This window comes from Ischnura elegans, chromosome 8, assembly GCF_921293095.1.
Source record: "Ischnura elegans chromosome 8, ioIscEleg1.1, whole genome shotgun sequence".
Lineage (NCBI taxonomy): Eukaryota > Metazoa > Arthropoda > Insecta > Odonata > Coenagrionidae > Ischnura > Ischnura elegans.
The window spans coordinates 99,400,369-99,544,547 of record NC_060253.1 but is presented as its reverse complement, the minus strand read 5'-3'; the positions used below and the strand labels follow the sequence as shown (position 1 = coordinate 99,544,547).

Here is a 144,179-nt window from a genome sequence, read left to right as displayed (position 1 = left end):
CAAAAACGGAGTTTACAACAACGGAGTTCACAAAAACAAGATTAACAAAATCAGTGTTAACAAAAATGGAGTTAAAAAAAACGGAGTTAACAAAAACGGAGGTGACAAAAACGGAGTTAAACTAAAACGGAGTTAACAAAAACGGAGTAAAAGAAACGGTGTTAACAAAAACGGAGTTAAAAAAGCGGAATTAACAAAAAAGCAGTTAAAAAAACGGAGTTTACACAAACGGAGCTAACAAAAATGGAGTTAAAAAACAGAGTTATCTAAAACGGATTTATACTAAGAAAAGGACTTACAAAAAAGGAGTCAACAAAAATAATGTGAACAAAAACGGAAGTAATAAAGACGGAGTTAAATAATGCCGAGTTACCAAAAACGGAGTTAACCAAAACGGAGTTATCAAAAACCGAATTAACAAAAACGGAGTTAACAGAAACGGAGTTAAAAAAAGCGGTGTTAACAAAAACGGAATTAACAAAAACGGAGTGAACAAAACGGAGTAATCACAAACGGAGCCTACAGAAACTGAGTTAACCAAAACGGAGTTTACAAGAACGGTGTGAAGAAAAATTGAGTTAACAAAAACAGAGTTAAAAAAAACGGAGTAAACACAAACAGAGTTAACAAAAACGGAGTTACAAAAACGGAGTAACAAAAACGGAGTTACACAAACGGTGCTACAAAAACGGGGCAAAAAAGAGCGTGTTACAAAAAAGGAGTAACAAAAAAGGAGTGACAATATAGAAGTTCAAAAAAAGGAGTTAACAAAAAAGGCGTAAACAAAAAAGGAGTCCACAAAAAAGGAGTTTACGAAAAAGGAGTTAACAAAAAGGCTTTTAACAAAATGGAGTTACTGAAAACGGAGTTAACAAAAGAAGGAGCTAACAAAAACGGAGTTAACAGAAACGGAGTTAACAGAAACGGAGTTAACAGAAACGGTGTTAACAAATATGGAGTTAACAAAAACGGAGTTAAAAAACAGAGTTATCTAAAACGGAGTTAAACTAAGAAAAGGACTTACAAAAAGGAGTCAACAAAAATAATGTTAACAAAAACGGAAGTAATAAAGACGGAGTTAAATAATGCGGAGTTACATAAAACGGAGTTAACCAAAACGGAGTTAAAAGATCGGAGTTAAAAAAAGCGGTTTTAACAAAAACGGAATAAACACAAACGGAGTTTACAAAATCGGAGTTAACAAAAAAGGAGTTAACAACAATGGAGTAAACAAAAACGGAGTTAATAAAAATGGAGTTGACAAAAACGGAAATAACAATAACAGAGGTAACAAAAACGGAGTTAACAAAAACGGAGTTATCAAAAACGGAGTAAATAAAAACGGAGTAAACAAAAACGGTGTTATCATAAACGGAGTTAATAAAAACGGAATAAACACCAACGGAGTTGACATAAACAGTGTCATTAAAAACGGAGTTAACAAAAACAAAGTTAACAGAACTGGAGTTAACAAAAACGGAGTTCACAACAACGGAGTACACAAAAACGGAGTTAACAAAATCAGTGTTAACAAAAATGGAGTTAACAAAAACGGAGTTAACAAAAACGGAGGTAACAAAAACGGAGTTAAAAAAACAGAGTTAACAAAAACGGAGTTTAAAGAAATAGAGTTAGCAAAAATGGAGTTAACAAAAAAGCAAATAACAAAACGGAGTAAACACAAACGGAGCTAACAAAAACTGAGTAAACAAAAACGGAGTTTACAAGAACGGAGTAAAAAAAACGGAGTTACACAAACGGAGCTACAAAAACGGGGCAAAAAAAGGCGTGTTACAAAAAAGGAGTAACAAAAAAGGAGTTTACGAAAAAGGAGTTAACAAAAAGGCTGTTAACAAAAACGGAGTTAACCAAAACGGAGTTATCAAAAACCGAATTAACAAAAACGGAGTTAACAGAAACGGAGTTAAAAAAAGCGGTGTTAACAAAAACGGAATTAACAAAAACGGAGTGAACAAAACGGAGTAATCACAAACGGAGCCTACAGAAACTGAGTTAACCAAAACGGAGTTTACAAGAACGGTGTGAAGAAAAATTGAGTTAACAAAAACAGAGTTAAAAAAAACGGAGTAAACACAAACAGAGTTAACAAAAACGGAGTTACAAAAACGGAGTAACAAAAACGGAGTTACACAAACGGTGCTACAAAAACGGGGCAAAAAAGAGCGTGTTACAAAAAAGGAGTAACAAAAAAGGAGTGACAATATAGAAGTTCAAAAAAAGGAGTTAACAAAAAAGGCGTAAACAAAAAAGGAGTCCACAAAAAAGGAGTTTACGAAAAAGGAGTTAACAAAAAGGCTTTTAACAAAATGGAGTTACTGAAAACGGAGTTAACAAAAGAAGGAGCTAACAAAAACGGAGTTAACAGAAACGGAGTTAACAGAAACGGAGTTAACAGAAACGGTGTTAACAAATATGGAGTTAACAAAAACGGAGTTAAAAAACAGAGTTATCTAAAACGGAGTTAAACTAAGAAAAGGACTTACAAAAAGGAGTCAACAAAAATAATGTTAACAAAAACGGAAGTAATAAAGACGGAGTTAAATAATGCGGAGTTACATAAAACGGAGTTAACCAAAACGGAGTTAAAAGATCGGAGTTAAAAAAAGCGGTTTTAACAAAAACGGAATAAACACAAACGGAGTTTACAAAATCGGAGTTAACAAAAAAGGAGTTAACAACAATGGAGTAAACAAAAACGGAGTTAATAAAAATGGAGTTGACAAAAACGGAAATAACAATAACAGAGGTAACAAAAACGGAGTTAACAAAAACGGAGTTATCAAAAACGGAGTAAATAAAAACGGAGTAAACAAAAACGGTGTTATCATAAACGGAGTTAATAAAAACGGAATAAACACCAACGGAGTTGACATAAACAGTGTCATTAAAAACGGAGTTAACAAAAACAAAGTTAACAGAACTGGAGTTAACAAAAACGGAGTTCACAACAACGGAGTACACAAAAACGGAGTTAACAAAATCAGTGTTAACAAAAATGGAGTTAACAAAAACGGAGTTAACAAAAACGGAGGTAACAAAAACGGAGTTAAAAAAACAGAGTTAACAAAAACGGAGTTTAAAGAAATAGAGTTAGCAAAAATGGAGTTAACAAAAAAGCAAATAACAAAACGGAGTAAACACACACGGAGCTAACAAAAACTGAGTAAACAAAAACGGAGTTTACAAGAACGGAGTAAAAAAAACGGAGTTACACAAACGGAGCTACAAAAACGGGGCAAAAAAAAGCGTGTTACAAAAAAGGAGTAACAAAAAAGGAGTTTACGAAAAAGGAGTTAACAAAAAGGCTGTTAACAAAAACGGAGTTAACGAAAACGGAGTTAACAAAAAAGGAGCTAACAAAAACGGAGTTAACAGATACGGATATACAGAAACAGTGTTAACAAATATGGAGATAACAGAAACGGAGTTAAAAAACCGAGTTATCTAAAACGGAGTTAAACTAAAAAAAGGACTTACAAAAACGGAGTTTACAGACCTGGAGTTAACACAAACGGAGTTTACAACAATGGAGTTCAATAAAACGGAGTTAACAAAATTAGTGTTAACAAAAATGGAGTTAACAAAAACGGAGTTATAAAAACGGAGGTAACAAAAACGGATTTAAAAAAACAGATTTAACAAAAACGGAGTTAAAGGAAATAGGGTTAACAAAAATGGAGTTAAAAAAAAGGAGTTCACAAAAACGGATCAAACAAAAACGATGTTAACAAAAATGGAGTTAACAAAATTGGAGTTAACAAAAACGGAGGTAACAAAAACGGAGTTAAACTAAAACGGAGTTAAACAAAAACGGCGTCAACAAAAACGGAGTAAAAAACGGTGTTAACAAAAACGGAGTTAAAAAAAACGGAGTTAACAAAAAAGCAGTTAACAAAACGGAGTAAACACAAACGGAGCTACCAAAAACTGAATTAACAAAAACGGAGTTTACAAGAACGGAGTTAATAAAAAATGGGGTTAACAAAAACAGAGTTAAAAAAAACGGAGTAAACACAAATGGAGTTAACAAAAACGGAGTTACAAAAACGGGGTAACAAAAACGGAGTTACACAAACCGAGCTACAAAAACGGGGTAAAAAAACCGTGTTACAAAAAAGGAGTAACAAAAAAGGAGTGACAATATAGGAGTTCTAAAATAGGAGTTAACAAAAAAGGCGTAAACAAAAAAGGAGTCCACAAAAAAGGAGTTTACGAAAAAGGAGTTAACAAAAAGGCTGTTAACAAAAACGGAGTTAACGAAAACGGAGTTAACAAAAAAGGAGCTAACCCAAACGGAATGAACAGAAACGGAGTTCACAGAAACGGTGTTAACAAATATGGACTTAACAAAACGTAGCTAACAAAAACTGAGTTAACAAAAACGGAGTTTACAAGAACGGAGTTAACAAAAATGGAGTTAACAAAAAAGGATTTTTTACAACAATGGAGTAAAGAAAATCGGAGCTAACAAAAATGGAGTAAACCAAAAAGGAGTTAATAAAAAAGGAGCTAACAAAAAAAGAGTTAACAAAATAGGAAATAACAAACAAGGAGTAACCAAAAAAGGAGTTACCAAATAAAAAATTAACAAAAACGGAGTTAATAAATATGGAGTATACAAAAACGGAAATAACAATAACAGAGGTAACAAAAACGGAGTTAACAAAAACGGAATCATCCAAAACGGAGTAAATAAAAACGGAGTAAATAAAAACGGAGTAAACAAAAACGGTGTCATCAAAAACGGAGTTAACAAAAACGGAGTTAACAGAACTGGAGTTAACAAAAACGGAATTTACAACAACGGAGTTCACAAAAACAAGATTAACAAAATCAGTGTTAACAAAAATGGAGTTAAAAAAAACGGAGTTAACAAAAACGGAGGTGACAAAAACGGAGTTAAACTAAAACGGAGTTAACAAAAACGGAGTAAAAGACACGGTGTTAACAAAAACGGAGTTAAAAAAGCGGAATTAACAAAAAAGCAGTTAAAAAAACGGAGTTAACACAAACGGAGCTAACAAAAATGGAGTTAAAAAACAGAGTTATCTAAAACGGATTTATACTAAGAAAAGGACTTACAAAAAAGGAGTCAACAAAAATAATGTGAACAAAAACGGAAGTAATAAAGACGGAGTTAAATAATGCCGAGTTACCAAAAACGGAGTTAACCAAAACGGAGTTATCAAAAACCGAATTAACAAAAACGGAGTTAACAGAAACGGAGTTAAAAAAAGCGGTGTTAACAAAAACGGAATTAACAAAAACGGAGTGAACAAAACGGAGTAATCACAAACGGAGCCTACAGAAACTGAGTTAACCAAAACGGAGTTTACAAGAACGGTGTGAAGAAAAATTGAGTTAACAAAAACAGAGTTAAAAAAAACGGAGTAAACACAAACAGAGTTAACAAAAACGGAGTTACAAAAACGGAGTAACAAAAACGGAGTTACACAAACGGTGCTACAAAAACGGGGCAAAAAAGAGCGTGTTACAAAAAAGGAGTAACAAAAAAGGAGTGACAATATAGAAGTTCAAAAAAAGGAGTTAACAAAAAAGGCGTAAACAAAAAAGGAGTCCACAAAAAAGGAGTTTACGAAAAAGGAGTTAACAAAAAGGCTTTTAACAAAATGGAGTTACTGAAAACGGAGTCAACAAAAGAAGGAGCTAACAAAAACGGAGTTAACAGAAACGGAGTTAACAGAAACGGAGTTAACAGAAACGGTGTTAACAAATATGGAGTTAACAAAAACGGAGTTAAAAAACAGAGTTATCTAAAACGGAGTTAAACTAAGAAAAGGACTTACAAAAAGGAGTCAACAAAAATAATGTTAACAAAAACGGAAGTAATAAAGACGGAGTTAAATAATGCGGAGTTACATAAAACGGAGTTAACCAAAACGGAGTTAAAAGAATCGGAGTTAAAAAAAGCGGTTTTAACAAAAACGGAATAAACACAAACGGAGTTTACAAAAACGGAGTTAACAAAAAAGGAGTTAACAACAATGGAGTAAACAAAAACGGAGTTAATAAAAATGGAGTTGACAAAAACGGAAATAACAATAACAGAGGTAACAAAAACGGAGTTAACAAAAACTGAGTTATCAAAAACGGAGTAAATAAAAACGGAGTTAAACAAAAACGGAGTTAACAAAAACGGAGTAAAAAAACCGTGTTAACAAAAACGGAAATAACAAAAACGGAGTAAACAGAAACGGAGTTAACAAAAAAGGAGTTTACAACAATGGAGTAAACAAAATCGGAGTTAAAGGAAATAGAGTTGACAAAAACGGAGTTAACAAAAACGGAGTTATCAAAAACGGAGCTTACAAAAACGGAGTTAACAGAACTGGAGTTAACAAAAACGGAGTATTAAAAAACGGAGTTCACAAAAACGGATCAAACAAAATCGGTGTTAAGAAAAATGGAGTTAACAAAAACGGAGTTAACAAAAACGGAGTTAACAAAAACGGAGCTAACAAAAATGGAGTAAACCAAAAAGGAGATAATTTAAAAGGAGCTAATAAAAAAGGAGTTAACAAAATAGGAGTTAACAAAAAAGGAGTAACCAAAAAAGGAGTTAACAAAAAAAAGGTAACAAAAACGGAGTTAATTAAAATGGAGTTGACAAAAACGGAAATAACAATAACAGAGGTAACAAAAATGGAGTTAACAAAAACGCAGTCATCCAAAACGGAATAAATAAAAACGGAGTAAATAATAACGGAGTAAACAAAAACGGTGTTAACAGAACTTGAGTTAACAAAAACGGAGTTTACAACAACGGAGTTCACAAAAACGGAGTTAACAAAATCAGTGTTAACAAAAATGGAGTAAACAAAAAGGGAGTTAACAAAAACGGAGGTAACAAAAACGAAGATAAAAAAACAGAGTTAACAAAAACGGAGTTAAAGGAAATGGAGTTAACAAAAATGGAGTTAACTAAATGGAGTTAATAAATACGGAGCTTATAAAAACGGAGTTAACAAAAACGGAGTTAACAAAAACGGGGTAAACCAAAAAGGAGTAAACAAAATCGAGGTTTAAAAAAATGGAGTTAACAAAAACGGAGTTAAAAAAACGGAGTAAATAAAAACGGAGTAAACAGAAACGAAGTTATCAAAAACGGAGTTTACAAAAACGGAGTAAACACCAACGAAGTTAACAAAAACGGAGTTAATGGAGTAAAAAATTGAGTAAACCAAAAAGGAGTTAATTAAAAAGGAGCTAACAAAAGAGGAGTTAACAAAATAGGAGTTAACAAGAAAGGAGTAACCAAAAAAGGAGTTAACAAAAAAAAGTTAACAAAAACGGAGTTAATTAAAATGGAGTCGACAAAAACGGAAATAACAATAACAGAGGTAACAAAAACGGAGTTAACAAAAACGGACTTATCAAAAACGGAGTAAATAAAAACGTAGTAAACAAAAACGGTGTTAACAGAACTGGAGTTATCAAAAACGGAGTTAACAAAAAAGGAGCTTACTTAAAGGGAGTTAAAAAAAACAGTGTTATGACAAATGGAGTTAACAAAAACGGAGTTAACAAAAACAGAGTTTAAAAAAACGGAGTTATCAAAAACGGAGCAAACAAAAACGGAGCTACACAAACGGAGCTCCTAAAACGGGGTAAAAAAACCGTGTTACAAAAAAGGAGTAACAAAAAAGGAGTGACAATTTAGGAGTTCCAAAAAGGGAGTTAACAAAAAAGGCTTAAACAAAAAAGGAGTCCACAAAAAAGGAGTTTACGAAAAAGGAGTTAACAAAAAAGCTGTTAACAAAAACGAAGTTAACGAAAACGGAGTTAAAAAAAAGGAGATAACAAAAACGGAGTTACCGGAAACCGAGTTAACAGAAACGCTGTTAACAAATATGGAGTTAATAAAAACGGAGTTAAACTAAAAAAAAAGACTTACAAAAAAGGAGTCTACAAAAAAAATGTTAACAAAAGCGGAAGTAATAAAGACGGAGTTAAATGAAGCGGAGTTAACAAAAACGGAGTATCCCAAAACGGAGTTATCAAAAACCGGATGATCAAAAACGGAGTTAACAGAAACGGAGTTAATAAAAATGGAGTTGACAAAAACGGAAATAACAAGAACAGAGGTAACAAAAACGGAGTAAACAGAACTGGAGTTAACAAAAACGGAGCTTACAACAACGTAGTTCACTAAAACCGAGGTAACAAAAACAGTGTTACCAAAAATTGAGTTAACAAAAACGGAATAAACAAAAACGGAGGTTACAAAAACGGAGTTAAAAAAACAGAGTTAACAAAAACGGAGTTAAAGGAAATAGAGTTGACAAAAACGGAGTTAACAAAAACGGAGTTATCAAAAACGGAGTTTACAAAAACGAAGTTAACAGAACTGGAGTTAACAAAAACGGAGTATTAAAAAACGGAGTTCACAAAAACGGATCAAACAAAAACGGTGTTAAGAAAAATGGAGTTGACAAAAACGGAGTTAAACAAAAACGGAGTTAACAAAAACGGAGTAAAAAAACGGTGTTAACAAAAACAGAGTTAAAAAAAACGGAGTTAACAAAAAAGGAGTTAACAAAACGGAGTTAACACAAACGGAGCTAACAAAAACTGAGTTAACAAAAACGGAGTTTATAAGAACGGAGTTAACAAAAATGGAGTTAACAAAAATAGAGTTAAAAAAAAGAGTAAACACAAACGGAATTAACAAAAACGGAGTTATCAAAAACGGAGTTAACAGAACTGGAGTTAACAAAAATGGACTTCAAAAAATCGGCTTTGAATAAAACGGATTTAATAGAAAGGGAATTTGCGAAAAATGAGATTACAAAAACGGAGCTAACTAAATGGAGTTAATAAATACGGAGCTTATAAAAACGGAGTTAACCAAAACGGAGTTAACCAAAACGGTGTAAACAAAATCGAGGTTTAAAAAAATGGAGTTAACAAAAGCGGAGTTAAAAAAACGGAGTAAATAAAAACGGAGTAAACAAAAACGAAGTTATCAAAAACGGAGTTTACAAAAACGGAGTTTACAAAAACGGAGTAAACACTAACGGAATAAACAAAAAAGGAGTTATTAAAAACGGAGTAAACACAAACGGAGTTAAACAAACGGAATAACAAAAACGGAGATACACAAACGGAGCAACAAAAATGGTGTAAAAAACGTGTAACAAAAAAGGAGTAACAAAAAAGGAGTGACAATATAGGAGTTCTAAAAAAGGAGTTAACAAAAAAGGCGTAAACAAAAAAGGAGTCCACTAAAAAGGAGTTTACGAAAAAGGAGTTAACAAAAAGGCTGTTAACAAAAACGGAGATAACGAAAAAAGAGTTAACAAAAAAGGAGCTAACAAAAAGGAGTTAACAGAAACGGAGTTAACAGAAACGGTATTAACAAATATGGAGTTAACAAAAACGGAGTTAAAAAACAGAGTTATCTAAATCAGAGTTAAACTAAAAAAAGGACTTATAAAAAAGGAGTCAACAAAATTAATGTTAACAAAAACGGAAGTAATAAAGACGGAGTTAAATAAAGCGGAGTTACCAAAAACGGAGTTAACCATAACGGAGTTATCAAAAACCGAATTCACAAAAACGGAAATAACAGAAACGGAGTTAAATAAGCGGTGTTAACGAAAACGGAATTAACAAAAACGGAGTTAACAAAAACGGAGTTAACAAAAAAGGAGTTTACAACAATGGAGTAAAAAAAATCGGAGCTAACAAAAATGGAGTAAACCAAAAAGGAGTTAAATATAAAGGAGATAACAAAAGAGGAGTTAACAAAATAGGAGTTAACAAAAACGGAGTAAATAAAAACGTAGTAAACAAAAACGGTGTTAACAGAACTGGAGTTAACAAAAACGGAGTTGACAACAACGGAGTTCACAAAAACGGAGTTAGCAAAATCAGTGTTAACAAAAATGGAGTTAACACAAAGGGAGTTAACAAAAACGGAGGTAACAAAAACGGAGATAAAAAAACAGAGTTAACAAAAACGGAGTTAAAGGAAATGGACTTACCAAAAAGGGAGTTAACACAAACGGAGTTAACAAAAACGGAGTAAATAAAAACGGAGTGACAAAAACGGAGTTATCAAAAACGGAGTTAACAAAAACGGAGTTAACAGAACTGGAGTCAACAGAAACGGAGTTTACAATAATGGAGTTCACAAAAAAAAAGTTAACAAAATCAGCGTTAACAAAAATAGAGTTAACAAAAAGGGAGTTAACAAAAACGGAAGTAACAAAAACGGAGATAAAAAACAGAGTTAACAAAAACGGAGTTAAAGAAAATAGAGATAACAAAAATGGAGTAAGCAAGAAAGCAGTTAACAAAACGGAGTAAACACAATCGGAGCTAAAAAAAAACTGAGCAAACAAAAACGGAGTTTACAAGAACGGAGTTAAAAAATTGGAGTAAAAAAACCGTGTTACAAAAAAGGAGTATCAAAAAAGGAGTGACAATAATAAAGTGTCAAAAAAGGAGTTAACAAAAAAGGCGTAAACAAAAATGGCGTCCACACAAAAGGAGTTTATGAAAAAGGAGTTAACACAATGGCTGTTAACAAAAACGGTGTTAGCGAAATCGGAGTAAACAAAAAAGGAGCTAACAAAAACGGAGTTAACAGAAACGGAGTTAACAGAAACGGTGTTAACAAATATGGAGTTAACAAAAAAGGAGTTAAAAAACAGAGTTTTCGAAAACGGAGTTAAATTAAAAAAAGGACTTACAAAAAAGGAGTCAACAAAAATAATATTAACAAAAACGGAAGTAATAACGACGGAGTTAAATAAAGCGGAGTTAACAAAAACGGAGTTAACCAAAACGGAGTTATCAAAAACCGAATTAACAAAAACGGAGTTAACAGAAACGGAGTTATAAAAAGCGGTGTTAACAAAAACGGAATTAACAAAAACGGAGTTAACAAAAACGGAGTTAACAAAAAAGGAGATTACAAAAATGTAGTAAACAAAATCGGAGCTAACAAAAATGGAGTTAACCAAAAAGGAGTTAACAAAAACGGATCAAACAAAAACGATGTTCACAAAAATGGAGTTAAAAAAAACGGAGTTAACAAAAACGGAGGTAACAAAAACGGAGTTAAACTAAAACGGAGTTAACAAAAACGGAGTAAAAAAAACGGTGTTAACAAAAACGGAGTTAAAAAAGCGGAATTAACATAAAAGCAGTTAACAAAACGGAGTTTACAGAAGCGGAGCTAACAAAAACGGAGTTAAAAAACAGAGTTTTCGAAAACGGATTTAAACTAAAAAAAGGACTTACAAAAAAGGAGTCAACAAAAATATTGTTAACAAAAACGGAAGTAATAAAGACGGAGTTAAATAATGCGGAGTTAACAAAAACGGAGTTAACCAAAACGGAGTTATCAAAATCCGAATTAACAAAAACGGCGTTAACAGAAACGGAGTTAAAAAAAGCGGTGTTAACAAAAACGGAATTAACAAAAACGGAGTGAACAAAACGGAGTAATCACAGACGGAGCTAGCAAAAACTGAGTTATCCAAAACGGAGTTTACGAGAACGGAGTGAAGAAAAATGGAGTTAACAAAAACAGAGTTAAAAAAACGGAGTAAACACAAACGGAGTTAACAAAAACGGAGTTACCAAAACGGAGTGACAAAAACGGAGTTACACAAACGGAGCTACAAAAACGGGGCAAAAAAAAAGCGTGTTACAAAAAAGGAGTAACAAAAAAGGAGTGACAATATAGAAGTTCAAAAAAAGGCGTTAACAAAAGGCGCAAACAAAAAAAGAGTCCACAAAAAAGGAGTTTACAAAAAAGGAGTTAACAAAAAGGCTGTTAACAAAAACGGAGTTAACGAAAACGGAGTTAACAAAAAAGGAGCTAACAAAAACGGAGTTAACAGATACGGAGTTAACAGAAACGGTGTTAACAAATATGGAGATAACAGAAACGGAGTTAAAAAACAGAGTTATCTAAAACGGAGTTAAACTAAAAAAAGGACTTACAAAAACGGAGTTAACAGACCTGGAGTTAACACAAACGGAGTTTACAACAATGGAGTTCAATAAAACGGAGTTAACAAAATTAGTGTTAACAAAAACGGAGTTAACAAAAAAAGAGTTATAAAAACGGAGGTAACAAAAACGGATTTAAAAAAACAGAGTTAACAAAAACGGAGTTAAAGGAAATAGAGTTAACAAAAATGGAGTTTACAAAAACGGACTTATCAAAAACGGAGTTAAAAGAACTGGAGTTAACAAAAACGGAGTTAAAAAAAACGGAGTTCACAATAACGGATCAAACAAAAACGATGATAACAAAAATGGAGTTAACAAAAACGGAGTAAAAAAACGGTGTTAACAAAAACGGAGTTAAAAAAAACGGAGCTACAAAAACGGGGTAAAAAAAGCCGTGTTACAAAAAAGGAGTAACAAAAAAGGATTGACAATATAGGAGTTCTAAAAAAGGAGTTAACAAAAAAGTCGTAAACAAAAAAGGAGTCCAGGAAAAAGGAGTTTACGAAAAAAGAGTTAACAAAAAGGCTGTTAACAAAATGGAGTTACTGAAAACGGAGTTAACAAAAGAAGGAGCTAACAAAAACGGAGTAAATAAAAAAGGAGTAAACAAAAACAAAGTTATCAAAATCGGAGGTAACAAAAACGGAGTTAAAGGAAAAGAGTTAACAAAAACGGAGTTAACGAAAACGGAGTAAACACCAACGGAGCTAACAAAAACGGAGTTATCAAAAACGGAGTTAACAGAAACGGAGTTAACAGAAACGGTGTTAACAAAAATGAGTTAACAAAAACTGAGTTAAAAAAACAGAGTTATCAAAAACGGAGTTATCAAAAAAAGGACTTACAAAAAGGAGTAAACAAATAAGGAGGTACCAAAAAAGGAGTACACAAAAAAGGAGGTAAAAAAAAAGGAGCTAACAAAAAAGGAGTCAACAAAAATGTAGTTAACAAAAACGGAGTAAATAAAAATGGAGTTAACAAAAACGGATTTAAAAAAAACGGAGTTAACCAAAACGTAGTTAACAAAAACGGAATTTACAAAAATGGAGTTAACAGAAACGGAGTTAACAACAATGGAGTACACAAAATTGGAGCTAACAAAAATGGAGTTGACCAAAAAGGAGTTAATAAAAAAGGAGCTATCAAAAAAGGAGTTAACAAAAAAGTAGTTAGCAAAAACGGAGTAACTAAAAACTAAGTTAACAAAAACGGAGTTAACAAAAACGGAGTTAACAAAAACGGAGTTAACAAATTTGAGTTAATAAAAACGGAGTTTACAAAAACGGAGTTAACAAAAACGGAGTTAACAAAAACGGAGTTAACCAAAACGGAGATAACAAAAACGGAGTTAACAAAAACGGATTAAAAAAAAACGGAGTTAAAAAAACAGGTTAAAAAAAACGGAGTTATCAAAAACGGAGTTTACAAAAAAAGACAAACAAAAAAGGAGTTAACAAAGATATAGCTATCAAAAAAGAGTTAACAAAAACGGAGTTAACATGAACGGAGTTAAATAAAACGAAGTTATCAAAAACGGAGTTAACAATAACGGAGTTTCAATAACGGAGTTACAAAAACAGGTTAAAAAAAACGGAGTTATCAAAAGCGGAGTTAACAATAACGGAGTTTCAAAAACGGAGTTACATAAACGGAGTTACAAAAACGGCGCTACCAAAACGGAGTAAAAAAAACGGAGTAAAAAAACGGAGTTACAAAAAGGAGTTACAAAAAATAAGTGACAATAAAGGAGTTACAAAAAAGGAGTTAACAAAAAAGGCGTTAACAATAAGGGAGTCCACAAAAAGGAGTTTACGAAAAAGGAGTCAACAAAAAACCAGGTAACAAAAACGGAGTTAACGAAAACGGAGTTAACCAAAAAGGAGTTAACAAAAACGGAGTTAACAGAAACGGGGTTAACAAAAACGGTGTTAACAAAAACGGAGTTAACAGTAACGGAGTTATAAAAACAGAGTTATCAAAAACGGAGTTATCAAAAAAAGTACTTACAAAAAAGGAGTTAACAAAAACGGAGCTGACAAAAAAGGAGTAAACAAAAAAGGAGGTAACAAAAGAGGAGCTAACAAAAAAGGAGTCAACAATAATATAGTAAAAAAAATGGAGTTAATAAAAACGGAGTTAACAAAAACGGAGTTGCCATACACGGAATTACAAAAACGAAGTTACAAAAACGGAGTTACAAAAACGGAGTTACAAAAACGGAGTTAGAAAAACGGAGTAACAAAAACGGAGTAACAAAAAAGGAGTTACAAAGAAGGAGTTACAAAAACGGAGTTACAAAAACGGAGTTGCAAAAACGGAGTAACAAAAAAGGAGTTACAAAATAGGAGTAACAAAAAAGTAGTTACAAAAAAGGAGTAACTTAAGAGTAAAGGGAGTAAAACTGTAAAAGGAGTAAAATTTTTAAAATGAATGTATGATTGAATAGCGAAGGTTGTGTTTTGGAAAGTTTAAACTATCAAGCAATTAGAAACTCCCCATAGAATGAATCGCGTCTTCCTTAGAATGTTTGGACTTGCGAACCCATGTAACCGTTCTCTGATTGACCGGCAGCGCTGTAGTTAAATGGCTCTCAAATTAGGAATTGTTCAAACTTCCCTCGCCCCTCACTCTTCCAGCGTGATACACAAATGAGTCGAAAAGTTCTTGCGGTTCATCTCAACCTCACGCCATCTCCGGTAAGCAAAGCATTGGAGGTCATGAGTTGTCTAGAGCATCCGGCAATAGGGCAATCTCATGGCCAATCGGAGCGATTGGATCAAAGCTTCTGTACTTTAAAATGTTGCGTTAGCTCGGTAACTTAACAATCTAAAGCACTACATCGAAAATTGGGGGATCCGGGCTCGAATTCCGCTCAAGGCGAATGATTTTTCTCTGCGGATTTTTCGCATGATCTTGTGCATTCATCTCTACATACTACCCCGCAAGCCGCCTAAAAGGGAATTGCTCTGACAAAATTACGACTGGCATTTATTAAAATCGTTTATAGTTCGAGGGAAAAACAAATTCTCATATCTATCCGTTCGGCAAAATATCTCTCTTAATTTATCGCTTCTGTTGGACCTGGAAATATAGTGGGGCTCAAATATTATTTTCTCCTTATCGCTCCATATCTATTCTCAAATGTTCGAGCAATCTAAGCCTAGCGCGCAGCCTCCGAGTCTCTTGCGGCTCCCAATTTCCTTAATATCTGGGTAACTCTGACTGTACGCCCGCAGCAGTTTTTGACGAACCGTGCAGCTTCCCTTTGAATTTTATTTAGTTCGCGGATTAAGTCTTTCTTCACCGGATCCCACACGCTCGCTGCATATTCAAGTTGCTAAAGGGCGAGTGCGTAATGGCACCTTTATTTTACTTTCTCATCCGAAAATCTTTCCACAATACGCTTGACGAATCCTAATTTATTCAGGGCTATCCCGCAAGTATTCCTTATATGTGTTCCCCATGAGAGGTTCGAGGTTATCGTAGCTCCTAGGTACGTCACGTCGTCTGTTGCTTTGATGTTAATACCATCCACAGCATAAACATGGTTAAAGTTGAACGAACTCTGCAAAAAATGTATCGACATGTATTTGCTCAGATTTAGTTCGAGTCTTCACTCTTGGCTCCACAAATAAAAGTTTTTGCGGGTGGCATAGTAAAATTTATCACCGTGGCTAGTCCCGGTATACACAAATTAAATATTTTTTTTTGGTGACAAATATAACAAAATACCCTGTATTTACTTTTTCTATGGAACTTTCCAAGTCGGTCTACTTAATCTGATGGATACTTAAATATTATGGGGTGCAAGGAAGTGTAATCCTGCTTTTCATATTGAGGAAAAATTATCCCCGTCATACCAGCTTACCAGAATAGGCGTCGTAATGACAAGCATTTAATTCTGGCTGATGGAGCATGTTGAGGCCACGTTTCACTCTCATTAGTGAAGCATTATGATTGCCCAGGAACACCTGTATAGCCGTTAGAACGACTGACCTTGCCCTTTGGACTGTTCAGATGAGAGGAGAGAATCTTACCACCAGATCCAGCCTTTCTCCCTGTCGCTCCGTGGTCATCTAAGTGATGTTTATCACATTTCGCCAAGTGTACGGCATCTAAGGAATTCTTTCAATCATCCGATGTGATCTGTTGATAATAGTCGATACAGATCCAGATAGGGTTGTCTGTGGTATTATAATTACCTGAAGGAACCTACGATCCTAGACGATTTATTTCCTAGGTTCTGAATACGTCCTATCTTGATACATTCCACCCTCAATCTTTCCTTTTCCTTTCGCTCATCACCCGTCCTTTAATGGTATAACCCGGATTAGTATAACCTCTATCGCCGCCGGCATAATGCTTGTCTTCTCTTTAGCATACATGCCATTATCAATGCAATCCTATTTGTGGTACTTCACGTGAAACCCAATGATAGGAGAAGATGCAAATATGGGTGGGTGTTTTTCAAAGATCATTTTGCCATTGTCGCGAATTGTCTTTTAGAGATTTTTGTGCAAACATGAAATTATCACCTTTTGTTATGTAATAATTATGGACAGCATATCATATGAACTCTAAATGTTTATCCGGCAAATGCTTGTATAGACTACTTATCCAAATTCAGGGACATATTATTAGGAATTGAAAGAAAAATGTTTGCATCAAGTTTGCTTCGCTGGGAGAGATTGATTTGAGAATGGTCACCATCTTATGTCTTAAATCACGATATATGTGGCTCCTTGAGATTTGTCTATGCTTAGATGCCACATGAAGAAACTACTTGTAATCGTATGAAAAATAACAAAAAAATGAATACGATATAGGGAGGTATCTTATTAAGGAAAGTTAAATCGAGTGCAGTTTGAATCATTTCTGCTTCACGTGCTAGAGTGGGAGATTTCAGAGCTAGGGGAGAAAGGGGCAGACTAGGAGCAGACTATGTGGAAAGAATAGGATATCCAGTGGGGAAAGAGGATAGACAGAACTTGGGAAGGAGATAGCAACATAAGACTTTAAAAAAAATTCTACTCGAATGGGAAACTTGACTAAAACGAGTTACTAGAAAAATTATTCGAGCCCTTTTCAAATATTTAAATATGAAGTTAAGTATTCAAATTGGAATCATGTGTTTTTTTTTAATATTTCATAAAATATTTTCTGTCACCACTGAAAAATCTGCCTACTTATATCTATTTTATTAATAGTAATAACAACAACTCCGAAAGTGCTCTGCAATAAGAATAGAGATAGGAACGACAGTAAGTGATTATTGTCATTGGGAAGGTAAGGATAAGCCGCAAGAGATATGCCTCTATTATTTCACCCGTAAAATTATACTCTAAATCTGATTACGAGTAATAATATGACTCCTTCAAATTCAGTAGCCTCATTACTTAATAGCATTGCAATATTGTTGAGTTTTCTCTACTTTGGTCCGTCCCTAATAATTCAATAGATCTTATGTCTTTATTATTTTTACTCTTACCTCACCGGACATCGCTTCTCATGTAATATTGATCAATTTAGTGGGAAGAAACATCGGAAGGACAGTTTCGTAGACGCGATACGAACCATAACTATTTTTAGGCATTATACTTGGATTGAGAAAGTTATCATAGGTCTGCTATCCGAGCCAGCTACTAGTTTTGCGGCATTTTGTGCGATTCTAGGGTCCTGTTTTTTGTTATTTTATCTTTAGTTATGTTGTTTTTTTGGTTATACATCGAAAATTAATAAAGCTTTGAGAAAAATATGCAAAAATAGTTTTTAAATTTTTAATAATTAGCCATTCAAAATTCAAAATTGGAAACAATAACTAAGAAGACACGATTTCGTCACCTCGCATAGCTACTCAATGTTTTTGTGTCTTTCTTAGCAACAATTTTTCCGCCATTATTGCATAAGTAATCCGCATCTTGATGATTACAGATTTTAGTACTTCCTGCCGTCTCTGCCTATCTTTCTTTTCTGGTAACATTTAGGTATAAGTAGGAGATTAAATAATTTATGTAATCAGTGGATCGTCGGCTTTGACGTTTAAATAACCGGAAACGGAGGGATGTTTTGTAAAAACTCGTGTGGACTCAAGTGTTGCGAAGGCAGTTATATCGGACATTTTTTCGCGCGATACAGCCGGGTGGAATGAATCATTTTTCACATCAAAACCAGCTTCACATCCCCGCGTGCGATGCACGTCTATTCTCTTCTCTAAACTATGGTTTAGAGTGTGTGAGAAAGTGAAGAATGGAAGAATGGAGTCGAGAACGTGAGGCATGTTGTGAGATTGATGGCGGGTTGCGAGTGTTCGAGCTTATTTCCAGTGCACGTCACCGTTTGAATAAAGTATCTCACGGAGAATATTGGGGCTTGTATTAAAGCTGTGCCCGCATTATTCTTTTTTAAGGTGCCCTTTTTGGGGCAAGAATTCTTGTGTTCGAAGGGATAGTCGAAGCAGCGCTTTGAACTTTGGTGGGATACTCACGATACTCTCGATCAATCATTCGAAATCCACGTTGATTATCGGAGAAATTGAAAATCCGACGGCTGTAATTTATATGCTTCAGAAATGGGTACTTTTGTAATTTGGAGTGGATACCTCTTTGACCTTTGAAGCACACCTTTTATCCGTGCGTAATGGAGTAATGCAAGGCTAATCGTTGAAAGCGGTACGCTGTAGTTCCTCGTGTTCTCTTGAAGATTTCTTTGAGTATATAATTGTGATAATTTGTGGGCAAGTAATGGTAGTTCTATTTCAGTCGTTGCTAATTTCTAGCCACTGTATTGAGGATTGATATTTAGGGGAGGGTCCATAATCCATGCAGCGCAATTCAAGGCTTCCATTAAATATTAAGTTTAATTTTATGGCAATGTGATGTAACGCTTTTCCTCTGTTCTGTTCCGGAATAATTTTTATATCTCGTTTGGGTTCAATGAAGGAAAATTTTCACGGTCTAAGGCGTTAATTTTTAACAAAATGTAATCCTTACCATCGATAAATGTGATCTTATTTTTCTCGGAGAACTGTGAAATTGATGAATTGGAATTGATTTTATTCATACGAAGAGCTTAAGACGACGTTGCAAAGGACTGAATAAAATCATCGCCTAAAGTCAAACAATCTAGTCGATGATATCAGGGAATCAACAGTTTTCTCGATTTTCACGGGGACAAGACACTTGACATAGGAGTTTAACAATTTGTACATAAGCCTAAAATTACTCTCCCCTTCTTTCATGATTTACATTCTTGTAAAGCGCTTATTTTTATTCTAATAATCACTCAATAAGTGATACTGATAGAATGTTGGTTTGCATAGGTGAGGGTAGATCTTCTCTCTGATTAAGCCACAGGTGTGTGAATATTACACATTCAGGGTAGGGGAGCAGCTAATTTCCCTGGAACACCGACCACTTTGAGGAATTAGGATCAGGGGAATTCAAAGGCTTTACCGCAGATTCCCTGAGCGTAATAGCCAAAGGGGTAGGACACTTGACTTCGGAAGCCCCTGAACAACACTGGGTGGTCTAGGGAACGTAACTAGCCCCAACCTTAAATTTGCTATTCACACGTCCGTGGCTTAGTCTTGGGATGAGCTCTACCCTCACCCATCCAAATTGACCTTCAGGTGGGTGTAGGAGGTACTAATATTAGTGACCGTTACTTTTTGCCTGAATGGTAGGCGGAGATGACGAACAAAATAGGTGATAGCTCCGATGGGCATCGGATGTCTTCACCGAATGAGTGTTCGTGTAAAGCGTATATGTTGGGAATAACAAGTTCCAAGGATAACGATCTTATTTCACATCAATTTATTGTCATTCCTTTGATTACTCAAGAGCTAACTATAAGAAACTTGCGATGATTGAGTGCATGATTCGCATTTTTCATTTTGGTGCAGTAAAAAAACCTTTACCTCACCGATTAATATGATGTGGTCCGTTAGGTTTTAATGAGACTCGGGAATCGTGCCGTACTTTTATTATATTTTCAGATGACTAGGAATAAATACTTTTGGCATGTGAGTTGGTGATTTGCTCACCTTTTCAGCCTTGCAAAGTCCTTGAAAAAGGCGAATTAAAACATCCTTTCATTGGGAGGAGACCAGCTTAAATGAAAATACGATACTATCATTTCGGGGTCTAAAAGTTTTCATGCCATTGTATGTTTTTCAAAGAAGATAAATAATAACATATTTCAACTCCAGTTCTATTTAAGTATATGATTTATGTAACTTTTACCTAGTGTTCCATTGGCATGGTTTGCCTGTAAGTAACTATTGCTTCGTCGGACGCAGATAAAAATATTTTTAAATATGGAACTGATTTTTCAAGTTAGCTTCCATGAGTTTTATGAGCAAAATTTATAGTTATTCCCCAGAAAAATAAAGTTTAATCCTTCTAGAAATAATAAATTTTCTCCTCCCCAATTTAGTCCTCTTCAGTACCGAGTCCATGAGCTTCGTGAAACAGGGAATTTCAGTATTTAATGCTGAAGAATTGGTAAAATGGCAGAAGTTTATTTCCATCAGCTACAGTAACTTTGCTTAGCCGTATATTTTCGCATTTAAATTGATTACATGGAGTATTAGCTGGTATAGCATTGGTTTTACAATTTCATCCGGTTTTCTTCACATTTACAGGTAATGGGTGTATTGCCTCAGTCTAGAGTGAGCATATATCGATGTATCATATTGGCTTGAAGTTTACTCCCCACAACATTCAAGCAAGGATCTGTCTGAAAATTCTCTGCTATCGCCGGGATTTGAACCCGAGCACACGGGGTGGTAAGCCAGCATTCCAGACCCCTCACCAATCCGATAAAAAAATAAACTACAATAAAAGCTAATATAATGTAAGGCTTTCAGCATATTTTATGTAATTACATAAAAAATTGAGACAATGTCAACCCCTTTGACGGTGATAGTTGTTTTTAAGGCCGTTTTACACGGAGTCCGGAATCGCGCATGTTAGAACTGCATTGATTTCTAAAATGGCGTGGAATTGCGCGAATGCATGACCGAAATTAGAACAGGGGCTATTTTGCCATCTCACGTCCACGCATTCTCGCATGTGTTCTAGCAATTCACCGCTTTGCAATTTTGACTGCGCCTTCGTACACACGTCAGATGGTTCAAGTACGTGCCCCGTGTAAAACGGCCTTTACAATTCAGAACCCTGCATTGCAGGATTATTGACTGTATGAATGATATCCACGTGCTCGATTCGTGACATTTATCGACCCTTTATATGCGTCCATTTCCGAGCTTCGTCATTCCGTTGCATCACTTCTAACTACCGGCATCCTCCCCTTCCTCATCCCATCTCTTTAACCGTTTCAAATGGATTTCGGCACGACCCGTAATGTGCTTAAAGCGTTCGAATGATTGCACGCCTCGAGGGATGAGGGAGAGGTAGCTCTCAAAGACGATCCACCTCCTCTTTCCTCCTCAACTCGATGGCGCCCTCTACTGGAGAATCTGTTCAGTTGCATCCACGTGACGACACTGAAAGTAGGGATCCACCTCATATGGAATCGCAGTTCGAAACTTTCACTCGGGATGATAAAATCATAGTGCAATAAAACAATACACTCTTCCATCTAGGTCAATTTTAATGCATGTGTAACGAGTGCAATTCCCTAATAACTGTAATATTATCAATAATCTGTTAAATATTAGGTGCACGATTAAGTTCCCGCTGCATGTTTCTAATGATCATTTTAATGGCGATGACTCCCAATTTCTATGTAATTTTATAAATCGAGCAATAATTATTGTATTTAGACACGAAATTTACCCATTGGGAGAGAATAAAACCATGATTCAACACTATTTTTTAGTGTAATTTTGACGAAATAGTAGTAAATTTACAATTTATAAGGTTTTTTAATTTTTAAAAATAGATAATTAACTCCGGTTTCCAATATTTTTAGCGTGTAATTAGGTATTGCCATGTTCTTATTTATGAAATTTTTTGTTCTTTTATTAATATATTATGCACAGAGAAATACGCATTTTTCATTATTTTTAATTTTTTAATGTACTCAAATACTTAATAAGTCACTGATTTTTATCAAAGTATACTTAATAATTATCGAAATAAATTATGACTAAAGAAAACCGTTCTGAAATATCTTTATTCTGTAATTATGTAAGTTATCGTTACCGAGTGAAAAGTCACCCTTAAACAGATTCTTTTCAACTTTTGAAATTAAATAAAAATAGGTAAATTCATCCTAATATATGCGGTTTTTGCACATGATGCTTGTATATAGACGGTAATTCTTATAGTAAAAATAAATTTGTAGTGATAAAATGGCTATAAATGAATCATTCAAAGTATTGTCCATCGCTTGCTACAACTTATCCCCATCAATGTGGCAGAGGCCAATGCCGTAACGATAATAGTGTTTATTTTTTGAGGCTACCCTCGAATCATGCCACTTTTTGGTGCCTTCGTATGATCGCAATTGCAGATCAGCCAGACCATGTTTCATATAACAGAACAAGTAATAATCGGACGGCGTAATATCTGGGGAATACAGCGGGGAGGTCAGGACTTCCCATTTGAGCGTTTACAGGTAGGTTTTAACGGGTTTTGCAACGCGGGGTCGAGCGTTGTCATGCTGTAGACTCACTCAGAATCATAAGGAATCCAAGGTTCTTGCTTTTGCATAAATCCCAACGCATCCAATCGCTTGGAAATGGATTGGTGGGTATAAGCACGCATAAGCAAGCTCCTCTTGAGTTTGGTACTGATTTTCATCGAACATTGCCTCCAATTCAGCGTCTTCGAACGTGTTTGGTCTTCGTTCACGTCAGCATTGGAATAACCATCTTTGAAGTGACGGAAGTAATTACGTCACGTTGTTTCACTTAGAACAGCATCTCCGTAAACTTATTGGAGCTCTCGATGCACTTCAGCCTCTGTTTTCTTCGAATGAAAGAAGAAATTAAACACTTCCCGCAAATGACGGTTACCTGGCACAAACGCGGACATATTCACGCAACAATAAGGATATGACGCTAAAAAAAACTCGCTATTGTTATCGAGCGGTTTGTTTACCAAATGTCCAAGCTTGATTCGTGACGTTTCCGATACGTTAAAATCGACCAGTAATCACTGCTAGAGCCATCTGTTAACAAACAGCGAAAACTTAGTTGCGCACCTAATATGTTTTATTGTTTATATATTATTGCTCCTCTACCACGGGCCAGGGTTTTAAATGTTAGCCTCTCGGAGGAATCATAACGGGAAAATTATTGCTCTCCCTTAAAGATGGGAATCGTTATTACGGGCAATTATTGCATTGAGCCTTGAGCATTGGTAGTTTCGGAGTCCTTCAGAAGAAGGTAAATGCCTTTCATATTGTCGCCTTTTTTACTCCTTTATTCCGTTGATCTCCCTTTAATTCTTAAATTTAAATCAGTAAAAATTTGCCTACTTTCAATTTAATTTTTATCTGATTTTCATCGTCATTGTTATATTGCGTTTTCCTGCATTGATTTATGAGATCTTACTCTGTCGACTTGTTGCTGTTAATCAATATGTTTGAAAAGTATTTGATCATCATTTTTATCACAATTGTCATAATTATTTTTCAGCTCATACTTCGCTTTTAATGTCTTATGACCCAATTTATATTTTAAACGATCGTCTCATTTTCTTAATTGAGTAATATCTAGTGTGACTGAAATTAATCCATCCTCAGTAATTTTCCTGATCGATCGATTCCGAGATTGATAAATACTGCAGTTGAGCATGTGAATCGTTAAGACACCGCAATCAAATATATATTTTTTACTATCTTAAGCAATAGTATATGTGTAGAAGGGTGTATGTGAAGTAAACCTTGGAAACGCTGAACTGCTGCTAGGATTTTAAAAGAAATTTCACCCCACGATTATCATGTATTTTTTAAAGAATTACTCTTGAATTCAAATAGAATTAATTTTTTCATCATACATTATCACTATAACGGTGGAAAATGTTGTAAATACTTCTGCAAATACTGTGCTACTTTCTCTGTCAATCGGTTTTTAAACCCGAAGTTGGGTTGGATAGAGTTCGCTGAATGATTGGTCACCATGAACTAAGCCATTTCCTATCCCTGTTTTACCTTTGATAGAGCACAGGAGTGCCTATTATTATTAGAAAATTATACCGTGAGAATGAAATTTTTGGGGGCGTGATTGGACTCCCATCTGATTTTAACCTGAGACCTTCAAATCCGGAGGACTCAATATGCGTCAAAATTGTGGAAAAATAAAATCTGAGACCTTCAAATCCGGAGGACTCAATATGCGTCAAAATTGTGGAAAAATAAAATATTATTGTATGGATTTATAATCAGTAGAAATAAGAATTACTGCATAAAACCCACTCGCGTGAGAATCCTGAGTATGGGTCGATGCACGTCAACGGTGATCAATTCAAATTATCTATACATTGCGGCAGCGCGTCTACGTACTTTCCAATTCTCTCGCATGATGGCGCGGACGTCTTCTGATTCTCGCTCGCCAGCCCGAGAGCGCTGATAGCTGTGTCAACTCACAACGCCAGTGGGCATTCATCACGTAGTTGTGCATGCGTGGCGTTCATGGACGAAAGATATCTTGTTATCTCTATGCGGGGATTATGTGTTTCTATTTTCTATCGCTATCAATTACCGAGGGCTGCAATAAATGGGGTAAAAAAGTGCTCTTTTTGAGCAAATTTAATAGAATTAGCACATTGCCTAAATAATTTTACACAAATAATATTGACACAGCACATTAGCATTACATTTTAATACTATGTGGAATAGTTCCCCAATATCGTAATATTAAATAACCACCATGGACTTTACGCGGTTCGCTGTTATGCCATCCTCTCTTTTGAGCGATTCATTCCCTCGATAGCAGGCATAGCATAAACGACCATATGAATCAGACCTGAAATGACGTCAGTAACTTGCGAAAAGCGGGCGGAAATTTTCGCATTTTCTTATTTTACGCTTAAAAGCGAATGTCTGAAAGTGAAAGCTTGTTTTTCCTCGGGTATCATATTTCATCTACTGAAAGTTTTAAGAAAATATTTGTGAAGAGTGAGATATGGAGTGTAGCGCTTTACGGTGCGGAAACACGGGCACTTGGGAGGAAAGACGAGAGAAGACAGGAGGCGTTCCAGATGCGGGTCTGGAGAAGAATGGAGAAGGTCGAGTGGATTGAGAGAAGGAGGAACGACGAGGTGCTGGACATGGTGGGTGAGGAGAGGTAGCTTATAGATGAGATACGGAGGAGACAGAGGGCATGGATCGAACGAATACTGAAAGGGATGTTGAAAATAATTTTGGATTCTCATTATTATTCGATGTCAAGGGAAGCAGGGGATTCTAAATCCCCCACCCCAAAATGAATGTTAGATATGGTGTAATATGTTGCACAACCTTTTCGAAAGAACCACCGGAAAATTTTCGTGCCACCGCCTTATTTGAAGTAATGTCCGAGTATATAGCGCTATAGTACTAGAGCAAAATTGGTTCTCAGTGAAAGAATGATAGGTTTCAGTTAATTTTCTAGAATTTAGAATAGCAACTTCTCGCTCCGTTTTAGGTGCGTGAGTATATCAGCATCTGCGAAGCCTCACCTTCTCCAAACCGGACAATCAGAAAACACAATCTTTAAAAAGCTTTATCAGTAAAAAAAATTGACACACGCTCTGTAGTCTTTAGATATTAAAGAGTGTTTTAAGATTCCTTCATAGCTATTATTTTAGAAGATTATTGTGAAGCTAAAAGTGCTAAATAAAAGTGTTTCTTTTGTTATATATTTAACACGACCGAGGAATTATCTCTTAGTGGCTGCATTGGTAGGAGAAATTCGGTTAGCTCTACGCGGGGGTTAGGTATTTCTATTTTTTTATGGCTATCAATTACCGAGGACTGCAATGAATGGGGTAAAAAGTGCTCTTTTCGAGCATAGTTAATTTAATCAGAGTATTGCTTACATACTTCTACACAAATAATATTGACACGCATCACATCAGCATTTCATTTAATATTGTGAGGAATAATTCGCCATAGCTTCTAGATGAGATACGGAGGAGACAGAAGGTATGGATGGAGCGAATACTGCGAGGGGAGGGGATGTTGAAAATAATTTTGGATTCTCATTGTTATTCGATTTCGAGGGAAGCTGGGGATTCCAAATCCCCCTCCCCAAAATGAATGTTAGATACGGTGTAATATGTTGCATTGTTGTTGTGCCTTCAGTGGCTCTCGCAACACCTCATTTATTAATAAGATATACCCTATGATGATGAGTTATTTCTTTTCTTCAGAACTATTTTGGCAAAACTTCATTATCTCCTAAAACCTTCTCTGACTATCCTCCCTTCTGCATTTTATATTATATGCCTCATTGGTTAAGAGAATAGTTAAGTAATTTAATTTCCAGTTTTTGTGTTTCAGACGTACCGTTGATTTTTTTGTTAAGGTTACCTATTCCTCAGTAGTGCTGCTGTGTATGATATTTTTTGGATCTTTCATCAGCGATATTGTGCCAAAATAGAAATATTCTATTATTTTTAGCTTCTTATTTGTTAGCTTAATTGCCGTGTTACTATTTTCTGACGGTGAACAAAGCAGTTTAAATGAATGAAAGAGAGAGCGAGAGAGAAATAAGGATTTGCCCGTGCTTTCATTGCTTAAATAAGTCTTCAGGAATAATAATATTACAACATTTGCAATTTAAATATTTTATTCTATATATTAATCAAATAAGGGTGAAAAGGTATTGGAAATTAATGATAGCACTAAAAGAAATATAAAGAAAATATTTATTATAAAAATAATTTTACATCCATTTTCACAGTAATCTGATTTGGAATTCATTTGAATGGTTATTGGAAGTAAACTCCAAGTCTCTTTTTATGAGACATTTCCCTTATTTAGCCCCATTAGCTATTGAAATACGGTGGGTCTATACTCCTGGTGCTTCTTGCTCAGTGAAGCCAGACACTTAATAGAATTCTTATGTTGCTAAACTTCACATTAAGCTCTCATGAGTCTTCCAATGATGTATGTGGTGGTTGAAACTAATACAGTATATCGTTCTACTTAAGGGAAGTTTTTGCTCAACAAATTGGTTCAATTCGTTTAAGTGCATGTCTGGACCTTTCATTATGCCTTGTTTGACGGCAAAAAATAACGTAACTTAACGGTCCGCTTATTATTGAATTGCTAACCGGGTTTTAAAGTATCACCTCTCGCCCGGCAAAGGCAATCAAACAATCGTACAATTGTCGGTGTATCTGAACAAGGGAAGGGGACATAAGTGTTTTATATCAGTTTTAAGCAATTACACGTTCCAGTTTTTGCTAACCAACTACATCAATTACCACTCATCACACTTGATATGCCATATAAAAAGTCGTGCTTTGGTTTGGTATCCTTGCGTGATTGTAATGCGGGGGATGGAAACCTTTACGGTGGAGTGCCTCAAAATAAGATACGGACATTTTTTCATGTAATTACTCTGGAATGCATGCGATATTATTTTAATTCGAAATTCACATTTAGGAAGTATGCCTAGTACTTGATTGCATTGACGCGCGGCTTTTTTAATTGCAGCACAAAGATTCAGCCAAATTGCCGTCTTGATGTTCCAAATAGATTTAACTTGATGGCATTTCCAATAGCAGTTTTAGTTCAGTTGATTGGCGATTGGGATATCGTTTGCTCCTTTTTGCAGGATGCAGATTGAGCGTGCGAATATCAAACCATGGTTTAAAATTTTCTGAATTTAATTGATAAATCATCATATGCACATAATATTTCAATCATCATGTGTTAAATTCATAAGGATCGTCAATGATAATGCGAAAACAATCAATTATATTCTCATGAAAACAAACTACAATAAATAGGAAAACAATTAGGTGGGGATGTGATCATTGGAAAGTCTGGATATGAGTTTAAAAAGCTGGAGATGCAAGCTTTCTAATCCTCTTCAGCGACTGATGACAGGAACCAGATAAACGACACTTTCCCCTTCTTCACATGAGTCTATTCTCTCTATCTTTGAAGAAGTTTTGCTTGGTTAAGCTTTGCATAAGCAAAGTTTTTTATTCTACCATCGCATCGCTTCACTTGAAATCAAACACACACACTTGGAACAAATGATGAAAATCATAGTACCGATGACTTCAATGCCTGCCATTGGTGATTTCAACGTTTGATGCTCAAATGGGACCTATTGAGTGTCACACAGCACTAAGTTGTATTCTCTCTCTAGTGGTGATCAAGTCGGATAGTAGGTTGCATTTTTGAGCTATGATATTTGATTTGTTTCTTTTAAATTCCTCATTTTTTTATCGAATTGATAAATTTTGGATTATGGATGAATAGAGGGTAGATTTGTCCGCATAAAATTGTATTTTGAGAAGGATATTACCGAGAATTTTTAAACAGGGTCAATAAGATGGTGGGTTATACGAAAAAAGAGACAGAATTTCAGTGTATATTGCTCAGGTTATAATGAAATGATAATACAAGAATTTAATTAGCTCAGTCATCAACGCCGTTCATAAAAAGGTTATTTTTTCTAAATTTCGGATTTAATTCTACCTTTAAGTATCTTTTGTCATCTTTGATTTTTTCTTGACTCCTGTTTGATATTTTCCAGATTATATCGGTAGAATACCACAGAGAAACTGTTACTGTATAGCAAGAAATCGCTCCAACATAAGGCATTTATTCTGGAATAAATAATTTGATCACTTTTACTATTCTTGGATGAAATATATGCAGAGAAATTTTGAATAATAGGGTCCAGGTAATGTAATCGAATGCATAAATTGAACACTTAATCTACCCAAAAATATATGATATTAAATTGAGTCAGTTCATGATTTTTCTAACATAGGGTAAGACAATTCTTTAACTTATTGGACAAAAGTGAATTCTGTTGTGATTGAAACTTGAACCATTGCATCAATGAACAAAGCATTTGAACCATCATTATCTCCTTTTGTACCATTGGTTTTTGTCGTGTCACACGGCTGTAATTGTTTTCGCGATACCAATTGACACTCGGTGCGCAGTAGTGTCTCGAATTTTCACTGCACATCGTCACATTTTCTAAGGGTCTTTGGTGCTGAGGTCCAGAGGATTGCCCTCGCCCTCTCCGCCATTCTCCCCTCTCTCTTCCTCCTCCTCGTCTTCTTCATCGTCCTCCCTTCTCCCTTCATCCCACTCCCCCTCATCCGCACTCTCTTCCCGTCCTCCCTCACCCCTGCCACCCCTACATTCTGCACCCTCCCCAACATCAGTCTCTTCCTGAACACCCCTCTCCACCTTCTCCGCAAACTCCCGCCTCCCGCTCTTCACCGAAAGGTCCATGGGGTCCTCCTGATCCTCGGGTGACGAGCTCCTGCTACTGCTCCCGTTCACGCTCCCGCTCCGATTGCCGCCCGGGGCCCGACTTCCTTCCGGCGACGAGAGGCAGGAGGAGTTGGTGCTGGCCTCGTCCACTCCGCTCCCCCCGCTGGGCGACCTTTGCGACCTCAGCACGCTGTCCAGGTAGAACCGCTTGTGGTACACGTCCAGGTCGTGGCTTTCCGATGCCGGTCCGCTTGAGCGGTTGTGGTTTTGCCTGTGAGCGGGCGGCAGGTGCGGGTCGTGGGGGAAAAGGGACTTCATGCGGGGGGCCGAGGACCCTCCGGCGGCGGCGGCGGCCGCGGCTGCAGCCACGGCGGCTGCGGCCGCGCTGAAGTGCGAAGTGGGCAGGAAGGCCCCCGCTTGCAGGAAGGGCAGGCGGAGGAAGAGGTCGGCGCTGCCGTTGGGGGTGGCGGGGGCCGATTGCGGTGCCTCCGGGGGTCCAAGCGCTTCGGTCCGATCCGCGGCTCCGCGGTGGCCGCCGAGCCGGGGTGCGTCTTTTTCTGCCGCCGGCGACCCGTCGCGGGTGAGCGGCGTCACCAAGGGTGCGGAAGGGGAGCGGGGCGCGGCACCTCCGAAGACCGATTCCACTCCCGCACTCTTGTGGCACTCCTCCATCATCATCATCATGAGCTGCTGGTGTTCCTCCGCGCGTTGGCGGTGCAGGTGCAGCAGGTGGGGGTGCAGGTGAGGGTGCAGCAGTTGGTGGTGAGCCGCGATGGTGTCCCCGTTGGTGCGCTGGCGTGGGTCTCCCGGTGGCGATTCGTGCTCGTGGGGTCGGTGGTGCTGAAACGCCGCGACTGGTGACTGGAGCTGCTTAGACTGGAAGGAAGAGCATGGAAATACGCATTAATTAGGTTATTTATCCCTTAATTGAAAACAGATAAAGTGGTACATTCCACCAATATAGTTTTGAGTTTGTTGTAGCTTTTTCAGCGCACACTAATATTTTTATAGCCAGCTAATAAATACAGTGCACTCAAAGTAATTGACTTGATTACTGACAGTCCTTAAATATGAGAAAAAATTGGCTGAAAACGGTAATAGTATAGCAATTTTAAGTAATACCATTCACGAAAGAAAATACTTATTTCCATACTTCATATATAACAGCCCTGTGACTTGTGATAAAATTGGCTAGGAACAGTACGAATATGGCAACTTAAAATGTGACCATTCAAGAATGAAAACGTTTCCTCAGAATATTCTTGGAGTTTGATAAATGATAGCGTGATAATTTTAATTTGAAGATTTTCGCAGATTATTTTATTTATCTTGTAAGTTCCTTATGGGAAGTACTGCGTAGGATTTCAGTAGGAGTGAAAAGCTGAGCGAAAAATGTTTTCAACGCAGCCTTTCCCCAAAGAAACGATAAATAGCGTGATAAATTTGAACTATCTTAATACTTGATGATTCCCTCGCCCAGGTATTTATACTGAGCAAAGTCTTTTTTTACATGCTTTCTGTAAAGGAGACTATTGTGATAGCTGGAATAGGGCTTTGTTTCACTTAATGAGCTAAATCAGCTTTTACACCAAATTTTTACAGATTCATTTGCTATGCATCCTCGTGCTTGAACAATCTAAGAAATTTATCCTAACGAGGATAGGACTTAGAGAATTATATTTTTTCTAATTTTATTGGACAAAATATTTTTTATATTAGAATCGTTTTTTAAAAAGAAGATAGCCTTAAAACCTTCCCTAAATTTCTGGACAATTTCTGGGCACTAATCCTATCACTCTTATTCTGTCCCCTCGCTAGGATTTGAACCCGGGCCCACGGGGGTATAAAGCCATCAATATCAACTCGATCCAAGGCGAGTGCGTGGAAATGCGGACGTTACCTGGTGGTGATGATGGTGGTAGGGGAAAGCCGCCAATGCGGAACTGAGCGGGTGGTGGCTGTGAAGGGAGTGGTGTTCGTGGGGCGATGTGATGCTCCCTCGGTGTCCATTGACGTGATTGTGAATCTGCTGGTTCTCTATGTTGTTGGCTTGTTCCTGGAGGAGGCAGTGGATCTTGAACCAGTTGGACCTCCTGCCGTAGCGAGAACCGCTCTTAGACATTCCGACCATGAGACACTTGCGAAGTCTGCACGCCTTGCAGGAGGTTCGGTTCTTCTTGTTGATGATGCAGCCACCTCCATTCTTGCACTCCGATATGGAACCCAGATTGTTGTAAGACCGGCCGAAGAAAGACTGAAATGGGAATGGAAAAAAATTATAAGTAAACCCTTAGAGTTCGTTGATATGTTAGCAATTTTTTTGAGTTGTATTATAATCAAAACTTTAACATTATTTGGCAAGAATGTGAGATATTTTACTGGTCTCAAATCTATCTTCCAATTTTATTCCCGACGAAATATAAATTATTTGTAAACTTTATACTAATAAGCAGGGTGATTATGTGGTGGGTGGATAATGATTATCTCATACTCCTGTTCTCAATGACATTAGAAGTGATTTTGGCAATTATCGTGTGCAGAATATTTTTGGACATCACTTTATACCCAAGTGATATATTAAAACATGAAATTATGTGGGGTGATTATTGTACTATTGAAGATTTTTTTATGGAGACTAATATTAACTCCTTATATTAATGTTCATTATTACATTAATTTTGCTCATATCTGAGTTCATTAATGTAAGTCTAACTTCAGTAAATAGTGGGAGCTATCTATTTATTAGAAAATTATGGATATATCTTCCTTCTTGGTATTCAAGGTTTTGCTCCGGTACAGTTCTCATGTGTCATTCATCTAAACATTTTATTTTTAAGTGTTGGACGTCAATATTTTTGTAAAAAAAGAATGATTTCAATTTAATCAAAATATTAAGCAATGCTAACTTTTAAAGCCATTTAATTAGTTTTAAAACGATGATTAAAGTTTATTTGGTTGTTTTAACAATTTTATATCATACTTACTGCATTTGTCAGCTTGTGCTTTTATTTTGTCACAAGTCTCTGAACCGAGATAATGTTCCATTTATTGAAGTTATTGATTTCTGTGAAATGCTAGTCATATTTGTTGTTGCCACTTCAAGAGGAGTGTTTATTTTTAGCTTGCAGAATCCGTCAGATTTATTAAGGGAAATCGCAATTAGGGAAAGTGAAATCAACTTCTCTTAGGCAGAGTCAGGCAGATTTTTATTGCATTGGATGATTTGTAAAGAGGGAGTCCAATTTTTTTTAGCTCATCAATTCATCGAGAATGCTGATTCGGCGGACCTTACTTGACCTTCTGGATGGTGTGAGTGATCTTTTGTGTGATAAGAGGCGCGCATTGATGCCACTTAGAGTAGGAATCGAGAGGAGTCGTGGTGATGAAGCGAGATTACCCAAGTCGTCGATTGCCATCCGATGGCGTGATCATCCTCCCAACTTTTCGATTACTTCCTGGTACCACGCAGCGTTTCAGGTCACTTTCTACCTCGATTCCAATGCAATAAGAGTCAGATGTTTCCACTACACGCATAGTTTTATTCGGCTAATTAGCGTAATTTTCAACAGGGCATTCTGGAAAGAATTGAGTCGTGTTCCGCGAAAAAATTGTGACCAAACGCTGATGGGTGGTGAAAATTTCGTCTCATTTAAAAAATGAATTCATCTCCCGAGAAAAAGATTTAATTTGTGCTTTGACACCATATTGCTTACATTCCTACTATTTTACAGTAACATTTCATCCAAATTTTAGCATTTGATTCACATTACGAACTATTCTGCAAAAATTTTATATCTCCGTAACCGTAGTTTAGCGTAGAACTGCAATAAAAATTGCAGCAATGTATTTTTGTGCCTGATGTATTTTGTTTCTCTAAAGAGCGACAGTTTCGCTGAGCTATTCATCCACTTTCGTTAGGTGTACTGGCCCTTTAAATAAATGGCCCTTTTCAGAGTACCAAATAAACAATACCAATGATATTTTTTTTTATTTTTGAAAAAAATTAAAATTTACTACGGTAAATTGTCTTTTTCATCCATAAAGGAATTGTTGGTCATCCTATTTTTCTTGGTTATTTGATATTTTTTCGGTTGTAATTGTTTTTCAGATGGCTTAGGGGTGGTTGCATATTTCCTTGCCATTATGCATGTCATTAATGCAATGATACAACCTACCTCAGCGATAATATACTCTCTTAAGACACGTAAGCTGCCACAGATGACAGCAAAGCCGGCATCGTCAGAAAGCATTTTTCGTCGAGTGCTTGTATAACATATTTGCTGTTTTATATTTATATAATTATAGAGTTAAAATAAATCCCTAAATAATATAGATATATTGTCTATAATAATTTCAAAAATTCTACTATTTTGTGATTGCTCCTTTGCACAGGAATGCCGAAAGTGTAAATTTACTTTTTTTTAAATTCACCACAAAGAAAACTATTGTGCTTCTTGATTAAAATTGCCACAGCCGATCTTCTAAAAAGAGTTGCCTCGGCTGGTCAACATCAGTAGTATCGAAACCCCTCTCAACTTCCCAAATGCCACACCTTTGTCCTTGGTATCAAGTAAATCACTATCATGCAATCGATCTCTCGTAAACCAATGTAGTAATTCTTCCTGTGCAACATTCAACTGATTTGGCTAATTGCGCGACCACTAGGCTCGGTTTAATTGTCTTCACCATTAGTCAAAACCAATCCTGGAATTAGTAAGACGCAGTTTATTTATTTATCTTAACTTTCCCGAAAGCAGCACATTTAATTCATTTGCTTAAGGGGCTTTTAACAATCATTTACGACAGATAATCACAAATACCCATGCTCTCAATAGGGGTAGCCTATCCAGGCGGGATTCGAACCCAAGACCTTCTGTTTGGAAGGCGAGGACTTTGCTACGGCTCCACCGAGGCTGACCCCCACTCAATTCTTCTATCAGCCAACGATTACAATTTGTAGTACTTCTCTTTAGCATCCTTCATCATTAGAACTCATTGCATCTCATTTCACATTTTGGAACTATACCATATAGTTATACATATAAGATCCTGCGCTTTCCCGTAAGACATATAATCCTCTCGCGGGTGCCTCTGAGAGAAGTTCTTTTTTTTAATTTACACGTTTTGAAACACGTTTCTTGTATCTTCTTCAGGAATGAAGCATGTCATGTCGCAGGTTCAGTAATTTTAAGGCCGGTGAATGATTGATTGGCATGGAGTACCTTACTCAGTGGAATTCCCGAGAAGATGATACTCCCGTTTTAGCGATTCCCTTCTCTACATCCCATATCTTTGAGGCTTTGAGGAATTGTTTTTACCCGAGGCTATCAGGGCCTATGAATCACGGACTGTGATCCAGTTTTTGGATGGCAAAGGAGGTGCGTTAATGTACCGTGACTCGATATTGTGTTTGAGTGAGGAGTTGTTTGTGAGGTAGAGACGAAAGAAGACACGATACTGTCTCGCGTAGTCGGAGATGGTCGTGTGTCGCATGTCTAGCCATGACGCAAGCATTGCCGGTGACTGCTTCGTAAAGAAAGGATCAAGAAGACGAATCGCGTTCGCCTGATCTAATCTGGGGATTTAGAACTCTGCTCATCACTTGTTTCCTAAGCTTCGGCACGCGATTTCTACCGGCCGCATTCTGAAGATCGGTCTGATTTCTGTCGTAAGCTTATCTCGTGCTGTGGCAATCCATTGTAGGCTAAGTGCTCACGGAGCGACACAAACTTATCAGATGTTATTCCATTTAATTAAACTGTACTTGTAAATGTATGAACACTAGCAAGTTTTGGGAATACTCATTTAATGCGGGATACTTGAAGTGGTTAATGTGAGATGTAATCGCCGTATATTTGTCTCAGAATATGGCCAAAATATTCAAATAAGGGTCTCGTGGAGAAAAAGTGGTATTTAATGGATTTTAATTGATTGGGTTAAGTTTTACCTTTGTAATTCCTATGCCATATCGGCAGTAGTTTCTTAGATTTCCATATTCCATTGAGAATGGATATCGTTAAGAGCGACACGGAGAATATAACATTAGAGCCCCACAATATTTTCAGATCCGACAGAAGCGATAAATTAAGAGAGTTGTTTTGCCGAAGGGATAGATATGGGAATTGGTTTTTCCCCCGCACCATAAATTACTTTAATAAATGCTATTCGTAATTTCCTTACAGCATTTCCTTTTTATTCATAAACGGTTAAGGTCCTAACACCCCCTGCCACACGTCTTTTAGGCAGCTTGTGGGGTATTATGTAGATGTAGATTCCATTTCCCTGGATCGCATTGACCTAACAACTAGCTTCAATGAACCTCAGTAAATTTGCCATGGTAATTAAAGTACATGTATAGCGTAGTTTTCTAGCCCACAATTCTATTCAATTGCCCGTGGTTCAATTCGCGGTCCAGAGGAATTTTTTTCTCATGGTAATCGAAGTGGATTAAAACCGGGTGGAAATTTCGAAAAGACTTCCAGAAAATATTTGGCCCTCTTGAAGAACTCGTGTTACTCCGCGACCGTCCTCAATGGCACCCAATGTGGAGCCAGAAGACGCTCAGTGAACAAGCTCGAAAGTGATTCCAAATGAGAGGAGGCAAACCAGAACAGATCCACACCCCACCCCACTCCCTCGCTTCACTATTCCATCTCCTCCTCCCCCTATTCCTTCCGCCCCGCTCCCCCTGCGGAGTGCGTAAGCTTTTCTTTTCCTCGTGGTGATAGTTCGCTTTTGAAAGACAAGCGATTGGAAGCCATTGTTCCCATTAAAATGAACTGTCGCAAAAAACTTGGCGCCGGGCCTCACTCTCCGCTGGAGGAAATGGGGGAGGGGGAGGTTTTGTGTGGAAGGGGGAAGTGAAGAGGCTTTGCTGGTGGCGTGCGCGCGTGTGTTCTCGAGAGGAATTACATAAAAGACGGACGGGATCTGTTCCATCCAGAACGAGCCGGAATGGGGTGTGGTTTCCAGGCAACCAGGAGGAATTCTCCAAGAGGGAAAGGGAAGAAAGAGGTGACGTTTCGCATGCTAGAGACTACTGATAGCTAAACCTGTGCTTCGCCACCACCCTCCCACTCCGAAAACTGGTCTACGCTGAGACGCCACCGACGATAATATTCAAAATAATATCGCGAATCACTAAATTTACACAAATATTCGTGCATATTATTGCATATTTACACAAGTATTCGTACATATTATTGCATATTTACACAAAGATTCGTACATATTACATATACATTTGTTTAGCACTTCGAAGCAGTTTGAAGTAAAATTTCAGTCTTCAGAGACCATTAGAGTTGTTCATTCAAACTCGAAATAGCAATTCATTGGAAGAATTACAGGTTTACAGGAATGATAAGTTACGATGAAATAATAAAGCTTCTTTATTCTTCCATTCTCTCACAAGTTAAAATAAAGCACGTGAAAGTTTGTCCCCACTTTTCAAGACTTTTCGTCGTCACAAGAAATCTGATTCAATGACTCATTCGGGGAGAAACACTCATCGAGGGAAAGAACCGCCTAGAAGAATGCAAACATCATTAAAACGCGCATGGTTAATGCGAGGAGGGCAGGAGTTCCTGAGGTGCGATAACCCGCTTGGCTAGAGCGCGTGACGTCGTCAACGTCGTCGTGTGGAAGGGTTGAGGCCGTCAAATTTTCGCTCGAGAAGTGGGCGAATGATCGGAGAACAGTCTCTTTATTCTTCGAATCTCTTTCACAATGGAAAATTGAAACAGGAGCCCGAAAATTAAAACAGGAGCAGAGGTTGAAGGAGCCCGTTCGCATCGTGGAAACAATAGGCGTGGACAGTGGCGCCGACTCCATGGGGCCTGAGGGGGCCCGAGCCCCCTCAATAATTCAAGATAATAATTAAGTTATATTATGCTTGGTGAAATTACAAAAATATATTGGTATTTTTTATTTCCCATGTTTGACGATGGTTACCTTTTAAAATACATTCAACAATGTGCTAAACCAAATAATTATAAGACAGTAAGCAGGTTAACTGAAAACAAGTGGTGTGAATTATGATAGTGTTACAGTGCTGCGACAAACTTTGAACATAAACTCTTCCCGGGGCAAGACGCCCGATATGGCCCCCCCCAATATTTTTTATAAGTCGGCGCCCCTGGGCGTGGACGACGTCACACTGCGCACAAATTGCCTTCGAACGCCGAATCGAATTCTACATTCAGCGCACAGATATACTGCTAGTGTTGGCGTTGATGAAGATAGAATACCCTGGATCCACTATAAATTGAACGATTTTTGTTTCTCCTGCTCCGTGAGTTATCCTCCTACAGGTGGACGAGCAAATTCATTCGATCATGCCTGCTGGAACAAATAAATTAAGCTTGTATTTGGCGATAGGGAATAAGTCTGAAGGCATGGAATACAAGTGTCAATTAAAGATGGTGAGAAAATATTCTCAAACCGGTTTTTCCTGCTGATTTAATGGTTAAATCTTTTCCTATTTTTTTCATATTCTGAACTTCAGATGTTTTTCATCCAATGTTGATGTAATTGTTTCTCGAGTTGAACTTCACCGTAGATCACCTCTCTTTACTTGGAATATCAATGCTACTTATGAAAACCTGTGTCGTCGGGATCTTTCAAATAATATAAACTTCCTTGAAATCTTAATTTGGCATTGCCCCTCTTCATTACACGTCTTCTTCCTTAAAATTTATTTTTAACAATACCCTTCTTTTTATCAACAACACAACGTAACTTCCTTTAAAAAAGCAATAAAAAATCGAAAACATTAACATAGCAAAAATACGTTAGAATATACAGTTATACAATCAAAAACCCAAATAACGACTGAAATAAAATAAGATAAATAAATGCCGGCCTTAGTGGCAACTGAGTAAAGTTCTCTCCTGCCAAGCAAGAGGTCGCGGGTGCGAGTCCCGCCCGGGTAGGTTACCCCTATCCAGAGGGCGTGGTTGTTCGTACGTGTGTAATTGTTAAATTAGTTGGAAACCCCGATTTAAAGCGGCCAGTATGTGATGTGTTTGGTGGCATGGGAACAAATAAATAAATAAATAAATAAATAAAAATGGAGTTGGTCAAGGCACGGCGTTACAATCACAAAGTGCGCATGCCAATGGAAATCGGCCAGTGTGCCCGCCGCGTGTTTGTTGTGGGAACGGGAGCGAGGCCTGTGTGGTGAACACGGAAAGGGTATGAGATAAGTCGCCAGCGAGCCGCGTGAAAAGCACTACTAAAGGTTGGGAGAGGCAGCCAGCATATTGGGGAAAGGGAAAAGCGGGATGGTGTTGGGATGGGGTGCGCCGCTGCGGGTCGACCGAATACCAGAGCGTCCCTCTTAAGGATTGTTGGCGGAGCGTCAATAGATGGCAACGCGGAGCAAAAGGGCAGTGAGGCAATCGCTTTTATAACCCACCCACGCCCGTCTCTCACACCCCATCCTCGTCGTCTTATCCAACTTTCCTCTTCACGTTCCAACTCCAACAAAGGTTCCCCGCTCCAATTATTCACATCTCTCTCCAACCCTCTTGGGGTGTCTTATTATAAAAATCGGCTCACTCATCCTCATGCGCCGAAATGTTCCCAATTACTTTGGGTGAATGGCCCTCCACTGCTACTTTGTGATTCCCAGTCAAGAAGCTTGCTCACAATGGTGGCAACGCATGGTCGGATGTTGAAAAGCTGCCGCATTATAATTGCGTCAAGTGAAAGTAAAATGGACATTCCCAGGGAAATGATATGGTACCTACCTAAATTAGATGGCCTTTAGATTACTCGTTCAAATGAATTAACTTGTGGTTGAAATAAAACGTCAGGTTTCTCATATATTTTGGTCATATCCCGTATAATTTTAGGTCTGAAGTGCGTACAGCCTGAAGGCCGCAACTAAATTTCACTTCCACTAATAACTGATTCTATTAATAAAGATGTATTATGCGATACAAGAGAGTTTTTAATTGCTTTAATTTCGAGCATTAATCATAATTTATTGAAAATCCTTTAAAATACATGTAGGTGGTGGTGACCAAAACAACATTTACAATTTTGATATGCGCTCCAAAGTGACAATAAGGTTTCTAACTTCTGTCTCTTTTTTGCGAACGACTTATCTGAAATTTTCAATTTTCACTCGAAATTGCTTGTTAAATGACACATTTACCTTGCCTTCCAATCATTAATGAGGTGGCAAGTCGTGAAATCTGGTGAGATTCTGTGCGGAAAGTAGTAAATACTTCATTGCTTGAGGGTACTCTGATGACGTCTATTTTCGATGAGATCTATCTCTTTGATTCGTAAAACTATTTTTGAGAGGGAGCCAATCACCTTTTTCGGAAGTGCTTAGTTTTAAAAAAAATATGAAAATCCAGCTTGGATACGCTGTAAAAGTTCTCTCTGTATTGTAATATTTTCCTCTTTTATCATTTATTATTATTTAATCCCGCTTTAATATTGTTGCATATTTTTATAGGAAAATGGATTGAAAATTATTATAATCACTAGGAGCAGCTTTTGATGTTATTTTCGTGCGTGGTTGCACGCAAATTTTAAAATTTATTTTACTGCTCATTTTGTTTTCGAAACGTGGTCATTCGTTTTTCTTTCAGGCAAGACCAAGTCTTGGTCTTGCACCAGATGATGGCTCAGTGAGCCGAAACGCGTTGTACGCATTAAAAAATCTTGTGGAAAAGTGCTACGATCTTTTATTTATTTAAATATGTCTAAATTCCACCAATTGAAGCCTGAATCTGTTGAACTTATTCTGAACAAAATTCGCCAGATTTTTTAAAACAGTTTTATTTTTCCTGTCCGTTCCTATGGATGACTGCGGTTTCCGATTCGGCGTGAGATATCCATCAGCTGAGTGCGAAATATGATCCCGTGCAGCGTGCCTCTTTAAGTGGAATGCCGAACGTCTCGGAAGCGCAATACGGTCGCGCGGGCACTCTCGCGTGGGCTGTTGAACACGCGGGGTTGCTTGTAGGGAAGGAAAAGAGGCGAACCTCGCGAGCCCCGCCTTAGTTTTACATTCACGGCTGGCGACCGCGGAAGGAGGTGGCTGTCGACCTCACTTCTCCAACCCCTTTTTTGCCCCCACTTGCTCAAACCTCCTTCTCCTCTTTATCCACTCCCTCCTCTCGCCGCGTGCTAGATTGAAAGGAAAATGAGCGACCTCTTCCGAACGTTGTCCTCCCCTGCATATTCGAACGTATCTGAACGTGGTGACGTTCATTATTAGCCAATTGCTCACAGCGCCCAACGCCGATAGCGAAAAATTGTGTAAATAACGACTATTCATGTTAATAATAACGACTTTGTAATCTTCGTACAACGTTTATTAAACCGAACTTTTTTCAACACCCGGAGCCGGATTTTTAACGTCTGGTTGAGACTAACCAAAAGATGATACACCCTTCAAATTTTCCATGTGGTGAATGAAAGTTCTGGTTAGCTTCTGTATGAGATAAGATGACACGATGATTCTGTGTAAAATGATGCATGATGGTCTAATGCTAGCAATCTTAGATGGACAAGTGGAAGGGAAGAAAAAAAGCAAGGAGCAGCGCCGAATGAGTTACATTCGACAGGTTATAAAGGATGTGAAAGAGAAATACGTCGCCATGAATAGGCTCGTAGATTGTAGAAAGGAGTAGTGATGAGAAAGTCGTCAGAAGAGTCGCTGAAAAGAGAGGTCTCCTAAAGCCTTGAGGAGATGACGGGAGCACTAAGTTGGCCACATCATGAGACATGATGGCCAGTTGAAAACAATCGTTGAAGGACAGGATCTAATCAGGCTTATGACAGGTTCTAAAGGATGTTAAACAGAATATTTATGTCACCACGAAAAGGCTAGCGGATAGGAAAGCGGAATGGAGAGCTGCGTCAAACCAAACTTAGGATTTTTGACTAATGATGGTGATAAGTTTACTTCAAGCTAACTATAACTCTCAGCCACTGAAAAGTAAAGTGGAAGGCTGCATTACCTTATGATTAGCGCTAACGAGGCATTATAAAACCTGCCCTCATGTTCTCGTTCTTAAGGCACACCTCCAATTTATTTCGTGGAAAATTAGTCGTTATTACTCATATTAATTTGATATTCCAGAAATTGGATCCAGCGTCAATTGAGTCATTGGGCTAAAAAATCGGTGTCGGTCGTGGCGCAAGTTGCATGATGTAGCGATGCGTGTCTTGAGATATCGGCAGAAATATTTGTTTTGAGGAGAGGTGATGATAAATTGGCTCAACATTTGGATAAGGTGGCCCACAGCAAAAGGGGACGCAACACTCCCGATGGACCACTCTCTACTTCACGTGGAATCCCTGGTTCAAAACTTTATTATTATTATTACATATTGCTGCAAGTAAACTATTAAGTAAGTAGACTAGACTGCTTATGTACATTGACATTCTGCTACTGAACGGAGACGTTCTGGTTGTCGTTTGCTTCTTATTTAGGTTGTTTCTCAAGGAATGTCGATATGAGTGGATGGAGGTGGAGCTCTTTACCCTAAGACCTGAATTTAAATCATGCCGCTTATTGGATCTTGGGAATGGAGGTGAGAACGTGGATCGATTTTGAGTTCCCACATTGTCGTTTTCCTTCATAACTCGTGATAAAATTTAAGAATAGAGAGAGCATTGCTGATCAATCGAGCATGAAAGGAACGAGGGTGAACGTGGTAGCTTTGGAGCGCTAGAGTGCATCATAGGGACCCTGGTTCAAATACTGAGTGAAGTTTTGGAACCCAAGCAAAAACCCTCGGAGTTCGAGGAAGCCTGGGGAAGTAAATTAGCCTCATCTTCCTGAAATGCGTATTTTCACACTCCTTTGGCTTGCTGCGGAGTGAGCTCTACTGTCACTCTTTCAAACCAACTCTAGGTACAAGCTTTGGGAAATTAATTGAGATGACTCAACGAACGTTCTTGAAAACCATTTTTTGTCGAGTGAGGTGATACATGTGAGTGATTTATTCAAAAACTCTTCCTTCAGGAGTAAATTTTTGAATTTGTCTTTTATCTAAAGCTGTACACAGATTGCTGAAATCACAACCTGGAAAAGTGACCTTCAGATGAATACATATGGTCTCATTTGTACGGTTTTTGCTTTACTACGGGGATTGTTTGATATCGAGACAAAAATAAATCATTATTTTGAAGTGAAGATTAGGGACGGCGAAGTGATGTCATTTTGACTCGGCCAATGGAAAAAATGTAATACCTCCGAGATAACTCGGATATCTATATTGGTAGTTTTAGCTCGATTAGGAATAATTCTGGTTTAAAGTTATTACATCACGTGCGAGTATTGAATGAAGACTTTATTTTGCACGAATACCCATGGCTTCAAAGTTTAAGTAAAAGATTTTATTTAAGGTAGTAAGCAGTTAATGCATATTGTGTTGTGATGTTAAGGTATTCCACTACTTAGTATCATTTAATTACCTATCTCGTAAATTGAAGCTTCTAATAAAATTGCTTCAAAAATGTAAGTAATTCTTAACTCCGGGATTTCGTATCACCTATAAATTTTAATAGTATTTATTTCAAATTTCTTCCGTTTTGCTTTAATAATAGCATATTTTTCTTCCGTCACTAGAAGATGAAATCAAAAATTTATTCCTCAATGTTAAAATTTTAGTTCTTGTATTGAAATTTTCAGGGTTTACAGAATGGATCTGTGTCACAAATAAAAACTTCATATCAGAAATAACAAGCCATGTAAGTATTCAAATGAGAGTCATAGATAAATGCCAACAACTATCATCGGTATATAGCCAGAAAATTTCAAGTTGATGGAAAAACTTTCCACGAGTAACAAGCCACGAAAAAAGATGGTATTGATGCGTTCTCTGAAGACTTTTTTATTGTGTCTCTTTTTTTTCTTGCGGGATCGGTGGATTGATAACTCGCCGTTTCTTCTCCGTTTGATTTAGAAACGCTCGCTGGCCAACACGTCCGACCCATCTCGAGGCGACCCGAAAAGGCAGAGTTGCTGGAAGGCAGTATAGTTCCAAGGAAAATCATAACCCTCTGCGTTGGCAACCCGCGCTCTGCTCTGCCAGAACTTTATCGCGAAAATTTTCCGCTCCGTATATTCGTGTTCGCCGAAGTCACATGTATTATAGATCCTCACCTCATCCAAAATTAGGATTCCAACCGCGTTCTGCTCTGCTGTCGCAAGTTACGGCTCTGTTTTCTTCGCATCGCTCATTCCTCGGCGGATTTTCTTCTGTCTCTCTCGCCGTGTTATTAAATCTTTTATCCTCCCTATTGGAGGTATTGGGAAGGGAAACAAAACGTTATCGAAAGAAAAAGTTTTCTTTGGCGAAAGCATTTCATTGGTAAGAACTTTTCTGAGGATATTTTTGTTATTAATAATTGAAACATCCGTAGTAATTTTCCACACTTTTTTTATCTTTCTCGACCGGTTTCAATGTTTACGGATCATTTTCAAGAGCCATCAAATGATGCGTAAGCATTGACACCGGTCGAGAAAGATTAAAAAAGTATGGTAAATTACTACAGCTGTTTCAATTATTACTCTCCATGGACTTCCAAAAAGTCAACTCGTCGACAATCAGTCTGATATTTTTGTTATTTTTTCATATCCATTCAGTCTCAGGACAATCTCAGGATTAGTAGACTGCGGCACTCTGTTACTGCTTATCCCAAACTAGTTCCTTTATATTCCCTTTTTCCCTCGTGTTCTTTTTTATCTGCTCCAGATATTTATGTCATCTCTTCCCAGGAAGACTTTCCAGATATATCTCAGGTACTTGCTACGTCTAATGGCAAGGCCCTTCCACCAAGTCTGTCTCTGTTGCACGGTACTCTAGAGGTAGCTTCTTCCCTTTTCTTTGGTAAACCTCTTTCATATCGTTTAATTTAGTTTTTATTTCGTTTTAATGTTTTTTATTTTAATCTTTCATCACCTTATTCGTCTACTTATCTTCTACACTCACCGACAGCAACAGGTCTAGAAGGTACCTGGTCTTTTCTGATAAGCGTTTCCGCTTGTCCAAGTTTTCAAACCGTGGAGTGCCTCTGCCTCCACGAATGTTCTCTGCTGATATTTCTTCGTGTCCATTCTTACGGTCTTGGGACAGAGTAGCGGAGTATTTTTTTTACATAAATACCGTCTGAGCTTGGAATATACGACTCTGTATGTCTGTTGTACTTCTTCCATCTTCTGCATTCTCTTTGGAGGCGTACGTTACCTAGTGGTATCTTTCTTCCTCATACTAGAATTATTTCTATGGAGCAGAAACTTTGTGATATCGAGGACATTGTGGGATTTTATTTACTATATTTTACTGCGTTTCGATATTGGGAATAGATTGGTACCTCTTTTTTGACAGAGGCTAAATTCACAACTAATATTGTTTTCTTCTCCCTCTAGCACACTTCGAATAGCACGCAAATGCGCAGTGCCTTACAGAGATGCCTACACCGTCGTCTTGTCTCAACGCCCTCTAGCCTGGGCAATTCCATTCCAATAATTCTCATTCACGCAGAGGAAAAAGTGAAAATAATCGCCATCATGTGAGTAATTGGCTTTTAGTACTTCGAATACAGCGAATAAAATAAATTATTATAGTAAAATCATAGTTACAACAAAGAACCTATTAATTTCCTCTGTTGGTCAGTATTATAAAATACCTTTTAGTCATAGAACAGCCTGTAAACGCGTTTAAACACTGGAAAATACTTAGTCTAAAGATTGCAATATTGAAAAAGCTGATATTTACTAGGATTTTGTATCTCCGTTTTTGTTGTTGGATAGCAATTGGCGTTTTCTGCTTTCTTACGTCCATGAATGGTCATTTTAACCTCCGAAGTTCTTTTAAAACCCTGCTGATTGAGTGATATATCCCACATTATTATTTGTACGCAAATGTGTTTCCATTCTTTACGATGTCACAAAAAAGTTTTTATCGCATAATTGTCTTCTGTTGGTTTCTTTCTGGACATGAAGAAATGGGGAAAAATTTAATGCTCAAGGATAGAAAAAGTTTAGGTCATGTTGATTGCGTTATCATACAATTAGTATAAATATAAGATTTAATTTCTCTATTATTTCCTCTGCAAAGGAAGAACATTTTAAATTGAAAGCCTATCAATTTCAATTGAAAAATTAATTTCTTCATGTTATCCTAAACAATCAGGCTGGATGCACGGTGCAATTCCTCCATAATTTCCTTCATACAGGAAGTAAATTTTAAAACAAAAGCATGTCGCTTTCAGTTGAACAGTCGTTCGCGTTACCGTGTGGAGATATATCACTTCACTGTCGTCCCAGCCGTTTCTTATCTGGACAGCGTCCACTAGCCGTAGGATGGAACGTGGACTAGGGGTAATTTGGCGCGGGGAGCGTCTGGTCACCACGCTGGAGACTCCTAGTTCGCCACTCCCCGCTGTAGTATAGGTGGGTTTTCGTCACACACGTCTACGCGCGTATAAGCGATGCGTATCTCTCCCTCTCCCCTTCCTTTCCCGTGTGCTTCCAACTTGCCACTCGCCCCCCATCCCCACCGTGCGTATGTGCTCGCGATCGCAAAACGCCAGTAATCACTTTCCTTCAAGCGCAACCCCCACCGCCTGTCGAGACTCGTGAGAAATAATTCCATTTGCTATTACAATTCTACAACTTTATAACGGCTACGAAGTTAGGTCACTAACAAAGTCTTAATAATGAAAGATCATAGCCTTTGAAAACAAAGTACTGGGGAAAATATATGGATCTATTTATGGATCAGGAATGTGGATAATCAGATAAAATAAAGTACTGTAAAATATATAAGGTGATGAAAGTGAACCGCATGTAATTGCAACAATAAAACCCGAGGAGAATAATTTCATTTCCTATCATAATACTACAACTTTATAACGGCTGCAAAAGTAGGTCACTAACGAAGTCTTAAGAAAGAAAGCTCATAGCCTTTGAAAGCAAAGTACTAAATTAATGTAATTGGAGATATTTGGATCTATTAATGAAGCAGGGAGGTGAGCAATCAGATAAAATGGAGAACTGAGAAAGATGTGTAGTGAGCTTGATATAATGGAAGCAATAAATAGCAAGCGTGGCTGGGCCACATATTGAGAAGGGAGAATACCAGCGTGATTTGTTGTTCTGTTTTGTGAAAAAGGTTTTTATTAGTGGACCAAATGATAGAAGACCAAGACTGCGTTGGAGAGACCAAGTACCGCAGGGTGTAAGAGGACTGTAAGAGGAGCAGAAATAGAAATTACGGAAGGCAGAGAAGCGGGCGGCGGAGAAGTGGAGAGGCGGGCCGTCGGAGAGGCCTAAAGCATATTGGGATTACATGGCCACAGGAGTAAGACCAAGTTAAAAAATAATCCAATTCTCTCAGTCATCACCATTAATGGTCAGCAATCTTAAAATTGGTATGACGTAGGTATCCAATGAATCCTCCTCTTAGCTAATTTTTACACAACATGGGTGAAATTTGCCATAAAAAAATCGTTTGACTTTGCCAGTATTCGAACCCAGATCTCCTTATTGCCAGTCAGGTTTGCTACCAGTAACACCACCCAACCTTGTTCCTCCAAGGAATCTCTCAGATTGGGTTTACCCTTAGACCATATAAGCAACAATTTGTTGCCGTTTCAAGTCCACACTGTGACACAGGAGTCGGAGGTTGTGCTTACTAAGCCACTGTCGGCGGAATATACCCTACTTTGTCGCTATTCCGCGACGGATATTTCCTAGAGCTCTGCAAGACAGATGTAACTTTGTACGCAGCACGAGCACGATGGGTGTAATTAGCCATGAAAAAAAATCATTTGGATTTGCTGGGGTTCGAACCCGCATCTCCCGTTAGCCGGAAACGTGTGTTCGGGGTAGGTCAGGGTTTGAATCCATATCAGCAAAAATAATTTGGCTTTGCCGGGATTCAAACCTAGATCTTCTAATTGCCGGTCAGGTATATCCAATGTGGGTCCGGTTTCGAATCTATGGGCAATCTGGAGATCCGGGTTCGAATCACGGGTAAGACAAATGATTTTTTCATTTAGAATTCCATCTATGGTGTATATAACTTTGGACTCGTGCGCGTGGTTGCGTATAAAGTTACACGTTGTAATCTTTTCACACCTACGTATTTCCTGTCTTTGCTTTCCCATTAACCTCTTTCTGGTGATGGATCGGTTCGATTCCTCGATTCTTGGCCAAGAATCGGAATCAAAAATGAGTACTTGCCAAGGTGAAAAATCGATTCCGATTCCAGTAGTACTTCAACCCACATATACGACTGCGTTTCCAAAAGTCATTTGAATTTTCGCGTCACGTAATCGTAATAACAAAACACTTTACATGTATAGATTCTAAGTTGTACACCACTTCCGGAGGAGCAAATGCAGACTAGGTAGCCTGTGACAGGTACATGGTCGAGATAAAGTGATGCATTTGGAAAAGTACCCAAATTCACCGTAGCAAACACTGTTGAATCTGAAGTGGAAGCTTATTTATCAGAGATGAATGCACCACCAAAGTCCTTCCCTGGGAAATACTGGAAGACTTGCATCTCCTACCCAAGGCTGAAAGTAGTAGCGAAAAAGTTTCTTGCGATACCGCCATCCACTGTGTTCAGTGAAAGACTTTTTAGTTCGTCAGGAAAAATATGTGATGTAAAACGCATCAGGCTTGATCCTGTTAGAGTGAAGATGCTTTTCTTTCTGAGCAAAAATTTAAAATCTGTAAATGGAGGTTAAATTTGTGGGACATTATTGATAGTAATTATATATTTACAATAAAAGATAGATACTAAAGGAGATACTTTTATTTTAAATTTAAACACGAGTGGTAATATTCTAAAGTAATACCTATGAGGTAACATCACTTTTCAGGTATATTCTGTTTTGAAATTTAGCATTTATATTTTAATTACATAGTGATGATATGAAAGATGCTTTAGTCAACTGATTCTTTCACAGAGTAATAATTTTTTAGGTGGTTATCTTGTTGCCTGGATTTAAGTGATATCACTACCTCTTTCATATATTTTATTCGAGGTCTTCCTTTTCCATAGCATACTCATCTTTCTTCTGTAGCTATGACCACATTTTGAAAGCATCCATCCTTTATTTCATCAGTACCTTGTGTAAAAAATAGCCAAAAGCTGAAAAATTGGATTCTTATTCCCTCAGTTTAAAGCTCAATGTAGTACAGTTCCGTTTTTCGCCCGTAAATAGCCATCCAATAGGAATATATATTCAGCCACAAAATACCCCCTACTCAGCCACTATCGCACAAGCTTAAGACAAATATTGACTAAAATTACCGCGAGCTTGAAATATTCGTGGCATTATCAAATAGTAGTGTAAGTATCCAATTCACTGTATGGTATTAGAATCTACACCATTACGGATAATGAAAAATTTTTTCACGCCAAATAACGCACCGTTGCACTTTTTCTTATTGATTATTGCCATGAAATATATCCTTACGTCTTCCTGTATGATTCGATGTATTTAATTAAAGGCTTGGTAAGACGCGCAACAGCGAGTAGTCAAAATCAGTGAAGGATGTATAAATGCTCCGCATAAATTTATCGTAATTAATTCAACTCATTGAGCAAGAAGAGAAAAAAGGGATGAGATGATATAGAAAGGTCACCGTACTATACATTTTTTTAGAACGGCCACTATTTGTACAGTTTGTGGATCCTTCAGCAATTTCTCAGAATTTCAATCGTGTGAGCAGCCTTTTTGAGGACAAAGAAGCTCCGTAGGAGGGCATGGACCATTTACCATGATGTCACAAAATAAATTAAGCGAATTCACGAGGAGTTGTGAAGGGGAAAAAAGGGAAGAGCAAAGAACAGCGAGAGGGTTGTTGCGTGGAAAAGGTTAGGGCGGGCGTACTACGGGGAGCGGCGGTTTGGGAGAAGAGTTTATTGGCCATTTGTGGTGAATCGTGCTATTGAATGCCCGATTCCGAGCTCGTAACATCACGAATGCGGCAAAAGAGGCGAAAAAACATAGGCAGAGCCGACACCGTTGCAAGGGTGAGCGTAACAATGAAGTTGTGGATTGTGCCTCAAGCTCCCGTTTAAAATGCGCTTTATGCGTTTGGAGCAATAGTTCCAGGTGCGCAAGTGACAATCAGAGCTTAATTATGATGACCGATGCTGCGCACGGAAGCTGTTCGTTGTGATCTTAAGCGTCAGCGACAGACATTTGGAATGGGTCCAAAAAGTATTTATGTGAATGGTGGAAACTCATAGTTTCACGATGTTTTTTATGCGATGGACTAAATTTTTAGAGTCAAAACTGGAGCCTTTAACGTTTAGCATATTCACATTGCTTCTGCTATTGCCATCGAAATGGACGTGTACACGTTAAAGTACAATTTGATGTCTTTTTTTCACAACAATTCATTGCTCCCACTTTTCCTATTTTAATTTTGTTGTTGAGCTTACTTGAGAGATGAGTGAATAGAATATTTAAACGAAATCCGCAAATTGCAGTGGGTAGACTAAATTAAATGGGTTACAATGATCAGCAGCTTGATATTATCTCCCTTGCATCTTTTGATAATTGGAATATCTACTGTGAATAGCCTTTAGAAGTGAGCTGCGGCGAAGTACTGACGACTGTATTAGAGTGGAAATATTTGTAATTGTGTGAACATCTCGAATTGTAATCTTTTTTATTTACAAAATATTTTGGTTTTCGCCGTTATGGATCATCTTAATAACTTTTCTTCGTTACAATTTTACACTGGCATCTGCTATAATTATGATGAATAATGGTGTTATAAAGAATTGTGTTAACAAATTTTGTAGATTCGTGCTAACCATCCTGGTCACTTAATTTCTCAAATATATGGCTTTAAATGCGTTGGATTCATCATATTTTGTAAGTAGTCAACTGTCCACTGTTTTATTAACTAATTCATAGAATGCGCTTCTCTATGAATATGAATGATGCGGGACGCGGTATTATTTGCTATTAATGCATAGATAATTCAATTAATTATGTTAAAAGAATCGATGTACCCGCGGTATGGAATATGGTGGATTTTTTCTTTCGATTTTCATTTGTTTGAGGGGGTTTTATTTGAGTTATTGACCAATCAGAATTGAACTCGTATAACATTTTTAGTGTCAAAATCAACGGACTTGCTTTCAAATATTGTGGAAAAATTCAGGAAGCAGTATAAAGCATAAGGATCTTCTAATCGGAGAAGAGATAGTCACGTTTTAATAGAGAATTTATTTTTTATTGCATTTAATATCCCTTAATGCCTCATTCAAAGTACAATTAAAATCATGTAAATAAAAAACTTAATTAAATTTAACGATTCTTACATTTTCATCCCATTCATTCTCGATTTTAAATTCCTTGTTGAGCGAACAGCATATATTTGAAAGCACTGACCTAGGCGTGTTTATTTCAAACGCTTTGATGCCTCCCGAAGATATTAGATAAATTGGAGCGGTTTGTACAATATTTACTCTTATCTTGTAAGGGAATAAAGAACGACTAATTAAGTCACGAAAAGACTTTCGTATAACGGTGACTCGTGACGCTACACTTTTACGGCATTTCCAGGCGCATTTGTTTGATTGCGAAGGTTGTTTGCTAATGCTTATCTCGATGTGTTTGATGGAATGATGTTTGATTTTCTTCCCGCTTCCCTTCATTATGTTTGCGCGAGTTCTAACGCGTTGACGAGGTTTTATTGTGTGATTGCAAACTGGATTGCTCTTTAAAGAGTCCATATTTTGCTTCTCTCCTCTTACAGAATCTCTCTCTCTTCTTATATGGTGGCTAGAAGTTATAAACCCCTAACAAAATATCGCATTCGATGAAGTTCATTGTTTAATTCACTACGGAAATATAAGTCCGTGATAGTTTTTCTATTCCATGGGATGTCGTGATGGTATTCCCTACCCAACTTCCTACTGTTTTCTATATTCAAAGTACGCACCTGACTAGTTTTCCCTGATTGGTTAAGAGGCGATCATTTTGACAAACACCCCGGTCCTCATCCTTCTCATGAGAGGATCATGAGTTCAAATTCTGCGAAAGTATCTCAATCACTATAAAAATTATCGAGAAAAAATTTCCCCCAAGAGATAATTGTAGAAGGCTCAGGGAAAGAAGCAGCCTCTTAATCAATGTGCGAAACGGAAATTATTGAACCTTGGTCTTTAGCGAGCTCTCCCCTCACCTCTCAATCCTCCCAATTTTTCACTGCAATTTGTGATGGCTTCACGAGCTTAATGCATGGTCAAAAGGTTTAGTTTCTTTTTCTAAAAGCGATAAAATGAATAATTCTTTTGCTAAGAGGAGAACATTTTATTTTCGTGCACATGTTAAATTCTGGGACTAATTTTTACGAATTAATTCAATATTTTTGAATTTTATTTTGAATGCATGTAAATGTTCCGATGAAAATCCATTCCCCCAACCATTCATCGGTAAAATTGCGAATAAATACCTCAGCGTAAAGATCCATCGTCGAGGTGGCTATTATGTTCGTCTAAATTTACCGTTCGAAACGAGCTTCATACTGTAATTACTTGAAGCAACCCCGTCCGATACCCATTTATGTATGGATGCGTCTCAATCCTGGCGGCACCCTTATCTGCAAGACGGACAGGGAAATCGACAAGCAGCGTGTCCCTCTATTGGTGGGTGTGTCCGCCGTTTGGAGGTGTCCGTCAGAGGAGAAGGTATTGCCGAGTTTGCCCGTTGGCGCCAGGATGCCACTCTGAAAGAGGACCGCGTTGTCCTGCCTCCGTGACCCATGGGCCTTGTTATCCCCCTTTAATGACGCCAAGAGATCACCCTTTCGATTGCGCGACCCTCTCTATGTTGTATGCGCCACGGCTATCCTCATCAGGCACCGCTCGATTAAAGCTGTTAGCCTCTTCGTGTCTTCTCCTCATACTCCTTCTCTTCTTACCCCCCTTACCCCTTATTTTTCTCCTCCCTTATCGTTTTCTTTTTTCTTTTCTTCTGATCTCAATTATTTAATTTTGATTTACGTCTCGTAGCATAGGTCTAAGAACGATATGCAAAATTGTTTACCAACGTTTCCATACATATTTAACATCTTCTTCAGGGCAATGAATTAATATTATTAGACTTAATTGATACTTTAAGGCATGAACGGTTATTACAATGTTTATGTTACGATAATGAATGGATATTATTAGACTAAATGGATACGCGAAGGCATGAAATATTATTACAATGTTTTTTTTACAATAAGAATATCAAAATACTTGCAATTTATTTTAAATTTATGTACAATTGAATTAAATTAATTATTACATTTTATTATTGTAAAGAAAAAATTGCAATTGTCTAATATGCCTTCATGTAGTTGAATGAAATAATATCCACTCATAGCCATGAAAAAGGTTCTTTTTTTATTTATGCACGGTTGAATTCTTCTTAATTTTTATTTTACTATTGCAAAAAATATTGTAATTCCCTATCATGCCTTCATGTATAAGTTCACTGAAATTATATTCATTCATAGTCCTGAAGAAGACATAAAAAAATGTGCCGAAACGTTGGCAAACAATTTTGTATATCATTCGTAGACCTCCTCCATTATGTCATTGGCGTTGGGTTTCTGCCCGCGTTCCTCTTTATCGCATACCGAAAGGGAGTAGTAGAACGGTGACTTATTTGCTTTCTCGGCTCGTCCTTGCTGGGCGCGTTTCTCAACCGTATGCCTATACACGCTGACTGTAGCGTCTCTATTACCCGATGGACTTCGCTGGATTGCATAACCGCCCATAATCGTCGCACGCACTTGAGCTACCGGCCGAACCATACGCTATGGATCGCGAAAACGCCCCTTCCTCTGATGGTTGGTCATTGTCCCCTCCAGTGCCTATCGTCGTGCATATAAATAGCTTCGTCGTGCATGAACATAACTTGAAGTTTTGTAGTGTGATTGCAAAATGGACTACTCTTTAAAGTTCACGGTGAAGCAAAAAATCCAGTACTGTTCCACAAACTTTCATTTGCTGTCAACTAGTTTCGACGGCTATAGCGTCATTTTCAAGACAAAAATGATAATGACGCTATAGCCGTCGAAACTAGTCAACAGCAAATAAGAGTTGGTGGAACAATACTGTTTTTTTCGCCATTAATATCTCATCGTTTCACCAAGTCACGCCAAAATCAATTGGTTTCATTACTCTTTAAAGATTTCATGTTTTGCCTCTCTTTCATCTAATTGACTCTTATTGAAATCAGTTTAACAGGCAGAAGTTGTTTCATCCTACAAACTTAATTGTTCAATCGACAATGGGAAAATAATCCTGTAACAGTTTCATAAAATTTTCCAATCTGAAGCCTCATTAATATTGGCAGCAGGTATGGTAATCGAAACTAAACTAAAATCAAAACCGGTAACATTTCAATAGTTTCGTTACTGGGAGTGGAATGTAGAAAAAATACGAAAAAGAATTAAACCCGGGGAGCTAAACTCAGGGTCGAAACGAAATAGGAGTCAAAACTACTTCGGGTCGAAACTAAACTGAACCCCTGGGACGAAACGAAACACATATTATGTTTCGCACCGGAGGGACCACGTGCTTCAACTTCGGACGGTTAAGTTTCGACCCACACACCGAGTACGAAGTACGGTTGAATGAAATAAAGGTTTGGCCAACCACCATGGGGCACTCATATTTTGACCACAAAGAGAAGAACGGTGAACGTAAACTGGTCATTTGATTTTTAAGCTCAATGCTTTAATCTCTCTGCATTCTGCCATGAAATGGGTCGAAACTATTCCCTCTTTTCCACCTCCACTCAACTTCTTGGATCGAATGTTAACTAAGACAAGCGGAGTTACGATTGGTTTAATTTCGTCCCAGGGAGAAAAATTTCGTCCTAAACTTTCGGTCGAAACTGAACTCCTTGAAGATTTTTATTTTGTGCGGGAACGAAACTAAACCTAGGCCTCGTATTTTCGTTTTCCTCCGGATCGAAACGAAACATTTTAGTTTCTTTCAATCGCCATCCCAAATTGGTAGTTGATAAGGATTTACTATTATTTAAAAAAGATGGCGTTGTATGTGTTTCTATTATTTAAAAAAAGATGACGCGACTACTGAGCATGAAGATAATCTTTTTTTACCTTCGCAAGGCATTAGTACTTAGTATATTACCCAAAAACAGTCCTTCCTCTTTTCGCAGGGCGGATGGTCACTGTCATATCTAGCTAAATTTTATGGCAAGCTCCGCGGAGGTTGAATAATCATAGTAATAGCTTTGGAAAATATGGTGGAAAGAGTTACGATTTTTAACTCTTTCCACCCCTTCCCTCAGCACCCTGTCTTTGTATAAATACGGAAGATGTAGCAATGTTGCGAAACTCTTACAAAGTGTAATTATTTTACTTTCCGTAATTGTAAGGTTTCATAAGGCTTGCTTGAGGTTTTAATAGATATTTTTTTGAAGTTTTTTTATAACGATCCCTACGATTCCCCAATCACCGAAAGTGTCCATCTCTCATTTTCTTCAGACCAAAATATTGTATTTGTTTAGAGTCACACATGCATCCGTAAATAAAAGTCAACTGTCAATCATATTTTTTATGTGTTCTTTCTCGCATTAAGTGTGAATCCTGGTTTTTGAACTGCGAGTTTTTTTCATTCTGCGTGTCATAGTTGTTCCTTACTTGCTCTTTTCTTGCAAGTTTGGGCATTTGCTGGACCGAGATTGAAACCACGTACCTACTTGTTTTAGATTTTCGATATTTTAAGTTTAAAAGAGATAAATAGTAATCAAAATCCTTAACTAAAAGTTCTGAGCATGAAAACTTTTTCTGTACCTTGTATGAGTTGTACCTTTTTAATTTTACTACTCAATATCTCTTGTATACGCACATTTATTATTTTCAGTTTCCACGAGTCTCATATATATTGTTGCGATAGTCTCTAGTCATTAGGCCCAAACTTCAAGCCATCAAGATTTGTAAGGACACTGCAAATTCCCTATTAGCGGGAAGGGTAATGTCACAATTGGGTAAGATTAGGTAAGCCAAAGTCAGCTTTGTGAAGTTGTCGCATTCATATATTTTTGTGTCTCCTCTATCGTAATCACATCTCCCTCCAGCTCTTATTCTTTTGGGCTCCTAATCATAGCGTGTGCACTAATTGGGTCTTCCAATTCCTTCCTCAAATCTTTCAGCGCGTATTCACATTCGTGAATCTTCACGCGCCGTGCATTCACGTGGTATTAGTCTCATTGACCTCTCACTTAGATTGACCACTTTCATTCCACTCCATATTCAATCGAAGAAGCGTTTGTTACTTAACCTCCCGTTAAGAAACAGGCACCCTTCTCTCTGACATCAGACAATACGTGAAGCCGCAACCATCAGCAATGCCTCACACTCTTTTTTATCGGAGTTCACCGAGTTCCATCGGTATCAACAAATCTGCTTAGAAGAGTTATGCGGAGAATATTTAAAATATGACTTTTTCAAATTTTCTATGAGTAACTAATGAAATAATCCCTTTCAGTGTGAGAAGTACTCTAATATTTCTATGAAAAGGTGAATCTTTGTGAAATATTCATGGTTCGATACTCAGAGAGAAACAATCATCACTCGGTTACGGTGAAATAAAATATAAGCTATGTGCTTATATTTTCTTACATGCCGACGTTGTGGGAGCAGAATTGGCGGAAAATATGGAAGAAAAATTTCTCTTTAAGCAAATTTATTTATAAAACTGAATTGAAAGTACTTTTTAAATTTTTTAGAAACCAGAATGAACGTGATAGCCAGCTACTCTATGTAAGATAAGTACATTTCATGGGAGCACCATGAATCGACCTCTTAGAAATCTTGGAAATTAAATTAAATTTAATTAAATTTGAATGCAGATAGACGAGAAACTAAATAGTTGCGGTGGTAATTAAAGCAAAAAGAAGGCGACGTTGAAATCTTAAGCTAAGAATTAAATATTGTTGTTTTATAATTACAACCCTGAATGCAAGAGAATGTGAGCGTTAGTGTTTTTTATAGGTTTAAAATAAAAAGAGAACAATTATGTGCACGTCGTAATGCAAAAATGATAGTAAGATAAAATTAAATACGTCTCAGAAAAATAAATTTTCATGAAATACTCAAGGCCGCATCGTATGCAGTCATGTGAAATAATATGAACATCAGTTGGACATAAAGTCGTCATTCCACTAACCTTTTTTGCCCACCTAAAGGTATTTCCAGGTTGGCATATTGCTAAAATATGTTCGCCGTACCACAGAAAATTCCATTCCATAGAAATTTGTGTCCGTGACATCTGGGATAAGGTGTGTATAAAAGTTTAACATTTCACCATTAAACTGCTTTCACGATGTCAAGTATATTATCAAGTGGAGTTGCAGAGCCTTTGAAGTACCTATAAGTATTTTTATATGCAAATAGTGGATAATGTAGAAATTTTTATTGGCTTAGTCAGTCTAGGCAGGTGCAATAAGATTGTCGGCTTACTGCTGCTCTGCATCGTGTCAGTTACTTGTCGCATCGCTTGCATACGCAAAATGAGATTGCAGCATTGGAGTTCTTGGAGGAAAACATGTAGTGGATAGCCCTAGTATGAATGTCTGTACCTCTCTCGTTCTGTTTGAGTGGCGCTTTGCTTACTTAGTAGGAAAAGTTGGCTTCATCGATGTACACGTGTCGTGTTTATGGCCTGATCTTATTTGAGTTCACTCGTAACTTCCTGAACTCTGCTTTAAGACAAATGGGGCGATTGCATAGACAACCAGGCCTGTGCGGTGACGCGTGTTATATCGCTGCTCAATTGCTAATTCAGTCTGAGCTCTTGCTTTGAAACCGAAACGACATTTCCCCCTGCTGCATTATTTAATGGCAATTTGTATTTCTTTTGTGATTTAACGTCGATTCGAAACTTCCTTTCATGCGTCATTTCACTTATTTTAAACTATCACCTATGGCCACCATCTCAAATTCTGATGACAATTAGTACGCATTGCGCATATTCAGTGCAATGAACACTTCCTCCGTTTAGTAACATGTTGCCTATTTGTGTAGTTATGGCTAATTTTTGATTTATTCAACTTTACTTTTGTTTTTTGCCTCTTTCAAATTATGCGTTTAGACAAGAAAACATTTGAAAGCGCTTGTATATTCTATGAAAGGTAAATACTCATGCTTAATGGTGAAATTAAAAATGTACAGTTATCAATGTATTAATATATTTTTAATTTTGGAACCAATTTTTACAAAATACATGAACCTCAGGTTTCAAATGCTTTTTGCAACAAAGACAATAGCATTGAATAAAGATTGATGAAATAAAACTGATATCCACATCATAATGTGCTGAATGAAAAATCCGGATCAATAACATGGAGTGAATCGATCAGACCTGTGCCGAGTTATCGCTAATCAAGTCGTACCGACATAAGGTAGAGATACCCCTATGAATTATTACGCAACAAATTTCTATTAAGATTTTGGAAGAAAAGCAAAGTCGGAAGATTCTGGGAAATTTGGTAATTTATAAGCTGCAAGCGGTATCTAACTGATCTATGATCTGAAAGGTTGAAGAAAAGCAAAGTCGGAAGATTCTAGGAAATTTGGGAATTTATAAGCTGCAAGAGGTATCTAACTGATCTGAAATCTATGAAAAAATACTTATATTTCTGTATTCGGTAATTGCATGGGTAGCTAAACAAGCGTATTTACAAGCTCATATATTTACCTTTACAAGAGGCAGCTGTGAAGACCGTCTCACTCGGATATTTTATTGACGAAGTTTATATGATACAGGCCCAGGAAGACTACAATCGTTGTAGTCAAAGTTTCTTGCCACTGGAGGTATGATCTAAGAATTTGCTTTGGTTAAAAGGTGCACCTCGTTCTTGGGATGACTTTGTGTGGGCCTGCTGATGTAGATGATTTTACGAAGATGCGTCTACTGTGTATCTCCACATACTGCGTAGACGAGTCTGTGTTGAAAATGCTGGAGACTGAACTAAGTTATCGACCTCTTTTTAACATAGAAATCAACATTTTTACTACTTACTCCTATTCGAAATGTAAGTATATCATCAGTTATTAATCATTTTTCATGTAAGTGATATTATCGAGAAAAATAAAATGGAAAATACGCGTTGAAAGCAGTTTATCGTGTGATATCCGAATTAAATTCCGAATGTATCGCATTTTTTTCTAGGATAAGGCTAATTTTTTGTTAAAGTTGAAGCCATTGGACACATAAAAGTGAATGAGATATAAATTTTTTATCACTGAAGTTTATTATTATACTTTAGAAGGATATAACTGATCTTAAAATGATATAATTATTGCGATTCCACGCGAATTTTCGATTTTCGCATTTGTAAATGGATAGCACTCTCAGCATCTCACATATGGCATCAACTTAACGCCATCTGCATGCCCATCATTGATAATTTGCATTAAGAGAACATTTAGATCGAGAATCGCTCGGTGGGGCTGGGGGGCTTTGCCGGTGGAGAGTTGGAGATATAAATGCTTCTTCTTGAAGCATCGCTACCTTCCTCCCTCGAGAGATGCCCGGCCACCAGCCGTCGAGATCGGTTTGTTTGCCGTGCAATCCGCCTCGTTTGCGAAGCACTGTTTCCGTATTACTGGTGACGCTGCACTAATGACTTCATTCCGTGGGATGCACCTAAACTTGGCAACGCTTTAACATAACATCGCCGCTTGGCGTGCTTCTTTTTTTCACCATCTCTCTTTCTCTCTCTTTGTCTCCCCTCTCATTGTGAACTCTCCGAGCGTGCTGCCGCTGCCCTATGGGATCGAGGACAGTCATTCCGAGGCACCAAGTCTCCTTCTGCTCCCCCCACCCTTCCCTATGCTATCCCGATCTCCCAATGAAATCGCTCACTTAGTGATCCGTGCGAGGCAGAAGAAGAACTTTTTTCGACCCGTCCTCGATTTCATCAACTTACCCGGCGGAGTGTCAACATGTCTTTCCCAAGGGTATTGTTTGATCACTGGGATCGCTGTAGAATCAGGCGGCTTACCTTAAGTCGTCTTGGGCAAAGGAAGCGATCGAGAAGGATCCAACCGGTTAGAATTCAAAGGACGGCTCTCTTTATTTTTCTCCTCTCCTCGGCTCTTTGATGGCGAGGTGCTAAGTGAGGAGGGAATAATTATTTATATGCGTCGTTTTTTTTGCATAAGCAAAGTTTAGTTTGGTCTTAAGTCTTCCTTCCCCCCAAGTTGGGATTATTTTTTTGCAATATATTCGCTTGTTGGCAAGGGAAGATTGCCAAGTGTCACCACCACATCGCGTTCAAAATTCACAGTGTGGTAGAAAATGAAATTGTAAGTGGATCGCATTTTTAATCAAGGTCCAGTAGGCCATAATGTTCGATATTTTATCGATAAAAAGTAATAGTAAAACAACCACACTTATAAAACTCGTGGAACAACAATCCCACAGTATAATGACAATGAGACCTACTGGGAAGAGCGCGGAAGAGTTTATATTGCCATCATGTGACGGAATTGTTGTGTCGCGGACTTCGTAAATATAGGCGTTTCACTAGAACTATATGACAACAACAAGTAACAATTATTTACTAGAACTATAAAAATAGCGGAAAAAAATTCCACAGTATAATGGCAATAAGCCCCTTCGTAATTACAGAGATTACGTTATTACTGGGAAGAGGGCGGAAGAGTCTATATTGCCATCATATGACGGAATTGTTGTGTCGCGGGCTTCATAAATGTAGGCGTTTCACCAGTACTTTCTATAGATTATAATCGACACAAAGGCCCATTAGATAGTTGATAAATAACAAATGCCTCTTAAAATTCATTTCCCATCACACTGTGAAGTTTTTACTTTAAGTGGTGGTGACTCTTGGATACCTTCCCTTGTGAGGTGACATGCGGCTAAAATTCGAGTCCAAATAGTCAAGCTGGACCGAAACTCGAACTAAGATTTTGTGCCGTATGTTCTTGTGTGCCGTATGTATTGTTCTAATATTGGGGTTAGCACACCATTTCCTGTTTCATTTTGGGAAATATCACATTCATCGGTTCTCGTTGAGACCTCCTTAAGCGCAAAACCTATTAACAGTTCAGGGTGGATACCAAAAAGTAACCAGTGAAAAATTACACCATTAGTTTATCACCAATCGAAATGACAATAAATCGCCTCACCCACCGACGTAACACTCCACGGCTGGCACTGACTGCACACCCCTGAAAATATTTCTGCCGCTGCCCATGCGTATAGAATATGTTTAAATTGACTTGATGCAAGAACAAAAATCTTGTAGTCTCGTAAGATGTACCTAATCTTTCCCCATAACTGGACGAACGTGAAAAACTTAAGAATGTGAACGGTTGTCAGTCGGGGAGTAAAACGGCCGAAATGAATGAGGAACCATTTATAACCTCTTTTCATTTATCAACTGTGAATTGTAAATATAGTATTTATGGTTTCAAAAGATATGTCTAGGTGGCAAAGAGAGCGAGCCAGTTCCACCGATTGCGGAAAACGGAGCGAGTGAATAGGTAATTACCAGTAATTTGGCTCCAACAAAGTGAATGAAATATAATTAAATGGAAGTTAGGTTCGGATAAGTGAATTATTTTGAATAGATGTTCGGCCTTTTTATCTTAAATATTATTTATTTATCAAAATCTGAATAATGGCTTCTTATTTTTAATTCCAGTAGTGTTTTTACCTTACACTATTGCCTATCCCCTATACAATTAAATTGCTGATTGAAATATGTTTTGATAGATATATTCCCTCTATATTGTAATTACTTTTCTTTCTACGTTGATCTTGCACTCTCTTATTTCTTCTACATTCATAAGGATTGCTTCGGAGGCCAAAGTCTTTGGATGACTCTCGCGAAGTCATGAATAAACATTATCCATACGCTAAGGGGAAAAACTCTGCAACGTTATTGTTTCACAGGCCTCCTTAATTTATTTTGGTTTGAGCACCATAGGAAAACCTACGTTCGTGATACTTTCTTGAAGATGGAGATTCCATTCATTAATGCATATGCAAAGCTTGTCATTTCAGTGTGAATTATATTTTAATTGTGTTAGTGATACAGTGAAGCTCTTGTTATCAAAACAGTATTTTTTCTCGGAGTAAAAATTTATGGCAATAGGGCTACACGTGCTTGAGGGCCGATTGTTTTATGAGAAAGATAATTAAATGAATTGATGACGTATCTCTTAACTGGTACTTCGCTTGTGATTAAGGATACCTTCTTGTCGCTTTTACTCGAGTATAAATCGCAAAATTACAATAGACCACAGTGTTCGCTTGTATATCAAATGCTAGGGTGAGTGCCATTAACCATCAACGTTGGACGCGCTCCGAACAGAAAGACTAGCCTCATGATTCTAAACACGGCTTCTTGGCGCCACCGCTCTTGGCAGGGCGAGTTGCCGATGGAAATAACGCTGTCCGTGCCTAGAAGCAAGGGGAAGAGCCCTAAATAGAATGGTGGTGGTAGCTTTGCAAATTGAAGTAAAGTAAAACTCGCTTAGAACTAATTGTAAGAGGAGCATCATTCTATTTTTTAATAAACGGGATTTGGTTATTTCCATAACAAAGTATTTTGTCCTATAAATCACGGGATTTTCGGCGAATATTCCTTAAAACGTCTTTATTTTAGCAACACATCAGTAGCATTTAACTATCGTCCCACCCATACAGCAAACGGCTGTAAAGGGAATGATTTTAATGTCAACAGTATAATAACTATGTGGTCATGACCAAACGTAAGAATAACTGATGATAGGATAAGGAACGTTTAAGCAGCCAATATGGCCGTATTTTATTTACAGTGGAAGCAATAATTCCCCAAAGGACCAAAGAATAGTTCGTAATAGTGGGGATTTCATATCATCTGAATACGTTACACGCGGGGAAATAAATATTGGCGTTGATAGGAAGGTCCACGAGGCCGGGAACCCACCTCGTTTTAGGCGGGATTTCGTTACAAGCGTGATCGATATAAGCGAGTTTTACAGTATTTATTTTTATACAAGCATTTCGTAAATTTCAATTATGCCACCTATTTATTTCTTCAGAGAGGACGTTATCTAAGTATGCATATTTGGCATATCATACTATTTTTAATGTTGAACGAGGATTGTTTATTGCCCAATTAATTGTTGAGATGAAAATAATAGGAATCCTGCCGGTACACTTGGATGAAGCATATGTTTAAAAGTCTCCATTAGGGTTGAAAACTTCTTTAAATCGTGTTAATCGGTGACAAAAGTCCTTATCCTCCATAAAGCGTAAAGAAATTATATCCCTTCTCATGCACCTTCTACATAGAGCCATATAATATCTAAACACACACAGCCATAAAATGCGTAAGTGATAGGGCCTCATCACTAATGCACTTTATGGCTTTACCTTTAGTCTTAACCTCTTTATATGCAAGGAATATAGCGCAGGGAAAATGTAGTTTGGCGAACGAAAGTTACTATCTTTGTCAACCTATTTTTTATCCAACACTTCATATAATTGTTAAATTAATCTAGAGTGCATAGGTTACTTGAGACTTTTGCTAGCAACGAAGAAATGCTTTAAAACATACTAATAATGCTTCGAAAAAGATAATAACTTTGACATAATGACAAAGATAATAACTTTGCAAGCAAAGATAGCAAAGTTATTATCATGGTCAACCCATTTTCCTCCAACTCCTCTTATTGTTGAGAAATTGATGTAAAGTGCATAGGCTATTTGAGACTTTTGCTATCAGTGTAGAAATGCAGGAACATACCTTGCAGCCTTCGCAAGTGAATGCCCCGAAGTGGAATCCCGCGGCGGGTTCCCCGCAGACCTTGCACTGCTGGTTCATCTGTAAAGGACGAGAGGGAAAAATGAATATTTGCTTACAAGAAGGCATCGCTCAAGTGATGTTCGGGAATCACGTGACGCAGTCATTTACCCAAGTGGATAGTCTTAAAAAATTTCAACCATTGAATTCAATATAGAAAGCTTCCACTCCATCACGCTCGAATGTTTGAATACGTTCATATACCGTATGTAAAGAGGAAGTGTTTGTAGTGTAAGATTTTAATATTTATTACGGCCTAGGTTTCATTATCACTACGTCGTATTCAAAATTATGTTGAAATATATATACTAACAATTTACCACGATTATTAAATGTAATGTGACCAAGGTTTCAATATTTCTACATCATCTTGAAGATGGAATATAATGAATAATAAAGGTAAATTGCAATTATTTATTTAAATTTAATTAACCAATTTTAATCTAGTGCAAATTTGATCACATTCAAATTTCACATTTGAAATAATGAAGCAGTTTTTATGAAATCATACAGGATGGAGAAAAATTGTGCCACGAAATTTTAGCTCTAAATAGCTGATGCCACTAGGAGGCAATACTACGAATTATGTTTTGGTCGAAAACGCACCACTTATAAGTAACAGAAACTTTGAGCCAAGCGCTCCGATTGGCTGCAAGTTTTCCCTGTTTTCGGATGCTCTGGACTAAGGCAAAGGCAAATTCTGGCGAAGCATTCGAAGCATTGAGTTATCCAGAGCATTAGTCAACAGGGAAAAATCACAGGAATTTGCAGCGCTGTGCCGGCCTTGCTGGCGGCTGGAAAAAGTCCCCGCCTGCGAAACAAGCGGTCGCGGTATTGAGTCCCGCCTGGGTAGTTTTCCCTTATCCAAGGAATGATTGTTTTTGAACGTGAAGTTGTTAAATTTGTTGAACACCCTGGTGTAAAATGGTCAATATGTGCTGTATTCGGTGGTATGGAAATAGAATAAATGAAGTAAAGTAAAATGGTGCGTTTACGGCCTAAATATAATTTGTATTAAAATGAAAATACACAACCCTGGTAACTTTTCACTGGAAAATTATTGATTGGTACGACGCGTTTCGACGCTGAGGCGTTATTCTCAAGTACACTGTTTATTATATCAACAATCCAATAAATACCCTAATTCTGGCCGGGGGAAGAGAGAAAGGTTATACAGGAGGGGAAATTTGGGGTGGAGTGGGAGGGTTGGTGAGGGAATGAAACCACTCCACCCCAAATTTCCCCCCGCGTCGTACCAATAAGTAATTTTCCAGTGAAAAGTTACCAAGGTTGTGTATTTTCATTTCCACATGGATTTTCACAAAGTAAAAGCCGATTCGATTGAATTCAACATTTGTGTTTTTGGTTCCTACTAGCATCAGCTGTTCAGGATTAAAATTTCGTGACAAATTTTTTCTCGACCCGGTAGAATATAAAAAAACTTGACTCATATTATGAGTGATGATGGCTTTCTTTCCGTCCTGCACACTCTCTCACTCCCATTTTTTCATCATTCTCCTACCTTCATGTTCCTTCTCTAATTACACCCCGCCACTTAATCCATCATCTGACTGAGCGGCGCTGCCCACTGCCTCGACTCTCCCTACTCCCACTCCACTCAAGTTGGGCGCTTTGCCTTGCCACCCCCCCCCCGCCTGGCCTTCCCAGAGTCCCCTCAATTCCCCCCTCCCCCCACTCGACTCCCTCCAAAGCTACCAAAACTCCTCGGACCCCTCGAGCGACAAGACCCCCCTTCGAGATTCATTTTACCCCCTATCTTCGTCTGTCCGTTTTTTTTATTTCGCGGATAAGTTAAGAAATTATATCTCCGGCCGAGATAAAAATTGCGTCACCCCCTTTAACACCCCTTTATCATCATGGTTAATAGATTTCACTGCTGAGGTGAGGGGAAAATTGAACGATTTACACACGCATCGCAACATTTTTGCTCCCGGCCAAGCTCAGCAAGGGTGGGAAGGAAGTGGCATTTTTTTTAGCTTTGGTTTTTCTCGTGAGTTATGACCACATAAGTTGATTTCGTTCGGGCAGGACATGCTTCTAAAATGTGTGGAATGGTTGGACACTCAATTACCTCAATTTCACGTTGTACACTATTTATCACGGTGGGGCTCTCGTTTCTTTTGTAACCTTATATACTATGGTGCAAAATCCTCATGGATTTCCATTTTTTTGTCTTCGTGCCTTCCAAAATTCAAACATAATTAAATTGTTTTTTTTTAATGCAATTGACTCATGAACATAGCTACAGACAAAATCTGGAGGTGAATAATTTTAGACTCAAGGCAATATTTTTCGCCACGTCGAAAATGGAATGAATAATCAGTTTTTGTTAACGGAAATGCGGCCAATGCTGAACAATGCCGCTAGGAAAGCACTTAAATGATAACTGTAGATGACCAAACGCTTACGGCGAGGAGCGAAGTTTTCAAGTGGTTCGATAATGGTGTTCAAATTCGGTATATAAAAATTCTCTGCAGAAACTGTCGATCTTATCGCCAAAACTAAACTCCAGCCATGAATTCGGTTTTAATTAAGCCACTCTCACGAGATTGAGGGAAACCATTTAGTTTGCTAAGTGAAGAATGGCTTAAAAAGTTTGGGGTCAGAATGAAATAGGATGTATGCTCCACCCTCTTGTTTCATATGATAACTTGGAAGTCGTAAAACTGCTGTGTTGTAACGCACATTCCGTAATTATATCTTGAACGTCTAAATTGAGACTGCTATTTCTTATAACATACTATAATTTGGTCAAACCCTAAATTTAATTATTCGCTAGGTTTATTCGTAATGTTTTTGCAGCCTCTTTTAGTGGAAGGCAAAGGAATTTGCTCGTAAATTAGCTATTTGAAATTTTCACCAATGATCGTCACATTGAACAGGGGGCAACTCACATTTGAAAAAGAAATTAATGCAACTAGCAAAGTACTAATGTATAAATACGACTAATTTACAAGTTCTAAGTGAGTAGTATCAAGTAGAAGATATATATTGTCTGACGGCATTAAGTCTACGAGCTGGTTAATTAGGTTGCATATTAAATAAGGAGAGGAATTTAAAGTCGTTTTGGGTTTGATAGACGGAAATAAGCATGCATCGGTATTGTATTTGCCAATTAATTGTGCATAAGTTCTATTGTGTCTGTTGAATTATTCACCATAAACCTCTTTATTTGAAAGAAATACTGCGACAACGTGTTTTAATTTAAAGATTGAAGTAACGTGGCAAAAGTCTCGATATTATTAGATATAATTTTTGTCTTCCCGTAAATGGCATTGGGTTTTTTCACTGATTTGGTCTTCGTTATTATGTGTCCAAAAATCTACGGTCATCATTTCTCCCGTGTGCCTTTTTGATGCAGTGAATTTTGGTGAAAGGGCCACCAGATGATAGGGGCAGGTGCTTATTTGGAGGAAATCTACAAGATGAGAAGCCATTTGAGTAATTAACTTGCGTTTTCTCCGAGCTGTCAGGGCAAAATTAAATTTACACGGGCCACGCGTCGGTTGTATTTGTCCAATGCATTCGTGAGGCTACACGATTTTTAAGCACTGCGAACAGTGCTTGGCAGTACATACTCCTCATCAATTGAACTAATCATGAGCACTTATCCTGTTTTGCCGTTCATCTCATCATTGCTATAAAGCTTTGAACACTCGTTCCGAAGGATAGAGGCTAAAAGAAATATTAGTAATTATAAATATACTCTCAGAATTTCAGAAATTATTATTAATTTTTGTCATTTTTTGATGGTGAAAGTTTTGCAAATGGATATATGATTAAAAATGAATTTAAATTCTCATATGTGGTCTAGTTATTTTTTTAACATCGTGTTTGATAATTCACGAAACGCTTCGAGTAGCCGCTTATTTGGGGGTAGAGTGTTTCAATATGTCGTCCAAATTAACCAGAAATTTCTTTATATGTATTTATTTCTTATAATGCCCCGTCCATATTTCTCTGCCATGCAGTGTCTACGTTATCTATAGACTTTTATTTTTGCCTTCACTTTTTTTCGGGATATGAAATATTACAAACCGACAATTGAATGTGGAATTTTCTTTCCCCACCGAGCAATTAGTCGAAAAACTTTAGCATACCCTTTTAAGAAAAATGCTTTTAATGATTCCTCGCAACGTAATTGGTGAAATCTCTGAGTGAGCACGAAAAAAAGAGCACTCAAATGTATTGGCACGCAGCGATTTAGTTGAATCTGCGTCATTCGAGGCACCATTTATTTATTACGCGCAATTACTGGCCCCAATGCATGCAAGGAGTTCAAGAAAAGATTACGGTCGTTTTACTCAAATGGCGCCTTCTGATGATGGATAATGATCGAGATAACAAAGCTGTGCCTTTTGCGAACGGATTGGAACGAAAAATGAAGTAATTGCGCACCAGTATTCAATCGATTGAATTCTCAATTTGATAAGCCGAACGCTTGAATTTTTCAAATTAAGTTCCCATGCTCTTGTCGCCCTCTTTACGACTCAATACCCAGTATATCCTTTTCCCACGTATAAAAAATCATCCTTTGATTCTAGGAACATTAGAACTGACCCTTCCCACCTCTTACATCCTGTACCTCAGACAGACACTTATCTCAATTCTTTTCTCATATCTAGTTGTTATCTCTGGAATTCCCTGTCGTCTTTTATAAAATCTTCTGTAAGCATTTCCACGCGGTACAATAGCTCTCTAGCTCTTATTTACATTCTAAATTTCTTACGCAACTGTATTTACACTCTCATAATCATTCCTCGTGCGTCTAACGAATGTTTAAAATGTGTATTGTTCACATATTATCGGATGAATTTGATTAATTACCGCTTTTAAAAGGGAAGAAGGGCAAGGAACGGCCCCGAATGAGGTATATAGAACAGGTTATAAAGGGTGCAAAAGAGAAGAAATACGTCACTATGAAAAGGCTAGCGGATAGGAAAAAGGGATGGAGAGCTGCCTCAACCAATCTTAGGATTGGTTATGGTTTTCCGGGTTTACACCGCGTTGATACATGTTTTGCGGACGACAGTTTCGGGCGCGTTCCAGCTCCCGTCTTCGGGTCCAAATGATTTGCAGATCTGTGATCCTTATTTATTTACAGCTAGTCAGACGGATGTTGATTTTTAATTCCATTGTTGGAAAAGCCGTTTGAAAGATGAGGATAAAGGATAGCCGTCTTCCCTATTGAAGTTCTTAGGGTGACTCGCTATTTCAATCGCCTCCCTTATCAGCCTAGGGAAATATTTATTTTCCCTGGCGATGATTTTCGATTCCTTGAATAGTATGACGTGCCCAGGTTCCGACCATGCATGCTCTGCAACCGCAGAAAGACGAAAATTTTTCTTTTCGGTTGCCTTCAGATGTTCATTTATTCTGCATTTTAGGGATCTAGATGTTTGTCCGATGTATGATAAACCACAGGAACACGTTACTTCATACACTCCTTCATAGATATCTGATGGATGACGATCTTTTTCACTCCGGAGGAGGTCAGAGGTCTTCTTCAAACTTATAAATCGCGTCAGAACGTCATGTTTGGCGAGAACTCTAGCAATTCTTTCCGACGTTCCAGCCACGTATGGCAAGAGAGCATGTGCCTTTGCCTTTTGCTGGTCTTCCTTTGCAATGTCCAAGGCCACATCTCTTTTCTCTTCTTCCCTACGCGCGATTTTTTGAATCAGTACCCGATCGTAGCCATTTTATTGGAGCGTGGTAAGGAGGTGTTGTTTCTCTCCAGCGAGCGAATCTGTATCCGATATGGAATATGCCCTATGATATAGAGTTTTAATAACTGATGCTTTTTGCCTGGGATGATGGTGTGATTTTCCATTCAAATAGCGATCAGTATGCGTTTCCTTACGATAGACTGAATGTCCCAATGTGCCATCTGATTTCTTCTTGACGAGAACGTCCAAAAAGGAAAGTTGGTTATTTTCTTCCATTTCCATAGTGAACTGGATGGAATTATTTTGGCTATTAAGATGTTCAAGGAATCTTTTCAGTTTATCTGTCCCATGAGGCCATATGACGAAGGTGTCCGCAAAACATACATCAACGCGGTGTAAACCCGGAAAACCATAACCAAATAACTAACCGCGGAAGCCTCCGTAACAATCTTAGGATTGTTGACTAATGATGATGATGTCACTTTTAAATGTCTCATACCTATACTGGACGCTACTAATTGCTGTCAAACATGGCGATCAAGTAACAATCATGAAAAAATGTAACACCATACCGTTAATAATACATTTATAAAAACATTTCGTCATTTTCTGAAACGGGTCTTTTGGCTTTCCATTCAATTTCTGCCACTGCTTTTTACAATGGCTGGTAGTACTAACCCAGAAGGATTCTTAAACTCACTTCTCATATATGAAGTACTAAAATATATGATTGAAGCGAAACATTTCTGTGTGTAAAATGAATAACTTTAGGAAAACAAGCTTGGAATTTTTGTTAGGTAAAAAGAAGGCGACTGCTAACTAACGTATATTTCGATATAGGGTTAAACATGCTATGCATGAAGATCGGAACCCTAAATTTTCCATCCGGGGCCTAGTAATATCTTTCTTGATCTTTATTTATAATATGGAGTTATGGCTCACGGTAATATACTGTGTGAAAAGGGTCTTCAAAGTGCATGGACTTCAGTTTTTGAGTCTATAGTTTTTTGTACAATGGCATCAAGATAAATATTATTATTTTTTTCTTTTTAACTAAATTTAAGTTAAAAATTTGATTCTCAAATTTGTAGGGCGGTTACGTTTCGTAATCGCGCCTGACATGTGTTTTTACGGTATGGTTACAAGAGGGCAATACATACCTCACCACAAAAAAGTAGATTTATTTTTTGTTTGTGAGTGCATGCAACCCATAGTACCTTTTGCAGTTCCGAACTAAAAGCCGCGCACGTACATAGCACGTCCATCCAAACCTTTTTTAATTCCATAGAAAGTACTCATTCCTCTGAATTTAAGCCGAAAGAAGGCAAGAAAAGAAAAAAATATCTGTCAGATACATATTTTTACTGTGAATTGTTAAAATATGAATCACACCCAAGGTGTTTGTCGGAACGTTGATTTTAGTATTTTTTTACGGTATACGTGTGGCAGCTGCCTTTGTTAATGAAAATAAATTGATACATTTGATTGAACTTTCATCGCATATAAAGCCAATACATTTATTTGGTCTATCCGTTCATAATAATGTATCTCGTATTATGTTGGAAGGTGTGTTTTGGGCCAGTTAAAGTGTTTATGTTCGTACCACCAGTCGAAAAAGTGCAACAAAAGATCCATCTTCGAATTTCAGTATAAATAGAACAGGCGGAGACAGGCACGGCGGTGTGACGGAAAAAAGGAACAGAGTAGAGTTTACACTGGCCATTAGCACCCTGGGTGGTATAGAGATCGCCCTTATTCTTTCAAAAGCATGCTTAAATATTTTATTTCCTTTTCTTCTAGGCTTCTGAGAATACAGAAGGGACTATAACTCGTGTAGGATGCGAAAATAAATTAATCTTCTACGGTACCTAAGAGAAAAATAAGGTCGAAGATTTGAATTGCGTGAGTTGTCAAGTACTTAATATTTAAGCAATTATGTAAATCAAAGGACTTGGGCCACTTCCTAGACCTTTTTTCCTGTTCCCCTTATTATTTGGGGAAGTAAGAACTTGACTCTTGAGAAATTTTATTCCCAGCATATTGAAATTAAAGAGTTTTTTCAACCGATGTCATCCAAGTTTTCCTCAGCGTTTGAAATCTAATGTCTTGGCGCATATTTACACAGTTTGCAACAGTCATTTTTTGCAGGAATAGAAGGATCCTGCGATTATGGATTTCCACCAAGTTACGCCCGCTACTATTCATTAAATCATTTTTTTGTCAAGCTTCACCTTCTCCCATTAATTTAACCACACTAACCGATAAGTCATACTGTTATTGGTATGTTTCTCCTGTAGATATGATTTTTATGTTTGCCAGTTATGAATTTTACTGATGGGCAATGTTCCAGATTTTTGCCAACAATGCTTACATAAAATGAGCTATTCATTTGTACTGGCTCATAAAGTCACAAAATTTAGTCTCAACTGCTCCCCCGAATTGAATTGTCTCCCTTTCATCATCTTTATGACAATCTGGTTTCATTCCTCTTTGTATTGGTTTATGCTCTATTCTTCTAGTCCTTGATCTCTGGCGTTCAAGGATAACTGCTGCTTTTCTCAGTTCTCAACTGTGAGTGCATCGTCATCCGCGAAATGGTGTATGTTAATTTCTTTTCCATTCCCATTATTACTCTACCTATCACCGTGAATGAGTCTGTTGTTTCTTTTATTGCTCCCTGAAGTTACATGTGTCCTTAGCAATGGCTGGTGAAAGGTTGCGTCCTTGTATTTCAATTATTTCAGTTTTCGCTCCTATCTCTGCTCATCCTCTGTTTACTGCGTGCGTTTTTGATTCTGTGTTAGTTTATTTTGTCATAAGTATTTAAATATTGATCACTTAGCCTCTCTTTGCGCTGTATGAAGTAGGCTGGCAATGAGAGGAAAAATCGTCCACATAGTTTTGTTATTTGATAGATTTATGACGTCATTATTGTTCCTAGGTTTAGAAAAGATGCTAGATGGAGATGGTGTTTGTTATACATTACATGACAGAAATGAGTTTCTCCCATCAAATATCATGCTGGTGGATTAGAGCGGAGTACACACTAGCATTGGCTACATCGTTTTCCTGCTGAATCATCAGTGGCTCATCAGTTCTATTGGAAATTTTAAGACTTCTGGATGAGTTTTTTTTACCATGATAATGACCCTCACTTCACCACGTTGGATTAAAAATTTCAGGAAGGGCAACGGTCTATGCGCAACCTACCACCAACACGGGAGACATCTATTAAACATCACCGAGTTAAAAAAAATGAACTTCTATCTTCCACTTTCACCCTTAGTAACGAAGTCATCAACGCGGCGATGCCCACTAGATACCTCCTCCGTTGGACGTAGTATGCAAGTTGCCATATAATACAGAGTGTTTCAGGAGGATTCTGCAATACTTCAAGAGGTGGTAGGGGAGAAAATTTTAATACCTCCTTTAAACATGAGGTCGCACGACGCACTTTGCTGTTGCCATGAAAACAATAGTGGTACTAGTATTGAAATTTAGGGTGCGTCGACGACTAGGTCATTTCGAACCACTACCATGTCATTTAATTTCAATACTTCAATGGAAATGAAATAAAAAGATAGCCGCTGTGCATGTTGACTTCGTAAAATGGGTGAGCATACTTAAATTCTATTAAAAATACTTATTTTCTTAGGAAACCGAAAGGTATAATTTAAATTGGTATGGTGGTCTCCTAGAAGGGATTCTAGGTCTCCCCCTAGATAAAGCCGTCTCCACGTGTCGCAGTACTTATCACAATCTATCAGGATAACTTAACGATCACTTAACGGGCATCTGCAATCATCACATTGGGGACGTTCCTTCTCTTCAGTTAAGAGATACGGACGGGTCAAAGAGCAGTGCCCTATTCTAAGCCGTGTTATTACTACCTCCTCTCTCCGATAGCTCCGGGAAACAGTTTTACTTGGTTATCTAGTATTCTATTCTAGTATCTAGTAGTAATCTATTCTAGTATCTAGTAATATTCTTTAGTCTCCTTGTCGAAATTTTATTTTTGCTCTGGATTTTTAAGGAGATAAAATTGTTATTGGTGGACAAAAATTTGCAATTATAACTGTGTGAAAAAAATATCTCAAAATTGGGGAGATTGACCAAACCAATCGCATTGTCGATGGTCGTTCACATCTTCCGTTTAATTAAGCTCAAAGCATTGCAGAAACCTCCTGAAACACCCTGTGCAATTGCCTCATATCATTAAGTGAAGTCAAGTTACCTTTATAATCGGCACAACAATAAACGCCCTCAATCCCGTGTCATCGTGTGCAGTGTGTGGACGCAAGGGACCACTTCAGTCATGCAGAGTCGACGTGTGCATCCATCCCACTCCCCTCCTCCCTTCTTCCTCTCCCCCCAAAAGCTCTCCATGCACCCCGCAGTCTCATCCGCATTCCAAATCAACAACAGCGGATCCTTTTCAAAATGTCGCCGGGAGATGTGGGACAAGCAGGCGGGCTCGTTTGTTTGCAGACTCGGCAACGGTTCTGCGCACCGCGCGGAGACGGATTTTCTGGGAGGACGGATGGGAAATGAGCTGGAAGTTGAAATGTGGAGGAAGAGCCGAGGACTCCGTGGCAGCGGCTTAGAGGAAGAGGCTGGATGCGATTGACGCCTGTACCTTTCTTCACGTATCTGGGTAGGGTCGCCGCACAGTGGTCTTAATTCTTTACAGAGCTACCCAAAATTGCAATGCGATCTCCGTAATCTGACACACATGCAGCCATGGCATAGGTGGATTAAAAATATTCTTTAATTGATCAAATAAATTAGGACTTCAGGTTCCAGTATGATATATTGACTCAGTGGCGGATAAAATTTCGCTAGCGAAAAGCTCAGCCCCGGTCAATATAATTTCTTAATTGTTTTATTGTTAGGAAAACTCTGCTCCTCTCTTACAGTCGTAATAACTGTATTCCCTTACTTGTAAAAACAAGAATGAATTAAAGCTGTTCTCCATGTAAGAAAAATGAATGATTGGCTGCAAAATATGTTTTATCGGGATAGTTTTTTTTTAATAATTACGATGGAAAACGCTTTAGTTCATCGCTAGAATCTCGTTTATTTTATGAATGCTTCCTTCTTAAATGATTCGTATTAAGGCGTCATTATTACTCATTCTATTGGCGTAGAGCAGATGTGCATATCGCATAAGACAATTCGTCTTGCAAAATTGTCACCTCTCGTTGAGAGGGGAAACAGTTATCATACCAAGTAGGTATCTACAGTTAATGTGAGCTGTGGTGTGAATGACTAAGGGACAACCGTACCATGTATTGTTGATTCTATTAATGACATCCATTGTGAATGTGGCGTCCGATTTCAATGTCATATTGAGCTATCTTTGGAATAGACAACTGTGTTCACTAGGATATATGAAAGATACCAGATATAGCCTTTATTTTAATGCGGTATTCGGATAATTACTGGAAAATGTATGGAAAATTTTTATGGAGTTTACTAGTGGGAAAGGCTTGACCAAACTAATACCTTCCATACTTTTCCCCTAGGAACTAATACCTTTTAAATCCGGTATGGTAAACTGCCGAACTATTAGGTAGTTCGTATGAAGGCACTATTATAAAATACCGAATAAAAAGAAAATGCATTCACATAAATATATGTAATACCTGGAAAATATTTAAGATTTTATGTATTTTTATTTTTGTGAACATTTGTGCATCAAACAAAGAAATTATGTCACAGAAAATTTGAAGTCTTGTTTTTGCATATGTGCCTCTGCATCTTTATGCATGTCGTATCGGAAAATACTCCACTTCATATAAAAATTATCAAATACAACAAGCCAGTCGTGAAATACAGGCACGCCTAGGCGTCTATTCAATGCTTTTCTGTGGCTAACCTGCTGTATACTTGCTGTTTCTTTTGGGCTTGGATTACAACAAAGCGATTTGACTCGAATTTCACTCTACAAAACCTCTTTGTTGCTCAGCGAAATGATGAGATATCCCATAACGTATCCAGAGGAGGTATACTTGATTACATTTTTTGTTCCTAATAATATTCAAGGCATCCTATTTATCGCATCACGTCGGGTTTTATCTTCCTTCAACGAATTTTAAAATGTTTACAATTTCCGTCCAGAAACGCTGCGTCCATTCCTGTTCATCTTGCTCACACCACCAGAGCTGGGATCCTAGTCTTACGCGGATAGGTATCACCATTGTTTCCTAGGGTAATTCACCCTTGCACGCGCATGTGAAGAGAGTCAAGATTCGGTTTCTATCTTAGTACGCTACTTGCTTTGGAAGCGAAGTGTCTCTTAGATTCTCATCTCTGCCACTCGCCCGCTATACGCGCTCCAGTCTTAGCGCGTAAAAGGAGAAGTCGTCAGGCATGGATCACATGACAGCAGACCTACCTACGTGCCAGTTTAAATTTCTGTTCAGGAAACAAAGAGGATTTGAAGAGATTACCTGCTATTTCCTTAAGTTGAAAAAAAATATAGTAACCTACTGAAAAAAACTACAGAAAAATTTCGTCTATTAAAATTAACATGTTTGAAAGGAAGAAATATATTGACTTAAAAGTAGAGTGTGAATTACTGGTATCTGGTGAATTACTTTTTCAGTCTAAATTGATATTCTGGAGCGTTTGTCAAACACTAGGAACGTGAATACCTCGAATTCAGGCTCAGTTGGCCAGTTTAATTCCCCGGGACATCCTTGTCTCCGTCCTGAAGGTAGGACAAAGTGTTAAAATGACTCGAGTATAAGACCTGAATAAAAAAATTCAAGTCTAAAAGTGAATTTTTAATAATTTTTATTTTTTCCCATCTATATGCTATTAATAGTTTGAGTATGACATTAATTATTCGAATGTCTGTTTCTTTCCAATGGGTCTCTACTTCGCCCCTCTCGATATTCCTTTTATCTAATGTGATTGGGCAGTGTCAGGGAAAGGATTTGAATTTTCCACATTAGGCGCATGGCGCTTGCGTTTCGATTAGAAGTTTCTCACAGATTAATCGCTCTGCATAATTAGCATACATGCGTGCGTTGCAAATTAAAGCCGTTCAGCGTAGAGCAGGGTTTTTAAATGCGACCTGGTCGGAATCCCAAGTGGGTTCAGGGAGGAAGGGGTTGGGGGAGAGAGTAAACCTGATTGGCTCGTTTCACCCATTTGCGAGAAATTGCTGCCTTTTGTTCCGAGAGCGGTTTTAAGTGGCGGTCCACGCGGAGAGTATATCGCGCCAGGCAGAAGACTGCGCCGATATGAATCTTCGCCGGGATTCTGGCTCTGCAGCGTGCAGTATGCCCGTGTCAGAGGTTTCTCCATCGGGAGAGGAGATTTCACCCAAGAAAGAGGGAGGAGGGTGACGCGGGTCTTGAGCCTTTCATACGGACTTTTTTCATTCGGTCGTTGAAGTCTCCCACCACGGAAATCGGCCGTTGAAGTCTCCCACCGCAGAAATCTTCTCACCCACTCATTCCCCATTACGGAGTTGAAATTTCTGCCCATTACTGGGGCCCGCCCCCCTAACCTGAAGGAGGAGATGGGCACGGGAGCAAGAGCCCACCATGGGGGCCCGAATTGAGGGCGGTGTTTATCGGCAAGTTGAGAAAGGGAGTTGCGGGATCGAGATGGTGATTTTAAATCTCGTGGGGCTGGGTGGCGGAGCAGAGTGGAGGAGGAATAATGCAGCATCCCTTACACCTGTCGTACTTGCGATTGATGGTTTCTAACTTTGCTCAAAGGAAGGAAAGTGAGCTAGGGTTGACTTTCTCTTGCTACTGTTGTGGATACGAGTAACTTAACTAGTAAATAAATGAGGAACTAGGAGGAACCTGTTGGTGTGCATCTAGTGGGGGTGAAGCCGTTTATATATGAAGTGGGGTATTTTTTCCTGACTAATCTGATCTCCCACGGTGGTTTTTGCAAGGTGTGTTATGGAGAGCCATGCAACGCATAGGAGTTTTTCAAAAATCAATTTACGTCGTGGATTTATAAGAAAATTCATGAGATGAATCCAGATTTTTAATTTACACTTTCAGCAGTAAAACGTCGTTTTTAATATCAAATGTAGCATGATATCCATTATGTTATAAAGTTAAGGACCCAAAAAACTGTAAAAAGTTACGGTTTTCTTCTATTTTCAAAGCTCTAGATGCTTTATTAGATAGATTAGATATTTGATTTTTCCTACTATTGTATTATAGCGGTGGAGTGGCTTACATAAATGAATAGCCTCTACAATATTGTGATAGGCGAATGGAAGGGTGTAAGAAATCAATTTGTTGTGGATTGCTTCGTTGGAATTACTTATGATGTGAATTATGAAATAGAGCAATTATCTATTTTAACGTGTGTTGGCGGCCTACGACTGTGCCCTCGGCTCTATGTGAGGCTAATTTTTATGGTAGAATGGTGGTACTATTTTAGGAAACCGGCTGAGAGAAAGTATTTGTTCTTGTAAACTCAATTTCTAGTTTCACCAAAGCGACAGCTAAAGTTTCACCAAAGAGATAGAATTTGAAAAAAATTGAAGAGTAAAAGTTGAATGGCTGTTACAAAGCCGAAATTTAAAAAGAAGCATGAACAATCCAGATCAAAAGTCACGAATTAAAGTCGTGGAACACGTAGTCCATTTTTCTCAAAATTTTCCGTAAAAACATGAAACCGTCTTCGGCCTGAACTGCTTGCTATTCCTTTTAGTCAATATCCCGAAGTTAATATCGATAACCTCTACTAATATTCCTGAGTCAATGTCGTCCGTAGTGACTAAAATGTTATAAATTTTCTTTTAAATGCTCAATTGATGATCAAACTGCTTTAAAGTGTCTTTTTGTGTGAAACATTTTTTTTATTTTGAAGTTACATAATATTTGACAGCAGCTATTGGCTATTATAAATGTCTTGTATTTCTCTGAAGAATGGGTTATGCTCTGCTTTTCTTTTGAAATTATTTATTAATTCGCCTTGGAAATTTATTTTCTTCTTAATTTGTATATTGGTTTCTTTTTTGGCTATTGACTTCATTGATTCATAGCGTTCAATATCAAAAGGAAAATTTAAAGCAAAAAATGTAGTTCATAATTTTCCTGAAGTGGTGTGCCATCACTTTATATTTGAGGTAACATGAATAATTGGATGAACAGGCCTACTTCTAATTGTGTGTTAATAATGTACTCGTTACTAGAAGAGAAGAATCACAGTTCTTTTTATTTTAAATGCTCTATTGATGATCAAACTGCTTTAAAGTGTCTTTTTGTGCGAAAAAGTTTTGTATTTTGAACTTATATAATATTTTAGAGTAGCTATTGGCTAATATAAATATCTTGTATTTCTCTAAAGTATGGTTTATGTAGGTTTGTGGGTTATATAGGTCTATGGTTTATGTATTGTAGGCTTTCACCCGTAATTTAATATTAATTACCCGAAATTAAATATTAATTATCTTAGTTTAAATGATTGGCGGTAAGTACAATAAGTTATGTCATTTTCGTAGCCAATCAGCTTCGACCCGCGATAACGTGACTGCCTAAATGAACTCATCACCCTATTCTAAGTGTGATGAATGGCATATTGTTTTGTTATTCCATGTAATTTGCTAAAGATCCCGGTTGAGATATGCTCCCGGTTGAGAGATCGGAGAGCTCTAATCAACCTAGAATCGAATGCGGACTGGGGTTGATTTACTTGAGAGGTAATATGTGGGGTCACTGTGTGGCAATTAGGGGAGTGGTGTTCGTCTTAAAAGGACCTCAAACGTCTTGGCTTCATTTATGGATGGCGTCTCCAAGTTGTGATGTGGGAGCGAGACGAGCGAGAGACATCGGGGAAGAGATGTGGCTGTACCCATTGGGTGGGAGGGATACCTGTGTCTGCTCCCGTCCGCCTGCGTGAAAGTTGGCCGAAAGGAGAGGGGGGATGGAGAGATATATGGATGTGTGACATAGATTTCCCGTCCGACAATTAGAGAGAGCTTAAGGAGACGCGCTCTCGATGGATGAGATGAGTAGGAAACGATTTCTCGGGAGCCCATAGGGCGTGCTCAGGACTCGATTTCCATAAAGTCATCCTGCTCAGGCTTCGGAGTCGATTTGAGCCTTTGTCTAACAAGGGGAAGGTAATTGCATCGGATCGAAAATCCTCGTTGGAGGACTGCATATGAAATGGATATCAGAATTGAGGTATTACGAAACAGCAGCTTATTTAATCGTGAGTTTAGTTTTCATGCGACGTTTTTAAGGGCAGAGCTTGGTGTCCAAATTATTTTCGGATATCATATTCTCTTATACTGTGGAATAATTTCAAGTGAATTCAAATAAAATAAGTATGTAAGGGAATGAGCAGTATCGATCATACTTTTAAATATTTTTGAAATCATATTGCATGATGGTGTTAAATACTTTAAATTTTCCGGCAAGAATTTCTTCATTTTCTCCTAAGACTCCTAAGACGAAGAAAGAGGATGTAAAAGAAACTCGATGAATATGAGTTTAATACTATTGCGTGTTACGGAACGGAAACGATCCAGCTTTATGGGGCCTTGTTAATGTAATGGAATCTTTAACATATTATTATTCCGCTTAAGATATGAGAAAAATTGGTTTCATCGAGACTTTAAGTGGGTGAGATTATTATTTGTCACTTCTAGGTACAGAACCAAATTATTGACAAAAGGGCTTCTCATATGTGAATGAATGCAACTCGATGCTCCGTGTCTTTTAATTTTTATGATGGTTTTAAACATTTTATCTGTTCAAAGTATACGTTTTGGAGGAAAAATCGTCAAATTAATGGCAAGAATCTCACTTGTAACATTCAGATATTTATGTTCTTTGGAAATTTCTCAATTTAAATTAAAAAAAAAACCTAAAACAGGAATGCTGTATGAAAAGATTGCAGTAGTGGTGTTCGTAAGGAAAATGGAAAATGTGGAACGAGTCCTAAAGAAAAAGAATTGGATACCCTTATTTTTAAAACTAGATGACACTGTGACAGCGTTGACTTATACACTCCGGATGCCATATCAATTCCTTTAACAATGCCCTATTGTTTTCACAGAAACTCGTCAAGACGCGGGTATTTCCTGTTGCTGCAACGGAAAATGAAGAACTAACTTTGATTTGCCAGAATTGTGGAAGGAGTACATTAATTTAGTAAAATGGCGCTGCATTCAGGTCATATAGCTAGAGTGTGTTAATTTTTGCGTAAGCCACTAAGTAATCAGAATCAGATGTAATTTCATTTCAATTCTTAACATCAAATATTGCAATTTATGGAAGCAGGACTATCTATTTAATTAATGACACACTAATTACAGTGGTAATTTTGATGGGTTAGGGAATCCCACATGGCAATACATTTTTCCACTAGAAGAGAAGTAAAATTTAGCAATATCGCTAGTTAAATTATCAAAATTTTGTTCCTTTAGCTGTTTTTTCTGTATACATGCCGATGTTATTCAGTTATGCTTCAGTTCGACACACAGAACACTAAATTACCCTCGCTCTCTCCACTTCAACTAATGGTAACTCGGGCTTTACCGATAAGCAAATTGATTGCTAATCTATCATGACCCATTAACAGACTATATCGATTTAATGGCAGAGTATTGAATGTAGTTGTGAAGCAATTATTTTAATCTTTTTTTATTAACCAACTCTCTACATTTTAAATGTTACTTGAGCACTATTAGCATCACTTGATGGTATGTCGTGAAAGCCTTTTTTTCATTTAAATTTCTGTATTATGTCTTCATGGTAGTTTTTGAAGCAGTTAAGGCAAGCGAGAAGAGGGACAAGGGAGTTAAGAAGCTAGGATTTCGAGTGCGCGAATCTGAACAAGTATTTTCGCACATGTACTTAAAAACTATCTTTAACGAGCATTACAGGGGTTCAGCGAATGTCGATATGTCAATGTTGATATTTATAAATTGACAATTTTTCCTGTTATTTTCACCTACTGCAGCGACATTTTTATGAAATTAACGTGATTTTACTCCAGTTACGGTATTATTTTGGTATTGACTAAAATAATAGCTGGTAATGAGTATAATTTTTATTTTTAACATGCCTCTAAAGATATAGACAACATAAGGACGTCTGTCTATCAGTCAAGAGGTGCATAAGATTTAACGCAAAATGGAATACTACAAATGATTAAATATCGCATCAAAAGTCAGCAAAAATGGCTGGTTTGCACGCAACTTGTAGACGTGTAAAATGTGTTGTATTTCAAAGAATTTTTCTAGACCACAACACTAAATTTCATGACTTACCGTCCATGATTGCTAGGTTATGAGCAATTGCAAATTCTTTTGTTTATTGGACGGAAAATGGAATACATGAAACTTTTATTCAGACAGGTATAGTTCTCATCAGATTCCCTAAGTTTGCAGAGCAAATGTCAACATGTATGTCTAAAGTTAGAGACTCAAACCGAAAAAAAACATCGGAATGGGAAAAAGATCAGAGATCGTATTAGAATTCATTGCATCCTTCATACTATACGTTAACATAGAGAAGAAATAGATTGGTTTGAGAGAAGTAATTTCAAGCTTTTGGTGATTTTTTTCGGGTGTGCCCTGCGTACCTATTTGGTTTGTTTCCCGACGTTTCGCAGCTGTTGCTAGCCCCCTTATTTTTAGGGAGCAAAGCTAGTTTTTCCGCGAAGGGTATTCATTAGGCTAAAACCCTCCCTGGAAAAAATATCCGTATTCCATAAGAAAAAGAGACCCCCAACGGCCGCAAAACGTCGGGCAACAAACTGAATAAGTACGATGGTACATCCGGGAAAACATCACCAACACCTGCGAGAGATTCAATCTAGAAGTAATTTCCAGATTAACGTTTTATAATCCAGGGCATCTAATTAACGGCAGAAAAAGAGTGGAAGAAGCCCAAAGTTTAGAGGCACACGCTGCATTTCAGGAGGTGGGGATGTTGATGATAGTGTTGTGTGCTCGACATTCGGGACGAGTTTTCTTGGGTAGTGATAACAGGAAGAACACGCCTATTCGCCCCTTTCACTTGACGGAAGATTCTTTAGTCGTGGCTCATGAGTCATAATGTAGGTAGTCAAATCGCCTCGTTTTGGCGCAGAGGAAAACTGCCGCAGTAAAATACATCATGCGTTGTAAAATATCACTCCCAGTATAGGTATCCGTGAGGAGATGAAGATTCTTCATTTCTTCCGTACTCGAAAGGACATTCAGCCCGGCTATTTGTATTTACAATCATTAATTGGCTTTTGAAGAAAAAAGAAACTCTCACTCAATTGGCTTTCACAGGTGAGGTAAGTCAGCAAACTGGAATCCGAACAGGTTTGTATTTAGCCGAAATTTATTGACGGATGACTTGGAAACCCGGATACTGTAGTTCTGAGTGTATTTGCTTAAGATGAGTTATTCAAGAAGGATATTTTTAATTCTTCCCTTGCATGAACTTGTGGTTGATGCTGTTAGCAAGTCGTAGTATTTTAGCAGAAGTTGGAGTAATATTATGTTTTTTGGAATCTTTCAGGACGGATTTCAGTCATTTTTTGTTAATATATTTATGAGAGTTCATTGTTTTAAATCTTCGTAACTGGCTGATAATTGTAATAATTTATTTGAAATGGCGTTCTTTTTTCTTTATATACCTCATTTTCAGCATATACTATTAGGATACGTTGGTTTGCCAATTATTTACGCGGGTCCCCTATTTTGCTATTCGTAGTAGCGACTAAAATTACCCTTGGATTAGAATTACTTAATTGGCTTATAGCATATGCTTCGCGTAATGCGTTATAAGTGAGCGTAGTATGATATTAGTGAACGAGTTTTGATAGGTCTGTTTCTTCCTTTTCTTAATTGTGTACCAAATGCGAGCAATTAGCCGAGAGTCGCGTGATTTCCTCAGGGCCTCTCAAAAGTTTTTTTTTACGCACATGCGATAAACTCGATTTTGAACGTTAATTTTTGCCTTAGACAGAGTGTAAAATTTGTGCTTCGAATAGAGTACGTTGCATAAAATTATACTTTCAGCGCTAGTATTACTTCAATTTGTGAATCTTTACTTTTTAGATGAGAAATGAATTGCATAAACTGTTAGATGACAGTATTTAGGGTATAGAAGAACGGAGGAAGATAATATAGTAGATCGGAGAACTATATTTTTCGTATATAATCAACCATTTCCTCGCTAATATCCTTTTTTTACATTTCAAATGCCATTTCTCTGATACCAAGCAGACAGATGCATTAATTAATTAAAGCTTCTTATTAATCGGTTATTATTAATTAAATAAATCATTTAAATTATTTATTCAATATCAAATATTTATAATTTAAAATTTTAATTATTTAATGTTGAGTATCAATTATTTCAAATTCCTTTTGTAAACAAATCGTAGGTTTTTTAATAGTTCTCATTGATCCTTTTGTGTTTTTAGCCCACTTGTACGTGATGATTTCGAGATCATTGGTACTGCTATGGCTACATTGAATTTGGTCATCGTCCGTTTCCTACCTATGTTTCTCCTTTCTTTGCCGCCTCTGCGTTGACGAAGAAATGTGGGACGAGGTGTAGCCGACTGATCGCGGCAGCACAATCCCTTTTTGGGAACACTTCAAAAACTTCTCCAAATCACTTCTATCATTCGCCTCTCTCTCTCTCCTTCTCCTTAACCTCCTTCCCTTCTTCCAATCTCACCTCACCGCAACCTCTAACCCTTCACCTCCTTATTTCATATCCTCTCCACTCCACTCTCTCAATGCAAACCGTCGTACATATATCCCTCTCTCGTCGTGGGCATCCTCAATCTGACAACGGACCATTGCTCGGGCTGAAAAATGTTTTACCCCAGTGCATACTTCTCTCAAAATATGACAAGTTATCCACGCTCTCGTCTCGGAGAGGTTTTATTATGATGACTAAGAATATTTTTCTTGATATGAATGAGCGAAAAGAATTAAATGCCCAGACACTTCTCTTCCTGAGCTGATATGCACGTATAGTTATTACTTTGACTCATAGAAATTGCAGTATTTTATTGCGAAAAAAGAATTTCAATTGGCTTTGTCCAAGGATATTTGCAGTAACGAGAGTACACTCTGTTAAACAGACCTATTTCCAGCATCCCATATTAAGTCCCCTGAAAGTTATGTAATTTATCTAAGCTAAGGCAAATCTTTCAATATGCCTTAATAATTATTAAAGAAATAAGCTCTTATAAATTTTTTTTTTTAAACCAGCCTTTATATTTAGATTACAGGGGATGAGCAACGTTTATATATGACACAAAGCAAAAAAACTCAGTGACCCCGAAAAACCAAAAGTGACGTATTAAAAAAGTCACTATATTTATTAAATTTTCAGTGAATGGTAAGCCCCCTATGTTTCAAAATGCCACCCCTATGCTTTTAAATGCCTACCCCTATGTTAAAAATGCCACGAAACACGAAAATCGACCATTTGGAACTTCTTAGATCAAAAACATGTTTTGGGGGGGGGTTGACTGGGGGGTGGTTAAAGGGGGGTTGGAGAGAAAAAGTTATATTTTCATGTATTGTCATCGGAAATGAAGAAGTGTGCAAAATTTCAGCGTTTTTGCTTCACAGGAAGTGAGTCAAATTTGAGTTACAAGATTTGTACCAGACAAACAAACAGACAAACAAACAGACAGGTTGGTGAGTTGATATAAAGGCTGGAAAAAATAGATCACAAAATGACCTTAAGATCCTTTTGACAAATGTGAAACAGAGCAAATGCATTTTTTAGCTGCTAGATACTGTGTTCAATTATGACTGAATAATATCAATGAGCTCAGTCACTCCAATTTTTTCCAAAGTAATTTCACATCTCCGGCACTGCCGGCTTCGTTAAATATTACTTAAATAATGAATGAATTTTATCGTTTGTTGAGTGGTGCTTTTATTTTAAAAGAAAAATTTCTGTTGGAATCGGGTTTCTCGTGGGAATTAATAGCAAGTTGTGTGTATCAGCGTGAAAATGTGATTTGAATTTATTAGAGCCACGTTTGGTATGCAAAATGCAAGTTCTCTATCTACCATTACATTATCTATATGTCAAGTATGCATAGCCTTAGGCCAGATGATTTACGACGGTCAGTCATACCTATGTGGCCTGAAAATACTATGCTCTTCAAATCTTCGCATTTACCTAATTTCAATTTTTTCAATCTAACGGGTTTCTTTACTCATTGTAATTATGATACGTTCATAGCAGTCAGTCGGGTACAATAGATTTGCTTATTGGTCTACAACTAGGTTTACTTTTGTGTTTATTTGTTATCGACCTAAATTTTAGCTCACACTTGTTCATCAGCTCTTAACCTCTCATTTTTCCTCACAAACGGAAAAATTGTGAGGGGCATGTGATTCAGGAGCATATCCTGAAAATGTTGTGAAATCGGCATAACTCATTTCATGGGCTAAATGCAAACGTTTTTAGTAAACTTTCACCAATTGAGACTTCCATTATTATTAGGAAGATATTAGTTGGTAGTAATCAGGAAGGCGACACACAATTTACTCCAGTCTTTCCACATTCTTAGCATATATTTCCTTCCTCAGTAGCCCCTCCTTTTCATTCTGTTTAGGAACCGTATTCCTTTCCTCTCTCCGGCACATTCACATAACATTAATTCATCTATCACGGTTTACAGTACCACCTTATACCTACATCTCTGAAAAAAATTGTTTCCTATAGGGTTGGACCATTTCCTAAAACGATCTGTTCGGAAGTACCCAATTAACTTTTGGTAATTTTATGTATTTCTGTGCTGCTCTTCGGAACTGGATGAATACAATTCATACATTTATTTACCTTTATAGTCCAGGAAACAATGCATCTATGGCCTTAAAGGCGGAAATCTAACAAAAGACGTACGAAGGTCACAAACACCCATGACTAGGATGACATTCGGTTAGGCAGGTTAGGACTTTACCTCGCCGACATGGAGACCAGAAATGGAACAATTCACTGAATTCATTGAAAAATACACGCTAAAAGATGTCTAAAAATTATCTTATTCTACAGAATTCGATGCTGCGGTTTCCTCCGCGTTGGTTTTCCTTCAAAACGAGAGTTTCGTTGGCGATTCACGAGGCATATTCAGGTTTCACTTCAAACCGGAGACTTAAGTTCCGCCATTTGATCCACTCCGCGAAAGCCTACACCCTTACACGTTCGTCGAAGCATCCTTCAACATGTAATACCTATCGCACGCTGAGATTCTGTTCGAGAAAATTGAGTGCCATCCATCACTTTGAATCCAGGTCGAGATCCCACTTGCCCCGAATAATGTCAACGTGAGCCACCCCCATTTTGTGAATAGTCATGCGAGAAATCGTTTTCCTCCCTCATTTTTAAGTGGACGCGTGCTGCGATAATTAGCTAGCGCTCGTTATCATCAACAAGCCAGAGATCTTTCAGAGAAACGATTCCGTCCCAGATCGTTGGATTTGATATACATTGAGGGCTGCTGGAGAGTTTAATGAAGTCGGAGCGAGCGTTTCTTTGGTGGCCCACATTAAGGGTGCTAAGTGCAGCGTCACGATGTCCCCATCTCGGTTTAGCCTATTTATCAAGGGTTTATATGCGCGGCATGGAAGATGAATTTACATTCTTTGTGCTCGTGAGCAATTTTGGAAAGAACTTCATGCAAGTTTTCTGGAGGGAAATTAGGTATATGCGGACAACAATAAGACGTAAAAGTTCTTACGACCGTGACAAAGCCAGCTGTAAGGAGGCGACTCGTTTCAGGAAATCGTTGAGTGGGCCTCTTTTAAAACTATTTTTTATTAATCCAGTAGGCATGGCAATGCCAATATTATTGCATTTTGTTTCGATTGAAAATATCTCTTTTCAAGTTAACGTCTTACACCGAAGGTAAATTGCTATTCTATCTCTCAGGTATTTTTGGCGAAGACAAATAAAAATTTATTTTCTACTAAGAAGACTATTTTTTGATCTAATTCCGGCACCTCAATGGAAAAAAAACTTACAGAAATGCAAGACGGTCACGTTGGTGATCGCGTGTGAAGCAGATTTTCGGTAATCATCAATTAAAGGTCTATATTTTTTTATTATTAAAGCAAACAGTTTGTACTGTGTCTTGGATATTTTGTCTATCTGTATGATTTCCTTCTTAATCTCGGTACAACATTTCAAGTTTATTTGATTGGGAGTTAACTGAGTGAGCGTGGCATTGTACTTAGCGTTTTTTTTTCTTTACAAACGTATATTTATTTAAAAATTTAGTCATGGATCATTATGTGCATTTACCTTATTGTTTTGGTGATTATTCAACTTATATCACCATGGATTCAAACGCTTTTTTGAAATGTCTGTAATATTATGAAAATAGCCGGTGAAGCCTTATTTTTGAAAGCGGAGGATACGTGTAGGAAGTGTTATAGATAAAGAAGTATATTTACTTAGAGATAGAGATATTTATTCGATTATATTCATGCCAATGTGTTTTAAACGTCTTTAAGTATTTTTCGTGCGTTACAAGCGTGTAAACAGATTTAATTAATTACCCTTTTAATGTATTTGGAATGGTTTAGTTTCATCTTGGAAGGAGTTAAAATTAATTTCATTTTAATTTTTTGGCCATCGTGGGCGTGCTTATTGTGGTGGAAACAATGTAAAAATACCTATTCATTGAGTTTAATGCAGTACTTTTTATTTTCCAATCATAAATCTGCGAAGAAGATATCCATGTTTATTGCTTAAAGAATGCAAACGAAAACAAGTTTCTGTAATCGATAGAAACAGAATAGGCATAAAATCCATTTTTTATGAGAGAGAGAGGCATGTATTAAAGCTACAGAGAAAAATACAGTTCATTATTTAAGAAACTGATGAAGTTTTAACATTCCAATACAAATCACAAAATTGACAGCGTCCATAGAAACGACACTTGGCTGATCATTTCTTTTTAACAGTTGAAAGACTTTACATTTAACCCTTTTGAGTTTTTTGCTTGTGATCCATATCAAATTTTAAGAAAGCATATGTATTTCGCTGTTATTATTCAAATGTAGCATAATGTTTTTATAAGGCTAAATAATGCTTCATCCCCTGGTTTGAGATTTATACCTGAGAGAATTATTTTCAAAGTCCACCGTATAACCTCGCCATTTTTTTCTCTCGAAGAAAACGGTCGGCAAGCTTTTTAAAATTTAGAATGTCGATTGTTTCCTGGGTGAGATTAACAATTTTCAATTTGCATAAATAAGGAATTTAGAGAGGAATAAGTAACATGATCTAAACAATGAGCGCTGGTGCGAAGCGGTATGGAAACATTACACAATTACTGGTGTTATTGAGTTTATTATAAGACCAAATTTTTATATTTTGGTAAATACTCTCATCCAATGGATATTTCAAATTGAAAATTTGCAGAAATAAGTGGTGATGATGTGGTTACTGTAAATGGAATCTGAAGTAATTTGTAGTCGTTAGAGTTATATAGAGATGACATCTAACGGCTTAGAAAATAATACATATGTTTGAGTAGGGATATAAAATAAACCTTCATATTTTAAATATATTTCATATTTTACATTGTTGGAGTGGACGACAATATTCATACATTCGTTAAAGATTAGATTCATCCTTATTTTTGTGTCATTCATAGCTCTTTAATACGTTATTATGTTGGAAACACATTTAAGAATTTATCTCCCTCTAAAGTTTCATATCCTCATTAAAAAGTTTGCATTCACGCACATGAGATTACTATGACTTTGGCGCAGTCATTTCCACATAATTTTTCACTGCTCACAAATAAATGGTCAGATAAGCAGGTTTTATCTTCGTATAATTTCTTAACTGAGTCAATAACTATTCTCCCTGCATACCGTTAGTCAGTTAATTATATTGTTATCATTAATCATCACTAAGCCTTGGGATGTAAAGTTTCTCCAATAATGTCCCCATAAGTTTGCCTTTAACAGTAGTTTGTTGCTTTTCGAGTGCTAATTCTACGAGGTATTCATTGGCAAAGAGTTGCGATACAGCTATCATCTAATAGAATCTACACCCATTTGTTTATATTCATCAGATATAGCTTATTTCATACGCTGAGGATTTTTGTGTACTGCATCTTCACCGGATGTGCCGTGGCGTCTTAATGATTTCATACAACACTGATTATTTGATTCCATATCGCGCGTCTATAAAGTTTTGCGTTCCCATTGGCGGACTTTTATGGATTCAACTTTAAGATTATGTCTACAATAAAGATATGGTGTGGCATTTTTCCCAATGCCACTATATACAGTATATGCCAAATTTCTACCTTTACAATTTTTTTTTAAAAATATGTATTCTTTTTAGCTCAAGGCTAATTACGTAAAATTTGGGCTGTTCATCCAAGAGAAATAAATTATTGTGTACTGAATCTTGTTTATAAACTTAGGATTCTCGCTTATGGAGGTTTTATTTATCTTTAAAATGAAAAAATATTATTTTGAAGACATTTTAAGACTGTTCCTATACTGTCATTTTTATCCCATCAATTTACCTGTTTCTTTTTTTGAAAAAAAAATGCCTCGCAGCAGTCTTGGATTTTTGCTACCGCTCAGACCAAATAAATAATAAAAAAAAGGTCAATACTGGGTGGAATAAGTGTGAAATTTGAATGGAATTGAAGGAATAAAATGTATTCACGAAATTGTGAAAACCCATTATAAAGAAAGAGAGTGGAAATTTGAGTATGTGAGATTCTTTTTCAGTACGAAAGGGTCTCACTATATAATACCGCTATCACCAAATAAATAATAAATAACAGGTCAATTACCGGTGGAATGAGTGTGAAATTGGAACTGGTGAAGTTGTAAAAGATGCGGCAAAATGCATGATAGAAAAAAGTTGCACAAAGGAAACGTCTACTCACTTCAGCCGCCTCCAGCGTCCCCGCTGTCCTCACTTTATGTATTCCGTCCAGGTCACAGCCGTCGGCGAGCAAAGGGTTAAAAGCTCTTTTTTGACGCAGCGTCTTTGGAATTAGCCTCCTAGCTTTGGATCGTTGTCATCGCCGTGAGATTCACCGCGGCCGTCAATCCGTTTCCCGCAAACAGCTGAGGCGACGGTCGGAAGAAGGCGCGCTCGGCGCTCGCATCCATCCAAGTCATCGTGTTGATTGGCGCTCGGGACGGCGTAGCGTAAGCACTGTTTCACTAACAAATGCACGCCAGTTTTCTTTTCTCACCCTGGCCAAATTATTGAAGAGAAGTGTTTTGGGCTCACTGAAATAATGCCATTGGACATTCACGTTTTGTTTGACCGAAAATCATCTCCTGCAAAGCCGTGTTATCGCTCGGTATTGTCTCACTGTGGGTTCAGAATTTTTTAAAGAGCCATACTTGACTTGTGGAGGTTTATATTTGAAAACTTATTTTGAAAAGTGAATGGAGTGGAAAGGACTGAAATCGATTCACTCTGCTGATCTTTATTAATCCAAAATCACTGTGGAAATATCGTGTTATTTCTTATTTTTGCGCCAATGTGGCCAGAATTCACTGCCATGAATGGGCATAAAATTCGTTGTAGCCAAAGTCAGGCGTCTTATTTTTCATGATAATATTGTTATTATTATGAAGTTTATGTGCTTTGTAGCAACATTTGGATGTTTAATTCCCTGATAATAATCTCCAGAGTGGAAAAACGGCAATATCTCGCGGGGTCGACACTGAACAATGGCTTCCTCGAAGAAATCCAGAAGTTCCCTGGCGAGAAATCCATCGACAAATCACGCTAACACGCGTGCCTCTCCAAGGTTGACAGCTAACATTTCTCTCGTCTTGATTAATGGTAGCACCCCCGAAAAAATTTGTCCCGCGGGCCACCTCCGGCCGGGATATTATTGTCCGTTCCACTTTGGAGGACTGGTTATTCGCTCGTTGAAGTCACCGAGGAGGAAGAGGATCGCTCGTTGAAGTCTCCGGTTGCGTTGTTCCCCGGGGGGGAGTGGGAGGAGGCACCGGGGGGATTGTCAAAATGTTCGCCCGGGCAGTCGCTCAGCCGCGCCGCCACAACTCCACTCTCGTCCGTCGGAATGAGCGTTTGGATGCGGAGAAGTCGTGGCGGAGGTGAGAGGGAAGTGATGTACACAAGTGGAGGAAGAAGGGACGGGAAGACTCGGAACTTGGATGGTTGCTGTTGGGTGAGGTGGAGGAGGAGAGTGGAGGGTCGCCCGAACCATTGGGCTCTTCGTTCATAGCGCGCGCGGGTGAGGTGGTCTCTCGTAGGTGGGGATGAGGGGGGAGCCGAAGGGTTTCGCTCTCCCCCCCTTGCGCGATCGTAGAGGATGAGGATGGCGAGGGGAGGCTCTTGACTGCTGCTGCCATCGCATCGCATATTGCGCCAACTTCTCGTCTCACGATTTCCTCACCACAGAGGATGAGCGCTTTTGCTGCGGTCCGTCTCTTCATTCCCCTTCATCACTTTTTGTCTCTCTCTCTCTCTGAGATTGCGATTATGTCATTTGGTTATCTTTGCTCCGTGATGTATGCCGTAAAGGTGATTTGCATCATGATATTATGGGACCGAAAAGTGATATTTTAATTAAAGGCGCTATTGAATTTAGTTGTTTTCACGATCATGATCAATGAGGCGTAATTGACTTAAAAATTCTATCATTGCTTAACTTTTTTGAAGTTGATTGTAATAATTTCTTGTAATCACATGGTTGTAAGCATTTTGAGATCGTCTTCATATCCAGCCTTAGATATTGTTTATGTTGTGATCCATTTCTTCATTCCCTTCATCATATTTTTTTGGATTCTCTGAGATTGCAATTATGTCATTTGGATATCTAAGCTCCGTGATGTATGACGTAAAAGTGATTTGCATCATGATATTATGGGACCGAAAGGTGATATTTAATTAAAGGCGCTATTTAATTTAGGTGTTTTCACGATCATGATCAATGAGGCGTACTTTGACTCGAAAATTCTATTATTGATTAATTTTTTTAAAGTTGATTGTAATAATTTTACGTAAGCAAACGGTGATTAGCATTTTTGAGATCCTCTTCATATCCAGCCTTAGGTATTGCTTATATTGTGATCCGTTTATTCATTTCCCTTCATCATATTTTTTTGATTGCCTGAGATTGCAATTATGTCATTTGAATATCTATGCTCCGCGATGTGTGATGCAGAGATGGTTTGCATCATGATGTTGTGGGACCGAAAAGTGCTATTTGTATTGAAGACGCAATCTCATTTTTGTGTTTTCACAATTATGAACGATATGATATAGGCACTCGAAAATTATATTATTGCTTAACTTTTTTGAAGGTAGTTGTAAGCATTTTTGTAAATACATGGTTGTAAGCATTTTTTACATCCTCTTCATATCCAGCCTAAGGTATTTCGCCATATCTGCAGTTAAATTATTTTCCCGTTCATATTTTATGGCGTGTTGAGCAAATCTTACAAGCGATAAGAGCGATATTAATCTTGTGAAGCAAGTGTACCAGGATGGCCCGCGACCCAGGCCATTTTAGTGATTTTTTTGCTCTAATGTAAAAAAAACTCGGAAATTCTGTGTCCAGAATCTAAAATTTTCTCTTTCATGTGAATGTTTCGTGGGTTGATGTACGCACGGCTCAATGTATTTAACCCATTTACGGCCAAAGGTGCGAAAACGCACCATTTTTTAATTAGTTTGTGAAAAATTATTTACTCCGTTATTTAATAGTTTTTCCATGGTAAATTACCCTTTATATGGTAAACTTATTTTTAAAACCATTTTCTTTAATAATTTTGACTTGATTATTTAGTTATAATTTTTCAATTTTACTAAATTTCATGCTCATCGAGGGCTATCAACTTAATATTTTTTTACGAGTGCACTAAGAATATTTATGAATCCTATTACTAGTATTATAAGTGTACTAATAATGCTTAATTACTCAGATTTTTTAAAACCAAATAATATGTTTAGAGATGTACAATTTTGACACTTGTATATAATGGTGCGTTTTCGCACCTTTGGCGTTTGGGGGTATGGCGGATTAGGGCTGAGGCACCGTATCGAGAGACAAATGTAGCAAACCTTGGTCACTAATATTGTACGCTGCCCTGTAATTATTCGGTGAATCAATTTAATCCCTGTTGGGTTTTAAATACCATAAAATGTACTTTCTTATCTTATTGGTCTCACAGCTGTCGTCTTCTAAAATGTGGCTTCTTTTAGCCATTATGTACTAATGAGCAATTTCATTACCCGCCACGAGACCTATCGGTTTTCAACTGTGTGTAATGTACTGTTTCTCAAACAGCGCTGGTAAATCAGAAACGGATCACTGCTACGTATAGTTCAATAGATCTTACCTTCTAACGCTAGAAGAAAGCTTCAAGAAGTTAGTCTCATTGGTCTATTCGCATTCGTTAGGTATGACGGGTGTAACTGGGTGATCCTACATCTTCAATATCAACGTTTCAGGCAACGTAGGAGCGAAAAAAATTATCTTTTTCATTTCATCAAATTTGCCAAGACTACTGTAGGTGGATAATAAAACAAGGTGTATGTCCACCCAAGATATATTGACCACTTTAGAGGAAACCCTGGATTCTGTGGATGAAGCCACGGATGTTGTCTAAATACCGCCAGACGTTAAGAACTTGACTGATGAAGAAGACGTCGATGATAACATTTGAACTGCGAAGCCGATTAACAATGACATCGCGGTAACATTGCAAACGCATCGAGGCGATGATAGTGGAGTGGATAGTGGAGCACCGGCTGAGTGCGCAAGAAGAAGAAGGAAAGCCATCAGAGTACCAAAAAAGATATTCAGTCGTCTGATAAAAGGCACTAATTTTCCAAAATGGAAAAAGGATATTGATGCTAAGTTTTTGTGTCGTCCAATATCAAAAGAGAAGGAATATGACGAAAAAATAAGACGTAAATTTGTGGGTATGTCTCCATCTGACATTTTCCTCCGGTTTCTTGATGACGAGGTTTGGGAGGGAATGGTATATTTTTCAAAAAAAGTAATATATGTTACTTATAGCAGTAGGCATCAGTTACAATTAGTATTGTAGATTTGAGAAGTGTCTTGAGATTTTGATTCTGTCTAGGTATCATGTGCTCCCGCAGCAGGACATGAGCTTGTCTAAAGATATTATAAAGATAAATGGGTTGAATTAGTTCGTCAAACTATGAGTAGAAAGAGATAAAGGAAAATATCCACCTTTTCTCTCGACAAAACGGACAAATGTGCAAAGCTGAGACCAATATTTACTATGCTGAATGCTAATTTTTTGCAGTTTGGAGTTTGTCCTCGTAACCTTTCTATGGATGAGCAAATGGTTCCGTGATTTGGACGCCACTCAGCGAAAATGATGATAAAAAATAAACCGGTTTGATTAGTGTTCAAATTATGGTGCCTTTGCACTTCAGATGGTTACCTCATCCAATTTGTCTTCGTATGCAGGGGCTAAATCAATCAAACTAATGGAGTGAAGGTAGGATTAGGAGCTATCTTTGTTTCCCATCTCTTGAAAATAATTCCCGAAATTACTCAGCATCGGTTATTTTTTGACAACTTCTCTTATACATGTTTCTTGTTCCAAACACTGAAGGAAAGGCGATCCTTTGTAACTTGAACCACTCGGGGAAATAGAACTGGAAAGTGCCCGCTTGAAGACCCTAAAGCTTTTGGAAAAAACCTCTGAAAATTGATTATGCTTTTGACGAGGAATCTGAATTGCTCGCGGTCAAATGGAATGCAACCTCTGTTACAATTGTGGCCAGCAACAAATAGCCAATTTACCAATTTGAGAGAAAAGGCATAACTATTCCCCAGCTTCTGTCATTCCAATAATCCCATAGGTGGATTATACATCACGATAATGCAAACGCGAATTATAGAATCAAAATCAGAGGGAAAAAAAGGTGGTGGACATTGTTTACCAATTTACTGGAAAGTGTGTTAACTAATTCATTGAAAATCTATAGGAGGGCAAAAAATGTCATCAATTGATTTTTCAAAGATCATATGACGCGCTAACGTCAATAAAAGGTGACCGATTCAGTTATGGCAATCACCAAGAAATACATGCAGAAGGACCATCAAATCCGAAAAAAGACAAACCTTCTCGTAATTCTTTACTAGCAGACACTAAAGAAGATAATGCAGGTCATATTATCGAAAAAAAAGGTAACAAGGAAAGGTGTAGGTAATGTTAAAATGTTAGTCAGTGTTAGGGCACAGTGTATATTTTTGGGTAAAATTTAATGTGCCCTTATATTCAAATAATTTTCATTAATAAAAGGGATTTTTATAGTATGAACGCTTACTTAATGATTTTAAATACTAAATTATGCGTTTATATGTGTTTATAAATTAAAAAGGTGGAAAAGAATAAGATTTTAGTTTTTCACGGTATGTTAACCGAAGAACCCACATTCCGCCAAAGGTGCGAAAACGCACCATTATTTTTTTGTTATAAATAAATTTTTTAGAACCTCAAATTTTTCAAAATTTCTTTTCTAGTATCTATTAAGACTAAATATGATGATAAATTCAAATATTTCTACCGAATATTAGCCTTGGCCGTTAATGGGTTAAATGGTAATTAAATGGAATTGCCATAGCTGCTCCGTTCCCGATTTTATAGGATTTTGTGCTTCAAGTTGCACGCGTTGCAAGCTTACAAATACTTATAATATTATAAGTCATTATTATTGCTTATATAATGCGTTCCTTTTGTGTATTTTAAAGTGTCCAACTATGTTCAGTACCTCCAATGGTTTCCCTTTGATAGTAGTAAAGCTTTCTATTAGTTCAGCTTTGGAGGTGCATTTTCTTTTCCATCCTAATTGGGAAGCCTCACTCAAGGTATTTTTATTCAGTGGCATGGAAAAGTGTTATTCAGTACTCGCTCATCTCTTACTGTTGGTTCAGTGTCCCAAGAAGCAGTTAATAGCATTATTTTGTATTCACCATTCACGGTACTCAGTTGTTTTCAAACTCGGCCTGTACTCCCCAGTAAATTTTTCCACAGGTATTATTTTCGATAATTTTTATGATTTTTTTTATTTTTATAAAGTGGTACACATACAGCAAGATGCCAATTTATAGTGCAATTATAACAAATAGAGTTAAATAATTAAATTTATTAATTCAATATTACAATTTTAAATAAAATAAAAAACGAAAACAACAAACACTTATCCAGTATATAGTCATTCATGCATTAAATATGTTGATGCCAGGTGAGTAAAATTTTTAATTGTCAGAGAAAACGGATCAGTATCACCCGGGAGAGAATTTATTCGATAAAAAGTCTATGTAATAGAGAGTGCTTAATTACAGATAGCCTGGGTGTGGCGGGAAGGTACTCTGATGTTGAAGAAGGAAAAAATATCAGGACTGTCGAAGTGTTAGTTAAGGGCATTTTAAATGAATTTTATGTCTGATTCAAGTCGGAGACGGGAGAGACTAGGAAGGGATAAAAAGGATAAAACTGCACTAGTAGGTGCCTCGCGGGGATTTGGGTTTCTAAATTTTTCAATAAAAAAAATTATAAAACATTTAAGGGTTGGAAGATTAATGTTGGTACATGCTCTTTTTTCCGCTCTTTAAACCAATGCAGTGAATGATTATTATATAATTATGTTGACCTAAACATAGCTCTGCCTTCCAGGTCGCCTGAAGATCCTAATATTTTTTAAATGTCTTTGTTTGTAAATAATATTGGATAATAAACATTACCATATGTTTTTTTCAAGGGCTAAGTTATTCATTTCTTATGCCAAATTTACTGCTTATGGTTGGCGGGAGTGAGAATTCTCGTAGTTGTGCTCTTGCCCTCCTAAATGAGATTCTTTGAGCGCCAGTGGGATGGTGGCTCAAGCGTTTGGTACACTGAGATGCACACACGTGTGTTTGGCTGCGTGCTCGCCGATCTCCCCCGACGTTCCCTTGATAGCGCCGTCACACGTAGATTGTTCTCGTCTTTCACGTGCACTTGACGGCTGACGGCTTGTTTGCCTAGGAAATTATTCCGGGGCGAAGTTGAAGGGCTTTATCCTCATCCGTGGCAGGTACTCTGCTCTCGCCTATGTCTAAATCGAAGTGGTTTCTTAATTGAATAAACCTCTCACTCCGGAGGAATTTTTCTCGAGGCAAGAAAGTTCTCTCTCTGTAACGTCATGTCCACGGGTAAATCCCTCATGCTCATCTTTTCCAAACTGTGCGGTGTTACATGCAAAAAACGCTTCGATCTTTTAATTAAATGACCTCTGAAATTCGGGCATACAAGAGCTCTAAAAAGTACTCCTTGATAACAAGTCAGTGTGCTACATTTTTACTGCGGGTTTTTCATTTTTTTTTTTTTGGAATTCCAGTTTTGATGGTCTTAATATTTTTTTATCTGTTTATCATCGTTTTATCTGTATAGATATTTAAATATGTTCACATGGAAACATGGAAATGGTGTTTTTGTTGAAAATTGAAAAATCACACTCGAGTACCTTGTACTGGTTGTTGAGCGTTCTTAGTAACTCTAGATTGGATTACTTAGCCATTCCATCGATCCATGTTTGTGTTTTTATCCTTAAAAACTGTTATACCAATTATGTAGGATCATAGGTGTATCCTTCCACTAAAAATCCTGTTGCCGAGAATCTCAAAATAGGTACAAGAGCTAAAATAAAATAAATACCTTCACTGAATGTTCAGAAATATGACTATAGTTAGTAGTTTTAATGGATTTTCATTGCTTAAGAATGCCTGTAACCTAAAATGAGCGAAAGTTATCCTCGTTTCCCATGCGAATTATGGTTTCGAATTGAAAGCTTTCCCGCTCAGTGGGAGACCTATATTTGCGGTAAATTGTTGTCCAGCGGGTGAAGCATTGTCATTCCATTACAATAAGTTTGGTTATCTGAGGGAATTATTAGCTATAGGTGTAACTGTTTGTGTCTTTGATATTTAAATAATATCTACCCTCATCCTTTCCCATTTTAAATTGTCTCTTTAGGAATGTAGCATCAAGTGGGGTTTCTATGGTATTCAGGTGTGAAACTTACGAGAAAAAATTATAATACGGTAGGTTTTTGCGCTGCAATTAAATCTTGTTCCCTCGTAGAGTAAGTCTCCACATGAGCATTTTATTTTTATCAAATCATGGAGAAATGTTGTTTTTCTTATTTAAAATCAACTCCGGAAGTCACGAGGGATTCTTCTCAGTGCAAAAATTGCATTCAAAAGATTCTTTCTGATTTACGTCACATTTACGAGTGGCCTCCAGGTTGCCATCTTCTCATGAATTACACCCAGTAGTGGCGTGTCATGATCCCTAAGACCTTGGTTGAATCGTCTTTCATTTGACTCTAGTCGCCTTGTGTACTTTCGAAAAGTCCTGCATTCTGGTTTTGCATCAAATGGCATTCATCTTCCAGCGCATAATGGGGTAGACAGAGGGCAGAATCGTCCTGCTTCGTGGACATTATTGAAATAACTCTTGGATGAGAAAAAAATGCACGTGCCGTCACGACACACTGTGTGTCCTTGATCCCATTGGATATGGCGTCGTGTTATTCCAAATTCATTGAGATATCAGTCCCTCACTGCATGTTTACTGTCGTGATCAGTCATAAAAGCTGGATGAAAAGCTTTCAATTTACCCTAAAAGGAAGGTTCACTCTTAAAAAATTATACAAGACATATCAGCTGTTACATCTAATGTATCCCATCAATTGAAGAGATTGACATCAATTGAACGAAAATTGATTGGATTGATTGAAACAAACAATAAAACGAATTGAGAACGAAATTTTTTGACAAGGTCATATTCATCCTTTTTTTACGATGCAGACTAATTTTTTAAATGTATAATAACTTTTTGAATTAGATGTTGTTTTCTAACTTCCGAAGATTTTATATCGATGGTAAGTTATATTTAAGTGTTTAAATACAGTAATCCTTGATATGTGTTTCAATTACGTCCAGTTTTAATTACAGTTTGTTTCGAATAATTGAACGTATGACTAATCGTTGTTTTCGGATGCCAGTTCCTAGTTTCCCTGTAGACGAGTTTTTGGAGCAGAACAGATGGGGATGGGGATGGAGATTTAAAAGACAAGAACATACAAGTTACTTTGTTTACTTTTTTTTGCAGATATTTAATTTGTTTTTGTAATTAATTTTCACACTACCCCATTCCGCCCCATACCTGTGGCAGAACGGGGCAAAAGACATAATTTTTTGCTTCGGGAAAAAATATATAATTGTGATTTTTTCCACTGTAGCATTGCATTTTTTGCGTTCAATACATTTCAAAAGGTCTATTAAAATGTGACGCAATTTTATCAAACCGTTGTGTGCTTTTTTTCAATGTTTTGAACTTGATACCCCATTCTGCCCCCGGTTCTCCTACATTTAATTCTAGAAATCTGAGACGTCCTCATATTGTGACTTTTATTCTTTGTGACCTTTTCCTGTCATTTATCCGGCTCCAAGTAACAAATGTGTACATGTTTTTCCACTATCATAAATTGGCGTTCATCAAAAGAAAATATAGCTGTGTGTCATTTTTTGGCATGCAATGTAATAGGGTGGTTTCCTATTATTTTTTTATTGCCTAAATCGAAAGATTATTACTCCTGGAGTACGCATTTCACGCTTTTAGATTTTCGAACGACGATATCTATTTTTCACGATTAAACGAAAAGTGAAAAATTTCGAGCGCGCGAAAACGCGACGGCTAAGTAGGAATGCTGGGAAAAGTCCGTGTGACGTATTTCTGTTTCCAGCTGTCGCCTTGTGAGGTGACCTTGGGGCGAGGCTTGAACGCTGATACGACGCAGGCTGCTAGCAGGTAGCGCTTGGCTTAAATAAGGATTATTATTCCCCTATAAAACGAAGGAAACTTTCCGAAATTAAGTATTTTTTATGTGTTATTGACATGTGAGATGTTTCCCTGATCTCTGTGCCTCATGCATGCATTCTCAGAAAATGTAAAACTCCTATCTACTCGTATAGAAACTAGGTCCCAGGGACGTCACGTGGAGTGGGATCGCATTGGCGCCAATCTGGCCTTTTTCAAATGAGGTTAAAATTGACCGTTGCCATTTGTCTAAACTGGGATTTCTAAAACCAAATAATTTGTATATTATGAATACACTAATGGTGGGTAAGGAATCGCAATCAATGCATTTAGTTTTCTTTGATGACTATCCTATTATGCAGAACATGCTTTCATATTTTAGCTAATGTTTATACAGTGAAAATAGTGTATTTCTGCGTATTGACACAATATTAAATTAATATTGCCTTTTATCCTCCTCTATGACTAACGCTATTTCAATTTAAAGCAGGGATGGGTGTAAGCGAAATAAACACCTTCCCCATTATATCTTCTCCCGTAGATCCCCAATAGTATTCGTATCCTTGCATCTATTTTTATTATAAATCTCTTTACTAAATATTACTCCAAGTGACACGTTTTGTATGCATAGTTTTAGTCGTTTTTTAATCCCTAGCTAAGCATTCATTTACCCTCATTAAAATTGTCTTCTTCTTTGAGGATATATTTTCCTGTGATGGGATTGTAAGTGAAGGATTTTTGCGCAATACTGCATTTGGTTTTTTACTGTGCTTACTCCCTTGAAGCACTCATTTGCTGATGGTGGATCTGGAATTTCATAATTCCAGTAGCAACACGACTTCCAATAACCGGGTATTCTGTCCTGTATTTGTTAATACGGAGTTAAAGCTGCTCCTCATGTTTCTTAGCCATGTAACTCACGCCATCCGCGTCATGGAGTTTAATATTTTGAAAAAAATGGTACTCTTTGATGCATGTGTTTTTATGACCGGAATCACTTTTGTATATGTTTAGTTTGCTTTCTGTTTTTGAGTTCATTTGTTGTTTGTTTTATTTGTTTGTGAGCATGTTTGTTTTTGTTTTGATTTTTTTTGCTGATTTGATGCTATGGTAATAAAAAAAATAAAGAAGTGATTGATAGGCGGAGAGCCATCTTGAAGTGGATGTACAATAAGATTAAGATTAAAATACCTACAGTGTGCCAAGTGATATTTTCCTTGGGTTTAATCGCTGTGATACGATATCTTTACTCAACATTGGTGGGATGTGTGGGAAGTCAGGGATGACGTCAGAGCGTGTTACATCGTTTCATGCTTGACGTGGTGGAAATGCGATATATCCACGATAAAATATAAACAACAAATGATAATTTCCACACTTTAATGAATAACTTTAATACCGACCATGGTTTCGACACATTATGTAATTGTCCTATGATATATTTAAAATGATATAGAGAAAGTCGAAACCATTTTCGGTAGTGGAGTTACATATTGATGTGGAAATTATCATTTGATATTTATATTTTACCATGGATAATGTATTATTTATGAGTTAGAATTATGCTTGGAAGAACAGTTAATCAAATATGGTTCATGTAATGATGGAAGTAAAAATTTAAATTTAAAATAGCAACACGAAAACAAACGCTATCTTCGAAGAGACCCAGTCAGACCCATCTTATCATTTCAGATTTGGTAATTTAATCCTCAGTTACATGCGCAGAAGCCGATAGTCGATTGCGTTTATACTTTTACTCTTGAGTGTGCCCTTACCAATATCCGCGCTCCAAAATGCGGAATGAGTAATTTGGCAACCCAAGGGATGGGTGGTGGAGGAGCGGGTCGAATATTTGGCCTGGTGCGGAGTCAAATAGCGAGCGGCAGCCGATCTCTTTCTTTTTTCCCTCTGCGGCCGATTAAGCCCTGCGATATGCGCCCGCTCCTCTGTCGGCGATCCCGTGAATTAGAGCTCCCCCGCCTCGCCGTGGCAGTGGAGGCTCGCGTCGGATTATGCGCAAAGGACCCATCTCCTTCGCGATGAATATCTATCTCCCTTCTTCGCCAAGGTGTTCACCCCGTTCAGAGGTGGCTTAACACAAGAAGGACCGTGGTCAATACCCTAGTGGGGCCATTACCCTACAAAAAAAAAATAGAAACGCTTCACCCAACATTTGGACGGATGTTGGTATTTTAAGGTAGACAGGTGGTCTGATTCCATTTCTATGATAAAAATTTCTACAGAATATGTGCCATAAGAAATAAATATTAGTCAGAGTAAATGAAGACGACAGAAGAACATTCTAGGCGACGTGATTAAGTAAGTAGAGGTTACCCCTCAAAATGACGGGACTGTTCCTCGCAGTGTTAAGGATTTATTGGATCCTGGATACCCTCTAATATTCTTCCATTTCAGAACCTCTTGCATCCTTTCGCTTCTGCTTATGTGATGCGTAATATTTCGAGTCTGTCACTTTAACAGCGGTGAAGTTTAAGTGAACTGCCATGAGGGCCACTTCCACGAGTATTACAAAAGAGTATCCTCAAGGCAGCCGCTAAATGTGTGGTCACCCACCACGCATTTGAATGGGTCTACATTCAAAAGTCTCCACTCGCACCGCTGACGGACAAAGTAATCCGGGTTCCATGGGGAAATATGATATAGTTTGAGGTGTTCACCAAAATTTATATAGTACATGTTGATTTAATTTATCAAATTCATTACTCTGCATTGCTCTTCCTCGCATTTGCAAAGACAATACTGAAAAATATTGGACAAAGTGGATCGCATCGCGCTCATCACCACGCCGCGGACATTTTTGAAAACCGATTGAAATGCGACAGAAATTGCAAAAGAAATCAGCAGTCCCCTTGGCTACTGCGTAGAGCATTACGCTATCCACGTTCCTGAATCTCATGGTAATTAAGCCGGGGCTCATGGTACTAGATGTTGGACCCTCGCAGTCCATTACGGATAGCAACGCGAGGGAGAAAGGACTTCAATGAAGCCATGAACGGATGAGTGCCTTAAACCTGCGCAAAAGACGCACATGGCGGTAATGCGTAATTTTTCGAGCCTGCCTCGTTAAAAATGGTGAAACAAAGCTGGATAGACACAAAAAAAAAATTCTCCTGGACCAGGAATCGACCCGCAGACTATCTTGCTAGTCAATAGTCCGTGGTTTGATTTCCAGTCTAAGTGGGATTTTTTCTCTTGGCGATTCATGCTTCTGTGATATTTTCACTCAGAAACCTTTCCAACAAACAGGATTGGACGTATTCGATTGCTGTGCGGTGTTCCAGTTTTAAACAAAATTTCTTTGACTGTGAAGCGAACGTTGCTATAATTAGCATTTACATTTATATTTCAAAGTGCTTTGAGTACAGCATATTAGGATCATTGCATCAGTGACTCCAACAATTGACAAATATACTATCACAATCACCTATTCCCTGGAAGAAGGTGACGCACCAAGGTGATACACGAACCCACGACCTTTGGCGAGGACTTAATTCCGCCACAACCGAAAAAAGATTCTCTTCGTCTATGCTGGAGGATCTCACAACCCTGGCTTCGAAATTTGCTGCTAATTCAAAATATTTTGCAAAATATGATATTAAAAATTACCTAAATTATTATTATCAAACTTAGGTAATTCAAATTCCGGAGTAAAACTGACGGAGTCCCTAGTTTTCTGGGGTATAGGTAAAAATCTGATATTGTAAACAACAAAAGCTGCCAAATATTGAGCGTATTCAAGACTGCTTCTTATGATACAATTATATTACCTTACTTCATATTAATTGTTTAGCTAAAAAAAGACGTTCTCGCAAAAGTCAGGATGCACTTCATTTAAAGCCTTTTCATTCATCGCAAAGAGCATCTTCAGAAAAAAAGTAGAATTTGAAAGGCTGAAAAGAAGCTAAGTATTTGATGTGCAATGGAAGTTCGGGAATCGGATCCCTCATTCAACTTGGATTCTAGTGTTTAATCCTTGCCCTATACATTCATTTCCTTTTTTCCTCGGTTTTCTGCCGAAGCAAAAAAATGATGGAGGAAATTGTCGATTATCTACTTTTATCTACTAATATCTACGAAAGAGTTAGTTTGAGCAATCTGATTAACGAATGCATTTTGATTAGTGGATCTTTCCATCTTCCTGGTTTTCGCCGTGTTGTTGTTTATTGGTTGACGAAAGGTTTATAGGCTGACGAGGTTTTGCCGGGATTTCAACCGGCGTGTTAAGGTCAAAGTGCCGATATTCGCCGCGCTAATGTAGCCCTCGTTCCTCGCTGCTGCGCTTCTGAACTCATTTGAACTGCACCTTTGAATCCATTTTGATGTCACTTTTTGCCGAACGCCGGAGTCAAACTTGGTCTCTTGGAAGTGCAAGCAGAGGTCCATTGGGAAAAGGAAAATGCAGTGTTAGGCATTCTTAGTCCGGAAGAGAAATGGTAAAGAGAAAAGGAGAGGGAAGGATGAAGAGTCTCCTCTCGTTGGCTGTGCGAGTGGAGGGACAGCTGGGTTTGGGGATGGGGAATGGCTGGGAGTGAGGCTCCTTTTCATGAGAACCTCGAGTGCTGTGTCATCCGTCTGGATCGATTCGACGGAACGAAACTTGAAGGGCGCATTTTACGCCCCGATAAATTGTTCAGAGATCTGTTATCTGACGCCCTGCGATAATCGAAATGGATTTTTAAAACCAATCGCTTGACCAAATTGACTCAACCAAATGAGGTTAATGTGATATTATGAGTCACATTACTGAGTTGACGCCTCGATCTTTGAAGGGAAAAGAGAGTTTGAGTAGTTTTTGTGGGTGAAGAAATTTCACAGCAGGAAGACCGGGGTTGGAACCTGCAAGTAGAGGCCTAATGGTGAAAGTTATATCCCTACATGCGTACAGTATGGAGAAACTTCTACACTATGGCTACTATCGGAATAGATAATTCTTGTATGGTATAGTTTTAGCCCTGTTCAGATTAAACCCATTCTCAATTTTAATCTACAGGTCTCATGCATAGCTTGCATAATAACCTATTATTTTTTCTCAACTACTTGGAAAATGACAGCTATCCGTCACCATCATCACTTTGAAATCCAGAGATTAGTTTGACGCAGTTCTCCGTACATTTCTCCTATCAGCTCACGTTTCAGCTCTTACATAAGTCTACTGTCTCACAATCACAGCATTTATTTGCCTTATTAATATTTATGCAATTATATGAAAACTTTGGCTTATCCCTCTGGAATAATGCTCGCCATTTCGACAGGAATACTTAATGATAAGCTTAAGTTTCGGAGGGAAAGTAAGTAAAACATTTTTATTGATATTTTCGGGAATTTGGCCTTGCAGGATTGCGCGAGAAGCATTAAATGATCGGTTGAATCGTTGTAAAAAATTTCTTCGCTGAATTTTTCACCCAGAGATGAACGCACGCATAGTATATCCCTAAGCTTTTAGATTCCCAATTATTGAGAGTGTTATACCGTATAACGTAGACTTACGCAGGAGCAGGTAGACCAGCGCATGTCCTCTTATAATAAAACATCCGATTACGCCAATATTTACATAGGTGGACGTGTGGCTTACACCATCACACTAGAGTCTTTTTTATTCCCTTGTCTAACGTTATCCTATTGCCTAGGGTACTAATGTCGCAGGCTTCATCGCCTACTTGCCCTTTGATACATTATCTATCCAAGCCATTTGTATTTTCTTTGTTCCATTTCACGTCTTCTATTCATGATTTCTGAAGCTAATTATTTCCTTTTCCAGGGTGCCTCCTCTTCTGAGAAACCTGGCAAATTAGGAAACTTCTTAGAAGATCTGGTAAGTCATGGAATTCCGAGAAAATAATATTAAATCTGAAAAAAAATCAGTTTTGCTGTTGAGTTCCGCTGAAGAAGTTTCTTCATCATCGCGCTAATATTGTTCAAAGAGTGCTTCCATGTTTGAATATGCCATCCCAAGATGTCATCCAGGTTGCGCTCCATAAGTGTTGAAACATTTAATTTTTATAATTTTTTTAGCATCAATATTTAACTGCAACTGACCACATTATTTTCAGCTATAGCGATGAATATTTGGTATGGCATATGCTATGAGAGTGCTTCGAAAGTAGGGAATCGAAGAAAATCATCTTGGTATTTGAGTGGCCTCCCGCTTTTTTTTCTTGCCTTTTCATCCATTTTCTCGATATCAGATCTGAAATGCCCCTAGCCTACTAATTATTTCTCTTTAGGTTCCAGATTACTGCGACATGTAAAAACACTCCTCTTTTGTAAATCTCTTTTCCATCGTTTTTAAATTTATAATTAGTAAAAAATCATATGTAAGTACTATGATTAACATTTGGAATACTCCTCCCTTTCAAAGCAATCAACTTTTTAATACCTACTGCTGCCACGGATTTATATTAGTTTCTCTTAACATACTTCAAATGTACCGCTTAATGCGAGTATTATCTTTGCCTACTTATTTTTATACCGAGGTGTCTTACATCGCTTTTTTTCCCGGAAGAAATCTCACGAGTGAAATATTTTGCTATTTCTCTTTGTTGAATAAATTTTGTCAGAGTTATGTTTCTTGAAAAATCTATGCAGTTTGAAAAACTTCCATGTCAGACGGACTAATCGGTGTAACTTAAAGTGTGGTCAAAACTCGTAAAATCATAAATGAAATACAAACTCGGTGTTGAACGCTTGTGATATATTGTGCACCTTGGAATAGATTTTGAAGGTGAGGGCAGAGTGAAGCGGATACTCATTTCTAGGAGTAGAAAAATCAAATTTTTGTTCAATGAAAACTATGTAAACGTATTCTTACGCTTCTTTAGCGGCCTTTTTTATGATATGTATTAATTGTATTTTTACCAAAAAATTTTCACGATCTGATAAACTAAACTTTATGACTTCTTTTGTTCTGGAGTACCGGTCCTGATAGTCGTGAAGTTTGCGTAGAACTTCATCATCGCTAAGAATTATTTATTTTGAATATTTTTCATGTGCGTTGGAAAAGTGCCAAAATTAACTGATCCGGAATCATATGCATCTTGAGAGTCTTTGCTTTAAATTCTGGCATTATTGCTGAGTTGCTCTTTTATCTAAGCATACTGCTTTTTTATCGTTTTGCAGTTACTATAAAAATATGTAAACTAGAAAACATATGTGTGGCGTAAAATTGAGGGATTCAGAAAACTCACATCGTGCGAATGAAAATACGTTTAAAGGAATTTAGACCATGGTACAATTGTGGTCCAAGTAAATTATTTTTCCTACCGAATAGGTTGACTAAATTGCAGTTAGCAAGACCAGTGTGACTAATAATCCTATAATTCAAGTAAATAATCCTTATCGTTACGGATCGCTATTGTTCAACTCGGTTTGATTCTAAATCAAGTCCCGTGCTCCATTGCATTAGAGGTTGGTAATTTATCAGATTAGTTGTGATTTTTGATTCGAAAACGGAATCAGTGAGATGAACCGTCCTTGAAGTTTTATGCAATGCATTAATTAGACCAGTTGTGTTTTAAAGACTTATTTGGATGTCAGGAATGTCGGGTTAAGATTCATTGGCGAGTTCTTGCGGATGTATACATTGGCGGCATCAATAAATGAGCAAAGCTTAAATGCTCGGGATAATGAGTGCGTACGGTTGTAATTGCTTTTTTGCGCAAGTATTTTGTGAAGAGTAACTTAGAAGAAATGAGGGACTCGATGAAGCAATGTGTTTTTACTGTACGGGCTTGTGTAAATGATGTGGCAGATGATGAGGCCGCAAATGCGGAAGGCTCTCGCCAGCTAATCGCATGAGGAGCAAGAGGACGAGGTCGTCCCTTGAGAGATACGTACCACAGTTGGAGGAATGAAATGGAAGAAAAAAAGTTTCCAATGGCTGTTAACAAAAAAAGGAAACATTGCGACTATGAGTGTTCACCCGAGACGAAGTGATTTATTGAATTGAAAATTATCCGGGGAGCAGTAAAGCTTCTCTCACTGCAATAAGTGTAGGCTTTCTTGCGCAGCGTAATTCTTAAATTACACCAGTAATTAATCCGTAGAGAGTGATCTCACTCTCCTTTTGAAAACTTCTTCTTTTACCCGGTAAACTTCTGCTTGCTCTTTTCCCTGTGGTGATTCAGTGCTCGATAGCGCTCTAGTCAAGGGCAAATAAGGAAATTATTAATGCCAAATGTCCAAAAGTTTATTTGAGTTCACCTAGTGAAGATGCAAAAAATATTGGATAGTATTCCTTTTTAGAGTAAGGATAAGAATGTCTTTTATCTTCGATGCTAACTCTCTAACACGTTAGAGAACGCATTACGGTTTCTTAGCTGTCTTAATTTCTATATTTTCAATAAATTTCCCGTAATGATTTTTGTATTTGTCTTCTACTTTCTGTATCCCGTGCTTTCATTTAAAAAAATGCCTTTTACACATGGGAATACGCTGGTATTTCTTCATACGCTTCGATGACCTGCTAACCTCAAACAGCAAAACTAACTTCCTCATGCATTTAATTACATCTTTTACGAGTATAATAATGTTGAAAACCTTTCTGGAAGAACTAATGAGATAACTATGTTGATGGGGAAAACGTACAAAGGTCTCTCTATGGCTGTTGGTACCGTTATATTATTTTATTGTGTTCTCTACGACAGAATCGTCCTAGTTTATAGATATGAAATTATTGAATTGATGTGCTGCAGTGATAAAAAATACCGGAGAAGAATTCAATTGAGCGTGAACAGAATATTAGGAGCAATGGGTTGAAAAGCAAAAAGGTAAATCCAAATACGTCAGCAACAGTGAAATAGGAGCTGGGTGAAAGATTGAAATTTTGAGGCTTATGCAAGGTAAAACGCTTTCCGAATCCTGATGAGAAACAAACGACTAATTTCTTGATTGGAATAGGCGAATAACTGCTTCTGAAATCAATGCACTAATTTAGCTAAAACGGAAAAAGATGAGGAAGTGGTAGCCTTGTACGTTATACCCTTGAAATAACCAAGCAAGCATTATTCGCTCTGATATGAGACTACATAAATCGTCGAAATATTTTTCTCCGCTAAAGTTCTACCAAAATTTAATAGGTATCTTTCTGCTAGAACCTCGGGCGCATGTTTGCAGATTTTTAATGGATAAGAAGTAGACTAAATAAGAAACAGACTGAAAGACTAGGATCTAAATCGTTGTGAAGTCCATTGCCGATCATCTTTTGTGACAAATCTGAGTTTTTAAACTTTAGTCTTTCTCGAATTAATTTTGTTTGCAATTTTGTCTTCACTGTAGTCAAAAATTTTTCTTTTGGCATATCCCTAAAATATCCCTGCAGTAAATTTGAACTTATTCGAAAGATTAAGACTTAAATTTTAACGATATGGTAGCCATGGTAGTCATGAAGGGGTCCAAACCTTTCAAGATGCTGAAAACTTCTCCTCAAAGGGTCATTGCCTTTTGATAGTGAAGTCTCTTGAAATGAAATACATTGTGACCAAACTCTTGAACTATTGGGAACGAAACCTGGTGATGCGGCAAGATTTTTCTTTTTTTCATTCGTTAGAAGAGCTGAACCTGGAGGGCACTACCCTCCATTATTTTCGAACCCTCTGATATTGACTCATATTTTTAGCCAAAATTCCCCCAAACGGTTCTTTCCCATTGAAATATTTTCTCCCGCCCTTGCTGTCGTTTTTTTCTTCATACAGCATTGCATCACCGTTTAAAAAAATCCGTAAATTATACAGAATGTCATCTTCGGTTTTACTGAACCACCCTTGGGCGGGAGGTGCTAAAATTTTCACTTTTCGATCTGTATGCACAAGTTATAGCGCCAGCGGTTGGTCAAATAATGCGTTCGGCTCGTGAAAGTTTAATGTCTCCGGACGAATTCCATGTTGGTAAGGCATACATCTTCCTCGCTCCTTGTATATTTCCTTGCCCAAACCTCATTCCTTTCGAGATCGACTCGAAAAGACTCTCTTTTGAGAGCCGGAGCCAACAAACCACTTTTATATTCTCATTTCGGAGCTTTAGTATTTCGTCACATATCCATCGATCTCGCTAAACGTGCGCACAAACTTTTCGTCGTTCATCTTTTTTTTACGACTGTTTGATGAAGCGAATAGGAGGCGATCGCAGGTGTCCTCTGAGAGCTTGCCGGAGAAGGACAGTCCGCCGCACTCGTCTCGCGCTCAAACAAAAATCATAATTTCTCCTCTCCTCCTTCCTTGTAGGCGTCTCTGGTTTTCACAGAAAATTGAAGTGTCTTGAGGGAAAAGAGGGCGTAGCCACTGTGAGAATTTTAGCGGGCCAAACCAAGTAAGAAGCGTGTTTCTTCTTGCCACCTTGATTTGTTTTGGCGACAATCTTTGCGTCATCTCCATTGGGTAACTTCAAGGGCATCTATCTTTAATATTAGTTAGTCATTTATACTCAATACATATAAGATATCACAAATAATATATTTTATTCAGATATTCCTCTCGGGTTCTACATACACCAGGCTAATTCAGTCGTATTGAATCGAAACTAGAAGCTTGTACGTGGTGCATATATAGCATGAATCACAATTTTTACAGTTTAATTTATAAATACCAGTTTTTAATTTGGGTTCAATAATATCTTTAGAATTATTTAACAATCTTCCCAAGGTGTTGTTATTATAAATATTACGTTGTTATATACCGGCCAAACGGCGCGAAAGTTCAAGTCATGGATGAAGGAACACAAGGCATGCTGAAAGAACAAGGATGATGCGTCAGATTTCGCCCAGGACCTCTTGGAAATGGGGCACCTAAAGCAGTTTCGATCCAGAAATGCTCTATTTTACCAGTAAAGGAAGGACAGATGCCTTGAAAATTCGGGAGAGAGCAACAAAGGGAAACCTTGTTAACGACATAACCTTTCCTAACCCAGCCCCCTTATTACTTATCACCCTCCGAAATCCCCCACCCCCAACCCGAATGACACACTTTGTTTTCCCCCCTTCCCTTCCAGGAATTTACCAATCCCAGCTCGGAACCAACCCTACTCCATCAACATACATAGTATACATAATAGTAATATAGTCTCTACAGTATTTTTTATATTTCCTATATTTGATAATGGTGTAACAGCCGAAACCGGTCGTAAAATAGAAATTTTTATAAATATTTTGTGGAAGCAACAAAGAGTCTGTTATTGATAATATGCAGTCGTATTAACCGGCGTTTCGGAAAATGACTTGTCTTTCATTCTCAAGGCATGTTAGGTACTGTCTTAATGACTAAATCAACACTCATTCAGGGAGTAGCACGACATGAGAATTGAAGGCACGTCATTTTCCGAAACATCGGCCAATACGACTGCATTAATCTGATGTAGAGGTCAAGAGGAATTCCTGAACATAATTCATTAGGAAAACTTTGAATCGTTACATTTATTATATATTCAATCTATTTAAGGTATTAAAATATTGCCACTGGATTTATTTTCGCACGATCAGTTTCTTTGTTAGAACAAAATTTTCAGATGCCCACTTGAAAATGTCGTAGTAACAACGAATCGCGTCGTAGGAAAATGAATTCAGTGGAACTATTGCAATGCCTTATTTAACTATCATTATTAACTTCCTCCAAATCGCGCCAAATATTATACAATATATCCTTAAGGTAGCCGCTGAGTGAATAGCCGTCCTACTCAGCTTGAATAATACTTTCTTTTAAATTTTGGCAGAAGCTATGAAATAGGGTGTTTAATTCTACCTTGTGACTGAAGTTATCGAAAGACAAAGTTACCTTGTCGATCCTGGTTACAAAATTGAGTGTTCCACTGACAATGAGACGTGTGCGCCAATAGAAAACATTTCGATTGCGGTGACGTCTAGGCATATTTTTCAAGGAGTAGGCGCCTCCGCCTCGATGGGCTTCTGTGGTGAAAAATTGCTAATAAGCAACTATGAATTGAGTCATAAAATTGAGGTCTTACCTGCGAGGAACGTAGAAATATACTCTTTGCATCCGAGGACTAAGCGTATTCCGGGAGATTCACAGTCTACTTTCAGAACCTGTACCGTAACGTGAACTAATTACTGGCGCCACGGTGGCGCACTCCTCAAGTTCAAAGCCCATATCAGAGGTAAAAGCAACGGTGGAACAATTGCCACTGTGAGAGCTATGTCTTGAAAGAGAGATATCTCGTCAACATTACTATTTTGAGATTTCCGTGAAATTTTCATTCATGACGTAAACACTGCATTAAGATACGGAGCGTAAACTTGGGACATCAATTACACTCTTAAAAGTGATTTGATGTATATAAGGTGCACCAGGTTGTTGTAAATAATTGCTAATAATAACATGTGACTTATACGATCAATGTTAGCTATGGTAAAAACTGCAACGTAGCTCGTCTCGCAAGAATATTTTCACTATCCATTTATGTTGAAACAAGTTCTCGGCTGTGTTTTGAAAATGGCGCTTCTTCATTTGAAAGTGCTTAAAAAAACTAGAAAAAATAACTTTCAAATCAGAGGACAACTTATTTTTTTGTCTGGCCGTCCTTTTCGTTGTGCAAAACTTATATTATTACCCTCAAAATAAGTTTAGGGATAAGGATTTCATAGGCTCTTTGAGCATTGCAGAATTCATCAATAGTCTTACCGATTATCTTTCTTCGATTTAGTGATGTGCGCTTTCGCCCATGGAAAAACAGATAATTTAGATGAAATAACACGATTTCTATGAATCCACGCGTATTACTTTGAATAAGAAAAACTCCATCACAATATTGTGTCACACCAGGGGATCAACTCCAAGCACCTGTTTCTTATGAGGATCAGATTTATCGCATTGGTGCGAGTTCTTATTACATAGAAGGTAGTATTTTAAAATACCATTGATTACGATGAAGGTTACATGAAAGCGGTTGATAAAATAGTATGGAAAAGCATCGGGAATTGAAACATTTAGAAAGTCATTATTAAAGCTTTAGCGGCTCATGGTGATTAAAGAGAGACATACGGGTGAATCATTTCAGGTGGGCGGAGGGGGTGCATAATTGTACCGCTTTAATTCAGTTACTTTCTTTTGAATTCAACTCCATAATTAATATATAAATAACTCATACAGTGCCCCCTCCGGCCACCCTAATAAAAAGGCAGTAGAACCAAACTCCAGCAGCATTCCCTTGAAGAAGTGACCAGCAGTCGGTCACGAAACGTCGGGGAAATTTCCTAAACATCACGCGGCGTACACCCGTATGTCTCTATTTAATCATTTAGAAAGTCAGTTTGTCATCAAAGTTGAGCTTCAGTTCATCAAAGAAACTATTTTTCCCAGCGTGATATAGTGATTTTCGAGAGTTCAATTTTAAGGGCGAATTCAATTGTTTATCACGTGAGATCACAGCTCAAATAACGGCCTTATGCAACATAGAAGGCAATCATAATGAATGGGATTAGCTGTGTGGCTGAAAATAGCATTATCTTTTATTTTCTTGCAAAAACTATCCGCAAATATGGACACATTGCTGTATGTCAACATGTTGAAAAAACAAGTTAATACGGAAAATTACTGCATGCGAGTTTGTCATGCTATTTTATAAAATTTTGAGGTGTGGATCAATTTAAATTTAATGTATCCTTTTTCATTCAATGTAATTTGGCTACTGCATTATTTCTCTCTCCATTATTCGAAGAAATAGCATTAGCAATGACTCAATTCCTTTAAAAAAGGTGCATGAATATATTTCATAACAATTTTCAGAGTTTTTACTGCATTCCTCTATTTACATTTAAATACTACTTGATTTTTTAAATATTCTCGTTACCCACATCCTTCTTTTCTTATTTCGAGAACTTGTCTTTAGGATGCATTTTCATTATTCATTCTTAGGATTCATTTGCTCTATCATTCCTCCATAACTCTTTTTCCTCGTGTAATGCACAGCAATCACGTATAAACATTATCTTGCGTAGCCTATGCAAACAATGATGGAGATAAATAAACTTAGCTACTCTGTGACACTTAAAATACAAGGTTAAATACATTTATTAATCGAACTTTGCAATCTTTGAATCTTGCTTTGCCAGCGTCTGTCCTTATCTTTTTTTTTTTTGGAGAGAATTTTAATACCGGCACAGTCTTTTTGTATTTGTTGTCACAATGAATTTCACGGAGGTTTTAGACATTTTTACAGTCGGAATGGAATAGAATAAATAATTTCTTTATTTTTAGTCCAATTTGATTGAAATAAATGGTAGGAAAGGTATTCAACTAAAATATATTTTTAAATGGCACATTTTGAAGCGGCTGTTTTTATATTACCGCCATAATTTAGCTGCTTTATTTTGAAGTCATCTCCATAATAAATATGTAAATAACTCATACAGTAGTAAGGTGAAGAGCTATTGTGTTGCTATCACGCGATGAATGTTATTTGATGGATAATTATTTTATGTACCTATCAGTACGAATCAATTTTTTATCTAAATGAATTTGTATTTGTGAAGTAAGGTGTTTACTTCTCACAGTTGAGCGTTGCCGTGAGCCTGGAGATATTTTCTCGAAGGACTATTTTTATGTGCAGTCAGTTTGGAATATATAGGACGCATGAAAAACATTTTGGAATAGGTACTAAAATGGCATTTAGGTACTTTGTTTTACGGTGGTGCTTACTCTTCTCGGTGGAACCATCAGAAAAAAACATTCAAGAGCGTTTTTTTGGCTACTACTCATGACTAAAATGGCAAATTCCAAGATCACCAAAGGCAATCAGAATCCAGTAATGGCCTGAATGGTTGACTACGACGATAGTGTTAGCTTCCATGTTTTTTATTTCGATTTATGTTTTTTTCCTACCTCTTCGAACCCATGAGTCTCTGAGCTGTTTTATTTAAGTTTTAGACTCCTTTCATAATCAAAATGAATGGAAAAAAGAACATCACAGTGAAATTTGAAAGAAATATTCATTAACAAATATCTTATACTATGGTACACATATGTGCACCTCGGTATGTTCCGACAGTATTTTTATGCATTACAATATAACAAAGAAATTATTCTCATCAATAATAATTTATTATCATTCATTATTTCCAATTGATATAATCCATTATTTATTAGTTTTAAAAAACTGACAAAATAGCTTAATATAAAAACTCGACGACGCACACTCCTCTTGCTTTCCATTGTGTCATCCATCTTGATTTACGAACGCAAAAAAAAACATGTGGCGTGTAGTGGCAGATTCGTGTACTACATGGTATAAAGAAGTGTAGCGGTGGGTTTAAACGACAGTAATTCACACAAGAAGGATTCTAAAAATAAAAACGCGGAGATGCACGTGTGTGTTCTTTGGGTTTGAAGAAGTTAAATACTACTTCTGAACGAGATTTTTTGCACTACAATAGAAGGAGAATTAAATTCTCACGATAAAGTAGGACGTTAAAGTATCAGATTTTTAACATGATGCTTGTCATTGTAGTAACTTAGCTAACTTTTTCCATTTCTGATAATAGGTAATTTCTCATGTTGGGGTTTCGATGCTGAACCCAGAGTTTGTTATTACGCAGTCATTTGAGCCTTCATATATGTATTTCTAATTATATTAATATTAATCATTCCTCGAAGAATCAGGTCAAAATAGTAAAATTGATTACTTCGGGAGTAATCCTAAGGAAATTTAGATCATCGGAATTTAAAAAATTTGTAATTTTTTGCAGAAATTACTTTTAAAACTCGCGTATAGCGTTTTACCATACTGTAGAATAGACATGTGCACGTATGAAATAATCAAAATTTTTTAATATTCCATCTTGAAAGTCAAATTTGGACTGTTGCTAATACAATGCATCACCGTTGACTTGTTGCTAATGCACATACAACGAAGACGCGGATGGTGATATTCCCACCCAGTTGGAGTTCGAACCCGCCACCTCATGGCGAAGAATATACCCCACTGCCACCGAAGTCGGCGTTTCTTTGGTGGTACCTCCAAAATCAAAGGAGGGCATCGTCACCGAGCGACTTATGCTCCTTTGTGACGCAGTTGCCATACCTCCGCATAGCCTTTGATTTCAATAAGCCCACCAACTGTGGAGCAGATTGTGTTAGCTCTTGTGAGACAGAATGCGTTCCTAAGTAAACCACGTACGCAGCCGAATGAGTAACTCACCAGGCCCTTAAAAAGTAGTAGCCGGGCGAGCCTTTGTCCACCATTCCAATATTCTTTTCTCTCTCTCCCTCTATATCCTTGGCCATCGCCGCCTTTTCAGTCCGAACTCTTTTCTTCTTTCCCTACTGTACTTGCCACCGCGGTTCTTTCCACTACCTTTGTGCCTCTATTCAATCCTTCCCCTTCCCATTAATTTTTCCTCGCCGCGTAGCACGGTGGCCTTGTAGCTTTCGGCTTCGGAAAATGACAGAGGGCTCGGTCCGTTCGACCACCAACTTACTCGCTTATTATATGCTTCCTCCGCCTTTTTTTCATGTTCTTATTTCTCTATTTGTGCCCCCACTCGACTCTCATCTATTTCTCTCCCCTCCTTTCGGGTTCGCAATTATGTTTCATTTCGAAGCCGCAACTCAAGGGTAGGAATTGTGGGGTGGAATACCGTCTCAGGAAAGTCCGGAGCAAAACTTCTGAAGAATCATGTTTTCACCCACAGGAATATTTTGGCGATCGGAGTTTGAATATCCTCCTCAGAGTGTGTATAAACCTACAAGAGTTCTCAAGGTGACCACTACAACTTAAAACGACCTTCTATATCCCACCTCCAGTAGTATTATGGAGTTTCGACGGAGTAATAACACACAAAAAATTGGTTTTATTAAAATTCTGATGATTCTTCTTCTTCGTGAGTGATGAATTTTATTAAATATCTTTGTGGTTATTTTTGGAATTCGGTCACTGGAACCAATCCTATTTCTATATTTTTGCAAAATTGTCCATCTACAGGGTGCTGCACTACTATTATTTTGACAAACTTTGTGCGGCATATGCGCTGATGAATGATCTAAACGTTGGCGCAAATATTTATTTGTTTTACCGATGACATTAATTAAAAAAACAGCAATTGATAATGGTTAAAAAGCCAAGAAATATCATCATCAAATTCATTATTAAATAAAACTCCCAATCGAAATAAGGAACATGAAAACAAAAATTGTCGTCGTTGTCAGTCAAAAAGTGCCATGAGAGATAGCACGTCATCTCGGATTTTCCTCTTTTAAATCTTGTTTGAGACGATGAGAATCGCTCGAGTTAATGCAGACCCTTGTTGCTTACTTCTGTTTTCACTGATTTCCGCTGCGATTTTTTCCTTAGCAGAGGCAATCGTAATTGCGCAGCACGATTTGTGATTTGGTAAGTACTTGATTGAGGCATTTTGAGGGGAGAGAATTGACATTCATATTGAATTGCAAAATCAAAACAATTTTTTACAAAGGATAATTTAAAAAAATGTATTTACCCAGGAAATTGTCCCGCTGTTGCCAAAATTAACAAAGATTTTATGCCCTAAATTGTAGCAGTCATATTACGGAAAGACAAAAGTACCAGATTCAAATACCACACATTCAAGTTTGCTTATGTTACCATTGCCGTCGATAGTAGTTAACGTTTTTGAAAATAGGTAGAAATTTCTTGAAAATTTTTAATGCATTTCTTTTAAACTTTTTGTCAAATTTGGGGCAACTAGTTAAGAGTTTTAATAATTGTGGATAAATTTTACTTGAGCGATAGAGATTATAAACAATTCTTCGCAAAATTGAAGGCATCGCGTCATGGATGCTAAATAGCTACTGCTTCAAATTTTGTTTGCATGCATTGTCGGAAAACATAATGAATCATACTTAAAAATGCACTGCCTGATGAATTTCAGGTATGAAAGGACTGGTTTATTCTTATTTTTTTCGCAAACCAATCCATCCGTATTCACCTTGGAAATTTTTTCATAAAATTAAATCAAAATGGGTTCCTTTTTCTTGCTTTCATAAAAACTAAAAGCAATCAGAATTTCCAAATGACCACCTTTTTGTTTATAATAAAGAAGAACTCCTTCATAAATGCATATTTTTTCGTAAATGTTCCAGATATTTATCTATGTCCAGGCCTCCACATCTCTCTATGAGATAAAACGAGTCACCATTATTAAATTATTTGCGACCCGCAAAGTCATTTTTTATAATTTACCCTAGTTTCCCTCCACCGTTATGTATTATTAGCAACATAGTACGTATAAACTTCCTTTTTTAATTTTATTAATAAAACTTTGGACTGTGATTACTTTTAATCAAGCATACATTGTGTTATGTGTAAATAACTTCTTATTCTGTTTAAGTGGTCGCGTTCAAGTCTTAGCTTACCCTCTGTATTTATTTCACAATAGTGAAGATATATCTTTTGAAGACGTCAAGAATAATACGCGGAAAGTGGTATCTGATTAACGTTTGGAAGATACTGTGCTTCATTCGTATTATCCTGACGAGTAGTCTTGGTCCTCTACGTGGGTCGATTAGCAAAAATCGGAATCGAAACGAGGAATCGCTGCCATGTGGCGGGAAATTTTCATTCCAGCAGTGAGCGTCCGTTAAAAGGTCTTTTTATGCCAAATAGTGGTGTACTTTTCGGTAATTCATAATCCTCACAATTTAATTAAAACTAGGTGAACATGTAATATCTTAAATCATGTAAAGTTAGTGGTGGTTGCTCTGTTTCTGCATCTCATTTGGGTATGAACTTTTATTGGAGACTTACTAGAGATATGTTATAGGAAATGGAATTTTGAATGAATTTATTTCTTACTAATTTTAATCTATTTAATTTATTCTGATGTACGTTTTAAGGTCCACCGCCATGTCTATTTAGAGATATTTAGATTGTTGACTGTTCCGTTTAGCTTCATATTTTGTCTCGCTTTCGAAGTTTTTGAGAAGAATATTGTTAAATCTATGAATTCTGTGCTTAAGTTGAATTACATTTTTGGATATCGACAGTTACTTAGTCTCATTTTCTACCACAAAGCCTTTACCTGTAGGATGAAATTAGCACTTACAAGTCATCTTTTCTGTTTTTATGCCATTATGTAATTAGAAAGACTGTATTTCGTCACATGCTATCCACTCTTGAGGGCTTAGACACTAAATTCTAAATGGGTCTAAATCCCAAAATTAACGGTTGAACCTCTTTCGTCCCATATTTTTTCTTTTGGTAATTTTGTAACACAGATATGTGTGCATGTCGCCTGCCGGTCAAAATTTTTCATATATGAGTTAATTTCTGGTAATGAGATATCTCTTTGATGTCGTAGTCAGGTTGGTAAAGCGGATCGACCGGAAAGTTCTGCAAAAACACCCAAAAGTTCGCAGAATTTGATCACAGAAATTTCACGACGCAATTTTCCTTTTGTTAGATATTAATTTTAAAGAAAAGGGGACAGGAAAAAGACCTAGGATTCTTACCTTAGGCCTCTCATATTCTCGAGCTGAAAAGTAAGTTCAGGTTGAGAGCTAACCCACTTGTCAAAAAATTCAATGAGCGATTAACGTGGTTTAGTTTTGGAATTGATCATTCTCTGATCTGAAATTTATGAGTTTATGTTCTAAAGCCAATTAAATAAGGAATTATTGTCGCGAATATCGAGAGAATTTAATTGTTATTTAAATTGGATATAGGCCACTAAATTCCAAATTTACTTTCAGACAATTAGTTCCAAATTCGTTCCGTTTTAATTTTGCTTTTAGCATTTTAAAAACCTTAGCTGTACTATTTCTTATTTCGTGGTGAAATTTACTATGTTAAACCTTTTATTTTAGTGGAAAATACCTATGCTCGTTCCATTTTTTAAATCGAATTTTATATAAATTTCTCTTTGTTGGAATTGGCAAATGCTCACGATTACATTCGGTGCAGTGAAATAGCGTGCATCTGTCTTCGGTAAACTATCGCGAATGAAAGCGATCCATCTGTCGAAGCTCACGGAGACGTGAGATAAAAAGTGTGTCCTGTAGAGAAATTGCGTCCGTATCGGTGCAGTTACCACGGTAGTTACGCCATGTTAAGTGCCGTACGCCGGATGCATTTTTCTAAACTTTTTAAAATCAGTCTTGCAGCAGGAGAGACGAGTAGAACCCGGTGGTTATTTCGTGTCTTTTTTTTCCTCCCTCACTTCGATACATCTCTTTGCTGTGCAAGAAGTCGAAAGAACTTGTGTAGATTGGAGATCACTTCGGCGGCGCGGCGGTCCTTGCGCCGCGCGCCATGAATTACACATGAGCTCTTCTTCGTCGCGATGTTGGAAGGGAAGGAGGTGACTGCGTCAACCCGATGCTCGCGATACGCTTTTATGTAATTCAGAATGCAATTCGGGGCAGCGACTTGATCCCGTGATGCGATTGTCCTCTGTGTGGCGCAGAGCGATGCCAAACAGACAGATCCTTTTTTGTTTCCACGAGAGTGCCTCCCTCACGATTGATTTCATCACTTTTTTGAATCCGTTTAACATTTGTAATTATTTCAGGCGGTTTTATTGTCCCAAACCCACGCAATGGGGCTGAGAGGGAAACGGTATTATAAGCTCGGTGCCGAACGTTTCTGTGACGAAATGCACGGTCGTGGTGATGACGGGACACATTCACATGCACGCCTTTTTATTCGATTGACGCGCAACTTTGAACTAATTTATTTGGCCAATCTAAATTCAGTGAACGCATGTTAATTGTTCACCCCCACTTAAAATAGGTCGGCTCATGGATGAGACAAAAAGCGTTTGTATATTCAATTTCTCATCTGCATAAGGCGTCGTCAAAGACATGGTATCGCTCGGGTTACTGTCGGAATGGCATAAGTGGTCGATTTTCATATTCGCACTGACTTTCAATGATTACGTAATGCTGCAATCGGTTTTTGGAAATGTTTCTTATTTAAAGGAAGTTGTAAAAAGAAAACAATCATACTATTTGGTACTAATAAATCATATTTGGTCGTAAAAATGTGAAAATAGTCACTGCATTTTTTCATTCAATTGATCCGCAACTTTGAACTGATTTATTAGGCCTATTCAAATTCAGTGAACGTATGTTAATCGTTTACCATCGCTAACAATAGGTCGATTGGTTCAGAAAAAAAGTGATATTCAACGCCTCATCTGCATAGGACATCATTTTAGACCCAGTGTCACACAAGTTTCTGCCAGATTGGCATATCAATCGAATTTCATATTCCGAGTGTTGTTCTAAGATGCTAGCTTCACTGATAAGCTAGCGTTCTTAAATTCGCCACATTTAAGATAAGAGCAAGTTATATTACTAGTCGCTAATAAATCATTATTTTTTCGTAACTCTCTGCATCGGTTTTCTCTCCAACTACACACTCAGTTTACATGGTCAATTATATTAAGGTACTTTTCTATTTCACCTTTCTCAGGGTATAGATTTCTTATGATCAGCTTACATGTATATTTTTCTGGCTTTGACATACATTTCCTCATGAGATTTATACTATTGAATTCAACTGCTTCGCATTGAAACGCAGGAGTAAATTAATAATTTGCCCTTCACTTCGCGTTCTCCGTGATGATGTAGCATATATGGCTGCTTATTTTGGTATATCAGGTAACCTTGTCTATGCAAATGTTATTTGTATTATTTTCTTTGATGGTGGAGGATCGTCGTAGCCCATTGCTAGGTAGAACCCTAGGCTACCAATAAAGGGTTTCCGTGTTTAAAATCCGAGTTATGTCTTCGGACACCTAAACTATAAAGCCCTCGAAGTGCATGGTCCAATCTGAATGTGTGAAAACAGCACACGCTTGCAGTTATTTTAGTCAGGGGTTAGTTCTACCCTCACTAATCCAGACTAACCTTGGGGTCAAATGAATCACAACGAGCACCAAATTGGGCTTTCGCTATTCCGCACAAGTAGTGCGTCCTTGAGAAAATTCTGCTGCCGTAATATTGACATAGTCCACACACTCTGTCTGAGCTGATTATATACCGTGGCTGTTGTAAAATATTCGCCCAAATCTTGAGTACGAGACAAGACTCTACAATTGCGAGCGGTAGTTGCTCCTCAGAACGAGAATTTACGTCAACTCCTGCCACACCCGTACTATCATTCTCATTGTGGCCGCACAGGGTTATAATTTTACTGTACCTCATTTGTACTCGCAATTTCGTTGAAAATAAGTGTCTCATGACTCGTAATTTCCTCCCCTAATTGACGAGCAATGGATATTTGCTATCTTTTTTCATACGGCGTCTGTTTAATACTCGCAATGGTTCTCATGCGGTGAGTCTGTTTACGTCTCATCCAGTGGCGCCGACTCCATGGGGCTTGAGAGGGCCCGAGCCCCCCCAAAAATTTTTTATTGGGGGGGAAGAAAAGATGTCAGGCTTGTCGATTTACCCGGAGTGTCGAGTTTTAGAGAGTCGAGTTTTCAGGGTTCTAATGTTGATCATATGACTCTTCTAAAATGATTTTTAAAAACTTAAAAACCCACTATTTATCAAATTTCCTGGGGAAACACCCTAGTATGGGCCCCCCAAATATTTTTCATAAGTCGGCAACCCTGCTCTCACCTACTTTTATCGATTCCTGAGGAGCTTGGTTGGAGTGTCGATCAAAAAATATATAATATTTATTAAAATTATCTACCCAATCCTTCGGTTGCATTGTATTTCTTCTCGTGAAACATTCCCATATTTTTTTTTTAATTTCTTCGGTGGCTCATTTCTTATGGTGTCTTTAGTAAAACTTTTTTCGATTGTCAACATTTTTATCACGATGATTATACAGATTTTAAGGTTTATTTGTATTCAGTTGTATCATTGCATAACGAGAAGGTTTTTTTTCTTTTATGTAAAGAGTGGATTCCATTAATCATTTTTTGGGTCTCTTTTCCTTGGAAATTTGCCACAGACGAGTGGGGAAATAACACCTAAGTTTACACTCGCTTGTGGTTGGCTGGGTTTAAAGTGATTTTTCCGTATTATGTGCATCGCTCGTTTCCTTGATATCTCAGGGTGTGACTGGGCTACGTGACTGAGGACATCTTTATGCATCTCAAAATTCATGACCATCCATTATCAACAGAAAAAAACCGATTCTCTCTCTGACGAGGTCTTTCACACGGACGTTGCAGGTCTAAACGGTAATTCGGTAGATTGAAGGGAATGTTAAAATAAGACGAGTAAATAATGTTCTTCACTCAGCCATTCTCTCGTAGTTTTCAAATTAATTTGTTCAGAAGGGATCCCTTATTTAGTGAAGGAATTTCTCGCTTGGGAATAAAAAATGGACCACAATAGAAGGATTCGCCAGACCGAGAGAGAGCTGTGATAACCCTCTCGGCCGCAGAGCGTGATGTCATCAACTTATCTGTGATTTGGGCCGTTCATTTTTCGTCTAAATTATCTCTCAGGCTTCAACGGTAACGGCTAAAATAAAATTTAGATGTTCTGTTGATACCCTAAAATAAAAAAATATATTGGATATTTATATTTGAAATCATGATTCATTTACAACCAAAAATTTCCAGTTTTCGGTTGGAGGTGTAGTCTTTCAAAAGTTTAGGAAATTTTTTGAATTTATTATCTATTCCCTTGCATTTTATACGACAGTTTATATTGAAAACTTTACCCCTCTACAGCTTCAAATGATATGGTGTCATGCTAAGTTTATGCCTAGGTCACCAGGGATTGCTATTGTCGATGAATTATTAGAATTTAATAATGAAGGAATGAAACCAAAAATAGTTGGAAAACCGATGAATAGACAAAATTAAGTAAAAAATAGTAACTAGTAACTTTTTGTTTACACGGTTGTAAAATAAATCCTTTACCTTCCTTGGTACTAATTCCTGTTTGAGAAATTTAAAACCCCTGAACCAAAATATGTTTTTTTAATAAGAATAAGTATTTTACATTTAAAATTGATAATGACCTAATTTTGAGATAAAATATATCTTTATAAAACATACTGCATGCCAAAGAATATAGATAAAAATTGCTTTCGATTGATTCGACCTGTGCTATCGGTTATCGCGAACAAAGAACATACTCTATCGTTTTGCATGGCATTTTGATCAGACCGTAAGTTCCAAAATACTTGCATTATTACGTCCTATTTATTCAGATGTGCCTAATAAATCTAAATACGTTATTTACTGGAAACATGTAGCACTTATTCGGCACTTTCAAAGATTTAAGAGACCCTGGCGGCAGGGGCGGTTTCAAGAGAGAAGTGACCATTGATAGCGTGGCTATTCTCTCATCGCTCCCCGCTGTGAGAGCCTCCACGCCCTCATGCGTCCCGGCCACATCAGGGCGACTCGTGGAGAAGGGTGGGCATGCGTGGATCGAGTCCCCGTGACCCGTCCCTGACCTCTCTCCCGTCAATCCTTTCACCAGCACGTCGCATCGACGTAGCATCAATACATCGGAGCGAATTTCCCCCTCCTGCGGTGTTTAGGCCGGCCTATAGAAGAAAAATTAGCGATGAATATAAATCAGGACTAACGAAAAAATCATCTCCACAACTTCACCCTTGTCTCCCAGACACCAGGGGCTCTTAAATTTTAGCACGTAAAGAATACTTGCCACATTTTTCATGGAATAACGTAATTTGCTCTATTAGTATGACTGAATAAAGTGGGCGACTTAATTCAAGGTATTGTGGAACACACTGGCTGAACGGTATGGTTATGGCATTTATAGGAGGCAACCGACAGCTAAGATCGTTTGCGCCATGAGTCAAGGGTAGGTAAGGAAGGGTGGAGACAAACCCAGCGTCGGAAGTAGCGTGCTCTTAACGAAAGGCGCAAAGGGGACCACGGCTTCACGTCCCATCCGGCGGACCGAGTGGTTCACTTGAAATTTCCTCCACATATCATTCAAGCAGGAATCGGGCAGTGTCTGAAAATTCTCCAGTCACCACCGGGATTTGAACCCAAGCCCACGAGGACGGAAGCCAACACTCTAGTTACCACACCAACCCGATCTCCAAACAGCACAGCACGTGACACCATCATGCAAATGGTTAGAGAAAAAAATAGCGTGGAGTAGACACTGTCTATCATTCTTCTGCAGATCTATAACAACAAACTACCGTAAACTACCGTATCAATTATATGCGGATGATTTACAAATATATCTCCGCTGCCATCCAATTCACCTGCTTAAAGGCATTGAAAAAGAAAATGACGATATCAGCCGTATTTGTAATTGGTCCCGTGAAAATTTGTTGAAAATTGATCCTCTAAAAACGAAAGGGATTATAATTGGCGCCCCACAATTTATTAATAAACTTAATTTTGATGCATTACCCAAAATTTGTGTTGACGGCTTTGAAATTCAATACTCTCAGTCTGTTAAAAACTTAGGAGTTACTCTTAACAATGTACTCACTTGGGAGGAACAAGTAGCACATATTTCAAATAAGTGTTATATAACGTTGGCCCAGCTTAAGCATTTTAAGCATTTAATACCTCTTGAATTGCGCAAAAAGTTAATTCAATCGTTGTACCTTCCTCATATTCAGTATTGCTCGCTGGTAATGTCTGATCTAACTAATGAATTGTCTAATAAAATGCAAATATTGTTAAACGCTGGTGTAAGATTTATATTTAATGTGGCATTACATGAACACATTACTCCTTACTACTTAAAGATCGAGTGGCTAAAACTTGAAGAACGAAAAAAGTTACAGTATTCTATTTTTATGTTTAATTTATTGTCAAGCAAGACTCCTGATTATTTATATGAAAGAATAATGGTCAACATTAGCAATTGTGATAGGGTTGTTAGGGCGCGGAGACGTTTTAAAATACCTAAATGCAGAACAAACTCGTTCCTGCAATCCCCTCTAAATACTTCTATGAGATTATGGAATGATATCCCAGATTATATTGTTAAGGCCAATAACATTAAACAGTTTAAAAGGCTTATGACAGCTCACCTGTATCAAATTTTCCGCGCAAGCCTTAATGAAAAACCATCTGGTTCATTGGCCAATGTATAATAATAAGTGTATATATGTTATGTTGGTATATTTTGTAACTATTCATTTTCTGAAGACGTGTATAATTTTATTTTTTGTTAATGTTTACCTGGGTATACTCTGGTATGTGTGTTACCTTTTGTATTAATAAGAAAGTGCACTTATATAAGTGTATATGTATGTAAATTGTAATCCTGTTCCATAGGACACTAGTCCTCGAACAATAAAATCCTATTCTATTCTATTCTATTCTAAACAGAATATTGAAATCAAATTGAGTTGTTTCACAGTCGTATTAATATCTTGTCTCTGTAGTTTATTGCGGAATTCACTAATAATATGTCCACGATATTATACACTCCGAGATGTCTTATTCAACGAATCACGGTTAGAAGTATCGAAACACCGACGCAGAGAGCGTGAACATAAATGACGTCAATTCCCGTCAATTCAAAATCGACCAAACGCAACTCTAGTATTCACATTGCTTTCACCAGACTCCTCCCTAATTTTTTTCTATTATCGTCGCCATTGACGAACGGGTACTGGAATATCCGGCTGAGTGCTCAGTACGGATAATTTATAACCTTTTTTTCCATGAACCGTGCTTTAAAATGCAAATATCCTATCCGTCGGTCGAATCGGTAATTTTGTAGCGATTATTACATCATTAGGATCTGATTTCGTCTGATTGTTTTCATACGCCGTCGAAATCGATTGGGGAGCTTGCTCACAACTTATGAGTGAAATATTTCAGCGAAAGCAGCGTATTTATCGTTTAAAATAGCCTCGAATATTATTTTATTTCGAAAGAATATTGTCAGCAGTTTTAGATATTTCTTCCACTCTTTACTATTTCGTTTACTTACCTAATTTGTTTTGGTGTCATTTTAATGGACGGCGAGGAAGGTTTGAATGATTTATTTGGATTGTGAAGAATATGATGTGCAGTTTACGCTAACACAAGGGTATTTATGATCATCAGTGCTGTCACTGAAGTCCATTAAGCATGTCGCAATCAGGGTAAAAATGACAGTCGTGTAGAATCGGTCGATTTCGGAGTAGATCACTATCAAGGAGAACAATTTTAAGTCCATGAATCAAGCTGTCAAACGTTTTCAAAAACAAATGTTAACACGATTACATTATTGAAGTTAATTTCTTTCAGATTGTAATAAATTTACCAGTTGATTTAATTTGAGCATTTTGTACCCTATTATACAAATAAAATCTATAATGCATGAATAAAGTTAATCAGATAAAGATAATAAGATCTACAAATTAGCAACAAAGAAGTATTTTACTGATATTTTCTACTCCGATCTCAAGATTGATCTATCTACAGCGATGCAATTCGCTGGTGCAAGTGAAGGCTCGAGGATATCCAATTTTTCTGACTATCTTTTACATACTTTTGCATATGCTTCTCTGTCCTCATGGAATACCACTCTTCTCATTGATAACATGCACACAATTTACCGAATTGGAGAGCTATGTCAAACCAGTCTAAGGATTGTTGACTAAAGATGATGATAATGTATTATACCGATTAAAGTGGGTTTCCGTGGAGTATTTAAGAGGTATTATGGGAGTTTTCCCTCACTTCATGGAGGCCATTATTCAAAATAATAAAATAATAAATAAGAAAATAACTGGGAAGAGATGTGCAGTGAAGACTCGCCAGACATGGACTCTAGAAGATCCAGACATGGGCTGCCAGAATGGTGAATAAACATCCTCAGATCAAACTCCTCCACTCTCAGTAAGGCCTACTTCCATTAATTATACCTAAAAATCCTATTTTCTTCCTTCCTTTCCCTTATTTACCCAATATTCTACTTAACACCGTTTTCAACATCCCCTTCCCACTGAGCACTCACTCCATCCAAACCTCCTGTATCCTCCGAATCTCATCTAATATCTAACTCTCCTTAACCACAATGTCCAGCACTTCGTGGTTCCTCCTCTCCGTCCAGTTTACCTTCTCCATTCTTCCCCACGTCCACATCTCAAATGCCTCCAGTCTTCTCTCGTCCTCCTTCAGATCAGACTCTTCACTAGCCTTCCCTTCAATCTCTTATGTGACGATCCTCTATCAATGTCCTTCCTGTGCCTAACCGTCTCTTTCGCTATCGCATTGCTCTTCCATTTTGTCCTTACATAAACGTAATAATAGGTGTTATTAATGTTGGCAAGCTTTTTTCTGCTTGGGGCTACTGTGTAGCGATGAAGGGTAAGCTTTCTCTCCGATAAGTTTCGGACAGCACTGGAAGTCGATACGATAGGAACGGATTCCCGATGAAGTAATCGTGGAATAAATATTCCGACATCTGATTTGATAGTCGAATCGAAAAGTTAAATGGTAATCCCGCAGATAGAGGGTGGCGCGTCGTCCGCGCCGCCGAAACAAAAGAGTAGAGGAAAAGGGAAAAAAAGCGAAGCACAAGAGCCGCTCGTCGCATGCATGTGCAGGTTTTCGCTCCGGGTTGCGAATGTGTGTGACGCTCGGGTTATGGGTCGTGAAAGGACGCTGGAAAATAAAAATGCTGGGAGTTGTTGTGCGTGGAATCCAACCATTTTGCGCTCTCCTGTCATTTTGTCTCCCACTCGTGAAACTCATGGAGTCCTTCTACGGTAGGGTTTTGTGGTACTCGAGTTGGAATCCTCGGAAGCTTTGTGTAAACTATCTCGGAGAAGTAGAACCCGTTTCAAGGAAGGTTTGTGCGAGGTTTGCTCCCATCAATTTTTTTTTCATTTCGCGGGAAATCGTCGACTAGCAAACGGTTTACTTTGGTGGAATCACCATAAAGTGGACAAGTGCGAATCAGTTGCTGAAGTCAACTAGTCTTGTTTCTTACGGAAAATCATTTTTCTCACTCCATTTAATTTCGTTCGATTTTTTATTTTTGTGGAAGTTTAATCTTAATCGGTAGAATGCTATAATAATAAATGATAGGGAATGAATATTGAATGAACCTAGGCAATTATTAAGTTTTTGGTAAAATCTCTGAATTGGAGCGGGTTGAATATAAAGGGCGGCGTGGTTATATTTAATTGGTGAGCGTAGTTAGATGTGCCGTTGTAGGGTTAAATACTGATTAGATTGGGGTGAAATCAGTCGAACAGAAGGTAGAGATTGTATAAGATTTATGACTTAAAGGGTCATTGAATTTCAAAAAATACTCTACAGCGACGAGTTTTACTCGTAAAAATGGCAGGTCTTTTCAAAGATCGCCGGCCCCGGTGGTGGTGGGGTAAAGTCCTCGCCTGCAAAGCCGTAGGTAGTGGGTTCGAATCCCACCTGGGTAGGTGATCCCTATCCAGGGCATGGATGTTTGTGTTGTACTTAGTTAATATTGGAAACCCTCGTTGTAAAAGGCCGTCATGTGCTGTTTACGGGGAATTTGATAATAAATAAATAAATTTCATTGTTAATTTCAGGTTTTTCTACCGTACATATTTTCATTATTATTCCAACATATATTTATTCATTGTACTCGGTGATATTGAGTGAAGCTGTAGAGGTGGTTGGCAGTAGACATTCACAATGCATTAAAACTTGTGATAACCATCTTCTCAATCAGCTCCTTACGAAAATTGTAAAATGAAATGTAACGAAAATGTAAGAAATAGAGACAATGGATTTGGGTAAGTCAAGCCTTATATGCCTCGTTAGTCATCTTCATGGTCTCAAAAAAGTAAGGATAAGGGCAAAGATGAAAATAGAATAGAATTGGGCATTCAATAATTTAGACATAGATGCAACATGTTGTTCATAACTGTAATCGTTTTTCTGCAGTCAGTTTCCATTTGTCTCTGTCATGGCAATCTTCTCATTCCTCTTGTTTCCACTGCTCTTTGTACTGCCAATCTCTAATTCACCCTTAGTCTCCCTTTATTCAGTTTTTTTGAAGGTCTCCGATATGATATTTGCCACCTGGTGTCATCCATCCTATTAGCATGGCCAAAGTAGAGTAGTCGCTTTCTATCTACCTCGTCTTTTTCCAATCCCATCATCTTATTCATTGTGTAATTTCTAGCTTTATGAAGTCTACTCCTTCTGGAACTCCTTCTCATGTAATCCCTCTTAGTCGCCAATGCTATTTCTGATTTTCCTTAATGTCACATACGTCTGCTTCATATGTTATCATTCTTTTTACCATTGTTTAGCATATTCTAATTTTCGTCTTTATGCCAATAAGTTGGTTACATTAAATGAAATTCAAAGCTTGTATTATAGTTCATCCCTTCGTAAATCTGTTTTTGAACATTTGGTTACTACTTCCGCTTTCATCCAATATCATTCTTAAGTACTTTATTGTCGTTACTCCCTTTATGCACTCATTTTCTAGTGGTAGATCTGGCATTTCATCACTACTAATAACCGAGTTATCTCTTCTATTTTTGTTTATAATAAGTCCAAACTGCTCAAGCGTATCCTTAAATTTCATCACTATGTAGCTCAGGTTATCCGCATCTTCTGAAATTAGAATTTGGCCATCTTAACAATCTAAAACAATGCATAAATAATATATGAATCAGAGAGATCCACAGTCGCTCATCCAGTTGTTAGCTTGGCGAGACGGCGTGTCGTTGAAATGCGTTGGTTCTCCGAGACCTTGACTATACGGGGGGAGGGGGAAAATGTGGCAGATTCCTCTCCCGCTTCCATTCCCGCGGCAAAACCATCCCTTAGCGTGGCAAATGGGCTCGTAAAAGGAGGGCGGCGGAGAAGGGGGCGGCACGAACCCAGAGAATGAGCCCCGGGACGAGATTGCATCTTATTCATTTATTCTTTTATTTTCTCTCCTCTCTTGTGAGCACAGATTGTGGGCCACATTAACGACGCGAGCGGAGCGAAGATGGTGCGACGATGACTTATGTCTCGTCTACAACGGGACGCGAGCCGTAATATACAAGACACAAGGAGCATGGTCAGTCTTATTCTTATGGGGCTTCCGTATGACCAATCAGAGCACGTCTAGAGCACAAATGCAGTCGGTGCAGTTTCTCAGTGATGGATAGGATATAAATTACACCTCAGTCATGTGTCCAAGAAATGAAGTCAACGGGCCATCGATTGTGATACGTAAGAATTATAGCGTCAGGATGCTGTTCAATGATATATGCAATGCATTAGTTTCATGCATTGAAAAATGATAATATGCCTGAGGTGAGCTTGAAAGAATTGAATCAAGAAAAAAAATGCTTCAATATTAAATTTTCCAGGTCAGGGGCAATTCAAAATCAAAATATGGTCAAAAATAAGATAAACTCATAAACAAATGTCGTAGTTAAATTAATGTAACCCTTCACTGAGCGACGTGTAACCGTTAATTAAAATTCAAGAGTAATAATTAGTAATGAAGTATTAAGCAAATGAAAAGTATTAATTAGCCAGTGATGAAGAATAGTTTTAGGATTCCAAGTACCACTGACCATAACTTTGTTTCATGTAGCTCGATCTGTTAAAAATTAATGGAAAATTAGATGCAGAAGAAAACAGAGCCTGAAGAAAGCCACTGAGAGAACACAGAACTGTAATCTTAAAAAAAAACTCTGATAACTTCTTCTTCATGAGAAAATACATGAAAAAAGCTCAAATAGCGATGGCGATACATGATATCAGAAATTACCTATTTTTCTCTGGGCCTTGATTTTGAATTTTTGTCTTATTACTTTCGACATACTGTAGACCATAAATTAACACAGAAGGTTACATACCTATGAATACTCATTTCACGTTGTCCTGCGTCGATTTTCAATCAGTAAGAAGTATAGCGTCAAAATGAAAATATGCCTTGCGATTTTTTTCCATTAGAGCGCTAAAGGTGAGCGTCAAATTGATTGAAAATTAAATATTGCCGTGGAAGGACAATCCAAAATCAAAATATGGCTAAAATATCTGAAACAGGTAATTTCATGTATAATATTGGGGAGTGTTAGATTTGAATATTTACGAATCTTAGCTATTTAAGGTCACAGTATCGGTATTTGAGATTTCATTCCCATTTCATCGGCTATAGAGCTTACCTCCTCTTGGAAGGCAAATGAAAATACGATGTCATCAAACGTATTGTGTGTTTCAATTTACTTGATATTCTCGTGATCCGATTTGAATCCTTTGCCATTTAGAAAGAAACACACCTCGTTCAGAAATCTATCGGTAGGCATATCTCAGCTAGTCTCTGAACCACGACGCCACCCAAGTTTATAAATTATTTTTCTCGCTATTGGGATGTGTAGTGACAACATTCACCGTATTATTTATCGAAGTAAATGGAAAGATGGTTTCAATTATTAAAACGCTTTACCCTTTGCCGGAATCTTTTAAAATAACCGTTCTAGTTCAATATAGAGCGCAATTGACTATTTAATGATAACTTTTTTGTGACTTGCATTATTTTTCTTGCTATATAAACCTATTATAATCGATAGAATGCTTTGAAAGTAATTATTTCTTATGACGAAAGGATAAAAAATAATATCAACCCGTATGAATTTTATCGCTCTAGAATTAGGATACGTATTTTCCCTCCGCATCGCATACTTTAAAAACAGAATGATTTGCATGAATTACGGAGTGATTTGTGATTAAAAAAATAATGCGAAATGATGAAGGCTCTTCGTTGGTGATCATCACCATCACCGTTCAACAATCCAAAGATTTATCTGACACAACTCTCCACTCAATTCTCCTATCAGCCAATGTTTTTAAACCCACATTTTTTTCAATCTTCCTTGGCGATGTTTTGAAAATTTTGCACACAATGATTGCATTTCAAGATGACACAGCGTAAGTTTCATGTGAGGAGGTAAAAGAGTCTTTTGGAACTGGAGGAATAAAATGGGTTGGTACATTGTCAGGTTTTTCTTTTATTCTTGTTGCACATCTAAGTGAAGGTAAAGAAGGTTGGAAGGAGATGGCAGCGAAAGAAATGGAAGCGAGGATAGAGAGAGAGAGGGAATCTTAAGAGAGGAAGATCTTTATGAGTTCGTGTCGGTGTGACCCTTCACGATGCTTATAAGGATACGCCCGGCGTGACCTCTGGTGGGTCATGGGGAAACTAAAGCGGAGGAAGTGTTAGGTTTAATGACTGCTGCCTTTGAGGTTGCCGACTCGACACCCTTCTTCTTTTTCGACCCACCCCTCCCCTATCCTCCCTCCCTCCCTCCCTTTGCGCTGCTTTTGCTGCCGGAGTGATGGGATGTGGAGTGAGGGAGAGTGTGCGCAGGAATTCAAAAGGATCACGAGTGGGAGGTGTCGCTGGCGACCGTGAGAAAACAGGGATCGCCCTCGCAGGGTGATGGTGCACCAATGAGCCACCTCGAGGCTAGGGTTTGGTCGAGGTTGGGAGGTGATTTTTGTGGTGCAAGTACAGAGTAAGGCAAGGGTGCGGGCTAGCAGAGGAGAACAGACGGGCTTAGAAGCGAAAAAAATAAGCGAACTATGACATTTACTTTTTTGGCATTTTATTGCTATCATCATCAATACGATTTTTTTTTTTACGATTTTTTTGCGATAACCAAGGTAAGGGTGCGTGCTTGGAACGAGGGACGGACTGGTTTACAACATTGCGAAAAAGTGACCTATAAAATGTTCCTCTTTTTGGCATCCTATTTCCTACACTTCTATCCTATTGCATATACGTTATCCATTATAAAATGAAATTTGGAGTAGATATGTTCCACAAACGAAGAAACTGTTTATATTTTATTCCATCACAGTGATATCACTTATTGCTTACTATAAATTACATACTACTATACATACTACATTGCTATAAATTAATACATATAAATTTACTTTAAAAATATAGATATGTGAATTACCTAAGTTTTGCAACGCTAGTGGATAAGAAACACTGGGATCGATATCCGAGGGGATTTCATATTTTTAAAAATCTAATCTCAATTATCACAGCTACTTTCACGAGTATATTTTTGAAAATGCATCTTAATAGATGAATGTACTCCGATAGATGCTTACTTATCCTTTTAATACTGCTGCTAAGTATCCGATGCATTGGCTTGTGAACGGGTTGATGTTGTAATACTTTTTATAGAGGACTGCCATATATTCGTTACTGTTATCTCATGACAATTCTATATAGTTTATCTGATCTTTGGAATCAATGGATACTCAGATGATTCTTCATTGTAATGCATTGGGAAGTCAAAATTGGACGAAATATGTTCCATAATCGAGGAAAACGTACTATGTTTCCTCTTAATGATCACGAATGAGAGATATGGTCGTGAGGAAACAAAAATCTCTCTCTGAGGGTGATTTAAGTGGTGCGGATTAAGAACGTGAATGACGGGTTTAGAAGCGGACGAAAAAGTGGGGTAGCGTGTTTTTCTTTTTAGGCGTTCAAATTCTTCCATTATTGATATCATATTATTTTTCGTCTGTTTTCAATGTAGATTTTTGAAGCACCTACGATTTACAACGTTGACGGAGTCGCCATGATCGTTATCCTATTAGAGTGCCTGATTGGTCAACTTTAATAAATGATTTTAAAAGTCACTTGATCAACAGCCACCTATAATAATTTGCAAAGCCTATACAGGATATGGGCATGGGGGGCTAGAGGGGGGCCTGGGGGGAGGGTAGCCTTCCAGCAGTAGTGGGTGTCCGAACAAAATTACTATTCACTCTGGAGTAAATTGAATACCCAATAAGGGGCTCTAGCCCCCCTACCCCTCTCTGGATCCGCTACCGAAAATTTGTATGAATCAGCAGCTACCTCATTTTTTTTGTAATTTTCTGGTATTTTAGATATTTGGAGAATGTTTTTGCTTTGATGTTTGAGTTTTTATTAGTTAAAATCGCTTTGTTCTTATGGTCATAATAACTAAAATGCTGTGTAGTATAAATTTGTCGGGATTTAGCTTCTCCACACGCCTTTAATGTGTAAAGATAATTTATTTAATTATTTCTAGTAACAAAAAACTTTATTTAAATATTTATATTCTACATGAATTATATACGTATGATCAGTAGCGTAGCCGGAATTTTGTATTGGGTTTTTTACCGTAGATTTCGGGACCTTTCCGGGGTGTATGGAAAACACCTCTGGTCAAAACGGGGTTCGGGGATTTTTGATGTCAAAAACGTGATTTTAGGGCTAAAAAACAGTAATTTTGTACTCGCATTGTGAGTATTTATTAAAATAAAGTATTTTTATTCATTGAGGCCATCTTACTCGTTTTGGCACCTCTTTTAAAGCCTTAAGGATGTATTCGACCCCGTTGCATATGATACTGATTACATTATACTTAGCCACAATTTGTCAAAGAATACAGCAAAATTATTCCCAAACTCCTGCGACGATCAACTGAAGTGAATATTTCTTAACTGATTAATTGCGCTAGAATCCTTTTCATAGTTTTGTGACACGGCGTGGTAGGATGAGGCGATTGTGACTTTGTTCGTGGAGAGATGAGGTTGGGTGAAGTGTGGTGTTTAAAATCGGAATGCGCCCTCAATAAAGCTATGCGCTCTCATCTCACAAGGCAAAAATCTCCAGGGAATGAGTTTAGAAGGGAGGTGAGGCCATGTTAAGGTGAGCGCTTGGTCAGAAAGATCCTGAGAATAGGCAGATGGAGTAGAAAGAGCGAGCAGGTGGATCAAGTTGGTATTTTAAAACTCAACTGAGGAAGGAGTTCAGAGCAATCGGAAGCAGTGTTGTAGTAGTGCGGAAATGCTCTTCCGGCACTGGGTAAGAAAAAATTAACATTCAAAGAACACTAATATCAATTTTGGTGCCACTAAATTTCTAATATCTTCATTCGTAACCAAAACAATTTTTTTCGATTTGTTTGTTCAATATTTGCTGAAAGAATTGACGGTTGGGTTGAAGATGCTCGGGTGAATCGTACTGAACTGTACTGTAAACGCGTTCCAGCACTGCTAATTTTTCCATGATAACACTGGTCAGAAGTCGAGTTTAGGGATGCTATTTAGTGATTTTAAATCCATTTTGAGTCTAAGGTTCTGTAGGTTAGATAATGGGAGAGAAGAGAGCAAAGCATCAGAGGACTAATTTAAGCATAGGTACCGGACTAGCCACGGTGATAACTTTACGGAGTCACTCGCAATGAAAAATGGTGCGCAATGTCCACAAAGAAAAAAATCATTCGCCTTGCTGTATTCGAGCCTGGATCTGGCGATTTCTAGTCGAGTGCTTGAGCCAGTCTAGCTACCGAGGCATCATTCTCCTCTGAGGAAATTTTGAGGTTGTCGCATCATATGCTCAGCAGTCCATACCATCTTGTCAGCTATAGTCCCTAAATTTCGAAGCCTCGGTAGTTTAACTGGCTAAAGCACTCGACCGGAAATCAGCAGATCCGGGTTTGAAACTCGGTTATGGCGAATTATATTTTCTCCGTGGATTTTTTGCATATCAGAGGACATTTAGCGTAGGTGTGGAACTCTATGTCTAATAATTTTGGCAAAGAAGTGACAGATGCAATCAAGGCATTTTAAATTATTGGGGGCAAACGTTTACCAAATTGGAGACCAATATAAAACCATGGCAAGAATCAAAGTTGATAGGAAGGCATTTGCGACTTTTTCTTCCCCGCTTCTTTTATCCCGTTTCGTTTGCCTCCCTTGCCTAAATCTTACGACAATTCCCTGTCCTTTTGAATACTTTCCATGTGTTGCTTTAGGAAATGAGAGCTCTTTTTTATTATTTCGTTAATATATACATTTTGAGTCTCTTGTAGTAGTTAGGATATTTTTCTTCTACGATTCTTTGAATTTTTTGATCACGGCTTTTTTGTGGAGAGCTTAATTGCCAATTTTATTATACCTCCATCGTGTGTTCAATAGAGATCGTTAGCACTTTCGTTCATTAATGTACATTATTTCTTTATTTGATTTACTGGCCAATTCTCTTCAAGGTGGTGTTGCGTGTATTAATATCGGTCCAATGTACGTATTGCATATCGATGGCTAAGTTCTAACAACACGCATCTCGAAATTTGGCCGCTTTGAGACAGGTAACTAAAACAAAGTGTAATGACATTTAAAAAATAAAATTCTAGCAAAAAACAACTCTTTGTTTGCAAATGTATGCTTATTTTTCAGTTCAATGAATTTTTGGTTACTAATTTCAGCGAAAAATTAAAAATATAAATCGTTTCTTTTGCTTTCCTGAAAAGTTGCTATTTTTGAGATACGTGTTGTTAGACCTAAGTCATCGATAAGGCATCATCATCTCTGGTGAACAATCCTAAGATTGGTTAGACACAGCTCTTAACTCAATTTTCCAATCAGCTAATCATCTCAAAACCGACGTATTGCTTCTCTTTCAGTTTCTTATATACCTGTTCCAGATATTTCATTCAAGGTCTTTCTTTTACGTCCTTGCCATCTACTTGTCCATCGACGATTACCTTCACCAGATAATACGTCTCAAGATTTGGTAAGGTCGTTTTGTCTTTTAGTCAAGGTTTCCATGAGACTTCTCTCCTCTCCTACTTTCCATAGGACTACCTCATTAGTTACCCGGTCGATCCATTTGATCCTCATCATTCATGTACACCACCGCATATCGAACGCCTATACCCTTGATCTCTCCGCAGCTGTCATTGTCGGTCCGTCCGCGGAGAAGAATACTCCAAATGTAAAATATGATAAACTGTTTCCTTATATCTTTTTTAAAATTTCCCGCTCTAGGTAGATCTCCTTATGTGGAATACGCTTTTTGCCCTGGCTATTCATAAATGTATTCTAATATCCGGCGGTGTTGAGTTATCGTGTAAAATCTGAGCTAAGCCGGCTAATGTTCTCAGTACGTTGGTCGTGATATTTCGGACGCGAACAATGTAGTGTAATTGGAACTCCCTGGTTGCCCCCAGGTACGAGGCTTCGTCTGGAGGGTCGTGAGGGATACGAGTTCCCCCGTTTCATTGATTGAGTCCGAGGCAGTGGAGGCGGAGCTACCATGTAACATTCGTATTTATTATTTGTAGAACGTTTTCATTTTTTTATTTTCTTTTACCGGCGTTTGAGGTTTTTTTATTCGACTTTTTGAGCTATTTTTGTTAAATCTCTGTTATTTCCAGGACTGTCTCTGAATCGCGTGTAGTGAATTTTTGCTGATGTTAAGTAGCTCTAACACAAAGCTTAAGTATGAAAATACAATATATTTTAATATTAAAAGTTAGTTTTCTTTATTAATTTTATTTTTCTTTTACAGGCTTTTGAGATATATTTTTTTTTAGATATGTTGTCGATGGTTTTCATTTAATTTTTTTTTAATGCTTAAATCCATGTTACTTATTTGTCATTGACTAAAACGCCGTGTTTTGAAATTTTGTCACTAGGTAGCGCTGCCACAAAGCTAGAGCAAGAACGTACAATTTATTTTACTGTTAAAAGTCTAGTTGTTAAAAGTTATGAATAATTGTATCAAAATATTTTACTTATAAATAATTTTTTAAATAATTTACGATAAAAAGGTATTTGACTTAATTTTACCGTCGCATACCTCGTTAGTGAATATACTTTATTCCTAAGTTTCTGGGGGAGTCAAACTTTACTGCTTATCTCGTAGCTTATGGAACGTAAACATTTTGATAAGTTATTTGAGTGTTTAGATGACGAAAGTGCTCTGGTTTTTTAAAAAATGTCATCGAAAAATCCGTAAACGAATACAATATTTAACCAATTTCTGTGGGAGTTAAATTCAAGTTCCTCTCTCGTGGCTGTGTGTACAAAAATATATAATTAAGTTCTATGGATGTTTAGTCGACGAAAGTGGCAATTCAGTATTTTATTATATTAGTGGTTATACGTTGGACCCCTTTCACAGTTTTGAGGGATGGTGTTTTAATTTATTTATCATCGAATTATCCGTAAACGAATATAATTTTTCCAAGTTTCTGAGCGGATTAACTCTCCTTATAAATGATGAAAATGCTTTCTCCTAGCCAGACGTGCATAAGTATTTTTATAAGTTATTAGAATGTATGGTTTACGTAATTTCACAATGCCCTGTCTTCCTTTACTAACTGTTGACTGCTGAACCCTTTTTGCGGCATAGTGCAATGGGGTTGGGGAGTTTGTGACGTTGTTTCAGCGGATGGATGAGTTGGGGTGCGTTGTTGTGGGATCGGAGCGCGCCCTTTCCATTGAATGAGTCCTCTGAAGCAGCGGAGAGAACCTCGCTCGGCTCGCCCACGTGCTCCTCTCCCGCGATGCCGGAGAAAGAAAAGGAGACGTATGTTTGCTTTCAAGCCGTTCCTCATCACTCCGTGCGTCGCCGCCTCTCCTCTCCCTCCGCCGCCCAGAGGAGAACGTTTTCACGGGCGAGATGCGAGCCAGCGGATGGACGCAGTCACGCTTATCACGTCCGTGTCGCTCGTTAAGTGGAAGTTGCGCACTTATTTCATTTCCGCGGCGAGGGTCGAAGGCAACGTGCCCCGCGGATGACCCTTGGGGTCACGGGTTCGCACCCCTTCTTCTTAGTGGCACGGTGATGTTGCACTGACTGTTCAAAGGTTCCGCTACAATACAATAAGTATATTTCGATATATATTTCACAAACATAAAACAAATTAGCTATATCTTCCCTGAATAATATTGCATCTTCTCGCTCTTTAAAGGACATTTAGAACAATTAACTACCTCCCTTTTTTTAAATATTTTACTTTTGCACTAGATCGATAGACATACCCGTTAGACTCGTTAGTCTGTTAAAATATTTTATCTATTTGCTGTGACTTAAATTTTACACGCTTATTCTTCGATATAGATATAAAAGAACTCAGAGTTTTGTATCACCCTTCCTTTCCTTTATTACACGGTGGTTTGTAAACTCTCGAATATTATAGTATTCTACCGATTAAGATAGGTTTTCATCGAGTACTTAATAATCATTCTGTTTTAACATTAATAATCATCCCCTTCCTAAATGCACTTCCCTCTTTAGTTCACTTCAAGGTCGTCTCCATCTCATTCTATCTAAAAAAAATCCTATTGTCTTCTTTCCTCGTCATCGTTTACCTAATATTCTAACTTAACACTGTTATCTAAACATAACTAACACTATTTTCAAAACCCCTCTTCGCCAAGTACTCCTTCTATCCATACCTTCTGTATCTCATCTAAAACTGCCTCTGCTCACCCACCATGCCAAGCACTTCGTCGTTCCTTCTCTTCTCCGTCCTCCTCACCTTCTCCATTCAACGCCGCACCCACGTTTCGAACGCCTCCACCCTTCTTCCGTCCTCCATCGTAAGTGCCCACATCATCGCAACGTAGAGCCCTACACTCCAGATCAGACTCTTCAATAACCTTTCCTTTAAACTGGTACATAACTATCCTTCCTGTTCGTGAACGCCTCCCTCGATAGCGCAATACTTTTCCTGATGTCCTTACTGCAGCATTATCATCCAATATAAGAGTGAATTGGATACAACTTTTTCTGCACTATCACTTTTTTATTTCAAAATCTTAAACCATATAAAACTATATGGTCTGAGGCAAAAATTAGCTACACTTTTCGATGCTACCATCATCAGGTAATCTAAGATTATTTAATCGACCTGATGATGATAATGCTATGTACTAAAACGCGTGGTTAATTTTTGCAATCCCTTAGATTAGCCTCAAGTGTCCCACAAGGCAATATGCTTGGCCCCGTTTTATTTACGCTTTACATCAATGATATCAGTCAATCCGTTTCGTCGCGTGGCTATGAAATTCTTGTGTACGCTGATGACTGCAAGGCTGACAGTTGAGTTTGAGTAGAGTTGACAGCTAGGCCGACTTCTCAATCCTGCAGGATGTTCTCACTTCCTTTTCACATTGAAGTTCCGTCTGGAAGCTTAAGGGTAATCCACTAAAATCTAAAACCCTGAACTACTCAATGAGTGTTAATCCTATTCATTCATCCTATAGATTCTCAGGCTAACCAGTTCCATAAATTGCATCCCACAGTGATCTTGGAATTCTTTATCTACAAGCTTACCTTTGCCACTTACATCAAGCAAATCTCTTTCAAAGCAATGATTTTGGTTGGATTTTTGTACAGAATAAAAATTCCTCTGGCTCTGAGATCTGTCTTTTCCCGCTGTGTTCTTCCGCTGATTAATTATTGTTCGCCCTTATGGTCCACAGCTTGTCCCACGAATCTCAAAGGCCTTAAAGAGGTTTCTTAATTTATTCATTGATATTGAAAAAATAGTAACCCCTCGCTCCGTAATCTCACTAGTCATGATTCCATCCCCTAACTTGAGATAGTTCCCTTACAACGGAAACGCAGACTTAGTAACCTCAGATTTTTCCACCGAATCATGAACTTCAGATCTAACAACATTCTTCTAACGTGTCCCTCCCCGTGAAACACAGGGCTCGTCTCTTTTCATCCTCCTCACCACCATTTATTTGTGATTTGATATTCCTTACATAACGGCTACCTCCTACTTCCATTAAAACTCCTTCTATTGATATAACATCATTGATTTCATAAAATATCACCGTCATCAGAAGGATTCCTCTCTAAATCTCTTTTCTTTTTCCCCTTCCTACCTAAATTGCCAAAAGAGCTGATGAGACGGCCATATTTGTGACATAATACGTGATATCTGAGTTAATTCAATGAGTGTTTTTTTGTTTCTTTCGTTGAAATTTATCAAATTACCCTGAGTCCATAAATACAGTGTAAAAGGTCGTCTTGGCTGTTTTTGGATTTGGTGCTAAATGAATACCGCAGCCTTTCGATCAGATACCGTCTGCTTGGAATGGTGTGACGCTGGGCGTATGAGGGGCAGGAGTTTGCGTCTCCCCTTGCACCACTGAGAAGTATGAACTGGTCTAGTCATCGCTTCAACAGTTCGTGAGGTCGTTTTAAGAAAACATACGCCGTAGCAGAGTGGTTGAGAGTAATGGGTGCTATGATTCTCGTAAAGAATGTCTCGCTCTGCGTTTCAAGTGCAAGTTTCCGGTCTCATTATTCTTCTGCGCCCGCGGGTATGCCCTCCATTCGCCTAGTGCCTCTTCCCCTTTAGTCGCCATTTTCAGTAATAATACGCGTGTACCATTTCGCTGGTTTGCTAAACCTTTCAAGTTCATTTTCAAGTAGTTACTAGTAATTAAAATTGTATGGAATTTCACCCGTCAGTGATTGATAGCTGTAACAAGTCCATTCATAAATCTACATAAGGAATCGCTCTTCAATTATTTTCGTTAACAGCGATTTTTTATTAATTTCTGCAGTGGAGTTTGATGATTAAAGTCGATTACAAGTAGTTATTTCAATTTAATTGCTTATTATTAATAGCTGCTTTAAACGATATGGTTGTTCGATTCGTGACATTAACTATGTATAATACAAACTTAAAAACGCATTGAGAATAAGGTATTTTGTGATCGATTAAATATTGCGATCATTATATATATCTCGGAAAATTATATCAACTTATATATTATGAGATCAATATTATCATCAGTAGCTCTTGAAAGCATGGTATCTAAGTCAAGGCTGACGTCAGATTCATAGCACTCAGGTGCTGTAAGGTCTCCATTTCTGCCTTTGCTTAGCTGAATTCAGTTTATGAAGATTTCCTAACTTGTTTCCTTTTTCATTCAACCACAATACTTATCCTTAAGCCTTCAATGGAGAACCTCTCTTCCTTTTTTTCCCTTCGTCAAATTTTTTATGCAGTCAATTTTTTCCCTATCCACCGGGTCCGCTTCTGGCGTATGGTTCCAGTTTCCATTGTTCTCCTATCCCTCGCTTCACTTCCTCTTTTCTCATACTATATGGCCTTTGTTTCTCAGCTCCCGCACCATTTACATCTACATACTACCTCACAAGCCGCCTAAGCGTTTGGCAAGGGGTGTTAGGACGCAAGACGTTTACACATAAAAAGGAAATACTCCAACAAAATACACCAAGCATTTATTGAAAGTCTTCATAATGCGAATTCCCATACTAGAGACAGTTTACCATTTGATAGACGATTTTCCCATAATTTCCCATAAGATTAATTAAGAGTGATATTTTTCTGGACGGAAATATATAGTTAGCATAAGAGATATTTTTCTGGATGGAAATATATCTCTCTTAAATAATAGGTTGTGTCGTACCTAGAAATATAGCGTGGCTCTAATATGATGTTTCTTGTGTCACTCTGAATTATATTTATTCTCAAATGCTCAAGCAATCTAAGTCTAGCGCGCAGCCTCCGAGTCTGTAGCGGCTCCCAGCCTAATTTGTTTAACATCAGTGTAACTAGGTTTTGAAGGCTTGTTTTTTCTGATAAGCTTTTCCATTCGACTACGTTTTCAATTCGCAGAGTGCCACAGCACACACGAAGGCTTTCGCAGTGATACCATTTGGCAAAAATTAAACAATGCCATCCAAGCTTGGTGCCTCGCACTTCGAATTTTGGGAATCTTGGTGCGCAGCTACGTCAACTCGTGTGAATCAGAGTAGAATCGATATAGAGCTCCCATTTTTTACCCAAAATAGTGAAGAATAGCAGCTCTAAATTTTACCTTTCTGTAGTATCGCGCTCAGAGGTTAAAATTGCTTGAAATTTTAATCACTGAGAGTATTACTGTGTTCCGTGTCGATATTGATTGAATTTTACGATCGATATTGAGGTTAAGTTAACTATGACTATGAACTAATGATCTAAGTTCCCAGAATTTATTTACCTTAGATTTCGGGCGAAATTAATTTTTTATCGTCTCATGGGAGTAAAATTTTAGATTATCAAATGTATTTCCATAAATTAATTATTTCAGCATAGGGATGCTAAATTTTTCATTTTTAAATTCATAATTTCCAATAAAAAGGTTTTGAGTAATGGTTATTGAAGAATCGGTAGCATTTATGTTTTTGATTTTACTTCACGAAACACTGATTTAGTCAAATCTTCAAATATCATGATTTATTTAACTTTACGTCACGTAGTCCGATCCTAATATTTTCTCGCGATAATCCCTTCAACACAATGGTCCCTTCAAGCACAAAAACCATAACTTGCGTTCTTGAAATCTCCATATTATTTTTTTCGTGTTTCCGTTCGCGTCATTTTTTAAGCTAACTACGATTTCTCTCGTACTTTGGAGGCTTGTTCAGATTGGGCCCTTTGACCTTAAGCCTCCTCCAGGATAGGATTGACGTTGTACACCGAAGCAGCATTGCGACTACAAATCAGGGAGAACAATATGGAACCAAGAAACAAACTTCCTGGTATTCTCTGACAGAATTCCGGATTAGTTGTCAATTATATTGAATATGCCGTTTTGGAGGGATATGGGAAACGTTTGATGCAATTGGTACCTTTGATTTCACCTATGATATCTCTGAAACGCTTTTTTAGGAAAGTGTACTTAGTCGTGGAGGGAGAAAAAAGGCCTGAGTTGTTCAGGTACGATAAATGATCATTTGCGTGCAAAA

At 37.7% G+C, this 144,179-nt stretch overlaps 1 protein-coding gene across 1 annotated transcript; it reads right to left on the bottom strand.

Annotated features, from left to right (window-relative positions):
- Positions 1 to 29,133: 29,133 nt before the first annotated feature.
- On the bottom strand, positions 29,134 to 91,113 carry LOC124164467 (zygotic gap protein knirps-like). Its single transcript, XM_046541794.1, has 4 exons — positions 89,820 to 91,113; positions 63,181 to 63,258; positions 31,277 to 31,630; positions 29,134 to 30,252 (listed from the first exon to the last, which is right to left on the bottom strand). The coding sequence occupies exons 2-4, from the start codon at positions 63,256 to 63,258 to the stop codon at positions 29,134 to 29,136; spliced, it is 1,551 nt and encodes a 516-aa protein (XP_046397750.1). The 5' UTR covers positions 89,820 to 91,113.
- Between the last annotated feature and the right edge of the window lie 53,066 nt (positions 91,114 to 144,179).

What these genes read in the sequence shown, in the direction of transcription:
- LOC124164467 (XM_046541794.1), bottom strand. Translation starts at nt 63,258, where the DNA reads ATGAACCAGCAGTGCAAGGTCTGCGGGGAACCCGCCGCGGGATTCCAC. An exon ending in TCACTTGCGAAGGCTGCAAG is followed by an intron (nt 31,631 to 63,180) that starts GTATGTTCCTGC and finishes TTCCCATTTCAG; the next exon opens with TCTTTCTTCGGCCGGTCTTA. An exon ending in ACCACCATCATCACCACCAG is followed by an intron (nt 30,253 to 31,276) that starts GTAACGTCCGCA and finishes TCTTCCTTCCAG; the next exon opens with TCTAAGCAGCTCCAGTCACC.